Source organism: Nycticebus coucang, chromosome 1 (assembly GCF_027406575.1).
Source record: "Nycticebus coucang isolate mNycCou1 chromosome 1, mNycCou1.pri, whole genome shotgun sequence".
NCBI lineage: Eukaryota > Metazoa > Chordata > Mammalia > Primates > Lorisidae > Nycticebus > Nycticebus coucang.
This window is the reverse complement of record NC_069780.1, coordinates 187686413-187830088: the sequence shown is the minus strand read 5'-3', so window position 1 is coordinate 187830088 and position 143676 is coordinate 187686413. Positions and strand designations below refer to the sequence as shown.

Below are 143676 nucleotides of genomic sequence, written 5' to 3'. Positions count from 1 at the left end.
AGGTGAGGACGCAGAAGGAACCTGAGCTGGACTTCTCTGGATTCTGCCCATACCTGTCTTTTCCTGTGACATTTTCTCTGTATCCTTCACTGTAATAAATCTTAGCCATGAGCGTAACCCCCTTGAGTCTCGTAAGTCCTAGCAAACTGTCAACTTGTCTAGTCTGTGTTAGGCCTCCAGCACACAGAGGGAAGCAGAGAGAGACCCTGCTCCCCACCCCCTGCTCTGTGCTGCCCCGCCCTGCGAGCCAGGCCTGCCTGGGCTCTCACCCAACCTGAGCCTGGCCAGCTTTGAATAGGGGCTGAGAGAAACAGGCTCAGAATAGTTACAGGCAAACCAGGGACTCACATTTGAATATCCTTGGAGGTGGGTTCCCTCTTCGGCTCAAGGCCCTGGGGTTCATCTACCCTCAAAACATAGCGGACAGTGTGAAGCCTAGGACAGAGTGGTAGGGAGGGTGACAGTCTCTGGGGAGCAAGTTTCAGGGTTGATTGCCTTTGGAATCTCTGGGATTTGTAGACTCAGGTTAATTTATATCACTGGAGTCAAAGCCACAGTGTTTCCCTGATGTTTGTTACTTATTACTGGTTCAGCCAAGCAAGTACTTGGGGTCAAAGTGTCCTGAAGCCCTGCAAGTCCCTCCCTCCACACATGGGCATGTTTCTGCTGCACAGTCCGGAGGCCCCCCGTAAATCCAATCTCTTTCTCTTTGCACCTACCTAAGTATCTTTGATATTTTAGATGTGTTATCTGACAAACACAATATGGTCAGAAATGTCAATAAAGTGATTAGAGAGTAGGACAGCTAAACAGATACCAAGAAAGCAATTTAAAAAGTCAGCTAGCTGAACAATTGCATACATACTTGCTTTTCAGAGAAAGCCCCATCATTTATTTTGGATAGAAAATGAACGGCTTATCCAGAACAGCCAAAACAGTGTTGAGGAAGAACAACAAAGCAATAGGATTCACACCCCCGATTTCAAAACACACTACAAAGCAGTGGTGACCAAGGCAGTGTGCTGCAGGCTGGGGAGAGGCATCTATACCAAGGAGACAGATGCAGAGTCCAGAAATAAACGTCTGTGGTCAACTGAACTTCACCAAGCATGCCAACACCATTCAACGGAGAAAGGAGTTCTTTTCAACATAAGATGCTGGGACGACTGGACAGCCATCTGCAGAAGAATGAATTTTGGCCTTTACTTCACACCTAAACAAAACTTAATGTAAAATGGACCAAAATATAAGAGCTAAAACTATAAAACACTTAGAAGAAAAGCTTTGTGACATTGGCTTTGGCAATGGCTTCTTGGATACAGTACCAAAAGCACAATTAAAGACTTTTTTTCTATCGGAAGGCACCATCAAAAAAGTGAAAAGTGGCTCACAACTGTAATCCCAGCACTTTGGGAGGTCAAGCCCGGAGGATTGCCTGAGGCCAGGAATTCAAGGTCAGCTTGAGCAACAGGGAGACCCAGTCTTTACTGAAAATAGAAAAATTAGCCAGGTGTTGTGGTGGGTGCCTGTAGTCCCAGCTACTCAGGTGGCTGAGGCAGGAGGATCACTTCGAGGTTACTAGGCTGACACCATGGCACTCTAGCTGGGTAACAGAATGAGATTCTGCCTCAAACAAGACCAGAACCAAAAATGAACCAGAGAATTGTATACTTTAAGTGGGTGAAGTGCTGGGCGGCGCCTGTGGCTCAGTGAGTAGGGTGCCAGCCCCATATACCAAGGGTGGTGGGTTCAAACCCAGCCCCGGCCAAACAAACTGCAACAAAAAAATAGCCGGGCATTGTGGTGGGCACCTGTAATCCCAGCTACTTGGGAGGCTGAGGCAAGAGAATCACCTAAGCCCAGGAGTTGGAGGTTGCTGTGAGCTGTGATGCCACAGCACTCTACCGAGGGTGACAAAGTGAGACTCTGTCTCTAAAAATAAATAAATAAGTGTAGAAGATGAATTATGTCTCAAAATCTTAGTTTAAAAAAAAGTCTTATCTTCCTTTAGCCAACAGGACACATGGACATCCTGCTCTCTGTCTCCCCCTCCCCACCCTAACCCTGGTCCTCAGGGTCTGAAAGGCAGAACAACAAATGGGCTTTAGAATAAAAGAAATTCTGGTTCAGGAGAGCAAGGCTTCTTAGGTAGATTTGGATCCCACATCTCCTGTGAATTTGATAAGAGCAGTGGCTCTTTAGCTTCGTAAAACACAAGCACACCCCAAGTCTAGCGTGTAATCTCCGCAGGTCATGGGTCCCTGGCCCAGGTGCAGGCTGCAAGTCGAGATTCTTGCAGGAAGGAGCCACTCCGGCTCCTGCCTCGGGGGTCTGGACGCCATTCTCCACTAAAAGTGACTGAGGCTCCTTGGAGAAATGGCCGATTCCAGGAAGGGAAAGAACAAAATGATCCCAGAGCATCTTGTAACACCGGGAAAGAAGGAAGTGCTCAAAGGAATAAAGGAAAGGGCACAAGTGTTGGCCTGAGACAGTCCGAGAATCACGACAAATGCCAGTGGTGAAGCTCAATCCCTCCACGTAGCTTAAGAATCCCTGTGTCCACAGTGATAATGAATGAATGCGACGGAAAAGCTCCTCTCCACGGGAGAAAGCCAACTGACAAACAAGGAAGGAAGAAGAAACTTGAAAAGTCACGATTTTATAACCATAATAGTGACAGTTGAGGGCCGGTTCCTGTGGCTCGAAGAGTAGGGCACTGGCCCCATATGCTGGAGGTGGCAGGTTCAAACCTAGCCCCGGCCCAAAACTGCAACAACAACAACAAAAAATAGTAACAGTTGAGGCAGGCTATCATCCTCAATGAATGTTACAGGTATTGATTGCTGGTTTGAGGAATAGCTATTTACAAGTCTAATGTCCCCTCACACAGATTATTTCTAAATTAAATGAGGAAGAGAAGAATTGTGTAGCGAGAAGCTGACAGATACCACCTGACTCCAGGTAAGTCACTACTATCCCTAGATGGGGAGCAGCCTGACATCAGGTGCCTGGGATGGAGAATGGACACTTCAGGATCCCCCAAGCCTGCCTGTAGTGAAGAGGACGCCTCACACAGCCCACACTGGTGCATGTCACCATCTTCTATCTCCTTGGGAATGACTTATGTGGCATTTTCAAAAATATCAATGTCACGTAAGGCACCGGAAGGCTACCAAACGGCGTTAGACTGAGGGAGATGAGAGAGATAACTGGCAACTAAGTATAACGTTCTGGTTTGGATCCTGGACTAGGGAGAAAAATGCTATGAAGCCATAATTGGGGCACTTGGTAATCAGGTGACAATATTCTAGTGGTGAGAAACTTCCTAGCTTAGGTAAGTGTACTGTGGTTACCTGAGAGAATGCACTTCTTCTTGGGAGACACAGATACCTCTTTAGTGGTAAAGAGGCATATGTGTTCAATCTACTCTTAAATTAATCAGGGGAAAATATGTGTATTTATTTACTATATAGAGAAACAAGGATGATTTGGCTAAATAGGGTAAAATGTTAGCAATTGGTGTATCTGGGAGAGAGTATATGGGAATTTTTTGTAATGTTTTTTCAACTCTTCTGTGAGCTTACCATTAAAAATAAAAAGTTAAAAGCTGAGCAAGGTGGCTCATGCCTGTAATCCCAGCACTTTGGGAGGCCAAGGTGGGAGGATTGCTTGAGGCTAGGAGTTTGAGACTAGCAAGGGCAATCTAGCAAGACCCCATTTATAAAAAAATAATTAGCTAGGCATGGTAGTGGGCACCTGTAGTCTCAGCTACTTGGGAGGCTGAGACAGGAGGATCATTTGAACCCAGGAGTTCAAGGTTGCATTGAGCTATGATGTTGCCACTGCACTCCAGCTTGGTGACAGAGCCAGGCCCTATCTCTAAAAATAAAGAGATCAATAGATAAAAACAAAAGTTAAAAATAAAAATGAATTAAATTTTTTCTGATAAAAGTAAAATATTTATAATAAAAAGATAAAAATCCACGCTATAATAATTTTATTGACAAAATCAGCCCCTTTAAGGACAGCGTGACCCTCAGAAACCACCCCCTCGGCCAGGCTGTCTGTAAATGCAGCAGACCCACATGGGCACCTGCAGAGAGTCCCCGAGGCCCGGAGCCCCGCTCTGGAGAGAAGACCATAATTCCCCAGCACAAGATGAAGGCAAACCACTTCCGGAATGAAGTGAACTTCTAGAAGAATCTAAGCCTAAGCTCCACATGTAGAGACAGGGTGGAGGCCAGCTCACACGGGGTCCCCCTGCATCGATTGACCACCTCTCAAGCGTAGGAGCCTGTAGGGGTGGGGAGGGGCAGCTTGTGTGTGTTATCCTGTTTGTGTGAACTCCTCCAAGGCACCTAAGTCATGACAATGATCATGGCAGAATGCCCTTGCTAGCTACCACAGGTCAATGTCAATAGTACGACATACGCCCTTCTGCACCAGGAGCATTTACAATATTTCACTTACATGAAGCCATTTAGGTCCCCAGCAAGCCCAAGGGGTAAGTATCACTCTTGTCTCCTATTGTACCAATGAGAGGTGATGTAACTTGCCCACAGTCACCCAGCCAGGGACAGCTGCCACGAAGATCCGAGGCTCTGGTCAAAACCTATTGTGGCTCTGACATTGAGTACACACGTCATCTTTTTCATCCTGTCCTCTTGAAACATTGTAAGTTAGGTCACCTACAGGACTCAGGCTCTAAGGGAACATGCCCACAGCCACATTTGTCCACGGAAATTTCGGCCCCTCCCTACTTGGGCAGTGGCATCTCTGGCAGTGGCTTCGCTGCTCAGTTGTGAATAAATTGCTTCACCTGCATATGTGTGAGTTTCACATATTGGGAAAACGGTTTGGTTCCACCAGCCTGCATTTCAGGAGTATGTAAAATATTTAAATGTATTTAATATTTCAAGGCTCTAACTTAAGCTTTTGTAAATTCTCACAAAAAGAATTTGCTGCCAAACGTGCACATCATTTGCAAGGACAGACTGCCCTTTCCACACTCAGGAATCTCCTTCCTCTCCCTCTGGAGGGTCATTTCTGGTCAAGCAGGCCTTGGGGAATATGCTTTTGACCCCTGACCCCTTTTCTTGGTCACTGTGCACACTGACTGCCACTCAGCCAGCCTGTGTGTCAATTCTTCCCGTGCTGCCCCCCTAGAGGGATGCAGGAGCTGAGCAGATGGCACCCGCACCATTTTGTTCCTGCTTGTCCTCAGCCAATGGGCAAGTGACAGCCTTGATGCCCAGATTCCTTAAAAAGAATATGTTGTGTCTAGAGCCAGTGAGCACCACACACCAACCTGGCTTCTGAAGACGGAAGGTGATTTGTCCCCATGGTCACAGGGGCTCATCCGAGGCAGGTGTTCTCAGACTCAGGTACACAACAGCACGACCTGGGAACCTGAATTACACTCACAAGCAATTCAGCCAGACCCCGTGGGGGGGCCCGGACCTGCAGGCTCCCCCAGCACTTGAAAGCTGAGAAGAGCTTTAGGTCAGAAATGCAGCGTGGTCGTCTTCTGATCACCTGACTGTGGGGAAGACTCCACAACATGAGAACAAGGCCACTACCTGGAATACCTGCGTCTTCCCTGATCATGTCCCAACTTCACCCCCACTGTCACTGCTCATGTCACCCCTAAGCACTGGTTTTCCAGGCCCGGGGATAGTGAGACTCTTGTACTGAACAGTCAGTACCTTTAGGGCCTCCAGATGACCTAAAACTGGGACAAAGAAGTTTCTGGAAGAGGTGGCCGTGGGCCAAGCAGGTGGGTGGTGTTTTCCAAAAATGGACCTGGCACTGCATCCTGCCCTCGCACTTTTCTGCACTGTGGCCTTGTTGCTCCCTTGCCAGAAGATAAGCCTCTTTCTCCCCCTTCCCTGCAGGCTCAGCTGGCCTGTGGCTCACTTATACCTCCTCCCAGGCTGTGGCAGGAGTGATGTCGGGACTCCCCAGGCCAGGTGGGAACAGGTCTGACACTGCGGCAGCTTCCCTTGCTTGCTGCCCTGGGATGCTCAGGGCCCCTACTCAGGGCCCAGCCGCTGTGCTTTGCTGTGCTGCGAGATCAAGTCACACCAAGAAGCCACGCACAGGGTCGCTCCCTCTGGACCCGTGGGCTGACAGTGAAGAAGCTTCCAAGACATCCCAGGCACAGCTGCACACACCTCCCAGGCTTTTCCCTGTTGGGTCCTGACCCGCAGAATGCCTGAACATGATGAAATGGTTCTTGCCGTTAAATTGGAGACAGTTGTTATGTGACATAGTTACTGTGGTATAGCCAGTGTCGTGACTGTTGGGTGCTGGAGATCTCAGACCTGGGACCCTGCAGAGGCCAGGCCCCTCAGAGTCCGGGTAAGTGAGCAAGTGCTAGAGCTTCCTGTGTTCAAGCGCAATCTCTACCACATTTCCTCTGTGATGTCAGGAAACTTACCTAACCTCTCTGTGCCTTGCCAGCACAGATAACAGCAGTAGTCCACCTGGGTGGGCTGTTTGAGGGCGAGTGTGTCAGTGCACAAACAGGACCTGCTCTGGGAAGCCCAGCCAGTGTCTGCAGACTCTTGCAAAGGCACCAGCCCAGCCTCTGGTGATTTAACACCTGTCCAGAGGATGCTTAACCTTGGAAAATGGTGTTTCTTTGTCTCAGAGCCTGGTGGGAGAGAAAGACACGTCTACCTGTGCCTCATCATCTGAGATTTGGGAATGTGGCACATAAAGAAAGATGCTGTATTCAGAAGGGAAGGAGCCAGAGGGCTCCTGGAGAAAAGTGCTGGTGGGCTGAGGATGACATCAGGCTGGGAGCAGGAGAACCAAGCCTGGGAGAGCAGTTGGGGTGTCAGTGTTTTTAGGGGGGCACGTGTGTGTATGCACACGTGTATGTGTTTGTGTAGACAGAGGTGGCCCCGGGGAAAGATGAGCGATGCCTCTGGGGGACCTAGAGAATGAAGGCTCCCCTAGGTCGTGTAAGATGTGGGGTTGTACCCTGAAGTTTGTGGGTGCAGGGATTTCAAGCCAGCCTGTGGCAGGATCACGATCAAAGCCTATCTTAGACAAGGCCTCTGGCAGTGGGCAGGGAGCTGAGGACAGACTAGAGAAGAAAGTGGGGTCAGGACAACGATTCCCAGGGGTCAGTGCCTTCACTAGGAGGACTCCTGGCCTCCCTCCCGCCCACCTGCAGGGCTCAGCTGAGATTGCAGAGATGCCATCTGATTCTGTCCCTGAGTAGCTGATGTGAGACTTTGTCCTGGTTTAATGTTTCCCTCAGCCTCTCTCTCCCTGGGTGAGCGAGCTGGCTTCCGTCCTCAGTGCCACTTCTCCTGGTTACCAAATGATAACAATTCTCTCGCAGCAGTTTCCTTCCACAGCTGCTGATGTGCTGATCACAGACTGCCTTGGACACCAAGCAAGAGTTATTTGTTATTTAGATGCATGAAGTGGTCGTCCCCAGGGGGGCTGTTTAATAGTTTTAAAGACCTTGAAAATGCTCTGATGAAAATGCTCCCCATGACAAACTCCTATTGTGCTGCAAATCTGTGTGCACCATCTGCCTTTATCAGACACGATGATTTGCTGGTTTTCCCATAAAGGATCTGAGCTCCTTAACCTAATTGTTTGTACCCTCATATTAATCTGAAATTAAAAAAAAAAAAATCTGAGCTGCCACCACTCCTAGGCTTGGCCCCCAAAAGAAAGATTTATATTATCTTCACTTTTGGTTCCCAAAAAGTTAAGCACCGTTGTGCCCATGGTTGGCAGATAGTGGATACTCGATAAATGTTTGTGGGATGACAGTGAATGAATAACCAGACTGCACAGGCAGTCACAAGGAGCTAATTCAAATCTTCCTAATTCTGGTCTCCCAGCCTGAATCAGCTGCGACACCCCCAACCATCCATGCAAGGTGTGTGCCCGCCCAAACCCGGGACAGGGAGGAGCAGGGTGAGGCTTAGAGGGGTGGGCCGCCCTCAGTGATGCCACCTGACTGTCCTGGCCGCATCTGCCACCTCAGGCCCTCCTCACTGTCAATGCTCATCGGCCTCCCCACATGGCCTTTCCAGTGGACAGGACCATAGTTGATATTACTGTCACTGGCCTCATTTGCTGGTAGCTGTGGACATCACATGGGCTGTGAGGTCCGGTCCACTTGCTGGCACAGTCAAGCAGTTCCGCTCATTCTCCTTTCGTGGTGTGTTTGAGGGCTCACTCTGCCTAGGAGGCCGCTCACTTCTTGCTTTCATTGGGGGATTCTATTGAGTCTGAAGGTGCCCAGTCACTCTCCAGGTCTTCCTCCCATGGGTGTGTGGCCCTGAGTGGGACACTTTGTGCAGACAGCCAGATCCACACATTAGGCACCAGATTCTCCATGATCCTCAGATGCAAATGTCCCAGAAAGGATCACCTGGACAGTCGGAATGTAAATTTCAGTCCCTGACACTTGAACTAGTTTCCGAACTTGTGGTAAATTGTTTTGACTATATCCCCCACTGGAAAACACAAAAACAAAAATCATCATTCTCTGAAATTGATTTGAATTCTAGAAACAGGTAAGTCATTCAGAGCCTAGTCTGGGGAGCAAGGTGGATGAGCAAATTTGGCCGATGCATTTTTAGGTGAAAATGAAGAAGGATTTTAAAGCAATCAGACCAATTTTCGCATGACTCTTACCCTGAATTTTGTAAGCATCACACAGATATCTTGGGCAAAGGCAGCCATGTTGTTGAGAAATATTATTTCCCAAGATAGCCCATGACGACAATTGTTTAGATGGGGAAATCTACACACGTTTGTTTTCACAAAAGTCAGTAGTATTCATTTATTGTCACAGCACTGTTTACAAAACAAGCATGAATATGCTAGAATGATCAAGATAATGTCCCCAAACGACATCGTGCCATACTTCCATGGTGTCCTTGAAAGGAATTGATTTTTTGGTTTGTGCTGACCATTTCCCATTTCCTTTTCTTCCAGTCTTGACAGAAGTAGAGGCCCCTGACTGAGGGAGCTTTGGATGCGGCATTAGCCCTCGTTCCTGTCATCTGAAACCGGCACTGACATAGAATTTATTTACCCGCCTCTCTCCTGAATAAGTGCACGGGTCATTCTAAGCTCCTATGGCAAACCCATGAGCAGCACACCAACATCCGCTCCCCAACCTGCCTTGTCAAGAGACCCCAGCAAAACTCATCCTTGCAGCCAGAGGCTCAGGAATGTCAGCAGAAGCCAACTGGCTTCTACAAAGTCCCTGGCTTCCTGATAACAGGCACAGACATGAGCCAGATGCAGTGGCTCACACCTGTAACCCCAGTACTCTGGAAGCTGAGGCAGGTGGATTGCTTGAGCTCAGAAGTTGTAGACCAGCCTGAGCAAGAGCAAGACCCCCGTCTCTACTAAAGATAGAAAAATCAGCTACTCAGGAGGCTGAGGCAGGAGGACCACTTGAGTCTAAGGGTTTGAGGTTGCTGTGAGGTATGATCACACCAACACACTCTCCCTGCAGTGACAGAGAGAGACTCTGCATCCAAAAAAACAAAAGAAAAAAAATCAAAACAACAACAAAAAAGACACAGACCTGGTCGTGGCATGAGTGGACTTGAGTCACAGGTTTCCCATGGAAATCTATCAGTGAGGAACCCACCAGTGCCTGGTAATGTTCTATCTTCTCAGAAGCATATGTTTCCATTTTCCTTTCTTTGGCGGAGGTGGGGGTTGGGGGGTGAAGCCAAAATTTCTAACTTTAGAGGCTCCCAAATTCCTCCTTTGGTGTATTAACTTAAAGAAACTGCTATGTTGGGCGGCACCTGTGGCTCAGTGAGTAGGGCGCCGGCCCCATATGCCGAGGGTGGCGGGTTCAAACCCGGCCCCGGCCAAACTGCAACAAAAAATAGCCGGGCGTTGTGGCAGGCGCCTGTAGTCCCAGCTGCTCGGGAGGCTGAGGCAAGAGAATCACGTAAGCCCAAGAGTTAGAGGTTGCTGTGAGCCGTGTGACGCCACGGCACTCTACCGAGGGCGGTACAGTGAGACTCTGTCTCTACAAAAAAAAAAAAAAAAGAAACTGCTATGTTGCTCTCTGAACTATTTAGAGAGAATGAGAGTTAGGAACTGTTGCAAGAGACATTAAAAGATGTGAAATTTTTATCGTGATTAAACTAATGCTGTGTTAATAAGAAACAGATGAAGGGTCCATCTGTTTAATTCTCTTTTCTTTTTAAGAGGATACAGCAGAATGACACTTAAGTAACCCCGAGTCACACGATAGCCTTTCTCATGTCGAATGTGTGGAAAGATTGTTCAAGGTTGGAGTTTTTGGTATTGTTTATAAAAATCCCATGATCTGAAATCTTTTTAATTAGCTTGATTTCTACCAAAAAAAAAAAGAAAGAAAGAAAGAAAGAAAAGAAAAGGAAAAAACCCCAGAACGTTGTGCCGTAGCCAAGTGACTGAATTTGGGATGTTTGTAGGAAGAGTGGAGAACAGATTCAAGCTGAGGTGCCCAAACCTGCGTCTTCTTACGGCATCATCTCACATGGCACCCCCTGCCCAAGCAGTGGGAGAGAGAGAAGGCAGGATTGCCCCGTGTTTTGGGCTGTGTCCCCCAAAATCATTTGCTGAAGTCCTAACCCCCAGGACCTCAAAACAGGACTTTCTTTGGAAATAGGGTTGCTGCAGATGTAGTTAGTGAAGATGAAATCACACTGGGACAAGGAGGACCTCCTATCCAGTATTATTGGCGTCCTGTAAAAAAAGGGGGAATTTGGGGACAAACACACACAAGGCGGGTGCCACATGAAGATCAGGCAGAGACGGGATAACCTGCCTAGAAGCCAAGAACAGTGAACTCCGAGAAGCAAAGAGAGGGGCCTGGGCAGATTGTCCCTCCCGATCCCAGCTGTCCGCAGCTGCGACATGACACATTTCTGTAGTTCAATCTATCTGGTTTGTGGCGTTTTGATGCAGCCTTAGCAAATGGGTACACTCCCCGAGGAAACGGATCTCGAGAACTAAACAGCAGAAAAGGGTTTTCCTAGTTGGAGCTCACGTTCGCTCCTGTCCCTGAAGTTCTTCCTTCTTTTACGGACAGTTCTTGGGCCCTCGGTACCCAGGATGGCACCACCCTTGGAAAGAGTCCTCTGCAGCCTGACCAGTGGGGCCCGCTCCCAGGGCCCCAGAGCAGGGTCCTGTCAAATGGGGGTGTCTTGGGATGGATCTGCGAGACCAGCACTGAGGAAACATTCTCAGAAGAAGAAAACACTGGAAACAACACCATTGTTCCATGAGTGGAGATAATTTAATGAGTCACCGTATATCTAGGTAGTGTAGAATTATGCAGGCATTGAAAGGGAAATTTGAGGTACATTGAATGCCTGGGCACACTGCTTGTGATGGGTGGAAAACACCACCCTTCTAAACAGGGGGAACAGTGTCATTAGACCTGGGGGACATACAGACTTCCTGGACTCAGATTTGGGCTCATCATTCTCTGGGTGTGTGTCCTTGGGCATTACCTACCCTCCCTATCTGGGTTTCTTCATCTGTAAATGGGAATGACAGGAATGCTGACCCTGTGGGGACAGCAGGGTGACATAAAAGGGGCGCTCCATAAAACAAGCCCTGGTTTGTTGCATTTGCTGATTTCCATGAGGACAAATATTCCCACAATGGCTAGTATCATACCAATGGTTTAACAACGTGGGTACAACATTCCTGAAAACTTGACAGTCACCCTCACAAGCCAGTCGGGGCTGGCTCCAGCACACCATGGCCGGGCTCCCTGTGGGGATGGAATGTGTGCTTGTGCTCCCATTGAGCAATGCCCAGCACAGAAGACTAATAGGGGTGATCACTGCTGCTGCACTCAACTCGGACACACACTGCTAGATAAATAAAGGGAATAAAATGAACCATTCATGTGCAAATAATGGTATATTTTGGACCAAGGGTGCCGATTGCAATTCTGTACAGCTGAGTCCAAAGAATAATTTGAAATACGTCCATGGCTGTGAAGAAGCTCACTGAAATGGTGAGAGCTGTGGGACTACAGGCCATCTATATAAATTGGAGAATTTCCCCAAGTTTTCTACAGTAAGTGCATGTAATGATGCAATTCTTTAATTTCATGTAAAGGAGGGAGGGGGTCTGAAGGTGGGGCCCTATTTCTGGGGAGGAGGGGTGTAGGGGAAACTGAGCCTTGATCTTTAGCATAAGACTCGCTTCCTGCTTGAGAGACCTGGAGAATCATGAGAATGGCATGTGAGTTGTGTATGTCCTGGAGATCAGAGATCTGGCCTCCAAGAGAAAATGTGTATGTGAGATGTGGCAACAGTAATTATGGTAAAGATTCTCTAGATTCCAGGCTCAGCGCCCACAGCTCAGTGGTTAGGGCGCCGGCCACATATCCCGGGGCTGAGGGGTTCAAACCCGGCCTGGGCCTACTAAACAACAATGACAACTGCAACAACAACAACAACAAAATATCCAGGCATTGTGGCGGGTACCTGTAGTCCCAGCTACTTGAGAGGCTGAGGCAAGAAAATCACTTAAGCCCAAGAGTTTGAGGTTGCTGTGAGCTGTGACATCACGGCACTCTACCTAGGGCGACATAGTGAGACTCTGTCTTAAAAAAAAAAATTCTCTAGATTCCAAAGGTCTCTTGATGCTGGAGGCAGAGGCTGTGCTCAAGGTCTGTGGTTTTGCAAAAACAAAGGTGGAGACATTCCATCTGACCTTCTCCACATCCTCTCTTACCAGTGCTAATGTGGGACAAGCAGCTTTTATCTACTTCCCATTTTATAATAATAAATATGGGACTCAGGAGGACTCCTCCCAGGATTCCTCAGTCCCCCGACACAGACGCTGTGTCGAGCCTCTTCATTCCTCGTGTCAAGATCCCCCTCATCTAATGACCCCAAGCCTCTTCAGAGGGGGGCAGGGAGAGCGGAGCTCCCGGTGGTAGGGAGGGCATCCCAGGCGGCAGGTGGCCCAGCTTGCCTGACACCTTCACTGCCTCCATCCAAAGGGGAGGCGTTGTCTGGGCACCACCTATCTCCAGAACACAGGTGGACAGGGAACCAGCCAGGCTTCCCTTCTGGGCCTGTGCCTGTTCCAGCTACAGAGTGAAATGGGTTGAATTTTGTAACCCCCAAATTCATGTCTACTCATAACTGAGAAGGTGCCTTTATTTGGAAACAGGGTCTTGGCAGATGGATTTAGTTAGAGTAAGATCCTGAGCCACATGACTGGTGTCCTGGTGAGAAGCCTACCTGCAGCCACTTTGGAGGCAGGGACAGGAACAACATGCCAAGGGGTGCGAGCATCGCAACAGCCACCAGCAGTAAGGAGACGCTGAGACAAGTCATCCCAGGCCTCTGGAAGGAACCCATGTTGTAGACACCTGGATTTTGAATTTCTGGCCTTCAACACTGTGAGAAAACAAATTTCTGTTGTTTAAGCCACCTGGTTTGTGACACTTTGTTTTGGTGGCCCTGGGGACTGAATACCGTAGGCCAAGACAGGACAGCCCCCAGTGAGGTGCTGCCCACATAGCTGGGGCCTGTCCTGGCTTCATCTCAAGGGAGCAAACAGTGCCACGATGCATTCCTGCAGCCAAAGGATGGGGACAAAGCCCCAGCTTTCAGGGCACGGTTTCTGTTTCTTGGCAAACCTCCTGATGTTCTTGGAAAGTGCATTTTTTCTGACCAAGGAGGCAGGAAGCATGAACCCAGGAGTGTGGCTTGCCCAGCTGGCCACACAAGAGGAAAAGCTGGAAAGAAAGGACACCTGAGTAGGAAAAGTAATGTTAACTCAGCAGGACTTTCCCTGGGTGCAGCAGGAGCCAGGGGCTCATTATGTGCCGGGCCTTGCTGCAGCTCCATGCCCTGGGTCCTCTCTGCCCCTCCCCATTCATAGGGATGATCCTGGCTGATGCTGGGGCTCAGGGCTCACCCAGCAGCTTAGCGTGGGCCCTCAGAACTAGACCGGCGGCAGATTAAGGGCTGCTAATTTGGAATCAGGGACTGATGGTCTATAAAAAGCAGGGAGGCTTAGGGATCTGTTAGTTTTTTAAAGTAAATCATTTTAGAAACTAGTCCTACACAAACATGATGTAGACAGTGGGATTTATCTCTTTCCTCTGGAACAAGAGGGGCTGGCACCATTAAAGACTGTGTCCTGTGCTCCTAGGGGTTACCTACCAGTGGGTGACCAGCCCCAGGCCCCAGTGACTTACAATGTCCCTGCCAGGAGTGTCTTCACTTCAGAAAAGCATTGTGGAAGAACCTAGGGATGAGTGTCTTCTGCTGGAATCACCGCGCCCTGGGGGGAAACTCTGGGGTCAGGGAAGCCTCCCAGGGACCCTGGGGGAAATCACCCTGAATGCGCCCAGGGACTTCTGTGCCTTTTTGGAAGTTAGGGTTAGCTAGGCCTGGGGCACCTCACACCTTGTCCTGCTCAGAATGAAGCTGGAATCTGCAGAGCAGGCAGCTCAATGTTGGAAAAATCAGAATTTGAAGATAGCTAGGAAAAGCCCCTTTAAAAGTTTTCTCATCTTTATCCAACAGAGAGGAAGTGAGCAAGCACAGTGACTTTGGGAAGCAGCCGTGTGGACACGTGCACACACATGCACACGCAAAGGCTCGAGAGAAAGCTCCTGGCTGTCTCAGCTCCACAGTGAGTCAGTTAGAATCCTGGAGCTGTGAATGAACCCATTCCAGGACTCTCTGGTGGTAGGAAATATGTAAAATCACTTGCTTTTTTGAGATTCACCCCAAACCATTATTTCTGCCCTTCATAAACTACCTGACTCATAAGCCAAACGCTCTTCCCTGGAAAGCTTGTTCACTGTGAAGAGGCCTCTGTGTTCTCAGAAACAAATTTCAGGACATTTTATGTGGAGACATAACATCTGCTGAGTAGCTTTTGAAGGGAATGCTGAAGAGCCCAGGGCAGGAAGAAACAAGAAAGAGCCATGCAGGCCCTGAGCTTACCAGTCGCCACATCATAGGGGCTGCAGGGAAGCCCTGGGTGGGAGCACCCGGATACTCAGGAGGGGCTGCCCTGGTCCTTGCAGACAGGAGGCTGCTCCTGGTCTCTCGGTACTCAGCCTGGGAGGTTCCCCATCACAGGGTCGGGGGTCAGGGATACCCTAGCCTGGGCATGGCACAGGGAGGTATTGGGGGGCATCCCTGTCCTCTGCTGTCCCTTCTCAGGGGACAAAGGAGTATCAGGCCGTCCAGGGGCAAATCCAGTCTTAACTCAGCCCTTGTGGGTCAGGAGGGTGGGTGGTGGCAGCCAGGGCAAGACACGAGGCCCTCAGAAAAGGAGCGACTGGTGACCACCCACTCTCCTGACTTCTTTTTTTAAGTAAGTTTATTGAAGTATAATTTACATATATGCTTAATAGAATACAATTAGTACTAGTATCTAATTCTATAAATAATAGGGCATGATAATTGTATAGTATAATTTATGGAGATAACATAGTATTATATATTATATAATAGTTACATAGTGCAATTCATATAGTATAATATAATTTATAGTGTTATATCATTTATATACCATATCAGTCTATGATTTTCAACAAATACATACTATCATATAATTACTGTAATCACTGTTGTAATCAAAATATAGAACAGATCCATCACTTCCAAAAGTCCCTTCCTAACTATGCTCTTTTGGAGGGTGCCCTCCCCCTACAGAAGTCCCTTACCGAGGCAGATCTGTCCCCTGCTCCCCGGCTTAGCCTTGTGGGCTGTGTCCCTTCCCAGACACCAGGCTGTGGAGCTTGGGCCCTGTTGCTGCAGGCACTCTGTCCTTGGAGCTCAGGGGTGCAGCTCTCTCAGCAATCTTGCCCCTCCTCAGATGTTTTTCTTTAAGTTTAAAGATATTATTTGCACTCAAACCCAACCTTATTATAATTTTACTTTCCAGACTTTAATGGAAGCAAACTCAGCCAAAACATTTGAAAATATACTTTTAGCTTATCTCATCTCAACTGGGAGAATTGCCATGTTTAATGACTTTTCATAATCTACTGACAATCTTAAATAAATTTTCATTCATTTTAACTTCCTGAAATGTGTTCCACAGGACCTCCCCGGGATGGCTATTATCAAAACAAAATTCCCCAAACACCAAGGAAGTCCATTTCCAAATTTAGAGAGGATGCCAGAGTCATGGGTGTCTTTCCATCCTTGAGCTGATGCCACACAAGCTGCCCTGGCTCGAGGAGGGTCCCTTGGCCACCACGTGTGACACAGCCACCCCAAAGGCTCATACAGAGTTCACTGCTCTGCCAAACTGTAGCTGACAAGTGGCACGCCTGTCTCTGCTCTGCCTTCTTTCCTCTTCTTTTTTAAGCAAATGCTTATATAATCCTGTGTTCACTCTGTGCAGCCCTGTTCAAGCCTTTCCCACTTTAACTCCTGAATCCCCTCTGAGCCCCTGTGTACAGGGACAGCTTAGGGAATGATAGGAGGGGGGCAAACAGTCAATGGAAGAATGGAAAGACACCGGGATTTATGGTTTCCTGTCGATTAATTTTTTGAATCATGGTCTCGCTCTGTCACCCAGGCTAGAATGATGGGGTGTGATTCCAGTCCCCTGTAGCCTCCAACTCCTGGTTCAGCCCCTGAGTAGCTGGGACTACAGGTGCAGGCCACCACCCCTCTGCCCCAGCAGGGAACTGCTTTATTCAGTCTGATGGAAGCACCTCCCCAGCTCCTGTATAACGGCCCCCATCCTTGCTGCCCTCAAGGGCTTTGGAGGTGGGAGCTCATTGCAGAGGGAATCCAGGTCTGTCCCTGTAGGGAGCACCAAGCCCAGGCTGTCCCAGGAGAGGCCAGTGGGGCGGGGAGAGGGCAGGGATGGAGATGGGGGTGTGCCATGGGAGGGAGTACCAGCTCTCTAGCTCCGAGCCCCCACCCCATGGTGAGGACACCCACATCCTGGGCTCCCCTTTCCCTCTCCCTCTGCCCCCAGAATGTCTGTCCTGCTGTCATGCCTAATAAAACCCTTGCAGAGCGGAGCTCAGCCCCTTCTTGCTGTTCTGGGAAAGAGAGCTGGGCTGAGAGGACTCAGGAGGCTTGGCTGGGGCAGAGGTCGGCAGGCTGATGCCTTGAGCTGAGCTGCAGGAGTTTCAGATGGCTGAGGGGGTGCTGACCATGTCCACTCTGCCCCTGGCCCTTCCCTCTACTGTCCATTGTCTCAGCACCTACCTGTTGATTTGGGGAGATGGAGGGGTGTGGGGGAAGAGCCCAGACTCTCAAAGTCCAGGGTGGTGGCTGTGAGTATGTACCAGAAGGGGCTGGTCCAAGAGACCTGTGACCACCTGCCATTTTGCATAGGGGAGCCCTGGAGGGAGGTTCTCAGGAACCGTGTGGTGTTTTGTATGTGTGAGTGAGTGTGAGAGTATGTGAGTGCATGAGTGTAAGGGAGGAGTGTGACCCAGACTGAAGGTGTGAGAGAATGGGTGAGGATGTGAGTGTGTAAGAGGCTGAGAGTGTGTGTGTGAGGGAATGTGCGAGAGTGCACGAGTGTGAAGTGTGAGTGTGTGTGTTTAGGGTGAGAGTGCAAAAGTATATGAGAAAATGTGGGAGTGAGTGTGTGAAAGTGTGTGAGAATGTGGGAGTGAGAGAGACAGCGTGTGAGTGTGAGTGTAGGTGAATGAGTGTGCAAGCACGTAAGTGTGCGTGTGTGATCAGCATGAGTGTGAACGTGTGAGAGTGGGTGTGCATGTGTGTGATCAGTGTGTTAGTGTGTGCATGTGTGATCAGTGTGTGCATGTGAGCATGAGCATGTGAGAGTGAGTGTGTGCATGTGTGATCAGTGTGTGAGTGTGTGCATGTGTGATCAGTGAGTGTGTGCATGTGAGCATGAGCATGTAAGAGTGAGTGCGTGTGCATGTGAGAGTGAGAGTGTGTGCATGTGAGCGTGAGCGTGAGCGTGTGAGAGTGAGTTCATGTGCATGTGAGCGTGAGCGTGTGAGAGAGAGCACACGTGTTCTGGATGGACTGAGAGTATCCACCCCCCACCCGTGCTCTGGTCAGGGGTGGGAGCTCTCTGTCCCCACCTCCACCTTCCCGGAGAAACTCACTCCTCCTGGCAAGCTCCCCCGGCCTCCGCGCGGGGCTGGTGTCCTGGTGGCAGGCAGCCACCCAGGGCAAGCTGAGTCCCAGGGGCGGGCAGCGTGGGCGCCCGGATTCCAGGCCACACCTGCTGTGAGGCACCGGCTCCGAGACAAGAATAAATTCCTTGCTAGAAGAACACGCTGTGCAAGGTGGAAAAGGAACAAACAGAACCTCCCCACGCCACCCACGTGCGCAGGGCTCTGGCAGGGAGAGGGATGAGGGAGGCTGCGGCAGCAGCGCAGATGTGGGGGCGCCCGGAGCAGCTCCCCTCTGCATCTGGGTCTGAGTCTATCCGTCCCTCCTTGCTTTTGTTGTTGCGTCACTCCGGCAGTGACTGTAAACATGAGCTGTGGGATTACTTGGTGTTTCCACACCCCAACACGGAGACACACAAACATAGAAAATAATTCCTTTAAAAACAGACCTATAAAATCCATCCTGGAGTAGGACACATTGGACAGTTAGCTTAGGCTGGTTTTATGAAAGTGTCTTCTTATGAAACAGGTTGATCCATGTTTAACTTTTTCACAGGGAAAATTTAGTGGGGATGTGAACTGTTTGCAGGTGAGCCTTGGTCATCTTCCCCTGTGTTGCCTGGAGTCCACTGTCCCCTCCTCCCCAGGTGATTCTGAAATTTTCCTGCTGTTTCAGTGGCAAATTAGGCAAGCCTGTTTCCATGTCTTTGGGTTGACCCTTGGACCCTGCTGCTGGGAATGCCCACAGTCCCTCCTCAGGAAAATTACCCCACTTCCAGGCCCCTTCTCAGGCTCAGCTGAGTTGGTCGAGTGTGGTGGGCTCCCAACCTGAGAGAAACACGTGTGGTAGCTGACAGACTGACACAGGCGGCTTGGCCAACAAGGATGGGATTGGGTCCCTGGGCTTCCTGGTTATGAAAATTCCTGAGGTAGGAGTGAAAATGACAGCTGAAATATCATCAGCAGATAGAACAGGGGCCATGAGGGGCCACAGGCTCATATGATTCTGCAAGGGGGAAGGACTTGATGAATTAGAGAATTAGCATGTCAGGTAGAGGTGAGGAGGCAGCTCAGGCTGCTGTAGCAAAATATCACAGACTGGCTTCAACGACAGACATTTATTTCTCACAATTCTGGAGCTGAGGAAGACTGTGATTAAGGTTCTGGCTGAATCAGCTGTTGGTGAGGGCTCTCTTCCTGGCTTGCAGAGAGCCATCTTCCTCTCACACGGTCAAGAAAGGAAGCTCTGGTGTCTGTTCTTACAAGGGTACTAATAATGTCTGGACCTCATCTAAACCTAATTACCTCCTAAAGGTCCCACCTCCTAATACCAGCATGTGGGGGATTAGGGCTTCAACATATGGGATTCCAGCGACACAAATATCCTGTCCATGACATCAGACAAAGATGGCCGGACTATAGCAGGTGCCTCCTCTCGTCTATTTTTACAATGTTTTGGACCCATGGGACATCCAGCTGCAGAGTTGCCAAGGCCTGGCCCAACCACAGGTTAGGGTCTTGGATTCTGGGAGGTTCTGTCACCTTTATCACCCCTATGAAAACAAATTTCACTCCTGTGAACTAAAATAAAATCTTAAAGCCGTCCCCCCCACCGGCAGCTGACTGACTGGAACCTCTCTTGGTCAAGGGAATCCCCTAAAGCAGAGTGGCTAGCTGTGAGAAAGGAGATCAGACAAGCCTCATCATGTCCCCCTTCTTAGGCCTAAGGCCAAACAAGACATACCTATATGTCCTCAATACACACAACAAACCACTTGTGTCTGGGCATATATCGTGTAATTTGTCTCTGATTGACGAGCCCTTATCTTAACTTTTAACATTTTTATCTTTCCTTTTCATCAACTCAAGCTCTATTAGACAAAGCCTAATTATTTCAGCCAATTGTCAGCAAAAGAATCTTTAGACCCACCTATAACCTGTTACCCTTTACTTTGAGATGTCCCATCTTTTAAGGCCAAATCAACATATGCCTTCCATGTGTAGATGTATGACTTTACCTGTAATTCCTGTCTCCCTGAATCCAAACTGTAACCCCACATGACAATCCACTTGCTCAAGGCTTCTGGGGGTGGCTTTAGGCCATGGTCCTTAAATCTGGCTCAGAATTAACCTCTTAAATTATTTTACCCAGTATGGCTTCTTTTCCTTTCTGCTGAAGCCCTCTAACATGAGGGTCCTGGGAGAGTCTTTGACCCTGGGTGGGGGCCTGAGGGAGAAAACCCCAGCTAAAGAAATCAGCCTTTTGGGGCGGCGCCTGTGGCTCAGTCGATAAGGCGCCGGCCCCATATACTGAGGGTGGCGGGTTCAAACCCGGCCCCGGCTGAACTGCAATCAAAAAAATAGCTGGGCGTTGGGCGGCGCCTGTGGCTCAGTGAGTAGGGCGCTGGCCCCATGTACCGAGGGTGGCGGGTTCAAACCCAGCCCCGGCCAAACTGCAACCAATAAATAGCTGGGCGTTGTGGCGGGCGCCTGTAGTCCCAGCTGCTCGGGAAGCTGAGGCAAGAGAATCGCGTAAGCCCAAGACTTAGAGGTTGCTGTGAGCCGTGTGACGCCACGGCACTCTACCAAGGGCGGTACAGTGAGACTCTGTCTCTACAAAAAAAAAAAAAAATAGCTGGGCGTTGTGGCGGGCACCTGTAGTCCCAGCTACTCCGGAGGCTGAGGCAAGAGAATCGCTTAAGCCCAGGAGTTGGAGGTTGCTGTGAGCCGTGTGACGCCACGGCACTCTACCGAGGGCCATAAAGTGAGACTGTCTCTACAAAAAAAAAAAAAAAGAAATCAGCCTTTTCCCAACTAGGTTTTTGAAATACAGAATGATCAGAGCCCTGGGGCCTGGCCACTGCTCTGGTGGGCATGGTCAGACAGCAAAGCCACTCTGCCTGCAACCCTCTCCCTGACTTACCTACCAGCAACCTGTGAATGGTGCCTGCTAACTGTTAGGTGAAACCCAATTATATTCCAAGTCTTTAAAGACTTACCAAGGGCCTCCTGCCGCGTAGGGCACCATGGGGAGGGCACACAGTGATGGAGATGAGCTGCCGGGGTCCTGTCAGGGGAAGCACAGAAAGAATTCACGAAGGAGCCAGGAGGCCCCGGAGGCCCCATTAGTGATTAGGCAATTATCTTTTACATTCCTGCTATCTGTGACTCTGGAAATGGACTAGGTAATTGTCCCCACTGCACTGCACAGTGCATAGTGACTTCTTTCCAAAGAGGACAGCGTGGAAAGGGGGCAGACGTTAGAGCAGCATTGTAACAGGAAGCCCTAGACAACCGTCCGCAGTGGTAAGTCGTGTTGACAGCGGCCCTTGTGATGACGCCAGCAGGGCGGAACCCGCCTCTGTGGTCTCCCCCCACCAAACCCACAGCCCACGTCGAATCCTGAGAAATACAAGCAGATTATGATAGCGAGCCTCTGACAATATCCCTGACCAAGTCTCCTCAAAACTGTCAAGAACATCGAAAATGAGGAGTCTAAGGAGCCGTGATGAGCAGATGCACATAGGATCCTGAAACAGAAATTGGGTATTAGATAACAACTAAGGAGATATCAATCTAGTCTTCAGTTAGTAATGTATTACTATTACTGATTCATTAATCATAACAACACTGTACTGCACTAGTGTAAAATATTAATAATAAGGAAAGCAGGACAGGGCCTCCAGGAATTTGTGTACTGTCTGCTCAGTATATCTGTACATCTAAAACTCATTTTTAAATGTCTATTGAAAAACCCTCACAGCAATGAGCTTGGGAGGGCCAGCCTTGGGGGCCAGAATGTCTGTCCATCCTGGCAATTCGCTGAACTATTCACTATCTTTTTAATAAATCCCTTTTCTGCTTAAATTAACTTCAGTGGGAGTTCTGTTGTCTGCAACCGAGAACTTAGACTAATCCATGCACACGCCTATTTACATACAGTGTTTAAAAAAAGAGAGCTGCAGGGAATTTGGTGTCATTTTCCATCTTGAGCTGCAATCATTTTTAGAAGGCAGGATAATGTCTGTGAAGTACCTGGGGATAGTCAGGACTAATGAGATAATATCTGGAAAATGCTTTGAGCTCCCCAGAGCTGCTGAGAATCAAGGCACATGCATTACCATCATTAGAAAAAAAACACGCTTTGAAAATTTTGGCAGGAAGGCAGATATAAGTGGAAATCAGTTCAATTACTCATGCCTTTTAAAATAGACAAGTTCTATAAAAGTTAAAGTGATTTTTTTGGTAAATAAGATTCCTCTTTACTTCTTTTGTCAAACGTTACTGTTCCGTAATCTTTCAATTATTTTTGGTTGGGCTTCCTTTGACAAAGTATCCAAGCAGCTTTAGTTTCTCTGCTTCAGATTCTGTGGCAGAATATTCTCAAACGTCAAAATCTATTCCCATTTTGAGAAAATATACAAGCCATATGCTTTCCTTTAATGTTATTTGAAATTTCAAAACAAGTAAAACTTTGTGACCCTCAGATAAACCAACACAGTGGTAATAATAGAAGAAGATAACCTTTTTAATCTTCAAAAATACATTTTTAAGAAGTTGTCAGCTCATATAAATGTTGAGAGAGCTTGGGGCTGTTCATGTGCTCCTCCAAAGAGGGGGGAAGATGATGAACATTATGACCTTTTCACAAACAACTGGGGTGCTTTGTCTTCAAAGTCCATACGAAGGGAAAATCAAATATGTGTGAATAAAAATAAGGTAACGATAAGAATGGTTTCTTTCTTTGAGGAAAGAAATTTTACCTGCAATTCTCCAAAATGGTTGTATCAGTTAAAGCTCTTTATCATAATTTATAGCAATTAACCCAGGAATCACAAGAGCTAGCCAACACATTCCAGAATATTTCTAACCAAGTCCCCTGAAACTATCACGGAAGATAAATGGCCTATTTCCTAAGATATAATTGGACACAGTTTAATTAACCATTTATTTATTTATTTATTTGAGACACAGTCTCACTTTGTCACCCTCGGTACAGTGCTGTAGCGTCACAGCTCACAGCAACCTCAAACTCTTGGGGTTAAGCAATTCTCCTGCCTCAGCCTCTCGAGTGGCTGGGACTACCTTCCCCTGCCACAATGCTTGGCTATTTGTAGAGACTGGGTCTCAGTCTTGCTCAGGTTGGTCTCAAACTGTGAGCTCAGGCAATCCACCCATCTTGGCCTCCCAGAGTGCTAGCTTTACAGGCAGGAGCCACTGCACCTGGCCTAATTAACCATTTTTAAAGTATGTAACAAGAATTACCAGTTTCAAAACTAGGCTAGAGGTGTCCTCACTGTTAGGATTTATGATTTCCAACACCCATCTCCTGGGACCAAATGCAGATTTAACAAAGATTCTTTAAGTGGAAAATAAATAGAAACTCAACTTAAACTGGCTTAAATGACAAAATGACTCATTGGCTCCCATAATAGAAGTCCAGAGATGGGCAGATTTCCGGACATGTTAATGCAATGACTCAATTAGGTGACCTAGGAGCTCCATCTGTCTGCTATTCCTTTTGCAGAAATGGTCTTATCTTGAGCTTATTCCCTTTATGAACTTGTAATAGCACTTCGGTGCTGTGGGTAACGATGGGTAAGGATAAGAATGTGCCTATAATCCTAATATTTTGGTAGGCCAAGCCAGGAGGGTCACTTGAGGTCAGGATTTCGAGACCAGCCTGAGCAACATAGCAAGACCCATCTCTTCAAAAATTGTAAAATTAGCTGGGTGTGGTGGCATGTTGTTTGTGGTCTCAGGTACTGGGGAGACTTGAGCCCAAGTACTTAAGGTTGCTGTGAGCTATGATGATTCCACTACAGTCTAGCCCGGGTAATAAAGCTAGGCACTGTCTCAAAAAAGAAACCACAAAAACCAAAAACTAAAACAAACAAAAACCAGTCAAAGAAGCCATCTACTTCCTCCTTCACATGCCACAAGAGACAGAGAGTGGGTCTGTCTGCAAATCCTCAGTAAGAATTCTGAGGATCGCTCAGCTGGACTGTTTCCATCATGTGAGCACTCTTTGACCCGTGACATGATCAGGACTCTGTGCTATGCTGATTGGCTAGAGTCAACTGGAACCCCATCTGGGAACTGGAGGTCGAACCTCCCCCCCAAAACTAGGCTTCCTGGGGCAGAGAGAGTGTGCGCAAAAGAAAACCCAGTTACCCTTCGCATGGGGAAAGGTCAGCGGATGCTCTTAGCAGGCCGCCTACAAGGGCCTCTACAGTGATTTTCTGGATGTTATCTTTGGCAAGACTCTAAACTTCCAAATTTCTTTGTGGTGATGTTTTCAAGTACAGATGGAATATTAGGAGAAAGGGCATTTCTTGATAAACCCAAAATGGGATTTTAAAAAAATTCAGATCAAAATAGCCGGGCGTTGTGGCGGGCGCCTGTAGTCCCAGCTGCTCGGGAGGCTGAGGCAAGAGAATCGCATAAGCCCAAGAGTTAGAGGTTGCTGTGAGCTGTGTGACGCCACGGCACTCTACCCGAGGGCAGTACAGTGAGACTCTGTCTCTACAAAAATAAATAAATAAATAAATAAATGAAAAGTTCAGATCGATATAAGGGTACATGCAATTAGGTTACACTGTCTGCAACTGTTACACTTGTTGGGTAAAGTCCAGGTTGTAATTGGGCTCTTCACTAGTAGGTGCTCCACATAGCCCTACATTGTGCCTGTTAGGTGAGAGCAGACCCTCGAACAACTACAGGCCTACATGAGAGAAAAACACAATGAAATGGGATTTTTTTCAGCCATGACATCTAGAAGATTATCCTCAAATGCCACCTGTTCATGCACTAGATAAAAGTTCATTTTTTCCATGAAACTCCTTTAAGAATATTGTCTTTGAAAGTTTTCAGTTAAAAAAATAGAGAATTTGAATAATGATTTCCAATGTACCATGACTTGATCTGGATTCTAAAACTAGAAAAACTAGCTGGATGTTGTGGCCAGCACCTGTAGTCCCAACTACTCCGGAGGCTGAGGCAGGAGGATCACTTAAGCCCAGGAGTTGGAGGTTGCTGTGAGCTGTGATGATGCCATGGCACTCTACCAAGGGTGACAGAGTGAAACTCTGTCTAAAAAAAAAGACAAGATTTACTGAAAGATATCATTTTAAGGAGTTTCAAGCTGTGTAGCATTTTTGCTCCTATTCCAAAAATAGGACTTGCCTTGTCCAGCAGGTAAAAATATTACTTTTACTTTGACAATCAACGAAGCTCAGTGGAGCAGTTCTTCCTTCCCTCCCCCCCTTCCCTTCCTTTCTATTTTTTATTTCAGAATATTACAGGGTGATACATGTTTTGATTACATAATTTACTTTTGTACACTTCAGGTCAAAGTTCCAAATGTGCCCTTCACCCAGAATGTGTGCGTGTGCCCGTTATGTACGAATCAGCCCAACCCCTCCTCCCCTCAGTGCTTTCTTTTTTTTTTTTTTTTTGTAGAGACGGAGTCTCACTTTATGGCCCTCGGTAGAGTGCTGTGGCCTCACACAGCTCACAGCAACCTCCAACTCCTGGGCTCAAGCGATTCTCTTGCCTCAGCCTCCCAAGTAGCTGGGACTACAGGCGCCCACCACAACGCCCGGCTATTTTTTGGTTGTAGTTCAGCCGGGGCCGGCCCGAACCCGCCACCCTCGGTATATGGGGCCGGCGCCTTACCTACTGAGCCACAGGCGCCACCCCCCTCAGTGCTTTCTGATTGGCATTCACATCTTCATACGGAGCGAAGTGATCCATCGGGGGTGGATGCACAGCTTCTGGTAGAATTGATTACCTTAAGTTGAAGTCTTCTTATCAATCCTGGGCAGAGTTTTTTTTTTTGGTCAATATTTATTTATTATCACCTAATCTCATGTAAATACTATTACCACCTAATCTTGTGTTATCATAAATGAGATTCTGACCTTCAGCAAAGGTAATTTTCTTCTAAAAATTTGTTTACTCAAAAAGTTTTCTTAATGAGTAATACAGTCACATAATTTCCAAAACAAAAGTAAAGTATGTAGTGAAAAGTCTTCCTCTGAGCCCCCCAGTCACTTACTCTCCCTAGAGGCAACCACTTATTTATTGTGTAGTCTTTTTTTTTTTTTTTTTTTTTATTGTTGGGGATTCATTGAGGGTACAATAAGCCAGGTTACACTGATTGCAATTGTTAGGTAAAGTCCCTCTTGCAATCTCTTTTTTTTTTTTTTTTTTTCATTTTATTATTTTTTTTTTTCTGGGCAGAGTTTTGCAAAGTACTGCTGACCGTGCATGACATAGCATGGACCGAAAATGAATGTTTTCCTTTGGTTTTTCACTCTGTATCTGCAAAGCCCAGCCTGTCTGGGGCCCTACAAGGGTGAAACCCCATTAACGCCCTTTTCCCTTTTGACCAACATACTCTGAGGAATGTTCACACATCTTCAAAAATATGATCAGGTTTCATGCTGATCTCCAAGGAAGGCCTGAGAAAACCGTGATTCTTTCCCAACAGACTCTTGAGCCATTGTGCTTCTATTATGCGCAATTTCCTTTATTGGTTGGTCCACCATAAAATAAGTAGCAGAGACAGGAGGAGTGTTGTCAATTTTTAGTAAAACTTGAAGTTTCTTCTCCTAAATTAATTCAGCTAATCATTATTTGGTTGAAAAATGGGACTGGCTTAAACAGTAATCTGAGAAATTTGTTCAGATTGCTCTCCAAAGAAAACTTTGGCAGCTGGCGGAATGCAAATTGTCACATGAGTTTCTCCTCCATAAAAGGAGAGTGGGGGGTCACCAGATTGTCTGTTGTTGTTGTTGTTTTAATCTTGGTGATGGACAAAGCTGAGTCATACAAACCGACAGTACTTTGTAGACTTCTGATATTATGGTCTAGTTCTATTCAATATCACGTGTGGTAGAAAGTGCTCCTTTGCAGGATAAACAAATGTATAAACATACAAAAATTCCTCTTAAAGTATTTTGACTAAAATATTATTTAAGTCAAGAATTTTTGGCATAACTATCCAGCACTTTGGGAAATCCAACATACTGAAAATACTCCATCCTTTTGCATGAATTCATATATGACAGTAAACATCAAAAAATTTTGATGCCATTTTCAGATTTCCTTTCCCCAAAGTATGTACCAATTAAAGGTTTTGGCATAAATAATTGGTCCCATACTTGTGGGATGACGCAGGGTATGTATGGTGGCTGGTCTAAGCACCCAATCCCGTGGAAGGCTTAGGTCACTTTTGGTTTCCATGCAGTGTGCCCTTGGCTTAACCCCACAGCATTTAATGACACTATGGCAAGACTTAAGTCATTTTTTTTTCTTTGACAATTGTTGGATGTCCCTCTTACATTAAGTCAATCACCAATATTTTTTTTCTTTTCTTTTTTTTTTTTTTTTTGTAGAGACAGAGTCTCACTTTATGGCCCTCGGTAGAGTGCCGTGGCCGCACACAGCTCACAGCAACCTCCAACTCCTGGGCTTAAGCGATTCTCTTGCCTCAGCCTCCCGAGCAGCTGGGACTACAGGCGCGTGCCACAACGCCCTGCTATTTTTTGGTTGCAGTTTGGCGGGGGCTGGGTTTGAACCTGCCACCCTCGGCATATGGGGCCGGCGCCTTACCGACTGAGCCACAGGCACCGCCTTTTTTTTCTTTTTTTGAGACAGAGTCTCACTCAGTCACCCTTAGTAGAGTGCTATGGCATCTTAGCTCACAGCAACCTCAAACTCTTAGGTTCAAGTGATCATCTTGCCTTACTCTCCCAAGTAGTTGGGACTACAGGTGTCTGCCACAACGCTCAGCTATTTTTTAGAGAAGGGGGTCTTGCTCTGGCTGAGGCTTGTCTTGAACCTGTGAGCTCAGGCAGACCACCTGCCTCTGCCTCCCTCATGTGCTGGGATTATAGGTGTGAGCCACAGCGCCTAACCCTCAAAAGACTTACAATCACCAATCTTTACAGAATATTGTTTCTTTGTTTTATTTCATTTTGAGGAGAAGGAAAGAGAAATTTATTAATTTGCTGGCAAATGAGGAGGCTGGCAGACTCCTGTCTCAACATCTCAAAGAACCAGTGTCCTGCTTCTGTCAGGAGTATACAGCTTTTTTTTTTTTTTTTTTTGTGGTTTTTGGCCGGGGCTGGGTTTGAACCCGCCACCTCCGGCATATGGGACTGGCGCCCTACTCCTTGAGCCACAGGCACCGCCCAAGGAGTATACAGCTTTTAAATGGAATGGTTCTGAGTAATTTCATCTTTGCCTGGCTAAGACAATCTTATGACCCCCTCACTCTCATTGTCTATTTTTATACTTTATTGCAGAATATATACAATTTACCCAAGGGACTCTAACAAACTGGTCAACATAAAGACCTAGGCCTACTGTACTCATATGTACATTTGGTACATGTCTGGTCTATGAAAATTAGGTCAACTTAAGGAGGTGGTCAGTATAGGGAGGTGGTCAGCTACGGAGGTTCTATTATATATACATATTTATATTTAAATAAAAAGCTTATATACTGTGTGATTGGAAACAGCAGAACAAATTAGATTTTTAGAGGCCAGGTAGAAATAACACACTACATTAACACATGAATTTTTTTTTAATTTTTGAGACAGAGTCTCACTCTGTCACCCTCTGTGGAGTGCTCACAGCAATCTCAAACTCTTAGGTTCAAGCGATTCTCTTGTCTCAGCCTCCCATGTAGCCCAACACAGTGCCTGGCTATTTTTTAGAAATGAAATCTTGTTCTTGCTCAGGTTGGTTTTGAACTCCTGGGCTCAGGCAATTCACCTGCCTCTGCCTCCCAAGTGCTGGGATTATGGGCGAGAGCCACCATACCCAGCCTAACACGTGAATTTTCTCTAAGTTTTCTTGCTGTGTTTTCTACCTATTTTTTTCTGTTCAGGAGGCTTGTTAATATTTATTCTCTGTAGTTTGTATTATAAAATAAATATATTTTAAATTTTTTCCAAATGTAACATTAGATCAGAATTCTTTTTTTCTTTTTTTTGAGATAGAGCCTCAAGCTGTCACCCTGGGTAGAGTGTTGTGGCATCACACCTTACAGCAACCTCCAACTCCTGGGCTCAAGCGATTCTTCTGCGTCCGCCTCCCAAGGACAGGCGCCCACCACAATGTCTGGCTATTTTTTGGTTGCAGTTGTCATTATTGTTTGGCGGGCCCAGGCTGGATTCGAATCCGCCAGTTCAGGTGTATGTGGTTGGTGTCCAGCCTAGATCAGAATTCTTAATTAAGTTTCACCACATTTTTGATGCCTGCTACCCATATTCTTTTTTTTTTTTTTGTAGAGACAGAGTCTCATTTTACGGCCCTCGGTAGAGTGCCGTGGCCTCACACAGCTCACAGCAACCTCCAACTCCTGGGCTTAAGCGATTCTCTTGCCTCAGCCTCCCAAGTAGCTGGGACTACAGGCGCCCGCCACAACGCCCAGCTATTTTTTGGTTGCAGTTTGGCCGGGGCCGGGTTTGAACCTGTCACCCTCGGTATATGGGGCCGGCGCCTTACTGACTGAGCCACAGGCGCTGCCCCCATATTCTTTTTTTTTTTTTTCGCTACTCATATTCTAACATGTCCTCCTAAAAAAACTGCTTCCATAAGAAGGAGTGCTTAGCATGAAAATAGCCTAACAATGATTCTCTGAGAAGCAAGAGTTATTTTGGGGAAATCTCAAGGACACCCCATTTTCTCAAATGGACATAAGACTAAAATATTAAAATACTTCAGGTTATGAATGAAGATGTGTAGTAAAATGCTATTGAGCCCTCCGAATATGCTCTTTATTCAGAATGTATTAGTCACGTCTCCATTAAACAAAATTCTGTCAGTGTTGGCTTACCAACAATTATAGTGCTAAATGATTTATGGCGTATGGACTAGTGTAGAGAAAAACAGCCCACCTTCAAGTTTGGATATGAGGAAAAAGGAAACTCTGTAATATCATGTAGGAAAATCTGTGCTTTTCTACTACCTGCAGTTTCTAGGTAGGTAACCCTCCAGGTGATCTGATTTCGCTTTTTATCATCTTAGAACTATTCTATAGAACTATTCTGTAGGTTGTAACTGTGTAAGTTTCCTAGGGCTACTAAACACAGTGCCACAAACAAGGTGGCTTAGAATAATGTGAAGTGAGTGATCGACTCCTGGTTCCAGAGGGTGGAGGTGTGAAATCAGAGTGTCAGCCAATGCGTGCTTGTTGCTGAACACAGGTTGGGCTGCCCACCATCCAAGAACCAAACATGAGAGAGGGTGTTGGTAAAGGGAAGGTGTTTTATGCAAGTGCCAGCAGCTTAAGAAGATGGACACCATTGCTTACTGAGAAATAAAGGGAAGGGGTAAAAAGAATACTTAGCGAAAGCAAGCCTTGTGAAGTCATTATGACCGTTTGATGGCTACCAGTAGACAGCAAGTCTTCTGGTGGACCTGCAGTTGGCCTGTTCTAGACTCTTGACCTGTTTTTCTTCAAGGTTATTTTCTAATCTTGTACCCGTCAACTGTGAAAGCAAGCAGCAGATTAGTTTTAAACTTTTGGGAGAAAACGAGCTGAAAGCATAATGGAAGCCAAAAGGTTTCCCTTTTAGGGCGGTGCCTGTGGCTCAAAAGGTTTCCCTTTAGATAGTAGAGTGATAAGGTCTCACTGGCCCGCTGGCTCTGAAGGTTCTAGGAGAGGATCCATCCTCACCTCTTCCCAGCTTCTGGAAGTAGCTGTCAAACCTTGGTGTTCCTTGACTCACAGACGCATCATTCTAATTTCCACCCCTATCTCCACAGTGGCCTTCTCCCCTGTGTCTCTGTGTCTATGTCCAAATTTCCCTCTTCTTACAAAGATACCAGTTATGTTTAGGACCTACCCTAATCCTGTATGATGAGTTCATCTTAACTTGATTATATCCAAAAAGACCCTACTTGATTCAAATAGGATCCTATTCACAGGATTTTGGTGGACAGGAATTTTTGGTGGACGCTATTCAACCTAGTACAGTAACTGATAGCAATGCAACATAATTCTTGTTTATAGACATGCAAATTCTGTCCTGTTCAGGAGAGGTTCAACTGACTTCTTGCCGCCTTGGAAAACAAGTTTTACCTTCATTTGCATATTCATTTCAATATTCTTGATCTATAAACACATCTGCTCTTCAGATTCTCTTTAAGCTAGTTGGAACATCTGCCTGGTTCCACCATTCATTAAATGAAATCTTTAACAAGTGTTCCTTTTTATATCTGTATGCAACTCATAATTTTCCTTTTTTTCTTTTCTTTTCTTTCTTTTTTTTTTTTTTTTGTAATTATCTTTTTAACAGTGAAAAGAGAAGGGAAAAGAGAGCACAAGGGAATCCCCCTTCCCATATCAGTCCTAAGCAATTTTCTGAGTAGGTCAAGGCTGTTTTGAACCAGCTCTTCCACCGTGTATCTGCACCGACCCTCCAGCTCACCTTCTTGGGTTCTCTGTTCTGAACCTCAAGTGGTCGGAGGCCTCACCTAGAACCAGACCCCCTGAACCGGAGGCTTTTTTTTGGATGCAACCCTCCTTTCTCCATCTGAATGCCCACTGTCCCCAGTGGCTCCAGGGTATGCTGTAGTTGGGAGATAGCTGACCAGCCTTCCCACCAAACCCTTCACCGTCTCTTCCTTCCTTCCCTCCCTTCCTCCCTTCCTTCCTTCGTAGAGACAGAGTATCACTTTACCGCCCTCGGTAGAGAGCCATGATGTCACAGGACTCGCAGCAACCTCTAGCTCTTGGGCTTATGCGATTCTCTTGCCTCAGCCTCCCGAGCAGCTGGGACTACAGGCGCCCGCCACAACGCCCGGCTATTTTTTGGTTGCAGTTTGGCCGGGGCTGGGTTTGAACCCACCACCCTCGGTATATGGGGCCGGCGCCCTACTCACTGAGCCACAGAAGCCACCTTCTTTCTTTCTTTCTTTCTTTCTTTCTTTCTTTCTTTCTTTCTTTCTTTCTTTCTTTCTTTCTTTCTTTCTTTCTTTCTTTCTTTCTTTCTTTCTTTCTTTCTTTCTTTCTTTTCTTTTCTTTCTTTTGACAGAATCTCATTATGTTGCCCTCGGTAGAGTGCTGTGATGTCACAGCTCACAGCAACCTCAAACTCTTGGGCTCAAGCAATTCTCTTGCCTCAGCCTCCCAGTTAGCTGGGACTATAGGCACCTGCCACAATGCCTAACTATTTTTTTGTTGTTGTTGTCATTGTTGCTTAGCAGGCCTGGGCCAAGTTCAAGCCCTCCAGCCCCAGTGCATATGGCTGGCACCCTAACTACTGAGCTAGGAGTGCCCAGCCAATCTCCTGTCTTTCAAAAAGTCTGAGGTTGGCTTGGTGCCTGTAGCTCAACAGCTAGGGCGTCAGCCACATACGCCGGGGCTGGCGGGTTGGAACCAAGCCCAGGCCTGCTAAACAACAATCACAACTACAACAACAACAACAAAAAGTCTGAGGTAGGAGGATTGCTTGAGGCCAGGAATTCAAGACCAGCCTGGGCACCATAGTAAAACTCTATCTCTACAAAAAATTATTTACTTATTTATTTTTTGATAATGGAGTCTCACTTTGTTGCTCTCGGTAGAGTGCTGTGGCATCATAGCTCACCGCAACCTCAAAATCTTGGAGTCAAGTGTTTCTCTTTGCCTCAGACTCTGTAGTAGCTGGGACTACAGGCGCCCACCACAACACCCAGTTATTTTTAGAGATGGGGTCTCGCTCTTGCTCAGGCTGTTCTCCAACTGTGAGCTCAGGTAATCCACCTGCCTTGGCCTCCCACAGTGCTAGGATTACATGTGTGAGCCACCTCACCCAACTCTACAAAATAAATAAATAAATAAATAAAGACACTGCTGCTGACCCAATTTGACCACTATTCAGTATGATTTCTAGTAAGATAATTGGATTCTGCTTCTGCTTTTCCCAGTTTCTTCCTTTTTTGCCTCTGAACTCATCTTTTTTTTTTTTTTTTTTAACTTTCTTTGGCCAAGCAACATACAGACAGCTAGAAAGTCAGCTCTTATAAATTGGGAAAGTTTTCAGAGAAAGCATTGTATTTTTAAGTTGTTGATTTTTTGAAAATGGGCAATTTATTTGTCAAAAATATTTCTTAAGGCTGGGCATGGTGGTTCATGCCTGTAATCCTAGCACTCTGGGAGGCCCAGGTGATTGGAATGCTTGAGCTTACTAGTTTGAGACCAGCCTGAGCCAGAGTGAAACACTATTTATAAAAAATAGCCAGGCATTGTGGTAGGCAACTGTAGTCTTGGCTACTCAGGAGGCTGAAGCAAGAGGATGTCTTGAGCCTAGGAGTTTGAGGTTGCTGTGAGCTACGACACCATGGTGCTCACAGGGTGATAAAGTGAGACTGTGTGTGTCTCAAAAAAAAAAAATTGCTTAAATTGGGTGTTGTATCTATAGTCCCAGCTACTTGGGAGGCTGAGCCTAGGAGGTTGCAGTGAGCTGTGATGATGCCACTGCACTCTAGCTGGGGCAACAGAGCAAGACACTGTCTAGAAAAAAAAAAGGAACATTGGTTATGTTGGATTAAGGGCTCAGTTTACTCCAGTATGACTTCATCTTAATTAATTATAACTGCAATGTAACTTCTTCTTCTTCTTTTTTTTTTTTTAGAGATAGAGTCTCACTCTGTTGCCCTCGGTAGAGGCATCACAGCTCACAGCAACCTGCAGCTCCTGGGCCTAGGCAATTCTCTTGCCTCAGCCTCCAGAGGAGCTGGGACTACAGGCCCCCGCCACAATGCCTGGCTATTTTTTTATTGCAGTTTGGCCGGGGCTGGGTTTGAACCCGCCATCCTTGGCATATGGGGCCAGCGCCCTACTCACTGAGCCACAGGTGCTGCCCTGCAATGTAACTTCTAAATAAGGTTGCATTCTTAGGTGTGAGGATTATGACTCCCAAGTATCTTGTTGGGAGACACAATTCAGCCCCAAACAGCATGCAAAGATACCAATACCATCTTCTTAAGAGGAGAATACTGGTAAGAAGACAGACTGTGTAGTGCTATGCTATCTCTTGTCTAACTACGGGAGAAGGTCTGGTGGAATCCCACAGGTTGGCAGGGAAAGATTGCTCAACTTTTCAGGATGATCAGGCCTGAGCTGTATTCAGTAAGAAATGGCTCTGACTGAGAAGAATTCTTTGAGCCTTTTTAAGTTAGATTTTCAGTGTTTAGTGGTTGATGTCAGGTAATTGGATTTTGGATTCAAGATGGAAATGCTCTCATTTGAGACCAGAGAATATCCATGGCTGTACTTAGCGTGGTTGGTTCTTCTGTGTCAGGGTTGGGAAGTAGCTGTTCTGGCAGGAAAGTCTGGGCTTGCTACGGTCTGGCAGGGAGTGAAAGAACATTTCAGCGAGGTAGGAATTCAGTTTGTCTTTTAAGTATCCAGGAGAAAGGAGTTGTAACTCCAGATTAGGCCTGTGGTTAGAGACATCTGTAAAGGTTAGGAGAAATTTTCCATGTTTGTGCTTCTGTCCTGGACCACGAGGAAAGAAAACAGTCAGATTGGGGTTGATTCAGCTGGAAAAGTGCCTAGGTATGGGTGTACAGTGAGGCAGATGGTGCCGGGTTCCTCCCATGCCTTGCACTGGGATGCCTGGGGCATTGGGTGTGGACATGGTAATAATGATATCCCTAAGCTCTTTACCATCTTTTTCTGCTTTGATTTTTAATCTTCCAGAATTATAACCAAGTCTAATAAGTTTAGTACCCTTGTTGAGCTTCACTTTGTTCCTCCATTTTTTTCTCCTGGACTCTGGTACAATTGGAGGGTGTTTAGAACAGAGGAGGACCACAGCACAGCTCTCAGGACACTTGAGCTGGAGAAGCAGCTTGCTCTCCCCAGCACAGCAGGGAGGGCAGTCCCAACTCTTATGTAATGCTTATTACATGCCAGGTGCTGGTGCAAGCTTTTTACATAAATTGGCTCATTTAATCCTCACTAAAAAAACTATGAGGAAGAGACTGTTCTTATTTCCATCTTTGCAGACAAGAAAGCTGAAGCATAAAGAGGTTAAACAGCAGCTGAAAGACTGTTCTACCAGTCAAAAGAAGGGCATGCTGTTTCCTGAGTGTGGGGTGCTGATAATGTCCCCCGAAAGGGACATTGAAAAACAGTGTTTATGGGCGGCGCCTGTGGCTCAAGGAGTAGGGTGCAGGTCCCATATGCCGGAGGTGGCGGGTTCAAACCTAGCCCCGGCCAAAAAAAAAAAAAAAGAAAAAGAAAAACAGTGTTTATTTCCAGTGGCCTTGCTGTGGATTGGGAGGGGAGCCAATGGGCACACTCTTCATCATTAATGATTCTTTGGGTTAAAGTGTGCAATAGGTCTGCGGGACACACAGGGGGGCATTCCTCACTGGTGATCTGTCTGCGGAGAATTTGGGATAAGCATTGACATGAATAATAGCAACAAGAATGCCAAAGCCATGAGTAACCAGAAACAAACCTGCAATCTAATTGGCCTTCTGATATGCCCTCTCCAAGGGGATCCAGAAGTGGGAGGGGTCCTTCCTCTGGCCGCTGGCTGGAGGAGGCCAGCATTCCATCCTCAGTGGGAGGCTGAGGGGCTGGGCCGCAGCACTGGAGGTTCCTGGTAGTGTCTTGCAGGGGAGGGGCCTCCAGCTGTGCGGATTAAAGGAATGTCTGAGGTTGGGCGGGAGCTGGGGCCAGGAGTTTAGCTTTCCTTCCCAAACGTTTACCGTGTGCTAATTGATAGTGATAGCTCCCCCAGTGACAGGTACCTTGTTAAACCTTTTTCCTGCCTTGTTTTTCTCATCCTTCTAACAGGACCCTAAGAGGTAGGTGTTGTTATTCCTAGAAAGGAATAAATAACTGACCCAAGCTTAAAAGTACTAAGGTATTTTTAAAAATATATTTTTTATTTGTGTATTTTTTCAGAGACAGGGTCTCCTTCTATCACCCAGGCTGGAGTGCCATGGTGTGGTCATAACTCCCTCCAGCCTTGAACTCCTGGGCTCAAGTGATCCACCTGCCTCAGCTGCCCAGGTAGGTGGAACTTCAGGTGTGAGCCACCACGCCTTGCTGTTTTTAAATTTGTTAATATTTTGTCTCACTATGTTGCCCCGGCTGGTCTCCAACTCCTGGCCTCATTCAATCCTTCTGCCTCAGCAACCCAAAATGCTGGGATTATAGGTGTGGACCACTGTTCCTGGCCTTAAAAAATGTATTGAATCATTGCATACATTCAGACAAGTCATAAGTCTTTACACTGATGCATTATGTTACGATGAGCCTATCTGTGTAACTCTCTCTCAGCGTGACAGAGAGGGCCTGCCAGCGTGCCCACAACTCCCTTGTCCTCTTCCCGGACACCATCCCTTCTTTCTCCCCAAAGGGAAACACTATCATTATTTCAACACCAGAGATTAGTTTTGTCCTATTTCTAACCTTTCTATAAACGGAATCCTGTAGCACTGTGCTGTTCTGTGTTTGCTTTTGGTCACCCTCATGTTGGTGACCCCCACCCACATTGCCGCATGCAGCTCTCCATTTTCACTGGTGGCAGGTGCTCCAGTGTGATTATACAATTATGCAGAAAGTCTGTAAGTTGACCGCCCAAGAGACTGTGACAAACTGTCAACATAAAGGACTTCCACTGAGTACATGTGGTGCATGTCCAGTTTGTGAAAATCAGGTCAATTTAAGGAGACAGTATAGGGAGGTGGGCACCTGTGGAGGTTCTGTACTTATCCAATCTGCTGTTGGTGATTGTTTTTTCTCTTTTTTTTTTTTCTTGCAATGGTGAACAAATCTGTGAATATTCCAGTTGATGTCTTTTTCTCAAAATTTTGTACTGTACACATTTCTGCTGGGCATGTGCCTAGGGATGGAATTACTAAGTCATAGGATTGGAGCTAAGTGGGTTTTGAACCCAGATGAACCCACTCCAAGTTCAAGAACTGGACCACAGGGCCTGTGCGCAATGGTGTGCCAGGGTTGTGGACAGAGCTCTGTAGTAGAGACATAGGCTGTGGGCAGTGGAGGCAAGAGGGAAAGTTGAGAGCCAAGCTCTGGCTTGGGCCCCTGGGCAGATGATGTCAGGAGGATGGGAGGAGGAACCAGTTCTGGGTAGGCTGTGGGGAGGCTGAGAAGCCATGACATTCAGGGCATGGGGCAGTCAGGGATGGAGATGAGACTGCTGGGGAGGGTGGGAACAGGGAGAAGAGCTCAGTTCCAGGAGGTTGCCTACTAGACCCAGGGGGTAGGAGGAGGGAAGAGTGGTGACTGTTTACAAAGCAAGACCAGGTGCTGAGAATTGCTGAGTGCTGGAACCTGTGTGCAGATCACGCTGGCCTTTTTAGCGCTGGTCTTCTTCAGCTGTGGTACTCAGGTGGGGTGACCGGCATCACGAGGTAGGCGAGTACACAAAGTTTGACAAGGAAGGAATTTAGCTGAGACCGCTTAGAATTACCCAAGGCAGGAAAAGGAAAGAGAGCAAGAATAAGGGTGTAGTACTGGGTGATAAAAGAGGTTGAGATACTGCAGGACTTGGCAAGGTCTAGGGACAAGGTCAGATGAGGTGCAGATCAACCAGAGTCAGGACTGAGGCCCGGTGGACAGCACTGGCTCCCCGAAGCTCCTGAAATGTCTGTGGCCAGTGTTGAACAAAATCAGTCTTCTCCCAATTCACACACCCAAAAATACTGGCTGTGGAGAATTCTACCATCTCAATTTTAAGTGTCTTTTACAGTAAAGTTTTTACTTTATTTTCAACACCTATTATGTGTAGTGGCTAACACTGCTGGATGGCCATAGGGCGAGCGAGTGGCAGGTGCCATAATTATCACTGGAAGTCCTCATGGAGAGAAATCATTGCAGAGCTCGTGTGGGCACACATGCTGGGTGGGGGAGGGAGCCCCTGGCTGTGCTTTTGTATCATACAGATACATTCAGATTTTCTGCTGAAAAGTGAGAGTGATTCCATTCCTAGAGCAGGATTAAACCCATGCATGATGATAGTGGTCTACTGGGGCCCTCTGATTGTGCTGTGTTGCCTGAGAAGTCTGGAACTACGTCAGGGTGGAGTGGGCGGGGTGACAGGTTAGAGGGTTGGAAACTGCAAAAGAAGCAACAGAAAAGGAGCCGCCAAGGGCAGGACACAGCCTGAGGGTAGCAGAAAGTGGGTCCAGACAGAGCGCCCAAAGCATGAGTGCTGGCCTGGGGGTAAGAGAAAGGAATTTTGTTTTGAGATGTTACAGGGCTTAGAGGGGGAAATAGATATAGTTTAGATATCTTCAAAGTGTGGATCTGTTAAGCCTAATGGAGTGGCAAGATTTAGTTCTATTCCTCTAATAAGCTGGGGGAGGGCAGTTTGGGCCCAAGAATCTGGGAATCAAAGAGACACAGGAGATTGACAGAGCAGTGAAAAAGTGAATGCAATAGTGAGTAAGAATTGTTACATCAAGTCAAAACCGGCTGGGCTGCTCTCCTTCTACTAGGAGAGGCCGGTGGGCTGGGGGTGGGGGGCAAAGCTCACCGCCTTTGCAACAGCAACAGTGACAACCAGGGCAACCTCTCCTGCACCCCAGCACCAGCACCCTGCCCCTCACCCCTGCATCACTAGGTTCTAACTCAAGGGGAAAGTAACACAGTGCTGACTTCTGCATGTTCTTCCAGGACTATTGCTGACAAATTTAATACACCAGCACGTCACCCCATCCACCCACCGAGCCAGCCATTTGGTTCATAAAGACTCTGGTCTGGCTCGCTTTTCTCAACAGTCGTTGCTTTTTTGCTTCCTTATCTGAATTCAGCACGTTATCAACCCCTATTCTTTCAGAAACATCCCCCTTCTTCAGTAGCATCTTTCAACCTTCCAGCTCAGGTGCTGTACAGCCACAGAGTTGGTAGCTGCCATGGATACTGACTCCACAGCTCCCAAACAGGCTGCACACAGCAGCTTAGTGTGGCCGATCATGGCAAGCAGTACCATGCTGGGGCACTTTCCTGTCCCTCCCAAAGGCTGGATGGATGTCTGGAACAAATGTGGGAGTGATCAACCAATATTTAATAAATACTACTGGGGAAAACATTTGTGAGGGATAGGAGGGGAAGGGTCTGTGCCAACAAAGATGCAATCAGGAGCCAGGTCTCAAAGAGAGCTGCTCCAATGTCCTTGCAATCTGCTGAGGGAACCTGCAGCCAGCTGCTGATGCTGATGTGTGGCTGAGTCACTGGCAGAGAGGGAGGGGGCTTTTGGAGGTAACCGATGATCAAACATGCAGATTGAGAAGTTGAATGTGCCTCTGCTGCGCTCTGTAAGCCGCCTGACTGAATAACTCCAGATTAAGAGAGAGAAAGAATAGAATTTGGGGATCGTTATCATTATAAACTTGGGACATTTTTGGTCCTAAAAATAAAACACCAAAATGTTCAGGTGAATTGTTTGAGAAAGTACCCTTCCAACCATGGAACCAGAGGCAGTCAGGTCCAAAAAGAAAATATGTGCCAGTGAAAAGTAGAGCTGACTGCAGCCCGTGTCTCAGGGGTCTGATGTGGCTCTCACACCTTTGTGCCATGGTTGAGTTGGGCTTGATTGCTTCTGAGTTGGGGAAGAGGAGAAAGCACTTGGTTTAGGGTCACAGGGATCACTCAGCCATCCCTCCTTCACTTATTTCCCAGAAATCCTCCCGAACCCCTACTGTGCCAGAGCAAATCCAGACAACCTTGTCTGTGTCTCCTAGAGATAGAAGGTCACTGTTCAGGTAGAGAGCTGGGCTTGGGTTGACATCAAGTATGGCTGAGGACCAGAAACATCCAGGAATGTCACAGGAGAGACGCCCTCGTGGAACCCTTGGTGAACCGTAGGGAGGTGGGCAGGGCAAGAGTGGATGATAGTGATTCAAAGAGCAACAGGAGAAAACCAAAGAGTGCCTGGTGGTTTTTCCAAGAAGCATGGGCTACTTCAGTAGTTTTCAAATGTATATTTTTAATGAGTAAATGAAAGAGTAGAAAAAGTGTAGCTTGTGAAGGAGATCTTTTTTGCAGAAGGTTGAGCTGTGAAAAGACAGGAGGGGGCAGTGGCCGAAGATGGAGCAGAGTCTATGTTAAGGATGTAGTGGGCTAAGGATGCACCAGGCCTGTGCCACATTGGGAGGATCCTGGCTGGGGTGGCGGGTGGGGAGGAGGGCTCTGGGAGTGGCTTCACGGGAGGGCTCTCCTCTGTATTGCTGGAGACTGGAGTCACAAAGGTCAGGGATGCAGAAGGATGGTCCCCTCACCATGCATTGCACACTCAACCCAGATTCTCTTTGCCTTTAGCTTTGTCCCCATGGGCACATTTTGACCTGAAACTGACCCAAGAGAGAATAAGCTGAGTGACACGCGTAAGCCAAACTGCATGATTCACAATGGTAATTTAAACTTTCTAATTTAGTTTTAGCTTTGCAGAATTTAGTCCGGGAGCACGATCGGCTGGCAACTTGGAGGCCTTGCATTAAGAAAGGCAGGCCCAGACGGTGCCTGTGGCTCAGTGGGTAGGGTGCTGGCTCCATATACCGAGGGTGGTGGGTTTGAACCAGGCCCCAGCAAAACTGCAACAAAAAAAAGCTGGGCATTGTGGCGGGTGCCTGTAGTCCCAGCTACTCAGGAGGCTGAGGCAAGAGAATCACCTAAGCTCAGGAGTTGGAGGTCACTGTGAGCTGTGACGCCATGGTACTCTACTGAGGGTGATAAAGTGAGACTCTGTCTCTAAAAAAAAAAAAAAAAAGAAAGGCAGGCCCCAGCTCCAAGCCTGCATGATGATGGTCCCTGCCCTCCTGGTTTACAAGGCGGTGCTTCCAGGGACTCCTGAATCTGCTTTGCAGGCAGCAGTTTGAGTAGGGTGGTTACACACAAGATATTAATCTGGCGTCCTTCAGGCCTTGTGTCTACCTACCTAAAAAATTCCTGAAGATCCAAACACTTTGAAGTTTAAGTGGCCAAAGAAAGGTCATGTTTCTGGTGATCAGCTGCTCTGTGTTGGTCTTGTGTAAGGCCAGAGGCCCCCAGGTATGGCAGGGTCTGATCCGGAAGGTGTTGTCTTTTGTGTTTAACAGACATCATCAACCAAGATGGTCAGGCAGCCTCTTAGATTCTGGGCACTGAAAGGAAATAACCAAGACCTGGTCCTTGCACTTGGGGAACTCTCGGTTTACCAGGGAATGTAGTCTGTAAAAAGTGATTGTAAAATAGGGTAATAAGCATTATTGTCAGGGCAGGACTAACAAGGAGAATGGAAAAGTTTTCCCTAGGCTTGGGAGAGGGACCATTGGGTAGGTCATGGAGAAGCCTCTCATCTCACATAGGACTTTCCAAACTTGTCTTGAAAATTCAACCACCTTTATTTAGAGGAGGACCCAAGGTCTTTTGTCCTTAGAGTAAGCATGGATTTTTCTGGTTATACTAACTATTGCTAATCGCCTCTCAGGGCAGGAAAAAGGCAGCAGAATTGGCAGTTAAGTGCACACATGCATTTCCTTCTAAATAATTAACCACAAAGGCAGAAAACTTTCTTAAAAGGAAGTGCTTAAATGGTTACATGAATTCAGACCATAACAGGAGGGATCTAGTTGCTGTCAGTTGAATTAAGTGAGGCCCAAATAGCAACTAATCTCAGTTCTGTAGATTGACTTTGGGATATTCTTAGCTTACTCCCACTCACTAAGTTCATTCAACGTGAGACATTAGCAAAAACACTCAAACAAATCATTTTGGATTATTAGAACGGCTTTTAAAGAGTGAGTGACTAAGAGATGTCCCGGTAGTCAGCCCTCCTACCTCTCTCGTAGGCAGGAGGAGAGCTGGAGGAGCCTTTTGCAAACTCAGAAGGTCATGAGCACCTCCAGACGCAATCCTTTGAGAAGATGATTTCTGAGAGGAAAGGGGGATCGAGGAAACAGGCTTCATGAAGACAAGCCCTGGGGTCACTCCTCAGCGGGCATTGGCCCCAAACCCTCAGTTTATTTTTCTGCCCTCACCCCCAACTCCAAGGCCTGGCTGGCTTTCATTTTTTTAAACTATAATACAACTACCTTTCCGTCCACTGCTCCAAGAAAGTAGGGTCCATTCCTTCCTGGCCTGGTTCCCCTCAGTCACCCAAAGCAAGCGAGTGGGCCTTTTTCATTTTAATGAGCTGTATTTCCGCTCACCATAGGACATAGGTCTTAAATTAATATAATACATATGCTTAGTTTTTTCTTCTTGATTTGCAAGTAATCTGTATTTGGGCTATGAACTACCCTGTTTCCCCTGAAAATAAGACAATGTCTTATTTTAAGGTGTGCTCCCAAAGATGTGCTAGGTCTTATTTTCCGTGGACATCTTATCTTTCCTGTAAGTAGGTCTTATTTTCAGAAGATGTCTTATTTTCGGGGAAACAGGGTAGCTGCTTATAATAGCACAATGTTTTTTGCCCTACAATTAATGTTTTTTCCCTCATTTTTTCTTAATTTTCCTTTTTTTTTGTTTTTTTATAGTTTTTGGCCGGGGTCGGGTTTGAACTCGCCACCTCCGGTATATGGGGCTGGCAACCTACTCCTCTGAGCCACAGGCGCTGCCCTTAATTTGCTTTTTTTTTTTTTTATAAAAAAAATTGTATTTACTTAGAAGCATTCAGAATGTCAACAAAACAGGTGCAACTTTTTTCTGCAATTAGAGTGGTATTCAGTTAACAGAACAACAATTATTTCGTATAGGCTGCATCAGAGACAACTGAAGATGAAAAAACGACCATCCCCATATAGAACTAATTTGTGCTGTGCACCAACAAGAACCTGCTTTACATTTCCATGCCAATTTACAGCCCCCAGACTGTAGCAGGCAAGGTTAGTGGCTACTGAAAATACCACCAGGACAGGGCTATCTAAAGACACATCCAGTAGTGTGTTAACTATACAAAAAAAGACACTGTACAGTTTAAAAACAAATCTTACACAGCCTTACGTTTCAATTTTTTACTTTAAAAGGAGTCAGTTGTGTACAGGGGGGTTAAATGTTTTATAGACAAGAAAATAAAACTGCGCTAGAACCAACTTATTCATCATCATCTTCTTTATCATCTCCATCTTCCTCCTCTTCCTTCTTTTTCTTGCTTTTTTCAGCCTTGATGACTCCCTTTTCGCTGCATCAGGCTTTCCTTAACTCAGTCTGCAGCAATATCCTTTTCGTATTTTTCCTTCAGCTTTGCGGCCTTCTTTTCATCAGCTGCTTGTCCTCCGCAGCAGTGTTATTCCACATCTCCCCCAGCTTCTTTGCAACATCACCAATGGATAGGCCGGGATGTTTTCATTTGATTTTTGGGCGATACTCAGAACAGAACAAGAAAAAGGCCGAAGGAGGCCTCTTGGGTGCATTGGGATCCTTGAACTTCTCTTTGTTTCCCCTTTAGGAGGGGTGTAGGTTTTCATTTCTCTTTCATAATGGGCCTTGTCCGCCTCTGCCGTATCTTCAAATTTTCCTTTCTCTTTAGCAGACATGGTCTTCCGCCTCTCTGAGCACTTCTTAGAAAACTGAGAAGTTGACCGAAGCATCTGGGTGCTTCTTCTTGTGCTCCTCCCGACAAGTTTGCACAAAGAATGCATAGGATGACATTTTGCCTCCCGGCTTCTTAGGATCTCCTTTGCCCATGTTTAGTTATTTTTCCTCAGCGAGGCACAGAGTCGCCCAGTGCCCGTCCGGCTCTCACTTGCCCTGGCGCTGTCTCTATGGAGCTCAATGTACTGCAATGGCTGTTAATTTGCTTTTTTGTTTTTTTTTTTTTTTTTAGAGACAGAGTCCCACCTTATCGCCCTCCGTAGAGTGCCATGGCGTCACACAGCTCACAGCAACTTCCAAATCCTTGGGCTTAGGCTATTCTCTTGACTCAGCCTCCCAAGTAGCTGGGACTACAGGCGCCTGCCATAACGCCTGGCTATTTTTTTTGTTGCAGTTTGGCCGGGGCTGGGCTTGAACCCGCCACCCTCGGCATATGGGGCCGGCGCCCTACCCGCTGAGCCACAGGCGCCGCTCTGCTTTTTTGCTTTTAAGTTTCTTTTAGTTGCTAGTAATGGAAAGGGTTGTTTTTTTTTTTTTTTGAGATGGGATCTTGCTCTATCACTCATTGTACTACTCAGGCTAGAGTGCAGTGGTAAACTCATAGCCCCCCCCCATCCCATAGCCTTGAATTCTTAAGATCAAGAGATCCTCCTGCCTCAGCCTCCCAAACTCCTAGGATTACAGGCATGTGCCACCAAGTCTAGTTCTGGCAAGCTTTAATCAACCACAACAAAAATAACAGCCAAAGGAATTTATGGATATTATCTCATGAGATCTGCTTTAGTTAGTTCTGTCATGTTCCTCCCAAGAATTTCCACTGGAATTTGGTCATTTCTAGAACAGTATGAGACATGTAGGATCTTTAGAGCCAGGTTAGATCAAGGTATAGCTCTCCAAGTCTCTTTCTTTTGTGCATTTCTTAAGTTTCCTTCTTGATATTCTGGACTTTGGGTTACCATTTTGAATATAGCAATAAACTAAATATCAGAATTTAAGAAATTCAAGCCTCTTGATGTGAGATGTACTCTAAGGAAAAGCCTGGATAAGGGTACATTTGTGTACATTACAGAAAATGCTGGAAAGACCCTAAAAATCAAGAGTAAGAGATTGGTCATATAAAAACTGGTGTACCCACCAGTTCAAAATCTGGAACTATTATCCTTACAACTTAGCAGTGGTACCGCGGTAATCAGAAGCCAGTTTGTCTGATACCACAATCTGCTTGACACCCCAAGCTACATGGCCTTCCCTATGAAAAAGTAAAAAGCACTTCACATTCACTTCCTGAGGGCTGGGTCCCTTGGTGAATAAGGGCAATTTATATCAAGGCAAATGGATACTTTGATATTAATAATAATGAAAGTTAACACTACTGTATGCTAAATTCCAGACCATATGCAAAGCACTTAAAACTACTCTCTCACTCAGCCCTGGAGGTAGTTGCTGGTTATTTTATGAACCTGGGGTGGACTTGGGTTTGTGCTGCCCTTAGCTTCTCCCCTCCCCCACACTCCTTCTCACAAAGGTGGGGAGGATACTACAGGTACATCAGCTTCCTGCCTCTTTAAAAATAAAAATAGGGGGAGGTGCCTGTGGCTCAATGGAGTAGGGTCCTGGCCCCAAATGCCAGAGGTGGTGGGTTCAAACCCAGCCCCGGCCAAAAACTGCAAAAAAAAAAGAAAGAAAAAGTTGGCTCGGTACCCATAGTACAGTGGTTACAGTGCCAGACACATACACCCCGGCTGGCAGGTTCGAACCCGACCCCGGGCTAAACAACAATGACAACTGCAATGAACAGATAGCTGGGTGTTGTGGCAGGCACCTGTAGTCCCAGGTACTTGGGAGACTGAGGCAAGAGAATTGCTGGAGCCCAAGAGTTGGAGGGTGACATAGTGAGACTTTGACTCAAGCCCCTACTGAGGGTGGCATAGTGAGACTTTGTCTCAAAAATAAATAAATAAATAAATAAATAAAAGTACTATGCTGGGCGTGGTGATTCATGTCTGTCATCCTAGTACTCTGGGCGGCTGAGGCAGATGGATAGCCTGAGCTCAGGCGTTCCAACAACAGCCTGAGCAAGAGTGAGTTCCCATCTCTACTAACAATAGAAAAATTAGCCGTGTCAACCTAGGGCGACAGTGAGACTCTGTCTCAAAAAAATAAAAAAATAAATTAAATAAATGTACTGCTTGTAATTTTGAAAGGCCTTGTTGCAGAAATATACTAGTGCTGAATTTTTTTTAATGGTCCAAAGACAAATTATTCAATTAAGTGAATAAATTGTGTAATTGCTCTCTCTCTATATATATATCTTTTAAAATCATAAATTAAGTCACTGAAACTCATCAGATAAAATATCATTTCTCAAAGTGTTATTAATTTGAAAGTTATACTGAGTGAATTGGCAGTTTTGGTCAGTTATTTTCTCCTTCCTATGTGGATTTTGTAAACATAATACACCATATATAAATGGCAGCTTTACTAAAAATACCTTTGCCCTCATTTTGTGTTCTTTTAGCCTGTCTTTGAGAAATGTTGAGAATCTATTGTCTTTGTGGTAAAGGGGTGTGTTTTATTTATTTCTTATTCCTCTTAGAGGCTTTAAAAAAAACTTTTTTTTTTGCAGTTTTTGGCTGGGGCTGAGCTTGAACCCACCACCTCCAGCATATGGGGCCTGCGTCCTACTCCTTTGAGCCACAGGCGCCAGCCCCATTTTTTTTTTTTTTTGAGACAGAGTTTCACTATGTTATCCTGGGTAGAGTGCAATGGCATCACAGCTCACAGCAACCTCAAACTCTTGGGCTTAAGTGATCCTCTTGCCTCAGCCTCCCAAGTAGCTGGGACTACAGGTGCCTACCACAGCATCTGGCTATTTTCTTGTTGCAGCTGTTGTTTAGCAGGCCCCGGCTGGGCTCAAACCCACCAGCCTCAGTGCATGTGGCTGGCGCCATAACCATTGTGCTATAGGTGCTGAGCCTAGAGGTATATTTTTAAAATAGAGGGAAAAGGGGCTGGGTGCTCCGGTGGCTCACACCTGAAATTCTAGAGCTCTGGCAGGCCACCATGGGAAGGATCTCTTGAGTTTGAGACCTATATCCGGCAACATGAAAAAGACTCTATTTCTCCCTAAAAAAGGAAGAAAATGATGAGCTTACATCTGGAGTCTACACACTCACGACTGCTGCTTCTTTGGAGTAGACTCTACTTCATTCTAGTTTATCTTTAAAGGGAAAAATACTGAAGTACTATTTGGACTTAAATTTCTAAGAAAGGAAAGAAGGAAATGGTAAACTCTTGAAGATACAGCCTAAATTCCTTTGCTTAGTGACAGGGGTGGGTGATGAGTACAAACTGGCTGCAAGACACTGGAAAAGAGTCTGTGTTCTCCGCCTGCAGGAGTTCTGGTCCTGTCCACCTGGGACCTGGTCACAGGGGGCTGAAGTTCTTACTTTCTTTTTTTTTTTTTTTTGTAGAGACAGAGTTTCACTTTATCGCCCTCGCCCTCGGTAGAGTGCCGTGGCATCACACAGCTCACAGCAACCTCCAACTCCTGGGCTTAGGCGATTCTCCTGCCTCAGCCTCCGAGTAGCTGGGACTACAGGCGCCTGCCACAACGCCCGGCTATTTTTTTGCTGCAGTTTGGCCAGGGCCGGGTTTGAACCCGCCACCCTTGGTATATGGGGCCGGCGCCCTGCCCACTGAACCACAGGCGCCGCCCTCAAGTTCTTACTTTCAAATGACATGGTGCTGGCTAGCAGGACCGTGGGATTAGCAGAACTCACCAGCGCTCAGGAGGCACTAACCCTGATGTCATTAACAGATCTTTTGGAAACAAGTGTCAACTTTGAAAGGGAAAGTCCAAGCGGGAATTTATGCAACTGTGGCCAGTTAAAAAAAAAAAAAAAAAAGTAGACCTAGACTAAGACCTGGGGTATTTTTTATTTCAGAAGGAAAGACTTGAGTACAGAAGGAAGCCAGGGAGTCCTGGTTCACTGCCAGCTCAGGGCGTGCCCGGATGTGTCCCCCGTCCCTACCTGCCCCGTCCAGGCTGGGTCTGGACCAGGCATGGATGCCATCCTGGCTCTTGTTGGCGACACTGAAAGACTAGGTGACCACAACAGCAGGTCAGGCCCAGGGGAGTGTAACATCAGGGGTCCAGGGATTAAGACAACTGGAAGTTTGAAGTTCAAACCTTGTTGGAGCTCACACCACCCACAGTGGTACTTTTTGATTCAGTTTCCCACCGTGCTCCTCAGATAGTCCTTGCCCCAATGGCTGCGTCTGTCCGCTCAGTTTTGTTCATTTTGGGCCACGAGGGCCTCCCACCGGCTGGACACACTGTCAAGCTCGGTGGAAACAAGGGAGGGGAAGGAGGCTGGAGGGAAAGAGAGAGGGGTGGTCTTCGCATCCTTTGACCTAACAGCGCTTCCAGTCCGAGACGCAGCGCGGTGACAGAGGCTCGGCGCGCTCTCCACCGCGTCTCCGGCACAAATTTCCACCCGGATTTGGTTCTCGAAGCGTCTTCCTCCACAAAGTCAGAAGCTCCCGAGGCAAATTTTCACACCCTCCCCCTCGCCCCGCACTGGGAAAGACGCTGCTGTCCTTTCTTTTTTTGGCAGCCAGCCACGGGGGCAGCGCCCTGTGGTGACCTTCCCAGGTTAATCTGCCAAGACTTTGCAGATGCCAGCACGTGACACTGGCCAGAGCTGGGGGTGGGGAGCTGCTTACAGCTCCAGCTTGTCTCGTCCCTTCGCACCCAGACGACCCCCCCCCCCCACGACCCAAGTTTGCAAAAACCTCCCCACACCTGCTGGGTCCGAACAATCTGCAAACCAGAGCGGACCCGGGGTCTACGCGACCAGGGAATCTGAGGATCCCCCTTTCCCTTCGGGTTGGGACTCCCCCATGATAGTCCCCACTTCAGAGGTGCACTGCCCGCTGCGCTCCCCAGGTCCCAGGACCCCTAGGTGGACGGCTCCTTCGCGCATCCCGAGGCCTCCGCGGCCGTGCGCCCCGGGGATTCCCCGGTCTTAAACAGGCGGTGGCAGGTGGAGTCGGCCCCGCAGCCCAGGATCCCCGAGAGGTGGAAAACGCGCTCTGAGCTTCCAGAGCGGCAGGAGGGACTGCCCCCACGCGGCCCAGAGGCCTGGCGTCCTGGACCGGGGCAGGCTTCGCGGGCGTCCACGGTCCTGTAGCTGGAAGAGGCTCAGCCCGCGGCGTCCCGGGACCCCACCTCCCCCGGGGCTCGCAGAGGGAGGGGCGGGGCCGAGCTTCTCGCAGCCCTGGGACAAAGAATCCAGGTGCACTGTCCCCTCTGTCCTCGGAGCCCCCGCCTCGCTCTCAACTCCGGACAGGAACAGGCCTCCCGGCGGGGAACCCTGGAGCGGGCGGGTCCCCGTGCGCGGCGGCCCCGCCCCCCTCCCCGCGGAGCCCGGTCCCCGCCCGCTCGGCGCTCGGAAAGCCCCCACGGCTCCGCCCACCCCCCCCAGGGGCTTTGCAGCTGCCTCTAGTGACTTTCTCGCTGAGCGCAGCCGCGTGGTGCTGGTTTCCGCCGCGCTGGGACGCGCGTGCCGTTGCTATCCTGGGGACGTAGGGGGCGAGTAGCGCTGACCCTGGTGAGCGCCCCAGGTCCCCGTCTCCCGGCCAGCGCCCCGGCCCCCGGCCCGCGTCCCGGCCGCCGGCATGGTGCTGCTGGCCGGGCCCGGGCCGGAGGGCGGAGGGGCGGGCTGCTTGAGCCCGCAGCCGCCGTCCCCACCCCGGGGTGCGCAGGTCGAGGAGGAGCCCGTTGAGTACGAGGAATACGATGACTTCTCGAGTCTTCTAGACACTCGCAGCATCGCTTCGGACGACTCTTTCTATCCTTTCGGAGACGAGGAGGAGCGCTGCGCCGAGAGCTCGGAGAGCGTCCCGGAGGGCATCCCGGAGGCGGCGACCCTCCTGCGCGCCGCCTGCGCCAACGACGTGGGGCTGCTGCGGGCGCTGGTGCAGCAGGGGCCGAGCGTCAAGGAGGTGCAGGAGACCGATCGCAATGGCCGGGTAAGCAGGCGTCCCCGCAGAGTTTGGTTCCTGTCTGCACCCCTTTGCCCGCCCTCTCCCGCATACTCAGGCCACCAGTTTCCCGGCTCTGGACCGGTCTCTCCATCACTTTGCCGCCTTTCACGGCGCCTTTCCTAGCTGTTTGGGAGCTCCGTGTGGGGAGCCCTGGTTGGCCTGCCCGTCTCGGGCTGTGGGTGGGGAGGAGCGCAGTTGGCTCTGCTCAAGGTAGCAGCGCGGGCGAGAGACGCCTCCAGTCCGCGTCCCCTTCTGGTTTACCGTCCCTGAATTATTCCCGAAAGCTGGTGCTGGAACCCAGGATTGACTCTTTTGCAGGGTCTCTTCAACTTGCTCTCCCTTTGACCATTACCTTTTCCCAGGCCCTTGGCAGTTGACCACTTCGCCTCGCTTGCAGGGGACAACCTCTCCTGCCCAGCGCCCCATTTGTCCCCTCGGCCCCCTTGCGCTGCCCTTCTCCTAACATGCGTGGCTCCTCCAGGCCTGTGGTTTTAGAAGCGACTGTTCTCTTCCTCGCCGGGACTGCTTGGTCCCCATCCCCCAATTATCCTTCTGGGCCCTGCGTTGCCACCAGCCAGCAGGACCTCTCACTTGTGGGTCTGCACGGTCACTGCCCTGAGCCAGTGCCAGCCAGGGGTGAGGCGGGGCCTGGGAGGGCAGCCTGGCAGCGGCCAGCAAGCCCCGGGGTAGCGCCGGTGGGAGTGGAGGGAGGCGCTGATTGTGCATTAATGGTGTACTCAGAGAAAGCAAGAAACGTTTGGAAAAAGAAAGAAAAAGTTGTCTTTAGAAGACGGGGGAATGGTTTGTGGAACACAGTCCACTAAGCCCTTTGTGGGAAAAACTGCAGAGTGACAATGGTGGCAAAGTCCCCATTAGTCTGTGCTCAGTGTAGGAATGGCTACATTCTCAATCTGATTTTTATATTCCCCAAGGTCCCATGGTATCTGCCTCCACAGCCTAGCACAAATCAGGAACACCAGTGCTTTTTTTTTTGCTCTGGAGCCTGCAGTGGACAGAAAGTAATATGCTTTTACTTAGGGACCCTGGTGACCTGTGCCTTTGGTTTATCTTAGGCAGGGGCAAACTAGTTTGTCCCTGACTGTGCTCTGGGCTGGGCTTAGGCATATGGGCAAGCTGGCAAGTGTCACTTTCTGCTTGTACTAACTTGACACTGGATTTGAACGCAGAGGAAGGGTCTGCGCTTGAACTGTGGAGGGCAATGAGACCTAATGTGGGGTCCCTGTGGGCAGTATCAGGTGGAGTCCTGCAGTTCCTGTGGCTGCACCCAATGGCAGTGCTGGTGCCTATGTCCCCCGCTCAGGTGGCGGGTGCCCCAGCTGGCAAGAGTGGAGCTGGCAGCTTCTCTTGTGGCTGTTTGTCAACTCTTCCATTTTAACTGAGCATCACTCAGTTAAAATGAAAGAGCCCAGAGGTTTGGATCAGAAACCTCTTGTTCCTGAAGCAGTTATTGGGCCAGCTTTAAAGCTCAGAAAGGCACAGATGGGGTTGGTCCCCAGGGCCTGGGCGGCCACTGGTCTCCTGGGGGTGGAGCCGGCCCTGGCAGGTCCTGGCAGGGGCGGCTAACTGCAGCCTCCTGGCATCTCGCTGCCTCAGTTTGCTTTTCTGTGAAATAGGAGTAACGACAGCCATATCTCTTGGTGGATATGGCATTCGAACTGGCATTCGAACCACCCTTCTGCAACAATTACAATTGCACAAACAATTCCTTTGTTTTTACTGTTTTCTCAAGAGCTCTCACAGAGTGAGCATGAAGGCCGTGGCACACGCTGTTGTTAGCATCTAGTCCTGTTGCTGGCCCTCCTGCCTCCCCCTGACTTGGAAGAGAGCACCTTCCAGTTTTGTGTGTTTTCTTTCTTCTGCCAGGCAAGCTTTTCTCTCTCTTCACTTTTCTGATTACAGTAGAGGTGGAGACTTGTTTCTCTGCTTTGAGTCAAATACTGATGGAGCCGGGCACAGGCCTATGAATGGGAAGAACCCTGGGCTCTTCTATCTTCAGGTGAGAGGGAGCTGCCTGTGGTCTGTGCTTTGGGAGCCTCCATTCTTCCCATTCATTTCTCCATATTCCCAGACAGCCGAAAGAATAATGTGAGGCAAAGCCCAAATGCATTGTTCTGTGGCAAATGGAGTGTATCACCCTGTAAGTGTTTACTGCAGACCTATTGTGGTCTGGTTAGGTACTGTGGGAAACTTGAAGATGAATGTAGCAGTCTCTGTCATTGAGAGTCTTAATAGTGAAGAGAAGAACTTAGAAAAAGTAGCTGAGGGTGGCGCCTGTGGCTCAGTCGGTAAGGCACCGGCCCCATATACCAAAGGTGGCGGGTTCGCCCCGGCCGAACTGCAACAAAAAAATAGCCGGGGTTGTGGCGGGCGCCTGTAGTCCCAGCTACTCGGGAGGCTGAGGCAAGAGAATTGCTTAAGCCCAGAAGTTGGAGGTTGCTGTGAGCTGTGTGAGGCCACAGCACTCTACCGAGGGCCATAAAAAGTGAGACTCTGTCTCTACAAAAAAAAAAAAGAAAAAGTAGCTGAAATAGGAAGTTGGGGAAGAAAGTGGGATTGTGAGCATGCTAGTATCCTTTGTTGGGGTGCGGTGTGCCTCCCCCAGGGTAACATGGCTCACTCCCTCACTAGTTGCAGGTTCCTGTTTTAAAGGCACCTTCTCTAGGAGTCCTTTCTGCCTCCCCCAGTGTAAGCCAGCAGCACCTAGAACTGGGCAAGGGCAACCTTGGTGTTCAGGCATTGAGGGATGAAATCGTAAATAATAGGACAGTCATTTGAGAGAGCAGGTATAAAAAAACAAATCAACACATTGTACCCAACATATGCATAAATGTATTTATGATCTATGTGTATTTGACTTAAAAAATAAAAAATACATATGTCAACAAGTACATGTGCAAAATCACAAATAAATACAGGTACATTATAAAAAAAAAAGAATAGCAAGCACAAAGGCCCTGGGGCAGGAGCCTTTCTCTGTGGGGATTTGCAAACTTATCTTGATTAGTGACAGAGGAAAAACTTAAAGAAGGGCTAATTGCTTACTGACACAATGACAGCTCACAGGTGTCACCCATAGCTGGCTTTCTAAGAGGAAAATGTCTCTAAAGGCTTTCCATCTTTTGGGGGTATGTTTCTGGTCAGTAAAGAAGGGATCTCCTACAGAGTTGGCAGGCATTCCATTTGGTTTAGGTAACTCAGCATCAGATGTGTTTTGTTTAAGAAAATGTGTTTTTTTTCTGCCTCCTAAGAGTGAAAAAATATCGGATATGGCTCAGCACACCATTTCCTTCTCAAGTATTTATTGCTCTCAGAGAACCTTGTGATTTAATATGCAGCATGTAAATATTTGTCAAATAATTCTCCACTAACATTCAAAGTGTGCTCTTGATGTCTTTTGGATTTATGAAAGTTTTGTTCCCTCTGACTTGGGAACAGGGGAAAGCTGCCATAATTCATTATCCTAATTCTTCTTCACTATCACTTGAGGTCTACCTTTATAGCCTTGGCAGCTCTTGAGAAAGCAGTGAAAACAAAGGAAATGTTTGTGCAGTTTTAATTGTTTCAGAAGGGTGGTTCAGATGCCAGATAGCTCTTGAACAGAATTAGGCCTAAATATGCTAAATTTTAAAAATTGTGCTGCTCCATGATGGAATTCTACTCCTGCATATTTAAATTACATGGCCTCTTGTTGAAATTCTCCTAATTTCACCCATTTGTTTAGTTAGTTCAGGAAAGTCCACACCATACCCAGTGTGGGGTTTCTTCCTTTATTCTTGTGGCGCTTATATTTAAAGTTTTATAGATATATTTATAGCTGTGACTAGAACTTTATCTCGAACTAGAGAAAAAGATTTTTGTTTTTGTTTATTGTTGAGTGCTACATAAATCTTTATAAACTTCAGAATCATCTTTCCCTAAAATAAGAATCAAGTTATTAGAATTCGTACCCAGCCCTCTATCTTACTGAGGCCCAGTATTCATGGCTTGTGTGTGCCATCCAGGGAGCTGATTTGTATAGAGAGTGAATTCTCTCGTCTCCTTCCTCCCCTCCTTTCCTGAGGGCCAGCCAACACAGGGACAGATTTGCCTTGCTGATTGGGAATGTATGTTGCTGTTTTAGTTGCAGCTCTAACTTATGAACTGTGGGAAAGGAGGTGAGGAGGGTGAATTGAGCAGACTGGGACTAGGAGCCCAGGATGCTGGGATAGGAGTCAGCTGAAGTGGGCTTGGAGAAATCTTGGTTGGCGTCAGGCACGTGATAGATGTCTGTCTCTTGATCTCCTACTGACCATCGTGAGGGTGCTGGGGGCCTAGCAGCATTGGAGAGTGTATCAGTTACCTGTGGCCGCAATAATGCTGTGTGACAAGTGTGAAACCTCATAGGTGTGTACAACTGAAAACACTTTGCTAAGGGAGGCCCAGCCCAGCTGAAGGAGGCTAGATTTGCTGCTTCATCAATACTCAGCCTGAGGTCAGCTGCGAATGACTAGATCCACTTCGCGTGGTCTGCTGTCCTCAGCAGAGTGGCCTGGGCTTGTTCTCTATGGCAGGAGCAGGGTTCTAGGAGAGTAAGGTCTCTTGAGGCTTAACCTTGGCAGAGGTTCAGCGTCACTTTTGCTAAATCAAGTCACAAGGCCAAGCCCAGATTCAAGGGGTAGGGAAATAGACCCTTCACCTCAATGGGAGGAACCACAGTCACCTGACAAGAGGTGTGGCTAGAAAGAGGAAAAATTGGGGCCATCTTTGAAATCAGTCTACCAGAATAAGGATGAGACATGGCTTGCAGTGTGCTTTTAGCTGTGAGGGGGGTGTTGTTTATTGGAGCCTGATGTCTGAAGGAGTCAGGCAGGTTTGCCGGAGCCTTCAAGGCTGTCTTGTCATGCATGGTACCTTTGTTAATATTATTTTTTTGGAGATGGAGTCTCATTTTGTCACCCAGGCTAGAGGGCCTTGGCATTAGCCTAGCTCACAGCAGCCTCAAATTCCTGAGCTCAAGTGATCCTCCTGCTTTAGCCTCCTGAGTAGCTGGGACTACAGGCGCCCACCATCATGCCCAGATAGTTTTTCTATTTTTAGTAGAGACGGGTCTCACTCTTGTTCAGGCTGCTCTCCAACTCCTGAGTGCAAGTGATCCACTTGCCTTAGCCTCCCAGAGTGCTAGGATTATAGGCATGAGCCACTGTGCCTAGCCTGTGTTTAAAAATTTTAAAATATTTTTAAAGCTTTATTTAGAAAAAAATTCTTTAACCTACGTGAGAGAAGGTAATCTATAGGATACCATTTTTTTGAAATTTCTTGAGATCATTGCATAGCCTCCTGCAACGGTAATTCTAAACCATAAGCCTGGAACATTCTAAGATTTCTCCAAATTAAGTCCAGACAATCCCATGTGTAAGACAATATGTAATTCCTTTCAATTAAAAGAAATAGGAAGGGTATAGAGAAGTTGTTACACTATGTGACCCAAAAAAATTGTGCGCGCATGCGTTATGAGAGCTGTGTCAAGGACAGGTTCCTGGAAGTCACGCAGGCCTGAACGCTGTGAAGGATAGAACAGCACTTTTAACTGTGATGGAGAATGGTAGTGGCACCTATTTGTGGATCTCATGAGGTCATATTTTAAGACGCGGTAGTATAAAAAAAAAAAAAGATGTGGTAGCGTGTCAGGAATCCTTGATGTCATTAAGTGTACGTTACATTAAAGAATTTGGACACGACTATTTTTAAATGGTGTTCCTGAGGTGAAAGGACAGTTGAAGGTGGATTTTACTTATTTCTACTAAGTCAGAGATAACAGAAATTAAGGTAGCAGTGAAGTTCCATGTCACAGGTGGCTCGGTGGCAAGGTTGGATTGGAATGGGGTCGGTCTGAGAGAGCAATTTCAGAGGGACAGAAGAACAACAGGTATTTCCAAAGGTATCTTTATGTCAGGTCTGAATAAACGCAGATCAAAAGTGAGCATCTGCTGGGGTGGAGAGTCAAGCATTTCTGTCTGGCTTCTGTTTCTGGGAGGCAGCAGTGGCTCTTGAATTAGAGCCCACACCTCTGGCGAGGGACATACCTGCTGGGAGAGGCACAGACAGATGTGGAGGGGAGGCCGATGGAGTGGCCAGTCGAGAGGGTTAAATACATTTAGAGTAATACTTTCTTTGAGACAAGGAAAGGGAAATGAAGCTGTTTCAAAAATAAAGGCAGGCCAGGGAATTATGTTGAGTGAAAAAAGCCAATCTGAAAAGATCATCTGCTGTATGATTCCCTTTACTAACAGTCTTGAAATGAGGCAGTTGTAGAGATGAAGAACTGATTAGAGGCTGCTGGGGTTAGGGATGGGGTGTAGGGAGTATACTATGCGGAGTAGTGGGAGGGGTTTTTCAGAGCTGGAACAGTTCTTGTCCTTGATTGTGGTAGTTCCAGAAATCTACACGTGGGTTAAAATCACGTGGACACATGCACATGCGCACACGCATGCCCCATGCATAGCAGGTTCAGTCTGAATAGGCTCTGTGGATTGCAGCAACCCCAAGTTCATGGCATTTTTTTTTTTTTTTTTTTTGAGACACAGTCTCATTATATCACCCTTGGTAGAGTGCTGTGGTATCACAGCTCACAGCAACCTCAAACTCTTGGGCTTAAGCGATTCTCTTGCCTCAGCCTCCCAAGTAGCTGGGACTGTAGGCGCCTGCCACAATGCCCGGCTATTTCTTTTTTGTATGTAGTTGTCATTGTTGATTTTAGCTGGTTCAGGCTGGGTTTGAACCCACCAGCCTCAGTGTATATGGCCAGGGCCCTATCCACTGAGCTACGGGTGCCACCAAGTTCATGGCATTGTTATAGTACTGTGATTGTGCAAGATGCTGAATTTGGGGAGTGAAAGGTACAACTTCTGTGGGTCTGTAACTATTTCAAAATAAATAGTTTAATTGAGGCAAAGGATGGCGTGCATGACCTTTTATCTGTAGTCTTACCCCGGTGAATGGACTTAATTTGAAAATGCAAGCTGCGTCAGGCGTGGTTAATATGTGGGAAGGGGACCAGCTGGCAATACTGGGCGTCAGAACCCTTGCTACCTAAAATGTGTTTATGGACCAGCAACTCTGGGATCACCTGGGAGATTTTCCCAAATGCAGGGTCTCAGGCCCCTCCCTAGACCTATTGAATCAGAACCTGCATTTTAAGAAGGTCTTGAGAAGATTTTTAAGTATGTTTAAATTTGAGGAGCTTTAGAACTCTTCTTAGAGTAAAAATCCAGTTTGGTCAGCAAGAGTGTGGGCTTAGGTTGGTTACATGACCCCGGACAAGTTACACGATCCTTTGATCCTCAGTTTCTTTTAAATCCCTATCTAGAAAATGAAGTTAATAGCACCTCCTACAAGATCTAGATAGAATGAATTAGTAGCATATAGAAAGCACTTGCTTGCCCTGTCATAGACAGCTCTGTAAACGGGGCTGTTATTTCTAAGGGTGAGTTAATCTTGAGATAGTTTTCCAGTGACTGCCAGCTTGGTTTTAGCCAAAGGAAAAGGTGGAAACAAAGCAGACATTTAAGAAAATGGCATGTTCATGTGGCGAGGACGCTTGCAACTGTTAAAAGTGGCAGTTGGTGCTTTAGGGGAGAAGAGAAAGGTGCTGGTGCTTCCTGCGGGCACCTTTGATTATGGGAGGGTGGACTCTGGGACGCAGCCCCAGAAAACAGAACAGAAGCAGACTGGGCTTGGAGGGACTGAGTCTGCCCCTCTGGGAGTTGCACAGTAAACAGCAGCTGCGGTGGGTTCCCAGGTGGCTGCCTCTTCAGCTTCTCTTTGATGATGTCAGAGGGGGACCCACAGGCCTGACCCTCCTCACTTGTCAGTCTGTGGCAAGGCTGGTCCCTATGTTTCTTTCTAGACCTTTTGTTTTGTAAAACTCAAGGGACAGTAGTCACCTGCTAAAAATAGCAGTGACATAGCTCCTCTTGTCTGTTTTGCTGGCACTGGGAGTTAGGCTTTTTTCCTGTGGTGTGAGATAATGGGCAGTTTTCTAGGAAATGAATTCCACCTATAAGAGAGCCAGGCTAAATTGACCACACTAGAGACCTTGAACCCAGCTGGCTGCCCTGTGAGGTTCTTTTCTGACCAGAGCTGCATCTCCTTGCTGACTTTCCTGGTTTAGAGGGAGTAGGTCTTTTGGGTACCTGTTCAACGGCGGTAGGGACATAACAGGCACATTTCAGAAAGCTGGCATGGCCCGTTAAGGGTGCTGAGGAGCAGGAGAAGGAGTGACACGTCGTCACCAGTATGTCCTCTGCTTAAAGGTGGGCTGCACCAGCCTACTCTGAGGTCACCCTCCCGGCTCTGCTGGTGGGTGGGGAGGCCACTTTCAGCCACAAGTCCTGGCCCTGTAGAGGGATGAACTCACTCTGATTTGCCTGGGACTTTCCAGTTTTAGCATCAAAAGTCCCGCATCCTGGGAAACCCCTCTGTTCTCAGCAGACTGGGATGTTCAGTCATCCTGCCTATGAAAAAGGCCACTCTTGAGACGGAGCTTCATATAAAGTATTACCTAAGAGAAGCCGTAGGACCCACCAACCACAGAATTTCTGGAACCCCTTTTTGGGAGAACACTGTTGGATTGAGTTATAGTATCTGGGCCCTAGGAAAGAAGCATTATACTAAACGTAGTCCCTTAGACTGCTTCTTTTATCACAAGAGAGAGCGGTCACCCAGCTCGGGGGAAGGCCTGTAGGAGCAGGTATATCTTGGTAAAGGCCTTTGGGAGGCAGGAGAGCCCTTGATCAGGGAGGGCCCATTGTGTGGCTAGGGGACAGGGGAGGAGAGAACTGGGCATTAAACCTCCAGTGTGCTTGGAAAGCAGATTAAATATATTTCTCTAAAACATTCAGTTACTTAAAACCTACTAGGGAAGCTATGCTGAATTTCTTATTAATAGAAAAAAATTATTTTAATTTTTTTAAGTGTAAACAAATCTGAATCCATTGGGTTTATTTACAGTGAGGCATGTGTGTATTGAGTTAATTAAAAGACAAACCTATCTCATTTGTAGAGGCAGTGGCTTACAGTGATTCCACTAATAATTTTATTGGGTCTAAAAACCCTTAAAACACTCTTAATGTTTTTTTAAATTTCCTGATTTTAATTCAATGGAGGGACCTTTGAAATAAATCAGAAAGTCATATCAACCTTTTGTTTACATCTGGCAGGTGGAACTTCCAGTTTGCTAATGAATTGATTTTGGCATATGAATTTTAACATATACACGGAGGGTGTGTTTCCTATCAGTGACATGAAAAAAATCTGCTGAGTGATTGATGGCTGTTTTTGAAATGAATAGATATTCCTAAACTTTATTAAAACACTATAGCAAATACTGAAGGGCAAATATTCAAAATATATTTTGAATATCTTTCCACTTGCAGAAGAGGGATGTAGTTTTTAAAATATTTGAATAGAACTACATGGGTACGACTCTGAAGAAGTTGCTTTCACTCAACCCCACCCCTGCCCCGAGTCTGTACTCTTCCTGGAAAATTAATGGGTTCACATAAAAAAGATTTCCAGGTCTAGAAATATGCAATTCTTTATGGCTCATGCCCATAATCCTAGTGGCTTAGGAAGCTACAGGAGGAAGCTCATTTGAGACCAGCCTGGGCAACAGAGTAAGACCCTGTCTCAAAAAATTTTTTTTTCTTCTATTCTGTGATTTTAAAAGAATTTGAATGAGTAAAATTAAATGATTAAAATGAAATAGTTGGCCGGGCATGGTGGCTCATGCCTGTAATCCTAGCACTCTAGGAGGCTGAGGCGGGCAGATTGCTTGAGCTCATGGGTTCAAGACCAGCCCAAGCCAGAGCGAGACCCTGTCTCTACTAAAAATACAAAAAACTGAGGCAAGAGGATTGCTTGAGCCCAAGAGTTGGGGGTTGCTGTGAGCTATGATGTTGCCAGGGCACTCTACCCCAGGGCAACAGCTTGAGACTCTGTCTCAAAAAAATAAGAAAAAAATAGTCATGGACTGCCTAGGAACTGAAAAAAAAGTTTTTTTTTAAGGAAAGTTAATTAAAGTTCCAAGTAATGGGAAATCCCCGAAGTAAAATAAAGAGAAGTAATTTGAAATGGAAAGTGAAGAAAAAAGAATCTATTTTAAAAACAGCTGCATTGATACTGGCCACGTACCACACAGCTCGCCCATTGAATGTCTGGCAGTCAGTGGCTTTTAGTACATTCACAGTCTCAGAACAATTTTCATTGCTTCAAAAATAATGTCAGATTTTCTGCCCTTCCACCAGCACCCCTAAGCAGCCACTAGTCAACTTTCTGTAACTATTTACATTATTTATGGGAGAATTTTTTTTCATTAAGCCCCTTCCATTCTAGGATATGGGAGGAGTTTCATGAAACAAAGACTAGATTTCTCGTGTCTTGCCATTTTCCCAGAAGCGAGTGCAACATTCGGGCTGCCGCAGAAAAGACTGTAGGTTCTACTTGGAAGTATCCGCTGTACATTCCCTGTAAAATACAGTAAGAAGCTGAGCTCTAATTTTATCTCTTTCCAATCCTATGTTGGATCTCCACCTGGAGATTGCTTCAAGAAACATTGCACTCAAAAAAATTACAACAACAAAAAAACCCACAAATACTTCAGTTATTTTACATAACTAAAATAGATAATAAAATCATCACGTGAGTTCATATTATGTTCTTCTTGTTTAAATCTGTAGCATAATTGCCAGTTATCTACCAACCTCCTTCCTGTTCCAAATAAATAAGGGGTGGGAGTATGCGGGTGGCCTAAAAATTGGATTGGAGTATGCAGAGCCTTAAGCTTGACCCACGTGGAGCGAGGGGCTGAGCTCGGGCTGGCTAGTCTCTAGTTGGTTTGCTGACCTGTTGCTGAGGTCCTCAGGGCATGATCCCTGTGTAGACCTCACCCACCTGAATTCTAGACTCTGGGGCGTGTTGGCCCCCTGCAGTCCACTGATGCCCGCCTGCTTTTGAGAGCCATGGGTGGAATTGTTGAGGACATCTGCTCTGATGTTCCCTCCCCTCACCTGGGCGGGTTTTCTCTCCTCTGCCTGGGGTACTTGCTTGCTTGCTTTTTCTTAAGAGAAGATTGAGGTCTGTTTCCTTCGGTCTGCCCAGTTGGTGTTACCCTTGGTTGGCTCTCCAGGGAGAGAGATCTTGGGCAGTGGTTGGTAAACATCTGTAGAGCCACTGCTGGGCTGTCGTGCCCCTGAGTGGCTTTGGTCCTGCTCGCCCTGGACCCAGAGCTATTGATGACCTGCTCTCCCCACTGTCCTTCTCTGCCGGTTCTTTCCCCTTTTCACAAACATAATAGGATCCCTCGAATTGTTAACAAAACAAAACCAAAAACGCCAGACTCTGAAGACCAAAGGACTGGTGGGCAGCCAAGTGAGGACCTGTCCTACTTGCCCTGGCCCTGCCCTCGCTGGCTGCAGCTTCCACCCTCGCAGGTGGCTTCTCCTGGCTTGCCTTGGCTTCACTGGCAGGCGTGGTGACAGCATCCGTGCCCATGGCCCAGCCCCACCCCTTGGGTCTCTTGAGTTCTGATTTGTTCCCTAACCCACCGATGAAACTGTCCTTGGCCTTGGCAGGGCATTTGGGGCGTTATTGTCAGAATTGGAATACAACAATCCTTCTTTGGGGGGGGGGACTGTGCTAGAGGTTAGGGCTCAGGCCCCCTGCCCTTCAGCCAGCTGCCCCCAGGTGTGAGCAGCCCACGTGGGTGCCCAGTAGCCTGACCCGTGAGCTCCGGGAAATGCTCTGTGGCCAAGATGCTGTCCACCACAGCATCCTCTTCAGACCAGGGCACCTGTTTTTGCTTCCCATACACCATCTGCTTAGTGTCCACCCCTGGGCCACCTGGTTTCCCTTTGTTCTCAGAGGCTCTTTCTAGGCTGGTCTCTTTGCTCCCGTGAGCTGGCTTCCCTTGTCAGCCCAGCCAGCCTGCAGGAGTTTAGGCAAGCATTGGTCTGGGTGCATCTTGTAGACGGGTCTAACACCCGCCATTAGTTGACTTTAAAGTCAAGGAGATCACTGCATCAGGACTGTGGCCTCACCCGGTCAGTTAAAGGCTTTATAAGCAGAGCCAGAGGGGTAAGAAGGAATTCCACCCTAGCCCACAGCACTGACTCCTGCCTGAGTCCCCCAGCCTCTCAGTCTGCCTTGCAGGTCTCAACCCGTCAGCCCCACCATCCCATGAGCCAGTTCCTTGAATAAATTTCCTTACATCCATGGCTCCTGATGGCACCTCCTCTCTGGGAGCCCTGGCTGCCACCTTTCTTTTGGAGCAGTGTCTGTGGGCAGAGCCTCCTGGGCTGGCTCTTGGCCAGCTCCAGGCCCTGGACCGCCTTCCCGGAGTCACACCAACCTTGAGCAGGCCCCAGGATCCCTCCCACAGCTTCTCCCATTTATGTGCCTCTGTTGCCTCAGGGCTGGCTTCCTGGGCGTACAGCCCTTTGGCTTGTTTGAAAAGACCATATTTTCTGGAATGTTACTATTCAGAAATCCTAATGATTTAAGGGCCCTAATTTTTGTTTTACTGCAGAGCTGCAAGTACAGGCGGGTCCCACTGCCCACCCCCCATGTTTCTGGCTGCCTGTCCCTGCAGCCTGGGGTCAGCCAGCCCTCTGGTCACTTGCCAGACACAGGGAAGTGTACCACGATCGCCCTCATGTCTCACTGGGTCTCACTTAGAAATGCTGTGCCCTCCCCTAGAGCCTCATCCCTCTCCATTTGTTCTGTTACCTTCTCTGGGTTTATCTTCACGTGTCTGGCTTCTTTTCAGCCTCCTCATCTTTGGAAATCGCGATGCTGCAACAGATGCTTCCTTTGTGTAACAGGGCTGCTGACCTGCTACCCCCCAGCTATAAGCCAGGCCACCTGCTCCAGCTGTGGTAGACCCTTCTCTCCATGCCACGGTGCCCACCCCACTCTGAGAGGCCTCCCAGACCTCCCGTGGCCCTGAGCTGTGCGGCTTACCTCTGACTTTGGACTGTTATTGTAGTGTCCAACTTGTTCAGGAGACTCATTTTATGAGGATTGGTCAATGTTTTCTTTTTCTTTCCCTTTTTCCATTTATTTCTTTCTGAGACCAGAAAAAGTGCAGGTAGAGTGCAGTGGCCTCATTGTAGCTGACAGCAACCTCAAACTCCTAGCCTCCCGAGTGGTTGGGACTATAGGTGTGCCCTACTGGGCCCAGCTCATTTTTCTATTTTCGTTAGAGATGGGGTCTTGCTCTTGCATAGGTTGGTCTTGAACTACAGACCTCAAGTGGTCCTCCTGCCTCAGCCTCCCAGAGTGCTAGGATTACAAGTGTGAGCTACTAGGCCAGGCCTTCTTTTCATTTTTATAGCGACAAGGTCCTGCTCTATGGCTCAGGCTGGAGTGCAGTGGTGTGCTCTTAGCTCACTGCTGCCTTGAACTCCTGGGCTTAAGGATCTTCCTGCCTTATCCCCCTTGGTAGTGGGGACTATAGGCATGTGCTACCATGCTGGCTAGTTTTTAAGGTTTTTTTTGTAGAGACCAGGTCTCACTGTGCTGCTGAGGCTGGTCTCAGACTCCTAAGTCTCGAGTGATCCCTTGCCTTTTCCTCCCAGGTGCTGGGGTTAGGGATGTGAGCCACTGCACCCGGCCGATATTTCCTGTTGAAGCTGGGTCAGCTCCATGAGGGAGGGCCCTCAGCCCGTTTCGTTTATGCCCTCTTCAATTCAGTGGGACTTGCTGTGTCAGTGGTCTGTACTTGCTTGTCAAATAAAATTGGGGTTGCCACGTCCTTCTGCCAGTTATATATATACCCTTGATTTTGAAGATTTTTTAAATAAAGAATGACTTCTCAATCTTGGCACTGCTCACATTTTGGGTCCCCTAACTCTTTATTGTGGGAATCTGTCCTCTGCATTGTGGAATGTTTGATAGCATCCTGCCCTCTTTCTGCTACCAAACATGTCTCCAGACACTGCCAGTGTCCCCTGGAGGATATAGTCACCCACCCCTGGCTGAAAATCCCCATAGTGGATGCTGGAGGGAGCAAAACCAGGCATCTTCTTGTATGGGGAACCTCTTAGGGTCGGGAAGCTTCTGTCGGGGTTGCCAAGCTTGCTTGGTCTCATCTGCCTTGTCCTCACCAACAGTTGTCAGTATCTTTTTAAAGTTAGAGAACTTACATGCTTCTGCAGGAAAGTTGTATTTACTAGCTCCTCTCAGGCATTCTAATTCTACAGAGAAGTACCTGTCAGAGTTTCTGGGACTGTAAATGTTTCTTAGTTTCTTATTTGGAGTACTTGCTGATGTTTTGTTTTATTTATTTATTTTTTAAACAGAATCTTACATTGTCGCCCTCAGTAGAGTGCTGTGGCATCATCATAGCTCACAGCAACCTCAAACTCTTGGGCTTGGAGCAAGTGAGCTTTTAAAGATGTTATCTGAGATTAGCAGCAACAGGCAGAAACATCCACTCCAAATTTCACAATTTGCCTTTCCTGATCATCTCACCACATTTATCCAGTGCCCAGAACAAGTGGCGTTGAGGACCAGTGAAGCTATTGAGGTGCCAGTGATGACTGCCTGCTACACATTTTATCAAGAAAACTGCACATTCAGTTTTGATTTTCAAAGGGATTTGTCTTAACTAATACCCTTTATGCAAACATTTTGTGTTGCATTTCTGCCTTTAAAAACAGACACAAAACATGACTTGCATTAAACCCGTTTCTTTTTTTTTGTCTTTGAGATAGTCTCTGTTGCTCTGCCTGAGTGCTGTGACGTAGCCTGGCTCACAGCAGCCTCCAACTCCAGGGCTCAGTGATCCTCCAGCCTCAGTTTCTCGAGTAGCTGGGACTGCAGGTGCCCACCACAACGCTCGGCTAATTTTTTTCTATTTTTAGTAGATACAGGGTCTTGTTCTTGTTCAGGCTGGTCACGAGCTCTTGAGCCTTGGCTTCCCAGAATGCGAGGATTACAGGTGTGAGCCACCACACCTGTAAATATACCTCTTGATTCTTACAGGAAGTCACCTTCTTTTCAGTTTAATATATTCATTTGTTTAGCAGATGTTTGTTGAATGTTTGTACCTGTGCTACGTGTCATTCTTGGGGACGTATGTCAAATAGAAATGGAGATTGCTGCTCAAAGAGATATGTGCTCTTGGAGGAGAGAAACAATAATGACATGATTGACTAAAGCATATGGAATCTGTGGTGTGAGAGTCTGTGGCCAGTGCCCAGGAGACAAGCCAGGCCAGCAGGGAAAGGGTTTGAGTATTGGGCTGATGCTGAAATTTCCCCTCTGTGGCGAAAGGAACCTTTGAGTAAAGACCTGGAAGGAAGTGAAAGTCTTGCTGTTCAGAAGCCTAGGAAAGAGTCTTGCAGGCAGATGGAGCCAGGGGGAGAGCCTGAAATGTTCCAGAACAGCCAAGAGGCCCAGTAAGGCTAGCGCAGAACACAGCAGGGAGCAGCACAGGTGAGGTCAGAGAGGAGGGATTCACTTACAGACAGAAGGACAGACTTGGGTGAGGAGGGTTACAGGGGAAGAAAGAACACCCAGTGCCACCCATGAGAGAACACGTTGTAATGTCTCGTAGAGATGTGATGCTCTTTCAGGGGGGCTGGCTGTGGTGAGCCTGTCTCTCACACTGTGCTTAAGGTGGATGCCTTTTCCATATTCACTTAACTGAATCAACAGGTATTTCATGGGCATGTCCAGAGCTGGAATCTGAAGACCCCAGACTTTGCTCTTGATGTACCATTTGGGCTGCTGAGCTTTGAAGGTCTGCCTTCAAATATGAGTGGTCATTTCCATTTAACCCAGGAGGCTGGAGGATGTGATTGTGAGAGTCCGTGCATCTGTGCAGCGTGAGGCACTCTGGGGCAAGGAAACCCATGGAGAAACCCCTGGAACTAGAAGGCACTTTCTGGACACTTTTGGCTTCTTTTGTCAGCCTCTAAGGTACTCCCTGAAGGCCTGTGGGGCTGTGGCTGTGCTGGTGCCCCCACGGGCTTTGACCCCCATGAGCCGTGCCAGAGTCAGAGCTGGGGGTCTGGAGTCAGACAGACAGGACTCCCCATCCCGCCCTCTGCTCTATCCTCACCCGAGGCAGACTCCTTCATCCACCCTCTGCCCATCTCAGATCTTTGCTGGCGACTCCTCTATACTGGGTTCTCTGCGGGAGACTAGAGGTCAAGAGCAGAACAAAGCCATAGGGTTCTGTCCTCAAGGGCCCAACGGGTGCCTATAAAGGAAGGCCATGGTGAAGACCGTGGGTTCTGAGTTCACGTGGGCCTTGGAATTTCTCTGATGTCTCTGTTCTTTGCCAGTCACGGGGTATTTCTTTCTTCCATGCAGTCATCTTTAGGTATCTGGGAGGGGTGAGGTTGGCTCCAGCACCCTCACCTGTGCCCAAATCCATGCATGCTGAGGTGCTACGGTTAGCCCCGTGCATATGAAAAGTCAGGCCTCCATGTATATGAAAAGTCAGGCCTCCATGTATGCAAATTTCACCTACATCCTGTGATTTGGTTGAAAAAAAAATCCACATACAAGTCGACCTTTGCAGTTCAAACCAGTGTTGTCAAGGGACAATTGTAATGCTTTCCCATATGAATGAGAAAGAAAAGGGCACGTCAGTGTTACAGCAGCAGCTATTTACCTGTTGGAAATTGTTGTTTGGTTATGGTGCAGCGTGAGAAATCAACATGAGCTGGGTGCCTGTAACTCTGGGTCTAAAGTCATCTTATAAAGTGCCTGGAAAATAAGGAGATGGACGAAGTGCATTTTGACCAGCAGAGAGTTCTCGTCTTCAGTCCTTTAGTGCTGAACTAGTTTTCTGTGCCGTACCTTACCGCACGATTTAGGATATTGCTATTGGTCTCCTGTAGTCAGAGACAGAGACAACTGGTGGGACATATTTCCAGCACAAATGCAGGCCCTTTCCAATACATTTACATGTCCTAGGATATTACTCATTTGTTCCCTGGCTTTTAACTTAACAGCAGTGCAAATGTGGGCCTTTCCAATACATTTACATGTACCAGGACATTATTCATGTTTCCTGGCTTTGAACCCAACAGCACTATGTGCTTGCTAAGTAAGAAGTTGGGAGAATTTTTTTCCTTATTGAATTTCAAAAAGCAGTGAAACTTTCATCATGGGAGAATATTTCTAGTTTGGGTTTTTTTTTTTTTTTTTTTTTTGTAGAGACAGAGTCTCACTTTATGGCCCTCGGTAGAGTGCCGTGGCGTCACACAGCTCACAGCAACCTCCAAATCCTGGGCTTAAGCGATTCTCTAGCCTCAGCCTCCCGAGTAGCTGGGACTACAGGCGCCCGCCACAACGCTCGGCTATTCTTTGGTTGCAGTTTTGGCCGGGGCCGGGTTTGAACCCGCCACCCTCAGTATATGGGGCCAGCGCCTTACCGACTGAGCCACAGGCGCCACCCATGGGAGAATATTTCTAATTTTAATACCTTTAAAGATCTTTCTGACATACTTTATTTTCCTTGTGAATGACACCACCCCCCCCGTCGTGATCCTTTTTAAATCTGACAACATTAAGCAGTAATATTTATTAGACATTTTTTTTATTTTTCTTTCTTTTTTATTTTTGACTGGGGCGGGGTTTGAACCCACCACCTCTGGTATATGGAGCCGGCGCCCTACTCCTTTGAGCCACAGATGCCGCCCTTATTAAACATTTTATTCTGCTTCCAATAGAAATATTCCCTGTGGAAAACTGGGAAAGATCGGAGTGCCCCACAAACAAACGAGCAGAGTTCAAAGGTCCTCCCACTACACTCCATGGGAGAGACCCTCTAAAAACTGGACCTACCTCCCCTACTAGGGTGCCATGGTGTTCTCCTGCCAGGCATAAAACTGTATAAAACTGTATATATTTTCTACCTGCAACTCTGAGCTCCTAACACTCCCCTCCACTCTCGCTCTGAGGTCCGGAGGCCTGTCCCCCAGGAGTCCAGATTCTTGGGTGATTTCTCGAGGGGTGTGGACAGGGCCTAAACTGAAGCTGGTTAGTGCTGACTCTGTGGCACGGGAGTGAGGAGAGGATGGTCGGCTGAGAGGGAACCATGCTGGAGCAGCAGCTGTCTTTTGGCAACAAGAGGGTTCACTCCCGGATATTCCGAAGCTACACCCCCTGTCTCCCTTCTCCCTGGGCAACCAGAGGAGGCCAGGCATCTTCTCAGGTGGCAACCACCACGGAACAGATCTGGGATGGAAAAGCAGGCCCCGTGAGTAAAGGGTTTGCCTGAGGCGGTAACAGCCTGGGTGGAGTGCGGGAACTACCCTGTTTCCTCGAAAATAAGACATCCTCCAAAAATAAGACCTACTCACAGGAAAGATAAGACATCCCCTGAAAATAAGACCTAGCGCATCTTTGGGAGCACACCTTAATATAAGACACTGTCTTATTTTCGGGGAAACAGGGTAGAAACGCACGCACAGAGCCGGGAAATTCCCAGGGCGGGGCTGACCCAGAGGACCGCTTTACTGAGCCTAAAATGCACCCAGCCCTCAGGGGATCGTCAGCCTATAGACAAAGGAAGACAGGTGGCTAGAACTGACAGCTAACCGAATACAAACCTGCAGGAGCAAAGACAGGGCTTGAGGCGCAGGCTCTGGGAACTCAAAACAGATTCTCTTCTGCAGGGGAATTTAGCAGGGACAGAAACAAATTCCTGCAAAGTTGTTCTGTTCCGTCAGTAACATCAATCAGGGGCAGGGCTGGAACTGAGTGAACACACCCTAGCCTCTATCAAGCGCCCGAAGTTGTCAAGCCTCACCACCCACTGCTGGATAGAGGCAGAGAGCAGTGGCTTGGCTGAGCAGATACAGATTTCCTTGTGATTCAGGCAGGTGCAAATCCCTGGAGTATCTGCTCACGGGAGGCAACTGAGTCACAGCCCTGCGGGGCTATCAGTGACTGGGTGTGACAGAGGTGCAAGGTGGGGAAGGAGGCATCAACCTTCCCAGACTGAACTATTTGCTGGGTGGGTCCTCTTGACTCCACAGAGCACCAGAGCAAGCCATATCTGAGTAGTCACCAGACCCCTGTGATCCAGTTGCCAGAGACCTTTTAAACTCTCCCACCTGAGACAGGTGCTGACTGAGACAATGGATTTGGACTTTTTGAACTGAGCCAATCTCCCGAGGACTATTCAGGTGGTGCCCTGGGTGTGTGGTTGTAAGAAGGTTTGATTTTCCTTTTCCAATTGTTGCCTGTGGGGGACAGGGTGACTTAATTGCTGGTATTTCTCCAAAGCTGAGACTTCAACCCAGAGTAACTGTTTCACTAGGGTTGAACAGAGACCAGCTGAAAACAAGACAGAACCACTTAGCCCACCACACCAAACAGGTCCCCAGTTTCTCAGGCCATAGCACTGTACGGGTCCTTGACAAAGCTCCAGGTGAAAAATCAAACGGTGTAAAACAATCATGGGGCGGAATCAGCGGAAAAACTCTGGTAACATGAATAACCAGAATAGATCAACCCCTCCCCACCCGGGAAAGATATGGCAGATGTAACTGAAGATCCCATTCATAAACAGCTGGCTGAGATGTCAGAAATCGAATTCAGAATTTGGATTGCAAACAAGATTAATAGAATGGAGGAAAATTTGGAATTAGAAATTCGAAGAGCAATTCAAAAGTTGGAATTAGAAATTTGAGGAGAAATTCAAAAGTTGTCTCAAGAATTTAACGAATTTAAAGACAAAACCACCAAAGATTTTGACGCACTGAAGCAAGAATTTGTAGCCCTCAAAGATCTGAAAAATACAGTAGAATCCCTCAGTAACAGAGTGGAGCAAGCAGAAGAAAAGATTTCTGACATTGAAGACAAAGCCTTTGAACGCTCCCAAACTCTCAAAGAGGAAGAGAAATGGAGAGCAAAAACAGATCATTCTCTCAGAGAGCATGGGATAATTCAAAGAAAGCTAATATCCACCTCATTGGAATCCCTGAAAGTGATGAAGTGGCCTTGCAAGGCACAGAGGCCCTTCTCCATGAAATTATGAAAGAGAATTTTCCAGACATGCCAAGAGATTCTGAAATTCAGATAGCAGACAGTTTCAGAACCCCAGCATGACTCAATCAGAATAAGACATCCCCCAGGCATATCATAATTAAGTTCACTAAAGTTAACATGAAGGAGAAAATTCTGAAAGCAGCCATACGTAAGAAATCCATTACCTACAAAGGGAAGAATATTAGAATGACTGCAGATCTCTCCACCGAAACTTTTCAAGCCAGAAGAGGGTGGTCATCGACTTTTAATCTCCTAAAGCAAAACAACTTTTAACCCGGATCCTGTATCCAGCTAAACTGAGTTTCATTTATGATGGAGAAATTAAATACTTTAATGACATTCATATCTTGAAGAAATTTGCCATAACCAAACCAGCTCTCCAGGATATTCTCAGACCAATCCTCAATAATGACCAGCCCAATCTTCTACCATAAAAGTAAACTCACTGAGAAACTTTTGATCAAACTCCAACTTCCACAGTGGCGAAAGGATTAAAAATGTCCACTGGACTTTCGAAATCTCAATACCCCAAATTTTACCAGACTTATCAATATTCTCCATTAATGTGAATGGCTTAAACTGTCCTCTAAAGAGACACGTTAGCTGACTGGATACAAAAACTCAGGCCAGACATTTGCTGCATACAACAGTCACATCTTACCTTAAAAGATATAGACTCAGGGTGAAAGGATGGTCATCCATATTTCAGGCAAATGGTAATCAGAAAAAAGCAGGTGTTGCAATTCTATTTGCAGACACAATAGGCTTTAACCCAACAAAAGTAAGGAAGGATAAGAATGGTCACTTCACATTTGTTAAGGGTAATACTCAATATGATGAGATTTCAATTATTAATATCTATGCACCCAACCAGAATGCACCTCAATAAGAGAAACTCTAACAGACATGAGCAACTTGATTTCCTCTAGCTCCATAATCGTGGAGATTTCAACACTCCTTTGGCAGTGTTGGATCGATCCTCCAATAAGAAGCTGGGAGCAAAGAAATTTTAGATTTAAACCTAACCATACAACATTTGGATTTAGCAGACATCTACAGAACATTTCATCCCAACAAAACTGAATACACATACTTCTCATCAGCCTCCGGAACATACTCCAAAATTGATCACATCTTAGGTCACAAGTCTAACCTCAGTAAATTTAAAGGAATAGAAATTTTTCCTTGCATCTTCTTGGACCACCAGGGAATAAAAGTTGAGCTCAGTAGCAACAGGAATCTGCATACCCATACAAAAACATGGAAGTTAAATAACCTTATGCTGAATGATAGCTGGGTCAGAGATGAGATTAAGAAGGAAATTGCCAAATTTATGGAACAAAACGACAATGAAGATGCGAATTATCAGAACCTCTGGGATACCGCAAAGGCAGTCCTAAGAGGGAAATTTATAGCACTGCAAGCCTTCCTCAAGAGAACAGAAAGAGAGGAAGTTAACAACTTAATGGGACATCTCAAGCAACTGGAAAAGGAAGAACATTCCAACCCCAAACCCAGTAGAAGAAAAGAAATAACCAAAATCAGAGCAGAATTAAATGAAATTGAAAACAAAAGAATTATACAACAGATCAATAAATCAAAAAGTTGGTTTTTTGAAAAGTCAATAAAATAGATAAACCTTTGGCTAACCTAACCAGGAAAAAAAGAGTAAAATCTCTTATCTCATCAATCAGAAATGACAAAACTAGTCACAAAACTGGGAAAGAGAGAGAGAGAGAGAGAGAGAAATATACAAAGCCTTGCAATGTGATAGGGTTACAGGTTACCACACCCAGCCTGAGCATCTCTTTTTAGGTCAGTTACTAGAGGGTAATATTATTGGCATATTATCATTGTTCTGATTTCTTCTTCCACCAGCAGGGTATGAAATTGCTTATTTTGCTATATCCTCACTACACTGAACATTAACTTTTAAAGATACTGAATGGCTTTGTCAGTCTTTGAAACATTTAAAGTCATGTATGCTTATTGTAAAAAATTAAGACAACACAGAAAGATAAAAACACCAAATGAACAAAAAATTACTGCTAATTCATGATCCAGACATAATTACACTATTTGGGTATACCTTTAGAGCAGTGTTTTTCAACCTTTCTTATCACATGAACACTTGAGCCCATCATTAGAGTTCCGTGTCACACTTAAATTACGTTGATCAAAAAAATAAAAAAGAATATACTTACCGTGCTTTGAACATCTTTCAAAAATAATTTAATTAATGATATTTAAAAATTTTCATGGCATACCTAAGATCCTCTTATAGCAGATCACTAAATCAGTGCTTTAGAGACATTTAATATAACATGATAAATTTAACCTTCTTTTTTTCCTTAGTAACCTATTGATGGCATCTTTCTTTCTCAGCAAATACACATCGTTATTTTTTCTTTCTTTCTTTTTTTTTTTTGTAGAGACAGAGTCTCACTGTACCACCCTTGGTAGAGTGCCATGGCGTCACAGGACTCACAGCAACCTCTTAACTCTTGGGCTTACGCGATTCTCTTGCCTCAGCCTCCTGAGCAGCTGGGACTACCGGCGCCCGCCACAACACCCGGCTATTTTTTGGTTGCAGTTTGGCCGGGGCTGGGTTTGAACCCGCCACCCTCGTCATATGGGGCTGGCGCCCTACTCACTGAGCCACAGGCGCCGCCCCACATCGTTATTTTTAATGACTACAATGTATTCTATTTTCTGGATATCTTTACATATTTATCCTGTGACTTCCCGGTGGACATGAGGTTAGTAAGAGCACAGCATGTGTCTTTGTGTAGTAATCTGCTTATTTTCTTAGGAAATTGTTTGATCTTGAGTTTGGACCTGTGCAGTCGGCTTTGTTATTTTACAAGTAGTTCTGTCTTTCCCAGGAGCAGGGTTACATTTCCCTCCTTGGCCATGTCATCTGCTCTGGCCAATTCAGGGAGAAGTGGCTTAAATTAATTTTGGCCAGAAGTTTTAAAATTCAGCATGTGATTGGTTTGGCATGTCCTCTTTCAGGAGACTCACAGTTTTTAGCATGAGTCCTGGGAGGGAAAACAATGTAGAAAAGTGCTAAAAAAAGAAAAAAAAAGCTGTAGCCAACCTGGAGAACCTGTACTGGACATGTAATATGAGCAAGAAGTAGACACGTGTCAAAAGCTATCAGGACTTGGGGATTGTTCATTAGTGCTGCATAACCTAACTTATCCTGACTAGCATAATGCATATTAACAAACTGGCTTCTAGAAAAAGTGAGCTTGCTTTTGTCATAATTCTCATTCGTATTAATACTACATCAGTCTCCTTCTTGTCCTGTCCCTAGCTGGTCACATATTTTGAGGCAGTCTATAGTCAGTTTTCGTTTCCATGTTCTAGATAGATAAGGCCCCATCTCTGAGCTACTTGACCACATTACTTAGGCTCGAGCCTGATAATGGGACCCCTTAGTTCTTGTGCTTAGCCTCATGGTCCCTTCAAATTAATCCAACCCTGGCATGGGATACCCCACTGGGAAACATCTTGGAGCCCGTAAAGGCTCTAGTCCACAGGTCTCCTGTTGTCTTTTGCTCCCCACTTGCTGGTTGAGCTACATGTCCCAGATGGCTTCTCCTTTCCCTTGGTCCTATGGGTCTGTGAGTAACAAACTTAATCATTTCATCATTCTGGTCTGAGTACCCCTTACTGTGCTGCACCTGACAACACCAGGCTTAACTTGAATACCTTGTTTAACAAATCACAACACTTAACCCTCACTAGCCAGGTAAGAGAGTACATTTCCTTCCACCCTTTGGATATCAGCTGTTTTGACTCTTTAATCTTTTTGAAAAGATTAAATGATACCTCACTTTACTCTGTGCATTTTGATGACTAGTGAGTTTGTTTGATGACTAGGGCATGTTTGTTAGCCCTTAAAAATTTTTGTTTTTGTCTATTTACCTGCCCTTTCTGTTTCTCCTTTCTTTGAATTAACTTCTTTGTATCTTTTCCTAATGTTTTGATTAGTCTGTTTTCATGAGGTCTAAGGATTCTTTTTTTTTTTTTTAACATGTGCTAAAGATATTAAATTCTTTGTCTAGCATATGTGCCACATTTTTTTGAGTTCTATTTGTCATTTGTTTTTTAAATCCTGTTTGGAGTTTGTAGAATTTCTTGAATTTGTGGCTTGATATCTTTTGTCAGTTTTTGAAAATTCTGTGCTGTTATCTTGTCAAATATTGTTTTGTCCTGTTGTCTTTTTCCTTCCCTTTCTGTGACATCAAATTCACATACACTTAACCTTTTTCATCATAGTCCATGTGTATTTTATGCTTCCCCCCATCTGTCTTTTTAAATCCTTTTTATCTGTCTGGGCATGTTTGGTTAACCCATCTTTCCATTCACTAATTCTCTCTTTAGCCTGATCTGCTATTAAATTGTTTATTACATTCACAATTTTAGTTATTTTATCTCTAAAATTTTATTTGATTTTTATTAATTCGGTTCTTGATAAAATTCTCTATTTTCTTTTACATATTCAAAGACATTATTTTGAAATCTGATAATTTCAATATATGGATCTTCTGGAGATGTTTTCTATTATCTGTTTTTCGCTTGGTCCTGTCTCTATACGTCTGGTAATTTTCTTTCTTGTCTCTCAGATGGCGTATATGAAAATTAAAGTAGCTCTCTGGATGGTGTTATTTTCTCCAGAGAGCATTTAACTTGCTTCTGACAGACAGAATGGGGCAAATATTGCAGGCTAGGTTGCAGGCTTTGTACGGTCTGGTCTCTTTCTGGCCTGCTTTGCTTGAAGGGAATTGCCTTCAGTGCTTACTACAGAAATATGGCATGTCTAATAGGCCGGTCGTCCTGGGCAGGCCATGACCTCCAGTTTTTTCCTGTAGCCCTTGAGACTGTGATAGATTTTGTTTAACTCTTTGGAGGCTTTCTGCTTGGTTTCTCAGTGCCCCAGCATTATGAATCAGCAAATGCCACAAGGAAAAAGTGATGAGAATGGAAGCTCAGCTCCGTGCTTTTACCTTTTTTCTGAGACTATTAGTAAAGCCTGCCAGCACTGGTTATCTTGGAAATCTGATGCTGCCAAATGGATATTTAAAAACCACATTTTTTTCCATTTTGCTAGTTGTTGTCAGTGAAAGAATGGGTCTGGTTGAAGCTAGCTTCTCGTAGCTGAAGATGAAAGTCCTTTCAGTGACTTTGTTTACACTGTTGTTTCGCTGAGGAGGGTTAAATATTTGAATAGTCAGATTTATCTGTCTCTTTCTTTATGATTTCTGGCTTTGCTGTCATGCTTCAAAATGCCTTTCCTAAGCCAAGTTTATAGAAACAGTCATCTAAATTTTCTTTCAATGCTTTTATGGTTGTTTATTTAATGATTTCTTTTGGCACAAATTATGAGGTAAAGATCCAACCTTATTTTTCCCCATGTGACTAGGGCATTTGTCCAGCACCATTAATTGAATAATCCATCTTCTGTGAAGGTCTGGAAGTATAATCTTTATTGTTAAGTACATGGTGTCTCATTAATATTTTAATTTATATTGTTTTGCTTACTAGGGAGGCTATATATTTCACATGCGTTTATTGGCTCCTTGTTTTTTTTGTTTTTTACCCATTTGAAAAATTGTACTGTGGTTGTATTGATGCTGTTAGTTAATATAATATTTCTGTTGATATTTAAATAGTCTTGTGTATGTTATTAATTTTGATTGCTGTTTTTCCTTTTTAATTTTACTTAAGATTTTTGACATAATGGCATATTTTTATGTAGTTAAATATTTTTTATATATTTATTGCTAGTCTATTTTTTTAGGGCTTTGAAGACCTTCCTTATCTCATGACTATTAAGTATTTTAATGTTTTCATAAATTTATTTTTGACCTTTTTCCTAGTCCTTTTATATTGTATTTTGATTTATGGTGTGTGTGTGTTTCTTGCTGCTCAACAATCAACTTTTCCAACAATGTTGGTTAAATAATTTATCTACTGTCCCGATTATTTCTTTAACACATAATTACTTTTAGAGACAGAGTTTTATTGATTGTTTCCTTCCCCGGCCTGTTTATTTTTTATCTTTGTTATTTATTTATTTATTTGAGACAAAGTCTTACTCTGTTGCCTAGTCTGAGTGCCGTGGCATCAGCCTAGCTCACAGAAGCCTCCTACTCCTGGGTTCAAGCAATCCTGCCTCAGTCTCCCAAGGAGCTGGGACTGCGGGTGTCTGCCACCACACACCTGTCTAATTTTTTTATTTTTAGTAGAGACAGGGTGTGGCTCTTGCTCAAGCTGGTCTGGAACTCCTGAGCTCAAGCAATTGTCCTGCCTTGGCCTCCCTGATTGTTAGGATTACAGGTGTAGGCCATTGCCCCTGGCTGATCTTCATTAATCTGCTTTTTCTCTCCTTCGTGTTTGTTAAATTCACACATGTGATGCAAAATCCAGACCTGCAGATAGCCTTGTAGGGGACTTGGCAGCACTCCCCCTAGTTCTTGCCCACCTGGTCTGAACTCAGCCATGGTTGAGCCCTCGCTTTCAGCCATTTCAGCTTTCATTTTGTCTGGGGGCTGGCTCCCTGCTGACCGCAGCTGGCTGCTGATGGCTAGTACTTTATCTGTCTGGGACATCAGGGATGACTCTACGAAGACAGGTGGTGTTTTTGCCTACCGCCCTAATTTTTCCCTTCTCTCTGATCAGACCCACCCATCCACAATTTTTCATGTGTATTCTTATGTAATATGTTTTATTTCAACTTCAGTTTCTTTTCCATCATTCTAGTTTATATTTCTCAACTAATCTTCTGTAGGGCAAGGACATCCCTAACCTTTGTGCGTTTCCCTTCCTGCATCCAGACCTCATGTTGTTCTCATTCTGTTTTCATTGATGGAGATTAATAACATTTCCTTGTATCTGTAATTATGCTTATTATCACAACCTTATCTATAGTTTGATTCCAGAAGCTGGAAACAAGTAACATTTATATTGTTGTAACACTGTTAACAAGAATCAGTTGAAGAATCAACTGCTGTGCTAGGAGTACTTCCTTTTTTATGCAGTGACAAATTTTTAACTGTTATAGCTTATATTTTACTTTGTGTTTACCTTTTTTTTTTTTTGGTAAAGCTTTAGTTCACTATGCATTTTAAAGAAAAACCAAAATAAAACTGGTGTTAGGTTTTATAACTCCACTGTTGGAATTTGAATATAGCATAAGCCTGATTTTGCTCAGGACATCATTTCAAATGTTAAAACTGCGCATGTGGCTGTTTGGAACATTTCCTTAGCTTACATGCCTCTGACTGTACAATGACCAAGAGGCACTTGTAACTCTAATGAATAAAACTGAAGCTGGAACTTAACAGAGACAGCAATAGATTAGTGATGGCTGTCTGTCAGAGATTTACGGGCATAGGAAGCCACAGGTGCTGTGTTCTCATGAGTAAATGATTCTTGTGAATGTGGAATTCTCTTTAAGAGGGAATAGATGAACGGAACTTGTATTTCAGAGAATTATAAGCTTGAGCGATGGGTTCTTCCTGATATTGACTGACATGAGATTTCTTCCATGTTGTTAGTTGCTCCGTTTCTTTTTAAAAAAACCTTTGCATTTAGTCATTTTGAAGGAGCAACATTTATATTGCAGGGCTTTATTTGTAAAGTTTTTGTTCTATTTATTTTCCTAATCAGTCATGTTTTTCTGCTTATTAAAAGTTGAGGCTACCAGCGGCTGGAGGAATAAAAGCTAAGCAAATTACTAGGTATTTTGAGTGTCTGAGTGCATGGCACAGTAGGATCTTATTTTTGCAAATGCACAAAACAAGTACCTGCTCTCACAACAGATGCCCTTGATAAGGTGCCTGCTGAGGCCTGGGACAGAGTTGATCACAAAAGGACATTTCAGAGCACTACCTGAGGCAAACTGACAGGACCCCAGTCAAGGGGGGCCGTGATCTGTGGAGCATCGTATTTTCTGTACATGTGAATAAATAGCTGCTTCTGTTTCTCCTCTTGCTGCTTTTTGGTTTATTTTTATTTAAATAGAATTGGTGTCTTTTTGAATTTTTGAGCAGATCAATTTATGTGTCTTTGAGCTTAATATTTTTATTATCTAGCTAAAAAAATGGCTTTGAATAATAAAAAGGTAGAGTAGGTTGTTTACTAATCTTGTAGAAACCTAGTGCATAAGATCTGTTTAGGTGTAGAATATGAGTTGTTATTATGGCAAACTATTCACAGATTTTTGCATATTTAAAGAAAGAAAAAAGTGACATACTTTAAGATGGAGCCATTTTAGTGTAATAACACAAAATGAACATATCTGCTGTCTTGTACTGAGAGGGAGAAAGTCTAAATTAATTACTCCCTGACAATTTAACAATGTATAGGCAACTGGAGTTAGTGAGACAGCTAAATTACAAAAAGCATATGTGAAGTCCCAGCTACTCTGAAGGCTGAGCTGAGAGGATCGCTTAAGGCCAAGAGTTTGAGTCCAGACTGGGGACAATAGTGAAACCTTTGGCTCTCTCTTTCTTTTTTTTGTTAGAGACAGAGTCTCACTTTGGCACCCTCGGTAGAGTGCTGTGGCATCACAGCTCACGGCAACCTCCAGCTCTTGGGCTTAGGTGATTCTCTTGCCTCAGCCTCCCGAGTAGCTGGGACTACAGGTGCTCACCACAACACCTGGCAATTTTTTTGTTGCAATTTGGCTGGGGCCTGGTTTGAACCTGCCACCCTTGGTATATGGGGCTGGTGCCCTACTCACTGAGCCACAGGAGTCACCTGAAACCTTTGTCTCTTAAAAAGAAAAAAAAAATATGTATCCAGACTGTACAAAATAATTAAAATTATTGACAGAATTACGTTTGAAGATATAATTTCTATAGGCCACTTTGGGAAATATACATATATATAGGGCTATATTATCAAATATATAATACGTTTTATCAAATATGTATAAGTTTTATATACACATTTAATCTGTGCAGTAAATTTTTAATATTATATTTTGTTCATGAAATTCTCCCATCTGGATTTTTTTTTTTTTTTTTGAGACAGAGTCTAATTTTGCCACCCTTAGTAGAGTGGTATGACGTCATAGCTCACAGCAAACTTAAACTCTTGGCTCAAGCGATTCTCTTGCGTCAGCCTCCCAAGTAGCTGGGACTACAGGCGCCCACCACAATGCCCAGCTATTTTTAGAGGTGGGGTCTTGCTCTTGCTCAGGCTGATCTCAAACCTGTGGGCTCAGGCAATCCGCCCACCTCAGCCTCTCAGAGTGCTAGGATTACAGGTGTGAGCCACCACGCCTGTTCCATCTGAATTGTTAATAAAACGAAATTTCTTGTATCGTAAAAAGTACATATTCTGTATTTCATATTTCTCTCACTTATATGTTTGCATGAAATAATTTTTGCTGAAATTAAATTATCTGCATGTAAATTGAATCTACCTCACCTGCAGTGGGGGAAGACTTTCCTCCTCTTCAGACTCTGTGTATTTGAGCCCAGACATCCTCAGATGGGCTAATCAACTTATTTGTGGGACTACATTTCCTTTTGAGTTTGTTACCTTCCCTGGCACTGGGTCTTGCTCCACGCTAGCTCACTTTGGCCCAGGCTCACCCCCTGAGCCCACCCTGGCCCAGTCTCCTGTTCACCCTGACTCCAGCTCAACTCCCCAGACCCTGGCCTGCCCCCTGCCTCTTCCCTAGTCACCCCCTTACCCCATCTTACATTGGACCTTGACTCAACACCCCCACAACCTCTGCCCCGCTCCCTGCCCCTCTCAACAGCCCCCATCCACCCCCTCCTGTTTGAGAATAGCTCATCTCCTTTTCTGCTGTAAGACTGCTAGCTCACTAAGCTAGTTTTGTCAAACCAGAGGCCTGAACCACACTACATTTGCCATCGTGTGCTGTGCTGGGGTGCTGGTAACTGGGCAGGGTGGTCACAGAGGTCTCAACAATGAGCTAAGCTGGTGGGGCTCAGCAGTAGGGCAGCCCTGAGGGTGCAGGTATGGAGTTGGGAGCTGTGGGGAATTTCTCTGCCATCCAGGGATAGTAACTCCCTTCATTGCCACAGGCATATTCCTTATTGAATGACTTTTCTCATTTCTTATTTGGGGAGAGTGTTTAAAGATATGTATATATGTATGTATTTATTTATTTTTTATTAAATCATAGCTGTGTACATTAACGCAATCATGGGGCACCATACACTGGTTTCATATACCATTTGACACATTTTCATCACACTGGTTAACATAGCCTTCCTGGCATTTTCTTAGTTATTGTGTTAAGACATTTATATTCTACATTTAGTAAGTTTCTCACGTACCCTTGTAAGATGCACTGCAGGTGTAATCCCACCTATCACCCTCTCCCTGCCCTCCCCCTCCCTCCCCTCCCTCTCCCTCTTCCCCATATTCTTAGGTTATAACTGGGTTATAGCTTTCATATGAAAGCCATAAATTAGTTTCATAGTGTGGCTGAGCACACTGGATGCTTTTTCTTCCATTCTTGAGATACTTTACTAAGAAGAATATGTTTCAGCTCCATTTATGTAAACATGAAAGAGGTAAAGTCTCCATCTTTCTTTAAGGCTGCATAATATTCCATGGTGTACATATACCACAATTTATTAATCCATTTGTGGATTGATGGGCACTTGGGCTTCTTCCATGACTTAGCAATTATGAATTGGGCTGCAATAAACATTCTGGTACAAATATCTTTGTTACGATGTGATTTTTGGTCTTCTGGGTATATACCTAGTAGAGGAATTATAGGATTGAATGGCAGATCTGGTTTTAGATCTCTAAGTGTTCTCCAAACATCTTTCCAAAAGGAACATACTAGTTTGCATTCCCACCAGCAGTGTAGAAGTGTTCCCTTTTCTCCACATCCACGCCAACATCTCTGGTCTTGGGATTTTGTGATATGGGCTAACCTTACTGGAGTTAGATAATATCTGAAAGTAGTTTTGGTTTGCATTTCTCTGATGATTAAGGATGATGAACATTTTTTCATATGTCTATAGGCCGTGCACTGTCTTAGAAGAAGCTATTTAAATTGTTATGTATACACTATGAATTATATAATCATAAATAATTTTGTTTTTCACACAAACCAGATTATAGATTTTTCTTTCATGAATCAGAGGATGTTTTTATTTGTATATATTCATGGGGGTATGACTGCAGTTTTGCTACACTGATATACTGCACTGTAGTGCAGTCAAGGCCTTCAATGCATCTGTCACGGGAGAAACACACCTTCACCCAGCAAGCAACTTTCCATCATCCACTCCCTTCCCATTCCCCAAACCTCCAAGTCTCCTCTGTTCATCATTCCACATTCTGCTTCCATGTGGTAGATTACTTAGTTCCCACTTATCAGTGACAAAATGCAGTATTTGTCATTCTGTGTCTGAGTTGTTTCACATAAGATAACAGCCTCAAGTTCCATGCAGGTTGCTGCAAAAGACTTGGATTTCCTTCTTGTAATGGCTGAACAGTATTCCATGCTGTATATATATATATATATATATATATCACATTTTCTTTGTCCAATCCTCCATTGATGGATACTTAGACTGATTCCATATGTTTTCTAATATACAATGTGAATCGTGCTATGATAAACATATGAGTGCAATCATTTGATATAATGATGTCTTTTCCTTTGGATAGATACCAGTAGTGGAATTAGTGGATAGAATGATAGTTTTTTTTTTTATTATTAAGTCATAGCTGTGTACATTAATGCGATCATGGGGCACCATACACTGGTTTTATAGACTGACAAATTTTCATCACACTGGTTAACATAGCCTTCCTGGCATTTTCTTAGTTATTATGTTAAGACGTTTACATTCTGCATTTACTAAGTTTCACATATACCCTTGTAAGATGCACTGCAGGTGTAATCCCACCAATCACCCTCCCTCCATCCACCTGGGCGGTGCCTGTGGCTCAGTGGGTAAGGCGCTGGCCCCATATACCAAGGGTGGCGAGTTCGAACCCAGCCCTGACCAAACTGCAACAAAAAATAGCCGGGCGTTGTGGCGGGTGCCTGTAGTCCCAGCTACTCAGGAGGCTGAGGCAGGAGAATCACCTAAGCCCAGGAGTTGGAGGTTGCTGTGAGCCGTGGTGCCGTGGCACTCTACGGAGGGCGATAAAGTGAGACTCTGTCTCTACAAAACAAAACAAAACAAAACAAAACAAAGCACACACACTCTTCTTTATTCTTTTTGCTTGTTAATCCCATCGTACCTGAATCTGTTCCCCTGCTTGGTGGGGTTCAGGGGCTCAGAATTAAAGCCCTTGGGGGGAGGGGGTGTTTCATCAATTGGGGTAAGACTGGAAACTGAGGGTAAGGGCTCTGGCAGAAAATAAGGTAACACGGAAGGAATTCACTAATAAATACAATGCTGGGAACCTGGAACTGAGGCCTATCTACCATGGTGTGGATGGGACTAGTTATTAGGGGGCTTTGTGGGAGATTTTGGAAGTAAATGGGATTTGACTGTGGTTGGGGGGATGGGAAGGTGCCTGCTGGATACAGCTGGCAGAGTTGGTCCATGGAGGATGGGAAGAACTGCACCGGGGAGAGGGGACTTCACTCCTTGGAGACGTAGGGTAGCAGGGTACAGCGTGGAAGGTCTCCCCGGCAGGCGCACACTCTGGGACAGGTGCCTCTGTTTATGCAGACGTTGGTGACAGCCCAAATTCTGCAGAGAGGGAGGTGTTGAGCTGTGCTTGCCTCAGGAGGGGACAGTCTCCCCCACTGTCACTAAGCAGATCTGTGCCCACTGGGCACATGGAGCAGCAGCAGGGGTCCCCTGGCAGGTGCACACCCTGTGCCACATGCCTCGGGCTCTTGGGGCCTTGCGGGTGCTGAGCGTGGATTATACTCTGGACTTGAGGAGCCTGGCTGTGAGTCGGGGCTGGGTCTCTCCACTGCAGGGAGGGAAGAGGGGGCTCCCTTTAGGAGAAGACACCAGTCCAGTCTCCAGAGGTTGGTCATTGCTTGTGATGCCGCCCCCCCTGGGCTCATTGCAACACCCCACCTTGGTCTTTTCTGGGCACTGCCCTCTGGGTGATTATAACTCTGGAAATATCAGTCTATTGTTTGTTACTTGTCCCTTTCAAGAAGAAGCAGGTGTGATGGTCTGAAACCAGAGGGCAGGGGGGCGGAGTATACCGGGGTAGGAGAAGCGCTTCCCTGAATTACACACCCAGGACAAAAGTGAAACTGCCTTCACTGACTCATGGGAGAGTTTGCAAAATCATGTCTCACAAACACCTGGGGGACTTTTGTTTTTGGCGTAAGCTGGACAGACTGTTCTAGGACAGAAAAAAACAAAGCAAAGCAAAACAACAAAATGAGTTAGTCATGTACTGACACCCCTTTAAAAGAAATTACACTTTCTAGTATGAATCTCTTATTCAAATTGAGTATATCTCATATCTAAGTGTGATTTTTCTTTCAATTGGTTTTGGATTTCTGGACCTGGATATGTTTACCAGGAGTGCTGGATTTTCTTGCCGTGCCCCTTTTCTTGGCAGATGACTGACACGCCTCTCCTTTCGCCTCCGTGCCCCGCGCCCACACGTTTCTGCGCCTTCTGGCTTTGTTTCCCCTCAGCACTCGGTGGCTGTCTGAGGCGAAATCTCTACCTGGTGACTCCTATGAGGCTTTTTCAATTAGTTTCCCACTTCCAACTCCGGCCATCCCAGCATTAGCAATGTTTTGTTGCTTTTAAACCATATTTTATGTCAGTGGTACTTGGTCAAGGTATAATTTACACGCGGTAAAGTGAACAAGGATTTTTGACAAGTAAATGCACCAGTCACCCCCCACATCAAGGTACAGAGCACTTCCATCGCCACAGTGAGTCTCCTCTCACCCACTTCTGCTCAATCCCTGCCTATCAGAGGTAACCTTTTTTAATTTAATTAATTAATTTTTTTTTGCAGTTTTTGGCCGGGGCTGGATTTGAACCCGCCACCTCTGGCATATGGGGCTGACGCCCTACTCCTTTGGACCCACAGGCGCTGCCCCTTTTTTATTTTTTTGAGATGTGTTTTGCTGTGTTGCCCAAGGTCTTGGATCCTGGCCTTAAGCGCTCTGTCCAGCTCAGACACCCGAGTGGCTGCCACACCCAGCTTTGCTGCTCGGGCTTCTGTGGCTATGGGTTGGTTCAGCCGCTCTTGAGCCCCCAGTGGATTCCACGGCGTGCGCTCTGCTGCCTGGCTTCCTTCACTCACCGTGATGGTTTTGAGATTCAGCCATGTTGTATGTAGCACTAAATTGCTCCCCCACCCCCATTTTTAACACATCTATTGAAATATAGTTTGCATACCATATAGTTTAAGTATACAGTTTCATGGGTTTAGGCATATTCTATTTTTTTTTTTTTATTTGAGACAGGGTCTTGCTCTGTTTTCTAGGATAGAGTACAGCAGTATCATCCTAGTTCACTGCAGACTCACACTCCTGGGCTCAAGTCATCTTCCTGCCTTAGCCTCCCAGGTAGCTATGCCCCCACCATGCTCAGTTAAGTTTTTTCTATAAAAACTTACTTTTGCTCAGGCTGGTCCTGAACTCCTGGCCTCAAAGGATTACACGTATTAGCCACTGTGCCTGGCTTCATTATTAATTTTTTTTTTGCTATTTTTGGTCAGGGCTGGGTTTGAACCCTCCACCTCTGGCATATGAGGCTGGCGCTCTACTCCTTTGAGCCACAGGCACTGCCCCATTATTAATTAAAAAAAAATTATAGTAGAGGGTGGTGCCTGTGGCTCAGTGAGTAGGATGCTGGCCCCGTATACTGAGGGTGGTGGGTTCAAACCCGGCCCCGGCCCAACTGCAACAAAAAATAGCCAGCCATTGTGGTGGGCGCTTGTAGTCCCAGCTACTTGGGAGGCTGAGGCAAGAGAATCGCCTAACCCCAAGAGCTGGAGGTTGCTGTGAGCTGTGATGGCATGGCACACAAAGTGAGACTCTGTCTCTAAAAAAAAAAAAAAAAAAATTATAGTAAAATACATATAACATAAAATCCACCTTTTAAACCATTGTGACCAGTGCGCAATTCACTGGTGTTAATTATGTTCACAGTGTTGTTGTGCAGTTACCACCACAATCTGTTTCCAAAACGATATCACTGCAAATAGAAACCCATAACCATTAAACAAAAACTCCTCCGCCTCCCCCCCCAGTACCTGATAACCTTTTATCTACTTTCTGTCTTTCCCAATTTGCCTTTTCTAGATATTTCACACAAACAACATCATACACCATTTGTCTTTTTGTGACTGCTTATATCACTTAGCATAATGTTTTCAGGGTTTGTCTATGTTATAGCATATGTCGGAATTTCCTTCCTTTTTTTTCTCTCTTGTTTACTTTATTTTTCAAATAGACAACTAATATTTATAAATAAAAATAGATAATTTCAAAAAAAAGATCATGCCAGATCTTATAGACAATAGAAAAAGAAGAAATACTTCAAATTCATTCTACTTCATGTAGATATACCTGATATTAAAATTGGAAAAAATATATTATTATAAAGGGAAATTACAAGCCTATTTCACTTATATATGAGGATACAATATCCTAAAGAATATATTAACAAGTTGAATTAAAAATTATTGTTCAAATAATGTACTTTGGTCAAAATTAAATCCAACTTACATGAGAATTAAGGAATGGAGAAGCATGAATCCTATGTATTTAACTTTAATATGAGGACAATTAATGACAATTAATGACATGGTGGGGGGGTGGGGAAAGGGGAGAGCAGACAGAGAGAAAAGGAGGGAGAGGGTGGGGAAAAGAAAAAGAAAACAAAATAGTGATTAATCCTTCCTTTTTAAGGCTAAATGGTATTTTATTATATGTTACAGATCACATTTTGCTGGTGATGGATGCAGCGCTGCTGCGAATATGTGTGTACATATATCTGTTTGAGTTCTTGCTTTAAACACTTGTGGTTAACGTAGGAATGAAATTGCTTGCTCATCTGGCAGTTCTGTGTTTAGCATTTTGAGAAATCACCAAACTGTTTTCCACACTGGCTGCACCGTATCAGATTCTGACCAGCAGTGCACAGGGTTTCAGTTTTTCTACCAGGTGTCCTCAAACTTTTTAAACAGGGGGCCAGTTCACTGTCCCTCAGACCGTTGGAGGGCTGGACTATAGTTTAAAACAAAACTTTGGGGCGGTGCCTGTGGCTTAGTCGGTAAGGCGCCGGCCCCATATACCGAGGGTGGCGGGTTCAAACCCGGCCCTGGCTGAACTGCAACCAAAAAATAGCCGGGCGTTGTGGCGGGCGCCTGTAGTCCCAGCTACTCGGGAGGCTGAGGCAAGAGAATCGCTTCAGCCCAGGAGTTGGAGGTTGCTGTGAGCTGTGTGATGCCATGGCACTCTACTGAGGGCCATAAAGTGAGACTCTGTCTCTATAACAAAAAAAAAAAAACAAAACAAAACAACACTATGAGCAAATTCCTATGCGCACTGCACATATCTTATTTTGAAGTAAAAAAACAAAACGGGAATAAATACAATCACACCACCTCATGTGGCCAGCTGGCCGCAGTTTGAGGACCCCAGCTACACCCTAGCCAACACTTGTTAGTTTCTGAGTGTGTGTGTTTTAAATTCCAGCTGTCCTAACAGTAGGTGTGAAGTGGTATCTCATTGTGGTTTTGCATTTTCCCAGTGACTAATGATGTTGGACATCTTTTCAAATACTTCTTGGCTATAGACTAAGTTGCTTTTTATGCAATCATTAGTTCATTGAGATATCATTTACATACAGTGAAATGCATAACTCTTAAGGGTATGGCTCATGTAAATAAGGCCATAAGGGTATGGCTCATTTTCACATGTAAATGTCACCTAAACCAAGGTAAGATGATTCCATTACCCTAGAAAGTTCTCTTATGACATTTTCCAATAACCTCCTTCACTGTTTTTTATTACCATATCATCACTAATCACAAAATCAGTCTTGCTTGGGCTTAGATTTCATTAAATAGAATAAAACAGTGTGCACATCTTGGTGTCTGGACTATTTTGTTCAATGTAATGTGCTTGAGATCCTTCGATGTTTTTGCAGGCATCAAGATTTTGTTCTTCTGTTGTTGCTGAGTAGTATTCCTGAGTGCAGAAGGGTTTTCATGCATTTGCTTCTCCAGTCTTTTGGTGATGAATATTTGGATTGTTTGCAATTTTTGGCTGTTATGAATAAAGCTGCTGTAAACATTCTTCCAAGATAGACGTTTATTTCTCTTGAGAGAGTATCCGTGAATGGGAATGTTGAGTTATAAGGTAGGCATCCGTTAAACTTTAATAGAAACTGCCAGTTCTTCCATTCTCCACTCCCACCTTCTGGGAACATGAGAGTTCCACACCCTCGCCAACATTTGGTATTGTCAGTCTTTTTAATTTTAGCCGTTCTGGTGGGTGTATGGTGGCATCTCGTTGTAGGTTTAATTTGCATTTCCCTGATGACTAATGATATCGAGCCCCTTCATATTTGGAAAGGTTATACTTTAGCTTTTATACATTAAAAAAAAAAATCAAATTAGAAGTTATTCATGAACACCTGCAGAACAGACACCCCAAAGCCCAGGATGTCATGTGGAGGGCGCCTGGCCTGGTGACTGTGAGTCAGATAGACAGATGTCAGTTTCAGTTACATCTTAAATCACAAATGAGTTGCCAACTCAGTGAAAAAAAAAAGCAGGGTTGAAGGCGGACATTTATTTAAAGAATATTTTGAAAATAGAAGGAAATGGCAAGATTCTCCTCCCACCCCGCCTCCCACCCGAGAGTCAGAATTTTGGAAGGAAAATCTGATCATGAGGCATCTGGTTAGGACCCTGCCTTGGGGGCTGGCCTCAGCGGCTCACGCCTGTAATCCAAGCAGTCTGGGAGGTTGAGGTGGGTGGATTGCCTGAGTTCAGAAGTTTGAGACCAGCCTGACTCAGAGTGAGACCCCATCTCTAAAAATAGCCAAGTGTAGTGGTGGGCGCCTGTAGTACCAGCTACTTGGGAGACGGAGGCAAGAGAATCGCTTGAGCCCAGTAGTTTGTAGTTGCTGTGAGCTATGATGCCAGGGCACTCTACCCAGGGCAACAAAGTAAGATTCTGTCTCAAAGAAAAAGAAACAAATAAAAGACCCTGCCTTGGTTCTCCTCTTGTTTTGGATATAATTCAGACTCCTTAGCCCTGCAAGTAAACCTGTTCTGACCTGGAATTCCCCATCGTGGCCGGCTCTCAGCCTTTGTGCGTGCTGGTCTGCCGCTTGGAGCGTGGTCGCCATCCTCCCTGGCACTGCTGGCCTGCTGGCTTGGCTAACAGGCTCTGCCTGGGTTGATGCTGTCCCCTTGTCTCCCACCCCCAGCCTGGACCAGTTTCTAGTCATCTGTGCTCCCCTAGACCCCCGGGCTAAGCCCGATGTCATTCCCTGTTTAACTTCCCTGTCCTTCCCCAGAAAGGAAGGCCTCTTTCACCTTGGCCTTCTTTGTACTTTGTACCCAGCCAGGTACCAGCATCTGTCGGGTGATGAACAGATGCTCACAGGTTACGGAAGAGCATCCTGCTGGCAGTGTGACTCTCCTCATATGACGTGCTCTCTGTGGATTTGTTTGCTTAGTCACACACATTCTAAGTCACACCGCCGTTTGCCCCCATGGAACCAGGGTGACTCTCAGGTGGAGGTCCAAGGAGCTGGTGGCAAGACCAGTTAGGTGGCATTTGAGGGGGGTGCTGTAGGCACCTAGGCCAGGCTAAATAAGAAATTATTTGGATGCGTGTAGGACAGAGACTGGGTCTCAGAACATGGGTACACCTCCCCACTAAAAGAAAGTCCATGAAAGTAAAAATTAACAAGCGTGGTGAGTGGAGTTCTGTCTGCCATCTTGACTGAGCGAAAAGTGAATGTTCTGGATGCCCAGGTACAGAGCTGGACATCACTGCTGTCCCTGTGAGAGCTCTCCCAGCCTGGGGTCCTCACACTTTAGGTGTGACCACCTAGAGGCTTGTTCAGGTAAATGTAGGTTCAGGTTCAGGAGGGCTGGGCTGGGCCTGAGAGTCTGCACCTCTAGCTATGATTATACCATAGAAAAAAAATGTTTTGACTTTTTTGTAACTTTGAAAGAACATTTATGAAAAAAAACGAGAAAAAGAGGAACCCTCCCCTTTTTTGGTAGCTTCAAAAGGAGAACATTTTGGGGAAAAAAGAAAAAAAAAGGAATATAGTGAGTCCTGATTATATCCCAGAGGAGAAATTTCCTTAGCTGATATGTGGCATTAATTATATCTAGCTGTACCAAGCATAACATCTAGTAGATGTCAGTGTTTATTAATAAAATACTAATGAATTTTATTTAATTATGTATTTCTTATGTACACTTGTATTCAACCTTAATGCAATGATGCAGTTCTCAAGACAAACATAAAATTTTCTGTTAGTATGTGCAGGGTTTAGAAGATGGCAAATGGATCTTGTCATTAGTGTGTTATGACTTGTTGACATTTGTATTATCTAATGCTGCACAACCTCCCTCCCCAAAATAGTGGCTTAAAAGAATATTATTTTCTTGGGTGGTGCCTGTGGCTCAGTAGGGTGCCGGCCCCATATGCCGAGGGTGGCAGGTTCGAACCCAGCCCTGGCCAGCTAGAACAGCAATGACAACTGCAACAACAACAACAACAAAAAAAGCCGGGCGTTGTGGTGGGCGCCTGTAGTCCCAGCTACTCGGGAGGCTGAGGCAAGAGAATCACCTAAGCCCAGGAGCTGGAGGTTGCTGTGAGCTGTGATGCCACGGCACTCTACCGAGGGTGACAAAGTGAGACTCTGTGTCTAAAAAAAAAAAAAAAAGAATATTATTTTCTCTTCCAGTGTCTGTGGCTGAGGAATTTGGGAGCAGCTTTGCAGGGCAGTTTTTGAGGGTTTCTTGTGAGTTATAATGGGATGCTGGCTGTGGCTCTGGTTATCTGAAGCCCGGCTCCCTCCCCAGCTGGCAGGTTGGTGTTGGCAGCTGGCTGTGGACCTTGGTTTCCCTCCCAGAGGATCTTCCATATTGCTGCTTAAGGGTCCATGGGACGTGATGCCTGGCTCTCACAGGAGCCTGCAATTCAAGAAACCAGGGGAAAGCTGCAGGATCTTTTAGCTCCCTGCTTTGAAAGGCCCACACACCTGTTACTCCTGCAATATTTTGTTGGCCACAGGGGGCCAGCCCTAGTTCAGCATGGAAGGTGGTTACAGAGGGTGTGAACACCAGGAGGCCATCTTGGGGGGTGGGGGGGCTGGCCACCATGATTGTCATGGTGAATATTACAAGTATGTAGTTGAGCATAAGTAAGAAAGGTCTACTCATGTCAGACACAGAAGGTGAGAGGATGGGTCCAAACTCTTGCTGTTGTAATCCGTTGCCTGCACGGGCTCTTTCTTGTTGAGTAGGCTGGTTTCCCTTCCATCCAGATTTATGTAATTTGCTTTTCTAGCTGTTCTGTTTCCTTGAAGTTCTCTGTTGAGCTTTGTACATTCATTGTAAAAATCGCAAGTTTAATTTTAAAAAGAGTAAGCGAAAAAATGCTCAGAAGAACATGTAATTGTTGGCAGTCACTGCCTTTCAGGTCAACTGTTAGTGAACAGGTGTGGTTTTCCGTCATCACTCAATCTGTTACAACTGTATGAAAATCACCCCACTGCTGGGGAAATCTGACAAGCCTCTGAGATAGAAACTGATTTCATGTGTGTGTGTGAGTGCTTGTGTGTGTGACCAGTTTCATAAAGAGGATAGTGTGTTTGTGTGTGTGTGTGACTGGTCTCATAAAGACAATACAGTTCAACAAAGTAGTAGTATCATAAATTACTAGGAATCTAGTGAGGAACTTTTGTTCTCTCTACAAAACCGTTGTACAAACCCAAACAAGGGTTTTGTAGTGAGAACAAAATTTACATTTTATGCAAAATTTATTCTAAAGGGAAGTAGCTTGAGTTGCTGATAACCTCGAATTTATCAAATCCTAATTCCAGGGCTACCAGGTGAGTCCTCCATCAGAAAGAGCTCTCTTGATATATTTTACATATTATTTACTTTTAGCAATGTTTATCTGATTTCTTTCTTTTTTATTGTTGGGGAATCACTGAGGGTACAATGAGCCATGATTTCTTGATTTATAATAGTTTTTGTTTATTTGAAGCAGAAAAGTATGAATAAAAATATGAATATCACCTATAGGATTACTACCAGTATATCTTTATATAACTTAAATGTGTGCACCCCCGAAGGACATTGACACAGATTCAAAAGACATAATAAAATCCAAAAAGGCTGTATCTCACAGTATATGCCTTGAAGGTGCCCAGATACATTCCTTTTTCTTTTCTTTTCTTTTCTGTTTTTAGAAATAGAGCTTTATTTTGTCACCCTGGGTAGAGTGCCGTGGTATCATAGCTCACAGCAACCTCAAACTCTAGAGTGCAAACGATTTTAATGCCTCAGCCTCAGGTGAAGCTGGGACTATAGGCACCCACTTCTATGCCAGCTAGTTTTTTTCCCCTATTTTTAGTAGAGACAAGGGTCTCACTCTTGCTCAAGCTGGGCTCGAACTCTTGAGCTCAAGAATCCACCTGCCTTGGCCTCTCAGAGTGCTAGGATGACAGGCGTGAGCCACTGCACCTGGTCTCAGATAAATTTCTTATATCTTCTTTCAGAAAAGGAAAAGATCTTTTATGCACATAACCACATAAGAACCATGCAGACACTTGAAAGATTTACACAAAAATAGATCGTATCAGGTCCGCTCTTCTGACCTGTGGTTGTTACCGTTTTTTCACTGACTACATCCCAGCACGATCTCTCACATCAGCACTTGTGCTGTGGCCTCTTTCCTGTCTCAGGTGACATGGGCTCCCATGCCATATACTTACTCTGTACTTACTCTTGGTATTTGGGCTGCAGGCTTCTGCAGGTACAGATATTTACACACATCTCTTGATATACTTTCGATGTCTCTGGAGTGAATCCTCAGGGCGGAGATCTTGGGCCCACTTCCGTTTTCTTTGAGTTTGCCTGTTGCTTTCACATTTATATCATTCGTCCCCAGATCTGGGGGCACCAGCCTGGCGTGATACTTACCACACTGAAAGGTGACTGGCTTTCTTGAGGTTTCTCGGAACCTCAAGGTGTTTCCTTTTTTGATTGCGGAAGATAGATAAAACGCTCCTGTGTCAGCCCTGAGAGTAAGCTGGGTGTTGTACAAGGTAGGAGGGACTGACAGTTTCAGGGGCGTGGGCTTCCTTCAGCAAGTGCTTGTGGGGTGACTTCAGGAAACAAAGTTTAAATAATAGGATCCCCCCGCACGTGGGGCTCGCTGTCCAGTGAGGGCTGGTGTGTGCGAGGCGGCCCTTGAGAACATCAGAGAGTGGGCACAAAGGGGCCGGCTGGGACTGTGACACGCAGGAGACTAGACATGTGCAGCTTGATGAGGTGATGGGGCCGTGCGGGGAGGAAAGTCACACGGGGCGGAGGCCACTGCCTGAGCAAAGGCGTGGAGGCCTGAAAGGTGAGGTCTGGTACTGGGGAGAACCCAGACCACAGGGACCTGCTGTGGCCATGGGGAAGTTCAGAAGCTGTGGGTTCGGCGTGCTCAGGGGCTAAATGGCACAGCAGTGCATGTAGATCCCAGGCTGTTGGATTCACCGTGGAGAAAAATGTGTTTGGAATATGTGTCATGATATGGTTGCCAAATTTTCATTTTGCAAACTAAGAAAGAAATTAAAAAGTCATAAAACTCCTATTCCCATCATTTCATAATTGCAAGTACATTTTATGCCTGATCAAGTAGCAAAGATGTAATCTTACAACAACGGCCAGATCTTCCTAAGAGGGGAAAAATAATAGGCAACCACTGACACGTTTACAGACGTACCTGCTCTAATATATACATGTGCGTGTTCAGGACAGGCTATGTCTACTGTGGTAACAACCAACCCCAACTCTCAGTGACTTAAAATAATAAGGTTTGCGTCTTCTCTCTCTCTCTCTCTTTTTTCTTTTGAGACAGAGTCTCAATCTGTTGCCCAGGTAGAGTGCTGTGGAGTCATAGCTCACAGCAGCCTCCAACTCTTGGGCTCCAGCGATCCTCTTGATTCAGTTTTTCTATTTTTAGTAGAGATGGAGGTCTTACTTTTCCTCAGGCTGGTCTTGAACTCCTGAGCTCAAGCAGTCCACCTGCCTTGGCCTCCCAGAGTGTTAGGATTATAGGTATGAGCCACCACACCTAGCTAAGGTTTGCTTCTTGATAATTCATTCCTTTTTTTTTTGTTTTTGAGACAGAGTCTCACTCTTTTGCCCCACTAGAGTGCTGCTGTGGAGTCATCATAGCTCACAGCGACCCTCTTGGGCTCAAGTGATCCCAAGTGATCTCTTGGGCAAGAGCCTCAGCCTCTGGAGTAGCTGGGACTACGCAGGACACCACAATGCCTGGCTAGTTTTTCCATTTTTAATAGAGACAGGGTCACTTTTGCTCACGGTGGTCTCTTAACTCCTGAGCTTAAGCTGTCCACCCAGCTTGGCCTCCACTAGTGCTGGGATTACACCAGGCTCATTCACCCTCTTGTGCTCGGGCTGGAGGTGGGGGTGGGCTCTGCTTTCCCTGCCCCTCCCACTGAGAGCCAGTCTATCTCTGAGCTTCAGGGACCTTCAAAGCAGAGAAACAGGAATGTGGAATGGGGCACATTCTACACTGTCTCTCAAAACTCCATCTGGAAGGGGCATGTGCCATGTCATGTTTCAGTACCTAAAGCAAATCAGGTAGTCAAATCAGAATTCAAAAAGGTGGAAAAATGTAGTTTTACTAAGAGGCAAGAAGAGGTAGATAGTGGCTCAGCACTCATAGCTTAGTGAGTAGGGCGCTGGCCACATACACCGAAGGTGGTGGGTTCGAGCCTGGCCCAGGCCTGCTAAACAACGATGACAACTGCAACCAAAAAATAGCCGGGCGTTGTGGCAGGTGCCTGTAGTCCCAGCTACTCGGGGTGCTAAGGCAAGAGAGTTGCTTAAGCCCAAGAGGTAGAGGTTGCCGTGAGCTGTGATGTTACAACACTCCACCGAGGGTGACACAGTTGAGACTATGTCTCTCCCCAACCCCCCGCCCCCAAAAAAGAGGTAGATAGTGTGGGAACAGCTCCAGTGACCACTGCAACTATCTTTTTTTCCATCGTATGATTCTGTTGTCTACCTTGGTCAGCTCCTCGTGGCCACGGCCCCTCCTCGGGTGAGTGTGTATCCTGTAGGTGCTCATGTGGGAGATGAGCGAAGAGAATGCAGGTCGATGGGGACAATCTGGGGAGACCCAGGTCCACTCAGCACACGAGACGCTGATGGCGAGCTTCTGGCTGCTGGTTGTCCTGCTAGGTGCTCTGTGGGCTCATCGTACTATTTATAGCTCCACAGTACTGAGTCAGCCACTGAAGGGGGTGAGCGTGTCATCTGGAGGGTGTCCTCCTGTGAACTGTGGGCTGGTGTTTTGCCCAGTCTTCTCTTTCCACCCCTTCTAGTAGGACTGGTAACTGCATTTGATTTTTTAATGAGGTTTGATAATCAAGAATAGCCAAGGCAATTTTGGAGGGGAAGAGCAGGGAGGGTTTCTTTCCTGCAAGATCCAAGACTGCAGTATGAAGTTGGTGTTGTCCTGGGGCCAACGTGGATTGATTGCTAGACTGTGGAACCACACCCCAAAGTGCACTTGTGCCTTATGGGAAGCCAGAATAGGGCTGAGCGTGATGTTACTAATCGGTGGAAAAAGAACGAGTTTATCCTTTCGTTGTGCTAGGGAAATTGACTTGGCGTACAGGAAAAAGTAAAATTAGATTTCTATAATGTATCATCTGTGAAAATAAAGACCATGGTGGACTAAAGACCTAACTATGAAAAAATAAACCTTGAAACTTTTTGTATTAAATATAAAGGGTAATCTCCATGGGCTTCGAATAGGAAGTATTTCTTAAACAAATCACAGAAAGTGTTGCCATAGAAGAGACGATTAATAATTTGATTGCATCAACATGTAAAGTTTGGCGGTAAGTTAGAAAGCAAATGGCAGAGGCAGAGAAAGCCACTGAGACACCCTTGACAGAGCTTCTGGGTCTCTGGGCAGCATTCACAGGGGCACCAGCTCTCCGTGGGGCCTCTTTAAACTTTGTACCCCAGGTGTTTCCTTGGCCGCGTGGGCAGGTTTGGTATCTCAGGCCGAGCTGTCCAGGGCTGTAGCCACTAGCCCCAAGTGGCTGTTGTGCCATTGCCTTGGGGGTGTGCTATAAGTATAACCTGTATACTAGATCAGTCCCCCCAAATTAAACTACCTCATTAATGGTAATATTTTGGACATATTGGTTTAAATAAAACGTGTTATTAGGATGAATTTTTTTGCCTTTATTATTGTGGCCAGTAGAAAACTTAGAATTACATAATGACTATCTTTATGTTTCCAGTGGACAGTGAAGAGCTCAGACTGATCAATAAGGAAAAGACCCAGAAGCTAATAGGAAATGGGCGAAGGCTATAAATAAGTCATTCACTGAAGAGGAAATCCAGGCAGCAGGGAGACATGCCAGAGTCTGTTCAGTCTAACTGGCAAGCGGGGGAATGGGACTGAACCTTGGTTTAGCTGGCCCTAGGATCCATCCACCCACTGCCCAAACGGACAGGCACTAAGTGCACTGAAATACAAACCTTGATCCGTAGCCCTTGGCACACCCGAGCTAGAAATTACTTAGCACCCTGTACCAGACCTGAATGTGATCTTTACCTTCCAAATTTCTTATAACATATCCCAGAAAGTATTATAATGTGGCTCAAGATACTAAAAGTTACAGTAAGGAAATATATTCAAAGGAAAATATATGTCATATCGTATAAACTCCATGCAAATTGGAATTCCTGTAGAGACCCTTCAGAGAGGAAGTTTGCTATCTGAGCTTAGCAGTTGAGTTCATTTGACACTCCCAAGACTTGATTGGGAAGGGTTTGCCTTGTACACCACCCAATGCATAGCTTGGTGCAGAATTAACTTCTTCTTCTTTTTTTGGCCAGGGCCGGGCTTGACCCCACCTGGTATATGGGGCTGGCGCTTACTCCTTGAGCCACAGCGCCACCCAGCTTGGTGCAGAATTTAAGAAGGCAGTTGGTATGCGTGCTTCATCTTCTCCAGAAGCTGCACTTGTTGGAGACTCCCTGCCTTGCAGGGGGATCTCTCTCAGGCTCTCTTATTCCGTGTTGGGCCCAGGGAAAGGATTCCTGCCTGTGGAGCTGGGCTTATAGCTGCTGTTCTCAACACTTTTCTGTAATACATTTAAGTAATGAGCTTGTGTTAATGGGCTCTTAGAATTTTTAAGACATTTATAAAATATCTTTTCCTTTGGAATCTCATTTGAAAAACAGCTTAATTACATGGTGTCTTAGTCCATTCTAGCTGCCACAATACAGTAAACTCAGTGGTTTATAAATAACAGGAGTTTCACAGCCCTGGAGGCCGGGAAGTCCAGGACCTGCTTGCTGGTTTATAGATGGCTCCTCCTCACTGTGTCCTCACGTGGTGCAAGGGCCAGGGCAGCTCTCTGGGCTCCAGTATGAGGCCTTGACCCCATTCATGAGGGCTCTCCCCTCATGGCCTAATAATCCCCAAAGGCCCCACTTGCTAAAACCCTGGGGGTCTAGATTTCAGCATATGGATTTTGAGGGGACAGCCTTTAGTCCCCTGCAGATGATGAGGATGTGTCTTGGAATGGAGAATTTGTGTGAGACTCCCTACATGGTCTCTGTGTGCCTGCATCCCCCATGTGAGCTGAACTGGGAAGCCAGTCCCTCCGGGAATTCATTCCTCTTTTGCCATTGGTTTTGCTGTGATCAAATGTTATAATTTATTTTTACGGTGGATGCCCACCAGTGCAATGTTCTTTTCTTAGGACGCTAATGTTTTTTTTGGAGACAGGGTTTTGCTCCATCACTGGGCTGGAGGTGCCTTGGCATCATCACAGCTCACTGTAATGTCACACTCGTGGGCTCAAGTGATGTCTCCTGCCTCAGCTTTCTGAGTAGCTGGGACTACAGGTGCCCACCACCATGCCTGGCTGATTTTTTATTTTGGGAAAGAAGGGGTCTCATTCTCACTCAGGCTGGTCTCAAAACTCCAAGTGATCCTCCCACTTGGGCCTGCCAGTGCTAAGATTGCAGGTGTGAACCAACACACTTAGCCCCACCCCATGATTTTAACTCACATTGTCTTAAATCATCCTGAGATTTTTGAAAGTATTCCTAAAATACTTGACCCAACAAATTACACACACTCGTAGCCATAACTTACGGCTGCCTTTTAGAAAATTAGAAGAATGCCTTTTACAGCATTTCTTTAAAGGATCAGAATTTTAAATTCTTTCATAAAGCCACATAAACATTTCCCTTGACCATGTGGATGGTATTCTTATGGTGTTTGATAGAAATGGATTTTCAAGTAGCTGAAATTTACTCTCTTAGTTCTGAAGTGTAGAAAATTTTTATTATAAATAATGGACCGTGGATAATATCTTTTTTCCTCAGGACGATCAGGTTAGTGACGCTGTCTTCCCCTGGCTGTGTGCCAGGCCCCATGTGGCATCCATCCCGCCTCGTGTCTTCACAATTCTTTTTTTGAGCTGTTTATGATGGTTACTGTAAAACTGTTTCCTAATGAGAACATTATTAATGTAAACATTGTCTTTGCTTACTTTTTTTCATTGTTAATTAAAGTGATAGAAGTTCCTCAAATACAGCTCTGTTTTAAAGAATTCTAGGGTAAAAGTGAAAGTAAGCTGCGAGGTGGTAAGTAGCCCCAGGTTCTCAGGAGGCTGAGGCAGGAAGATTGCTCCAGCCCGTGAGTTCGAGGCTATACTCCAGCCTGAATGACACAGCCAGATCCTGTCTCTAAAAAAAATTTAAAGAATTTTTTTTTTTTCTGGGTAGATGCCCAATAGCGGGAATGCAGAATCAAATGGGAGATCTAATTTGAGCTCTTGGAGGATTCTCCATACTTCTTTCCAGAGAGGCTGTACTAGTTTGCCGTCCCACCAGCAGTGTAAAGTGTTCCCTTCTCTCCACATCCACGGCAGCCTCTGCAGCTTTGGGAGTTTGTGATGTGGGTTAATCTTACTGGAGTTAGGTTATATATGTCAGGGTGTTTTTTTTTTTTTTTTTTTTTTTTGTCAGGGTGGTTTTGATTTGCATTTCTTTGATGATTACAGATGATGAGTGTTTTTCCAAATGTTTGTGAGCCATTCTTCTGTCTTCCTCAGAGAAGGTTCTGTTCGTGTCTCTTGCCCACTGATGGATGGGATTGCTTGCTCTATTTTTGTTGATTAATTTGAGTTCTTTGTAGATCCAAGTCACCAAACCTTTATCAGATTTGTAATATGCAAATATCTTTTCCCATTCTGAACGTTACCTATTTGCTTTGTGCCATTAGTTCTGAAGAAACTTTTCAGTTTAATTAAGTCCCCTTTGTTAATTTTTTTTTTTTTTGAGACAGAGTCTCACTATGTCGCCCTCAGTAGAGTGCCATGGCGTCACAGCTCATAGCAACCTCAACTCCTGGGCTTAAGTGATTCTCTTGCTTCAGCCTCCCAAGTAGCTGGGACTACAGGCACTCACCACAACACCTGGCTATTTTGTTATTTTTTATTTTATCATTGCAGTTTGGCTAGGGTTGGGTTTGAACTCACCACCCTCAGTATATGGGGCCAGCACCCTACTCACTGAGCCACAGGCACTACCCACCACCTGGCTATTTTTTGTTATGGTTGTCATTGTTGTTTAGCTGGCCCAGGCTGGGTTTGAACCTGCCAGCTTCAGTGTATCCCATAACCACTGTGCTACAGGCACTGAGCCTGTTAATTTTTTTATTGGTGCAAGTGTGATGGAAGTCTTCTTGATAAAATCTTTTCCCAGGCCAATGTCTTCAAGAGTTTTCCCCACACTTTCTTCAAGGATTTGTATCGTTTCCTGACTTAGATTTAGATCTTTTATCCATCTTGAATCCGTTTTTGTAAGTGGTGAAAAGTGTGGGTTAAGTTTCAGTCTTTTACATGTGGTTATCCAGTTCCCCCAGAATCATTTATTGAATAGGGAGTCTTTTTCCCAGTGTATGCTCTCGTTTATCACAGCTCAATTTACAATCGCCAAGACGTAGAAACAACCTAAATCTCCATAAACCTAGGAAAGGATTAACAGACTGTGTTATATGAACACCATGGAATACTATTCAGCCATAAAAGGTGGTGACTTCACGTCTTTTGTATTAACCTGGATGAGGTTTCCTCTCAGGAAAGTATCACAAGAATGAAGAAGCAAGAATCCAATGTACACAATACTAATTAAGCCAGTAGATGATTTAATACATACCCACATAAGAAAAAAACTGAAATCAATTTAAGGTGAGGGGAAGAGGAGAGAGGGAGTTTGGGGTACTCCCACTGAATGCACTAGGGGTACATGGCACAACTTTTGGGTGTAGGACATAACTACAAGAGGGATTTAAATATTGTGATTTGGTTGTTTGTACCCTCACATTACACTGAAATTCAAAAAAAGGGAAAAAACCCCCAAACATACAGAAAATAAGACAGAATACTGTATTAAACACATATTTATCACTTAGGATTTAAAAAAAATAATAAAAAAGTAGAAGTAATTTTTCCAAAGTGTTTCTTCTCCACCTACCCTGTATTAATCGCGAGATCTCCAGTGTGTGTGTGTGTGTACCTATGTAGACAGAGAGATTTCCCTTAAGGAGTTAGCTCACGTGATTGTGGGGGCTGGCAAGTCCAAAATCTGGAGGCCCAGGGAGGAATTGCAGTTTGAATTTCAAGGCAGTCTTCTTTCAAGACTGGAGGGATGGGCAGCCCATTTTCTGTTTAAGATCTTCAACTGAATAGATGAGGCCCACCCTCATTGTGGAGAGTCATGTGATTTACCCAGATTCAACTGATTTAAATATCAGTCTTATCTAAGAATATACTGTCACACAAATAGCTAGAATTATGGTTGACCAAACATCTGGGTACTGTGGCCTACACAGGTGGACGCATAAGTTGATCCTCACGGCCTCTCTTCCTCTTCTGTCTTACTGTTTTGGTGGGATACTTCCAGACGTTTCCTATGCGATTTCCAGCTGCATGTGCTTTACGTCTGCATGTGTGTGGTGAGAGCTTTGATCCACTTTCAGAGGTTCTCAAACTTTTTAAACAGGGGGCCAATTCACTGTCCCTCAGACCATTGGAGGGCCAGACTATAGTTAAAAAAAAACAAAACTATGAACAAATTCCTATGCACACTGCACATATCTTATTTTGAAGTAAAAAACAAAATGGGAATAAATATAATCACACCACCTCATGTGGCCCGCTGGCCACAGTTTGAGAACCCCTGGATTTGTTTCCCCGTTTTTTAATTTGTTAACATAATAAATGGGGCCCGGTGTGGGGGCTCACACCTGTAATCCTAGCACTCTGGGGCACTGTGGCTGGTGGATTGCTTGTATGGGCTCTGTAGTCTGTTTCCTCGGCTGCTCAGGAGTTTGAGACCAGGCTGAGCAAGAGTGAGACCCCTGTCTCTACTAAAAATAGAAAAACTAGTTGGGCATTATGGCAGGTACCTGTCCTAGTGACTGGGAAAGCTGAGGCAAGAAAAGCCCAGGAGATTGAGGTTGTTGTGAACTATGATGATGCCATGGCACTCTACTCAGGGACAGAGTAAGACTCTTGTCTCAAAAAAAAAAAAAAAAAGATGTTATTAGATTCCAGAATGTTAAATCATCTTAACAGGAAGAGGGCGGCGCCTGTGGCTCAATGGGGTAGGGCACTGGCCCCATATGCCGGAGGTGGCAAGTTCAAACCCAGCCCCAGCCAAAAAAAAATCATCTTAACAGGAAGATGTTAAATCATCTTCGCCTTCCTGAATGGGCTTCTGGTTTGTTTATTTTTGCTTTTTGAAGAAGAAATCCTTAAATTTTTAAGCAGAATCATCTCAACTTATTCTTTTCATTCTTCCAACTTTTCTTTTGTTTGTAGGCTTTGAAAATTAGGATTGTGTTTTAAGGGCCTGGAATTTCTAGTTGACCCCCAAATAGGGGAATTCCACTCATAGGTAGCTTACTTTTTTCTTACTATGTTATTTTAGTCTCATGCTTTCCTTGTAATATGAAAAGTAAGTTATCAGTGGCTTTAGGGAGCCACCTGCAAGTAGCCTTCTGTCAACTGAGCATGGATAGTCTTGCCTTTTTTTTTTTTGAGACAGAGTCTCACTATGTCACCCTCGGTAGAGTGCCGTGGTGTCACAGCTCACAGCAACCTCAAACTTTTGGGCTTAAGTGATTCTCTTGCCTCAGCCTCCCTAGTAGCTGGGACTACAGGTACCTGCCACAATACCCAGCTAGTCTTTGCCTTTTTTGAACCCTAGTTACAGTCATTGTAAGAGATGGTGATCAGGTGTTACCAAACGCAGTCCCTCCTTCCCCTTCCACTTCTCCGTGGGGGCACCAAAGAGTCTTCAGCTGAAGAAGAGAATTTAAACATGGAAATGCCAGTCGTTTGGAACAGACCCCAGAAGGGAGGGGATGAAGGTGAAGATTTTTTATTTTTTTGAGACAGAGTCTCACTATGTCACCCTAGGTAGAGTGCCATGGCGTCACAGCTCACAGCAACCTCCAATTCTTGGGCTTAAGCGATTCTTTTGCCTCAGCCTCCCGAGTAGCTGGGACTACAGGTGCCCACCACAATGCCCAGATATTTTTTGGTTGCAGTTGTCATTGTTGTCTAGCTGGCCCTGGCCGGGTTTGAACCCGCCACCCTCAGTGCATGTGGCCAGCACTGTAACCACCGTGCTACAGGTGCTGAGCCCGAAGGTGAAGATTTGTAATAGTAAAGTGAGTCTGTGTGAAGATCAGAGTCACTGCTTCTGTGTCTGGTGCCATTTTAAAATCTTGAGTTTAGATGTCTATTTTTTATTTCATGATAATCATCATTGCTGACCAAAATTATGCCGCTCTCAGCAGAGGCCCGCTGTATCTTGGGAAGCCTTACCTGAGGTGGCTGGAGGAGCATGAGAGAGACTGAGAGGATTGTTGTGTTTCTAGAACAGACCCCCTCACTAGTCGGGACTACTCAGGATGCTACCCAAACTCAGAGTAAACCCCTGCATCCTGGCTGTGGCCTCCCAGCTCTCTGTGGCTTTTTGGACTTGGGGTCCTCTGCCCCTACTTACTCTGCTGCAAACCCACTGGCACCAGGCTGTTCCCTGGATGGTCCGGAACCAGTCCTGACTCGGGGGCCTTTCCTTGAGCTGTTTGCTCTGCTAGGGGCACCTCAGAGCCCCTCGCTGTCTCCTCGCCTCCTGCATATTGGGGCCCCCATCACCTCCTCAGCCAGCCCTGACCGTGCACATCCTGCGGCACTCACAGCCTCCCGGCCCCACGTGCAGTCTGACACACCCTGCTGCCTTTTAACGTGTGAGCTCCAGCCAGGCCCAGCGACCCACTGTTGTGATTCCAGAACTTTGGGGGACTGAGATGGGAGGATTGCTTTAGGCCAGGAATTTGAGACCAGCCTGAGCAATACTGTAAGACCTCATTTCTACAAAAAATAAAACAATTAGCTGTGTGTAATGGCTTGTGCCTGTGGTCCCAGATACTGGGGAGGCTGAGGCAGGAAGATGGCGTGAGCCCAGGAGCTGGAGGCTGTAGTGAGTTGTGCCTCTGGGTGACAGAGCAAGATCCCGTCTCTAAAATGGAACACCTGTGTATGGGTTCTGTGGTCCTTTTCCCCGGCTGCTCAACTGTCCACGCCTGGGGCCCTGGGCAGTGCTCAGCAGACACCTGAGAGCACACAGTGGCTTACTCCAGCCTGCTTCTGAGACCGGGTGGGGAGGGGTCAGAGCCCAGAGCATCCTGGTGGCCACCCGTCCGGCCACCTGTGAGGGCAGTGGTTGCCCCTGGGGGGCCCCTGTGCTGACAGGCGATGCCCCAGATCTGCCCTTCTAACTTCTTCCCTCCTTCCTTTCTAGACTGGCCTCATTGTTGCCTGTTACCATGGCTTTGTGGACACCGTGGTGGCCCTAGCAGAGTGTCCCCACATTGACGTCAACTGGCAGGACAGCGAGGGGAACACGGCCCTCATCACAGCCTCCCAGGCAGGTAAGAGCTGGCTTTCCCCTTCCTGCCCAGGACCCTGGCCAGAGCACTGTGGGCAGCTCTCAGCTTGATGCCCCAAGGGCGGGACTCATCCCAAACCGAGTCCTACTTCTGAGAGGCCAGGGAAGGGCTGTTCCCTGTGGGTGCGCATCCTCCTTATGCGTTCAGGACGGAGTTGGGCGACTCGTGCAGAATTCCGTGTGGGCAACCAAGCTCTGACACCGGCCAAAGGCAAAGCTGCTTCACCTGGAGCGTCACAACCCCAGCTCTCAAAGATGGGGTTGGGGTGCGGGGGCTTGATGCAGGTGGACCCACTGGTGGGACAGGCACAGTTGTGTGGCTTAGTGATAGTTGACTATGGAAGGAAACACATGTAGTAGGTGACCTTGCCTTTTGCATATAGATTTGTTTCTTTTTAATTCCGAATGTGGTCATGTATCTATAGGTTTAGAGAAATGCAGGGAGTGACTTTCTGAGTGCTGTTAGCATGTGAGTGGAATAAGGGGATGCTGAGTCAGGGAGAGCTTGCCAGCAAGTGCTGGTAAACATGTATCCAGGCACGTGGCTGTCAGCATGTCCTGGTCACCGAGAGGCCAGCACTGCTGTGAACATCACTGAGGGCATTGTGCTCCTCTTTTGTATTCACACGTTTCTGGAGACCAGTGAATGCTGGGCTTGTCTCTTCATAACCACGCTCTGCTTGTAACTGGCCTTGACCAGGTTTACAGCTGACCCCTTTCAAAATTCTTGGCCTCTAAGGATTGTGTCTATTTCATCACTCAGGTTCTCAGTTGCAAGCAAGGACACTGCCTCTTGCGGAGCCAGGAAGGATAATTTGTGAATTAAAGGAAGGTGAGGCAGCGCCAGGCTGCTGGGGGTCACTGAGGATCCCACGCAGGCCTGGGAAGGTAGGGGGTGCCCCAAACCACCCCTTTTGTTGATTCTGGTAGGGACGCGTCAGCGGCTACTATGGGGAGCAGCCTCGGTGTCCCTTCTTGCTTCCCCAGCTCCTGTGTCAAAGCCAGCCTGGGTGGATCTGACGGGGGAGGTGGAGAGGTGGAAAAGCCAGTGTCTGGTGATGTCACCCCATAGCAGGAGGTGGTCTGTGCATCCCGCTTCTTAATCACAGTGCACATGGTAGAGAGCTCCCCAAACTTAGAAAGGGCCAGGGCCTGAGCTTGTGCTCAGCAGGAGTCAGAGCAGGAACTTCGCCTTTGCAAGCCCCTGTCACACTTCCTGAGCAGCAAGAGAGTGAAGGACATTGTGAGGCACTCGGTGGGCATGGGTTGGTCATTTGTCTCTCCCTGTGGGTCAGGTGCAGGGGCAGCAGTGAAGGGCGGCTCTGTGGATCGCTGTCTGCTCGGACGGAGGGGTGTGCCCGGTGTCCTGGGACGAGAGCACTCCATCGGGATCTCAGCAGAGGGAGCTTGAGGGAAGTGCTGAAGGAGTCCAAGGCCGGCTGTTTTAGCTAGGGCATTGCAAGGCTGTGGGGCCAGGAGGGAGACGGGAGGTCTCAGGGACAGAGTGTCTGAGGGACGGCACACTCTTGGCATGGTCGTAGGATGGTGTGTTTAGGAGAAATGAGAGGAAGGCAGGGACGAGGTCACTAGAGACGTGGACACAGCTCATGGGGATGCCTTTCAGAGGCATCAAACTGCAGTGTGGTGACCGGGTGGGGAGGGGTCAGAGCTCAGAGAAGGGCGGGAAGCCGTTTGTCAGGACACGTGGGTGGTGGTGATGGGGGGAACAGGCGGGGTCTGGGGTGGCTTTCGGGCTTCGGGACGGGGATAACACCAACAGCGAAGGGCATCTAAGTAAAAGAATAGGGATTTAGAGAAATGGGGGGCTGGTTTTGGCCATCAGGACTTGGAAATGCTCTGAGAATCTGAATGAAGAGGTCTTCATGGGGAGAGAACGGAGCTCCAAAATCTGTTCAAAATGCACACGGGGGTTTATCAGGAGTTGTTGGATAGTGAGAGCCAGGGACAGGGATTAGATCATGAAAATGTACAATTAAGAGATTTATTTTCTTGGCTGGGCACGATGCCTCAAGCCTATAATCCTAGCACTCTAGGAGGCAGGGGCGGGTAGATTGCTTCAGCTCACAGGTTGGAAATCATCCTGAGCAAGACCAAGACCCTGTCTCTACTAAAAATAGAAAAACTGAGGCAAGAGGATCACTTGAGCCCAAGAGTTGGAGGTTGCTCTGAGCTATGGTGCCACGGTACTCCACCCAGGGTGACAGCTTGAGACTGTCTCAAAAAAAAAAAAAAAAAGAAAAAAAAAAGATTTATTTTCTTAGTGATTTGTGAAAGCTCTCTGAAATATCTTCAAGATATTTGTTATGGTTTAGTACCGATGATGGACTTTGTGAATTCTTGCGCATTTGGAAGAGTTTTTCTTTTGTATTCATACATGAATGATAACATCGGGCACCATATTTTGCTCTCTTCTTTCCTCCTCTTCTGTAGAATAGTCTCACCCAGCCTGCTTTTTTGCATTTTTATTGATACTTACAATTATCTCCTTCTCCTGCCCTTAACATCGGAAGAAAACAAAAAGCCCTACCATCATATATCTCAATTACTTCAAGTTTTGTGTGTTTTGACTCACAGTAGGTATATATTTTACTTTAGGAACCATTTTTCTCTTTTCTCTCTCTGAGTCCTGGGTCTGTCTTGATTGGTTCTCCCTTCCTGCTGGTATTTATTCTCACCTGTAGACGGGATCACCTTGTCCCCTCATTTTTTCTTTCCTTCATCCTTTTTATTCCAAGATGTGTGAAAACCCTCGTACTATGTATAATCTCATTAATTTGTTTGTATGCCATTGCTCACTACTTTCCTTAGAGATTCTGAGTTGGCAAGTGAATTCTCCCCTAAAAGTTTAAGAAATTCAGCAATTGAAAGAAAAGTGCCTCGTGAGGTTTAATGGTAGTTTGCAGTTCTTCCCGTTTGCTTTCTGCCTCTGGCTCTTACTTTTTCTGCTGACCACTTGAAAGTAAGTTGCAGACACTCACCCCTAAATACATCAGCATGTGTCTCCTTGAAACAAGGATGTTCTTTTATGTAACCCATTGTCACTACTGTGCCTGAGAAATTTAATGCTGATACAATAAAATTCACTCTAAAGCCTATATTCAAATTTCCCCAGTACCCCCCTCTCCCAACATTCTTTTTGTGTATGTGTGTGTGTGTGTGTATGTGTGTGTGTTTTGGCCGGGGCTGGGTTTGAACCCGCCACCTCTGGCATATGGGACGGGCGCCCTACTCCTTGAGCCACAGGCACCGCCCACTCTCCCAACATTCTTTACAGTGTTTGCTGCTGTTTAAATTGGGGATAGAGTCAAGTGACAGGTACTCCATTTCGCTGTCATGACCTTTTCGTCCTTGGTCCGGAATGGGGACCTGCCTTTTTTTGTCCACATGAACAGGGCAGGTTTCACAGGCCATGACCTGGGTGAGCATGAGGGACCCTGCCTTCACTTGGCTCCCTGTTTGCTGTGGTCTGCTGCCATCACTGTCTTGAAATCTTAATAATTTCTGGAGAAGGGGCCTGTATTTCTTGTTGCCCTGGGCCCTGTGAGTTATGAGCTGGCTTTGGCCAGGAAATTAACATTTTTGAAGAGTCAAGGCCAGTTGTTTTATAGAATGCCTCACCGTCTGGGTTTGTCTGATTGTTTCTTCAGGGCGAGACTCAGGTTTTGTACTTTGGGCAAGAATATGGCATTGGCCATGAGGTGTCAGTGTCTCCTGTGAGAAACCAGTCATTTTCTAGTTTTCATGATGCTAAATGCGATTGGTTGGTTACAGTGACATTCATCACATTCCTCCATGTTAAAGGTAGATGTTTCCGCTGTGTGATTAGCAAGTCATCTGCAGGGCGATGCTGAAGGACTGTGTTCTTTTATTTCTTCTCTGTGTGTGTTATCTGGCATTTTTCTACAAAGAAGAGCTTTTGTTTTCAGCTCTGCTCTGTTTCTGAATATCATTGAATGCTCAGTTTAAACATTTCAGAGTGTTCTACTTTAATAATTCCATTATTCTCTTCAGTGCTTGGCTTATCCCAAACCTGGCCCTTGGGAAGCCCCTAAGACGGTCCCAGTGTCCCTAGCCACTGCTCCATCAGTTAGCGAGTATGTCGCCTGTGTGTGGCACACCGAGCCTCCCAGGCTCTCCCTGGGCTTCCCCAGCACCATCTCTGTAACCTGCCATTTCTTCAAGGAGGGCTTGGGAGTGGCATTTAGGAACCAAGATCCGGGCTCTAGAGGGGCTCCTTAGTGCTAGATGTTATTGCTTCTAGGTGAAGCAGTGAGCAGAGTTTACAAAATAAGGATCCCTCCAATTCAGACTCAGCACCACGGTCTTCCTCCTCCCCCTGGTTTATCTCCATTTTTCCTCCGTGGGAACCCTAGTTCCCAGTACTCTCAACATACTCATTTTTCTCTGTCCTAAAACAAACATGCACAAAGCAGCGGTACTGAAGGATAATTTTCAAGGGCTTAAAAATGTGACTCTTAAGTGTGAAGGGAACACCCATTGATTAATGAAGGACCAGTAAGATGGTTAAGTCCAAGAAGCTTGAAGACTGGACCCTGAGAGGCAATCACAAGTGCTGGAATATGTTTGCTAGCAGGTGCGAAACCAGTGTCTTGTGAGGTAGTAAGATCCAGGGGTAGAGTCATCTCTTCTGTACTGGGATCTTGTGGCTCCCTAACCCCCATGGTGATGGCACTGGGAGGTGGGGCTTTGGGGAACTAAAGGTGTAGATGAAGTCCTCAAGGCAGGGTCTCCTTGATGGCCTTGGTGTCCTCATAAGAAGAGGAAGAGAATGGACCTCTCTCTCCCTCCACCTCATGAGAATGCAGTGAGAAGTCAGCCGTGGCAGGCCAGGAACAGGACCGTCGCTAGACACTCAGTCTGCTCCACCTTCATCTCTCACTACCCAGCCTCCAGAACTGGGAGCCATACATGTCTGTCATTTAAGCCACCCAGTCTATATTTTGCTATAGCAGCCTGAGCTACAATAGGAAATAAATTGTATCTCCACCAAATACAGTGCAGTTGCCTTGCTGTGGACAGTTTTACAACTTAACACTTTGACCAGCAATTTTATAAGGAAGTTGTCCCACATCACTGGCTACTATTTCAGTGACATACTCAAGAAAGCTTCTGCAGTATCCTACATTACCCCGGGTTTTAAAAATTGCAATAGCTGGGGCAGCACCTGTGGCTCAAAGGATTAGGGCACCAGCTCAGAGGTGGTGGGTTCAAACCTGACCCCGGCCAAAAACTGCAAAAAAAAAATGCAATAGCTAGTGCAAGTGTGAACACGAGTTAACTTGTGATCAACAACTTTTAGGCATGAAAACAGAAGTTAACTCATGATCCATCAACAACGAGTTGTGAAACAGTCTGGTCAGTAGACAAGGGGGCACAGCCCTTCAGAGCTGATGTCCTCTGGGTTCCTGGACAGCAGCCAGCACCAGCTCCACTAGGGCGAAAAGCACCAGCTCCCTATCACCGCTTTTGTCCATTTTCCAGCCTTGGACAGGTTTTCTTGACAGAGGAGTCAAAAATTACAATACCACCCCTCCTGCCAACACCAAACCTGCAAAGTAAAAGCTCAGACTTCTTCGTAGTTCTTTGTTTTCTTCAAACATCTTCTCCCATAGGTTCTTGGTCTTAGAGTACCATGTTCAAAAATTCACTTAAATTTTTAAAATCTGTATGTAGTCTCTTTGGAGACTACATCATCCCCTTGGATTCCACATCATCCCCTTCTTGCAAAGGCAGGCTTATGTTCTTTGTGATTCCGTGACCCATTGAAGTTTTCTAAGACAATGAACTATTAAAATTTGAAAATAAACTTTCTCCTGTTTCTTGCAGTACATCTATTTCAATTGACAGCATTGCCCTGATCCTGTAGCCCAGATCTCCTTCCTTTTGACCCAGGGGTTTTCTGCTTGCTCACACAGGGAACCATGCTTGTCATGCACTGGCTTAAGTCAGAGATGACGAAGGTCCTCTTGGAGATTGGAGGGGGCCTGGCAGAGGGAGGAGGGATGGCTCCTGCCCCTTCCCAGGCTCAGGGCCCAGCAGCCTGGAGCGTGGCAGGAAGGATCCAGGCCCAGCAGCTGACCCCACTCCCTGGGCTGCACAGTTTCACTTCTAAATTGCATGTGGTAGGACAGCCTGTGATCAGCAAGGTTGACCCCCTGCCCCTTTGCCTGCTGTCACCTCTGAGAGAAGTGGCATCGTGGGCTTACTGCCCTGCTTGGCCTCGGGTGCCTGGGTGTTGAAAATTGGCATCAGTGGGCCTCGTTGCATTGCTGTGGACCACTTCTCCTCAGCCTTACCCTTCCCGTGGTGGGGGGAATCGCTGGAAGTTTTCCAAAGTCCACTTAAACTGGTGTAATCCCCTCCCCTATCCCTCTGTAGTGGCCTGTGTCTGTGCTCTTAACAAACAGGAGAAATTCCTAATGTTTCTGGTAAGTTCGCTCCATGGTTTCTAGCCACACTTCTGGCTTCTACCTGTTCATTTGGTCACAAATACTGTCTCAGTTTGGTCAGCCTGCTGAAACAAAGTGCCATAAACTCGGTGGCTTATAAATAACTGACATTTATTTCTCATAATTCCGGAGGCCAGAAAGTCCAAGGGCTGGCCACCTGTAGATCCCACATCTGGCAGGGGGCTGTCGTGCATAGACAGATGGCTTCTCACTGTGACTTTGCATGGTGGCAGCACTGTGGGGCTCTCTGGGGCCTCTTTCATGAGGGCACTAATCCTCTTCATGAGGGCTCCATCCTCATGACCTAATCATCTTGCAAAGACCCCACACCCAGACCATCAACTCAAGGGACACAGACATTCAGACCCCAGCAGGTAGGAAGCTGGGACAGGAGACAAGAGCCTGTATTCTGGTCAGAAGGGAGAGCTGTCCTTCCAGAGAGCACAGGGTGGGTTGGCCAGGATGTTGTAGAAGATCTGGGCTGTCTTGGGAGAGCCATTGTGGCTGTGCATTGAGAGGCAGTTTACAGGGACGCACTGAGGCACCTGCCTGGTCAGCGGGAGGCCAGCAAGTGCCACAGCTGCTGGGCTGCTTCCTGCCTAGGGCCCTGGTGATGTTCTTGGAGGCCAATTTTAAAACATGATATACAATGTTTGGGTGACCAAATAAGTAATTAAAGTTGAGGGTAAAGATCTATTACCACCCCACGCCCAGCCCTCTCCTGTTCTGCTCTTTAGAGGTAACCACTGTTAACATTGTCATACTGAGATGGAGTTTTCTTCTTTTTAAAAGAAATCATTATTAGAATGTGTGTTCTCTTTCTGGTTTTAAGGTTTTTCATTTTCACTGGCTTCCACTCTCCTCCCCCTGTTTACTGATTTGTTGAGCCCCATGTATAGTGGTCTCTGTCGAGGCCCCCCCCAACCCCAACCTGGGATTCAAGCCCCAGACACCCACCAGGCCCTGCAGGGGGATGGGGTGGGGCTGCCTTGCTCTGTGAGGCTTTGGGGCTGAGCTGTCAAGGATGCTATAAGGATGGAGAAGGAGAGGGATTTTACATCACTTAAAAATAAAAACAAACACAGATTCAAAAGCGTTTCCTTGTTTGTCTTAATTGCCTCAGTGTAAGGAAGAGATTGTCCCCTAATTTGTTTCTGAATCTCCAAGGGCTGCCCCTTTCCCCACGGACTTGTTACCTTAGAGCAATGTTTTTCAACCTTTTTTTTTTTTTTTTAAAGCTATAGTTAAACTTCCACGGCACACTTAAGTTATGTTGATCAAAACAAATAAACAAACAAAAAACCAAAGTTAAAAAAAAGAATGTAGAGGCTAAGACAAGAGAATCACCTAAGCCTCAAGAGCTGGAGGTTGCTGTGAGCTGTGACACCACAGCACTCTACTGAGGGCAACAAAGTGAAACTCTGTCTCCAAAAAAAAAAGGAAAAAAAGAATATACTTACCGTGCTTTGAACTTCTTTTGAAAATTATGTAATTAATGATCTTTAAAATTTTTCAGGGCATACCTAAGATCCTTCATGGCACACAAGTTGAAAATCACTGCTTTGGAGCCAGGCTCTCTGCCTTGAGCCGACCAGCCTCACCTGGGCTGGGTTGATCTGAGCTTTAACACAGATTTGCTTAAAACACACACTGCCAGACCCTGTCCCTAGAGCTGTTCTTTGAATCACTCAGGAAGCTCCCAGGTGCTGCTGCTGCCGCTGGTCTAGGAAGCCCATTTTGAAGATTGAGGCCCTTGGGGTTCTCATGCCTGATGGCAGCTGGGGACCCTGCAGTGGACATTAACAGCCCGCAGAAGCACAGTCCCCAAGTGAGATGTTGTCAGAGGGACACAAGGCTGGTGGAATCAAAGTGCAAATAAAGGAAAGAAACTGAGGTTCTGTCTGTGACCTTCCTGTGCTATTTTACTAAGGGAGGCTCTTTGGGCTCAATCAGTGATGTGCCATTTTAACCCAGTTCCATGACCAGTTTTCTTTATTCGATTGATAATTTTTTTTTTTTTTTTTTTTGAGACAGTCTCACTCTGTCGCTGTGGGTAGAGCGCTGTGGCATCATCACAGCTCACAGCAACCTCAAACGTTTGGGCTCAAGTGATTCTCTTGCCTCAGCCTCCTGAGTAGCTGGGACTACAGGTGTTCACCACAAAGCTCGGTTAATGTTTCTGTTTTTTGGTAGAGATGGGGTCTCCCTCTTGCTCAAGCAATCCACCCGCCTTGGCCTCGCACAGTTCTAGGAGTACAGGCATGAGCCACCATGCCTGGCTTAGTCGATAATTTTTTTAATTTTAAGAGTTGTCCGGTAATGTGTGCTTAAGGTAAAAAAACACCACAGAAATATCAGAGAGAGACAGGTCCCTTCTCACTCTTGCAAACACTCCTAGTGGCGCCCAGCAGTAACCACAGCCCTTCCAGGCCACGCGCAGGCTTTGCAAACACATGTGTGCACATGCGCTTCTCACTTAAGTGACGAGGATAATTCAGCAGAGATTGTTTGTCATGTAACAATCGCTGGGGCTCGTTCTGTATTCCCGAGCTTCATGTGGCCCTGCCACCCTGTACATGATTGTGTGGCTCCTGTGTGTTGCCTGGACTCTGAGTGGGAGGCAGGATGGTGTGTGCTTTGCTCATTCAAGGCTGCAGTGAGCTATAATGATGCAACTGCACTCTGGCCTGTGTAATAGGGACTGAGTCTCTTAAAAAAAAAAAATCCTCTTTTCAAATAAAGATTTGATTTTGATATGATTGTGCCCCTGCAATCCAGCCTGGGCAACAGAGCAAGATTCTTTCTCTCTTAAAAAAAAATAAAAAATAAAAAGAGTTAAAGCCAGGGCTTGACCCTCAGCCAGGACCTGGAGGTAGGTAATAGGGGTGAATCCTTCCTCTCCTTCCACTCCACACCCCTGTGCAAACTGGAAACTCAGCAGGTACAGTTGACACAGCTCGGCCCCCAGGGGCCAAAACCAGAACAAAGAAGGAAGGAGAAGAAACACAGAGATAGATTTGATGAGCAGAATTGCATCGCCAAAGGGCATGCACCTTTTAAATACCTAACTGCCAAGTAGCCTTTGGAAAGAGCCGTGCCAGTTTATACTTTCCACGAGCATCCCAGAGCCACCTTGCCACCGCTGGCTGAGATCAGTCTGTTCAGGGCTTGCCAGCTCAGAATGGACGTTTCTTGTTTTCAGCTGCATTTTCTGATTCTCATTTGAGCCTAGAACCTATTACCAGGCCTTTAGCTTCCACAGTGAGGACACCGCCTTCTCTTGCAGCACTACCCGCTGCCCAGAGGTGACACTTGGAGGGTTGTTTCACCGAGGGATGTCTGGATCCAGGGCTGCTTCTCAGAATTGTCTTGCCTCCCCCTGGGTTCCAAAGTGGCCCCAGCAGCTCTAAGCAACCCAGTTTTACGACATATCACTGAAGGGCGTCAGAGAAGAGGGGTGAATTTCTGTCTGCCTCCCTTTTTAAAAGACATGAAAACATTTCCAGAAGCCTCCAGCAGAGTTTTGTGCCAAAATAATGGCTGAGATTGACTTGGTCTAGGCAACAAGCGCCCTGAGCAGCATCAGTGCTGATAAGCACAATTTTCAAGCAACCATATGTTTATATTATTTGCTATGGCAACTGGGCTGGGGGGAGAGCTGAGCGTTCTGGCAGTTTCCAGGACTCAGCTTTGTGAGTATAAATTAGGATGCAAATGCCTTGATCTGCCTTTTGGGTGTTCTCTAAAAAGTCTAATCTCCTTGGATATTTAGTGCATAATAAAAATACAACCAAAGGCCTTTACAATGGAGTGAATGTATGAAAATCAGTCTCGTGTAATCCCTAAATCTCATTTAGCCAATGATTTCAACTTCTACCACTTCTTCCCTCACAAAAGTAAAATAAGATAGCTGAAGACACGGATTAGAATTTCCATGGTGGACTTTTGGGGTTATCTTCCCTGTTTCTTTGTTCCCCTTTAACAGAATGTAATGAACATGGTGAAGTGAGAATGTGCTGGGGGTCTCTTTGCACTGGTGGTCACATTAGGGGCAGTGGGGCTTGTTTGGGGATAAGTAACCTCTGATGTGTCCTTGCAACTTGCTATGACCTGAACTTATTTTTACAATTCTGGACATGTGCTGAGAGCCAGCCCAGCAACAGAGTGGCTGCAAGACCCTGAGCGGTGGTGGCCTTGGGCTCGGGAGCTCAGTGAGAGAATTTAAGATTTGGTTGGAAGCCAGGAATAAATGCCTTTTCATTTTATTTATCTTATTATCACTGCACGTGATCACGTTCTTTTTTTTTTTTTGTAGAGACAGAGTCTCACTTTATGGCCCTTGGTAGAGTGCGGTGGCCTCACACAGCTCACAGCAACCTCCAACTCCTGGGCTTAAGCGGTTCTCTTGCCTCAGCCTCCCGAGTAGCTGGGACTACAGGCGCCCGCCACAACGCCCGGCTATTTTTTGGTTGCAGTTTGGCCAGGGCCGGGTTTGAACCTGCCACCCTCGGTATACGGGGCCGGCGCCTTACCGACTGAGCCACAGGCGCCGCCCCGTGATCACGTTCTTCATCTGGCCGCACTGTGACTCTTCTGTGCGGCTTTTTTTTTTTTTTTTTTTCGGTTTCTACCGTTTCAAGTGTTTGTAGAACTTGGTGAGTCTGGTTTCCTCCCATGGCTTTGCCTTTTCCTGTGAGTGCCGGTTTTCTGAGCTGTTCTGACTGGCCACAGCAGGCAGGAGGGAGCCCTGGGCCAGCTCAAGGTCAGGCAGGGCGAGGACCGCAAGGACTGTGGGACGTGCTGCATTTCTCTTCTTCTCCCGGAGGATTCCCCGGAGAGCGCTGCTGCCTGGCTGGTGTGACGGCGCCCTCTACTGGCCGAGCCTGGAGAAACACATCTTGAGCACCTAGGGTCAAACCCTCGGAGTTTTCAAACAACCTCTTTTCTGACATTTTTCCACCTTCAGAGCAGCTTGTGTTTTTTTGCCTGTTTTCTGCACCTGGATAAAGGCATATGCATTTCACTTGTTCCTGTGTTCTTAGTAACAGAAATATTTTCAGCCCTAACTGGCACCAAAGAAAATGTTGACTGTAAGGGGAGGGAGGGGAGTGGTGGCCTCCACTTGATGGGTACAGTGTGAGGGGGTACGGTACACCTCTTAGGCGCGGGACACAATGACAAGAGGGACTCTACCTAACAAATGAAAACACTGTGACCTAGTTGTTTGTACCCTCACATTAACTTGAAATAAAAAAAGAAAGAAAATGTTGACGGAATCAGTGAGGAATACTTGTGCTGTTCATGTAGCGGTAGATGATGTGGGTTATGGCCTGGTATCTAGAAACCTTTTAATATGCAAACTTTTCCCAGAGGAGAAGTAGGAATCTTTCAGCCTTTTCATCTAACAAACATGTACTTAATGGGCACCCTGAGGGTGCAGTGAGTTGGAAGTTTCGGGCTTGTGGGAATGTGGAGGAGGAGACACCACAGGTCAGTGGACCAGGGAAGAGGGTGCACTGAAGGGGGTGGCTCATGGGTGGCCAGGTAGGAAGGGGAGACACAGTGCCCAGAGTCACTGGGCTGGAGAGTGTGTGGCTCGCAGGTGAATAGTGTGGAGAGCATTGGTGCTGAGAGCTGGGTGTGAACAGGTTAAAGAGTCGACACTTCATCTAAAGAGCAGAAGCCATAAAGGGCCTTTAGCAGGTGGTGGTGGCAATGGCCAGAGAGTTTTTCTTACTAAAGTGAATAGTGGAGATGGAGTGAGACCAAGGAGGCCAGTGGGAGCAGAGCTATAGGCCAGTAGGATGTGGTGGCCAGATGAGGGATGGAGATATTTAAGCAAACCACCCATTACGCAGATCCATTCCACATGTTATGCCAAGTTCAGAGACATAAATTGGGAGACATTTAAGAAGTGGGTTGGCAGATTTTGGTGACCGATTGGCTGGGGGAGGGTTTGACAGCAAGGAGGGGAGGGTCGTCATGGAAGGTGGGAGACAGGAGCAGGTTTGGGGGACGGGGACGGGAAAGATGTTCAGGCTTAATGGCTTGACTTTGGTTTGTTCCTGGGATGTCCCTGGTGAAATACCCAGTAAACAAATACTTAGATACAAAATTCAAGAAAAGACACCAAATTAGAGGGCGTTGACCTGGGAGTTTAGCACTGATGACTGGCTCCAGGCGGGCAGGTGGGCTGAGGAGGGGCTCAGCAGGCCTGAGGACCAGGGCGTTGCAGGAGAAGGGGGAGGATCGGAAGGGTAGCATACTCGGAGGTGTACGACAAGGATGGAGGGGACGTGGTGAATGCTGCAGGGATGTCAGATGAGAGAGCTGGCCAACCACCTTGGATTTTGCTGTAGGGCATCCCTGGGGGCTGTTGGAAGGTGGTTTCAGTGGAATCAGAGAGTGTGGGAGTGAGAGTCAGGGTGGGCGTCTCTGGAGGGCAGACTGAGGAGGAGTCTGTGAGTGCTAATGAGTGGCTGGAACACAAAGCCAGGCCCGCAGGGATGGTTGTGGGGCTTAACACTTGCCCTGAGTGTGCCTGTCTGTGGGCCATTGCAGCATGACAAACAACCCTACACTCAGCTTTAAGATGCATCTGTGGATGGGCCAGGGGTCAGCCTGTGGGCAGCTGGGCGCCACTCCATGTGTGCCCATTCCCTCCCTGGGAGCAGTGAGCCAGCCCAGCCTGTTCTCCTGGGGGAGATGGGGGTCAGAGCAGGGGCAGAAGGCTCTAAGCGCATTTCAGGTCTGTGCTGAAACATCCCACTGTCCCGGGTTCCTCTAGACCAGGTTCTCAACCCGTGGGTCATGACCCACAGGAACCGTATTAAAGGGCCGCAGCATTAGGAAGGTTGAGAACCGCTGCTCTAGACAGAAGAACCACTCAGAAGTCACCTGGCAAAAAGCTGCAGGAAGAACTCAGGCCATTCAGCACCCTGAGGGGAGGGGTCTGCGGGGGTGGGGGGTGGGGGAGAGAAAGAGGAAGCTAACACACAGATGTTGCTCCTGGGCTCCCCCTGCCTGGTTTTCTCAGTAGGAGAGGAGGAGGGGAGGGGCTTCTAGTGTGTGGGGTGAGGGGGATGTTGAGGGGGTTCCCTTCTTGTGGTTTCTGTGAAGTAGGTGACTCATCTCTTGGGAGAGAGGTTTGCTGTGAGGTTGGTGACTTCAGAGTATGAAAAGTTAAAAATTTTCCACATGGGGCTTGGGGGAGTGGCAGTCAGGAAACACAGGGCCAGACGCACAGCTGGGCTGGGCTGGGCTGAAACTCTGGGACACCGCAGGTGTTTCTACCTGCATGTGACTTCCATGTGGCTTCTGTGCAGAGCCAGAAGCCGGATGGTACCAGCAGTCAGGGTGGGCTTCATTCTCTTTGTTACACCGAGGCCTGACCATTCCCTGCTCTAGATTCTCTGAATGAACCACCCTGCCCTCCCCCGTCAGCCCCACCATCTATCCATTGCCCATCGCCTCCTGGTGAGGTGTCTCCCCCCCTTCCCAGGCACACCTTGCAGAGGAAAGACATCATTCCAGCCTTTTTGAATAGCTCTGCGCTAGAGTCCCTCTTTTTACAAGTAACCTTTAGATTTTAGAAGAGTTCAGACTTAAAAACGGCAAAGATCATACAGAGAATTTCCATATATCTCTCACCCAGTTTCCTCTGTTGTGAAATCTTCCATTAGATTGATGCGTTTGACATGATGAATGAGCTAGTATTGACACATTATTGTTATGAACTAAAGTCCATCCTGTACTCAGATTCCTTCAGTGTTTCTCTAATGCCCCTCTTGGGTCCCAGGATCCCACACTGCATTCCGTCATGTGGCTGTTTAGTCTCCTGTTGCTGTAACAGTTTCTCGACAGTTTGGAGGAGGGCTGCTTCCCTCAGTGTGGGCACGCCTGGTGCTTTTCTCATGATGGGACTAGAGTTCTGAGTTCTCTGGAGGAGGACCTTGGAGCAAAGGGCTGTTCCCATCACATCTCCTCAAGGTCCCTGCTGCAAAGTCTGAGGGCAAAGCCAGCCACCCAAGGGAAGCCTCTCAGGTGTCATGGCTGCCTGGCTCTGGCAGGAGAATTATGGCCTCAGCATCGCTCCTGTGTCCCAAATCCCACACGGTGCCACCGTTGAAAATCTCTGTCCTGAAATCAGCCAGCTAAAGGCGTCTGTACCAACCCTGGCCAGGGTGGGGGTGGCAGCCAAGAGGAGAGGCTTGGTCAGGCACCAGGAGTGGAGATGGCTGGACAGTGAAGGGTGAAGTCTAAGCCTCCAGGACAGTGGTTTTCCACCAGGGTGATTTCTTCCCAGTGGTGAATTGGCAGTGTCTGGTCACATTTTTGGTTGTCATAACCTGGTCCGTGGGGACTAGAGATGCTGCCAACTGCCCTGTAGTGCACAGGACAGCCCCATGACACAATCATCAGGCCCAGATGCCAAGGGTGCTGGGGTTGGGACAGTTCTAGGGGCTGAAGGGAGGGCGAGGTTGGGGTGCAGTCAAACAGGACCTAAGTAAAGACCAGCTGGACCGGGGTGGCATGGACACTTGGCTCAAGAGCCACTTTCTGTGGCCAAGACAGTTTCATTTGAGGACACTCTCCCACGCTGTTTTGGTTTTCTGGGGGTGAATCCTGGAAATACTGGTTTATACAAGACATTCTCCTTATTTACCTCCGAGAGCTCCGTGGACCTTCTGGGGAATGAGCAGAGAATCAGATCCTTTCTGGAGATGCAAAGTGAGAAAAGACAGAAATTTGTGTACTCAGAGGGATATTCTTACCTGCGTAGGTTTATGGCTGAGGGTCTTGTTGCAACACTCCTTGTGGGGGGCGAGAGAGACTGATACTTCTGAGTGGTAACAGAGGGTGCAACACAGGGCGAATTGTAATGTCCTGTTGCTGTGATGACTTTTTCCTCCCTGAAGCTCCAGAGCACTTGGAAATGGTTCTGACCCTCATTTGCAGCTTCGCAGCTGTTTGCACTGGCGTCTCCTGCTGGCAGCTGCCGCTTCCTGCCTCCTGCCCAGCGTGTCCGTGTCTACGTGTCTGCCTGAGGCCCACTTCCCTCCTCACCAGTGTGAGGGGCAGCTCATCCCCCAGGGTCTGCCGACAGGGACAGGAGAGAAGCGCTGTGGCCGGGGCAGCGTCCTTCCCCTCCCTGAGTCTTCTGGGCTCCAGGAGATTCTGTCTTGGGGTGTGAGAGGGAAACACGCAGCAGCCTGGCAGGCCGGGGATGACTCGGCATTTCTCTCTCTCTCCAGCAAGGCCTGGCTGGAGCAGGCTCTGTGTGTGGAAGTACCAGCCCACCCACGTGTACAATTCTCTTCGCAGGGCACGCCACCATCACCAACTACTTGCTGAACTATTTCCCTGGTCTTGACCTTGAAAGGAGGAACGTGTTCGGGTTCACAGCTCTGATGAAAGCCGCCATGCAGGGACGGACAGATTGCATCCGAGCCCTGATGCTGGCAGGTAGGTCCCGCCTGTCCCAGGCAGCCCCTTAAAGAATAGGTTGTGAGGAGACTCACTCCTGTAGAAACAAAGCCTAGTTAGAAGTTGCAACAAAAGCATCATTTTTTTGTTGAGGTTTGTGGCTGTCATCACCTAAGTTAAAAAAAAAAAAACCCAAAGCAAGTGCCGTGGCATCTGGGAGGGAGATCACAGTCAGGACACACTTTCTAGCTCCCTGCTGAGCAGGGCAGGGGGGTGACATTTTCCTCCCCTCCTTAGGTTCCCCCTGCCCACCATAACCCCTATACATCCCTCTTCAAAAATGGGTATCTCCATCTTGGCTGTGAAAAGCAAGACTGTTGTATTGAAGGTGGTTGCTGGTGGGATGGCCCAGGCCACCCCAGCTTCCTGCTTCCTGCTGGCGACTAGGTGTGTGGCAGTTTCCTTTTCCTATGAAGTGTCGTGGACTGGAAGGTTCTTAGGCTGTATCTTTGGATCCACAGTGCAAACCCTTTTGCCTTCTGCAGCTTTTTGGGGAAAGCACTTCCTTGTCCCCATCTGTAAAATGGGAGCAATGACCTTGCTCTCTCCCACCTCCCAGAAGACAAAATATGATAATAATTTGAAAATTCTCAAGGGCTATACAAATTTAAGGAACTATCGAGTTAAATTCCACCCAACTAATCTCGCTAATCCCTTTCCTCACTCTGACGTGGAATCAGTGATCATCTTTAGCACGACCTCATGGGTTATTTTGAGAATCAGTTCAGAGATGAGTTTCAACAGAGGTGTTGGACACAGTTAGCAGATGACATCTCAGCCAGGGTTCATGGCTGCTCTCACTATTTAATTTTGTTCTTTTATTTATTTTTTTGAGACAGAGTCTCACCATGTCGCCCTTGTTAGAGTGCTGTGGTGTCACAGCTCACAGCAACCTCAAACTCTTGGGCCTAAGTAATTCACTTGCCTCAGCTTCCCAAGTAGCTGGGATTACAGGCGCCCGCCACAGTGCCCGGCTATTTTTTGTTGTAGTTGTCATTGTTGTTCAGCTGGCCCGGGCCGGGTTCAAACCCACCAGCTTATGTGTATGTGGCTGGTGCCGTAACCACTGTGCTGTGGGCACAGTTCTTTTAATTTATCTGTCTTTTTGCTCTTGGCGCCAGGTTCAGCCAATCCCGCTTGGCACTATGAGTTCCTGAAGAAGTGGCAATTCCCCTGTGTCTTTTGTTCCTGCTGCTATAACAGAATACCTAAGACTGGGAAATTTATAAACCATGGAAATTTAATGCTTACCGCTGGGGAGGCTGGGAAGTCCTAGATGGAGGTGCTGGTAGATTAGATGTTTGGAGAGGGCCCGTTCATTTTTCTGTATCCTCTCATGGCAGAAGGTGCAAGGAGGCTCCCTCAAGCCCCTTTATTTTATTTTATTTTATTTTTTTGATACAGAGCCTCAAGCTGTCGCCCTAGGTAGAGTGCTGTGGCATCACAGCTCACAGCAACCTCCAACTCCTGGGCTTGAGCGAGTCTCCTGCCTCCACCTTCCAAGTAGCTGGGACTACAGGTGCCTGCTACAATGCCCGGCTATTTTTTTGGTTGCAGCCATCATTGTTGTTTGATAGGCCCAGGCGGGCTGGATTCAAACCTTCCAGCTCAGGTGTAGGTGGCTGGCACTTTAGCCGCTTGAGCCACAGGCGCCGAGCCCCTTAAGCCCCTTTCCAGGGCACCAATCCCACTCCTGAGGACAGAGCCCTCTGCCCCAACCACCTCCTAAAGGTGGCGCCACCTCTTAACACCATCCCGGTGGGTATGACGTTCTAATGTATGAATTTTGGGGAGGGCACCAACATGCATCCTCCTGCCTTGGTTATCCTGAGGGCAGGATCAGGGATGTCTGGGTCCTCCCAGGCACCGGTTCTTCCCTTAGGGTCTCTTTTCTGTTTCAGTTCTGAAGCTAAGCTCCCGCACTTAGCTGTCACATGCCCTTAGTCCTCTCTGGTCTGAGAAGGGTCAGAGTCTTAACCTGTTGTCCCTGACTCAAAAGTCATGACACTGGCCACTGTGCAACCTGATCCTGTCTGTTGTTTTTCTTGTAATTAGTCTGGGGTTATAGGATTCACAATTGGCTTTGTATTTTTTTTCCTTACTGCTTTAACCTGCGCATCTTAGGGGATACTGTAAGAAAAATAAATTCCATGAACAAGGATAGAAGCTTCAAAGATGCAATAAAAACAAAAAGATCATAATTCAAATGAATCCATTGATTGTGCTTTTGATTTGGGGATAGTTTGATTTTTTAAAAATGGGACATGAGTTTCAACAGAGGTTAGGCCCTGCCTGTCCTGTATCAGCGAGAAATGGTTCCCGCTAATTAAATGGTAATAACATGATGCGTTGGTGGAAGCTTCATCTGATTTTACCACCACTGGATCTGGTTAGAATTGAGTGTAGATCTTTAGAAATTTACTTTTCAACTGAAAAGTTATGGTGTTAGTAACATCAGTGCATTATTCCTGGTGAAGTAATTTGAACTAATCACTCTGGAAAACGTGTAGGGCTATGTTTCACCGTCATGCTTTCTTCTCTGATTTTCTTAGAGGTTTCAGCCATTTGCTACAGCATTTACAGGATTCTAGCAATGCCTGTCACATCACGTGGGGTGGTGAGCCTGCTTGAGGGCAGTGGGTTAACAGTATCCTCCCCTACCCCTGTTAATTGGGTGCAGATTTGATGCTAGCTGTTACTAGTTTCCCTTTCCAGGTCCCCACTTCATGAGCCCCTCCCCCATAAAGTCTAGAAACATCTGCACAAATCCAGGCCCTCATCTGCCTGATCCTCTGTCAGGTCAGACAACCCAGAGGGCAGAACGGCTGGACCCTGGTTCACATCCTTCTCCCCCCCGCACCCGTCACTAACCTCTCTGGGCCTCAGTTTCCTCTTCTGCAGGCAGGTGTGACAGGGTTGAGTGGGTTCACATAAAGACAGCCCCAGACACGTGCCTGGTGTGGATGAAGACTTCACAAATATTGGTTATGATTACTATTGTTATTTTCATGATAGGTGAGTTTATGTACTCAATAGTTATTTGTTAAATGAATGAAAAAATATGGTATAGGCCAGGCATGGTGGCTCACGCCTGTAATCCTAGCACTGTGGGAGGCCAAGACAGGTGGATTGCTTGAGCTCACGAGTTCGAGACCAGCCTGAGCCAAAGTGAGACCCACCTCTACTAAAAATAGAAAAACTGAGGCCAGAGGATCACTTGAGCCCGAGTTGGAGGTTCCTGTGAGCTATGATGCCATGGCACTCTACCCAGGGTGACAGCTTGAGACTTTGCCTCCAAAAAAAAAAAAAAGGTATATTTTTCCCTTTGAAAAATATCATTGTGATGAGATACGTGAACTTATTGACTGTAATAAGCACGTAACTCAAGCACGTAACTTCTTAATCTTGGCACTATTGACGTTGGGGGCCGTCCTTCAGATTGTAGCACTTGCAGCAGCATCCGGGGCCTCAGTAGAGCTGACTATTGGGGCAGCCGGAAACGTCTCTAGACATTGCTTTCTGTGGGAAACCCCTGATGTAACTAATTTAAATGGGGAAAGACGGGCATAGGGAGAAGAGAATCACCCAGCCTTGCAAGTTTTCTTCCTGTCCAGCTTGTTCTGTATTCTTGCTTAAAATAAAAATGTGGCATCTTTTTTAGGGGGCTTTTGAGCCTCTTGGGTTTCGGTTGTAGTGTTTAACTGCCAGAACTGTTTTACTTTCTACTACTTAATATGAAGGAAACTTATGGTTCTTTTCCTTGGAAAAGTAGATTCCATTTCCCTGTAGAGGAGATGTGTGAATATGTTTTAAAAGAAGGAAAGTGTGTGAAATGGTTTCCCTGGGTTTTGTGGACAGCAGTAAGGATGCTTGTCGAAATATTTTAAAAATTTGTACAAACATGTTTGTTTTCTTATTTCCATTTAAGTATATTAATATTAAGAAAATCAAAGCATTTAAAGAAACTGAGCATTTTTTAGATCGACAACTACAGCATTTACGTGTAGCTGAGGACACATTTAAAGATACTGATAGGTCTTTGCAGAATGGTCATCCTATGATAATTCTAAAAGCCAAACACACAAGCATAGCTACCTGTTAATGGTCAAAAATGTGTATCTCATCCTAATTCTTTCAGGTGCAGTGTTTTCCTCAACCCAGGTGTTGTCTTCACCTGAGTTGCAATTTCATTCTATTCCTTAGGAACCATTTTCTTTCAGAAATGATGAATTGTTGAATTCAACTCCCCCATAAACTGTTGAGATTTTCCTGTAGCTCATCACATACAAGCACAGATCAGGTCTTAACTGCCTTGTCAGGTAGAAGAGAATAATGTTAGAATTACCGGAACCTTGGCTATTAATACAAAATATGTATAACCAGGTTCTGAAAAGCCAACTGATTGGATCTTATGCTTTTGGGTCCTAAGGAATGGTGTCAGCTCTGCTCACGAGCAGAATCTTGTTAATGCAGTGAAATATTAATGCCCCAAAGCGACAGTTCTATTTAATAACTGGCTCTGACAAGTGGGCCGAAGATGTGATTTTTCTTTTAAAGAGGATGGAACTGGTGGAGGTTGGCAGGTTCCAGTCTTGCTTAAGGGAGCTCACGCTCACACTTGAACTTGCTTAAGGGAGCTCACGCTCACACTTGAACTGCGGTGTAAGCTCCACAGCCTCTGGGAGGCAAAAACAAGCTAAACAAAAACCTTGAATATTTCTGTGATTGTAGGGGGAAAAAAACCTTGAAGCTCTGTGTGATTCTAGATGTAAAGGAAGGTGGGGGACAGGGAGCAGGGACGCTCCCATTGTCAGTGGTGTGGTCATTCTTGCCTTAGGGCAAGCCTCATGGTTCTGGAAAGTCAGGTGATTTATATCCAGACACAGGTTATTTTCCGTTGATAAGGGAAATATGAATTTTCTGTGAACTGAGAATTTGCCATGTGGAATTACTTCAAGTTATTAGCTGGAGCAAGGGCTAAAAGCCATGCATTCCATATGAGCCCCAACAGCAACCCTGGAGACAAGGACTGGGGGGAGGGTGGTTTTTCTGGAAGGTGACCCCAGGAGGCGGAGTGAGGGGGGAGGGCAGTAAAATTTAAACAGGGTGGAAAGTAAAAAATGTGCACTGGTGAGCCTGTCATTCTTGTGGGTGGCTGGGACTGAGACCTTTTGGACTCTCAACATGAGTAAAAGATTTTACTGAGATGTCCTGCCAAGGGCAGCTGGGGCTTCCACCCCTGACTCTGGTGCCTTGTTTCCACCTGCCATGCCACCGAGGTGGCCTGTTGTCACTGCTGCGCTAAAGTGTGGGCCCTTTTCTGTGACCCTGCATCCACTTTAGTCCTAAGAGTGCCCAAGGTACAGGCTGGACGTGTCCTAGGAGGAGGCTGGCAAGGGCTGGCCCACTGTGTCCCTCTGGATCAGGGAAGGCCTCTCAGCAGGAGGGAGACCTGAGCTGGGCTTTGCAGGGGGATAACACAGGCCTGGGGGCTGGCAGAGAGACAGGAGAGGAGGTGGCACATGTGGACTTCACGCTCCACCCATCTCCTGCTGGTCCTGCAGACCTGCCTGTGACTCTCAGAAAAAGTGCTCCTGAGAATGAGTGATGGAAAGTGGATTTTTTTTTCCTTTTAGCAACTGTTTGGAATGTTTTCTTCTACAAGTAACAGAAATCCTGACTAGACTGTGGCTTAAAGAAAAGTGGTGTCTGTATCTTACCCCCCTCTAGACATCTTGTGGTTGGCAGTCACCATCCAGAACTGGCCTTTGACCCCTTGAAGACCTCTCAGATCTAGCTGCTTTTCTTCTGCTGACTCGTCACCTTCTGATTTCCCAAGAGCCACCAGCCCCCCCAGGCCTTAGAGATTTGTTTCAACAGAAAGCAACAGCTACACTGCACTGTCGCGGGGCAAACTCTGTAGGGCTCAGTGACCAGCACGGGGTCACTTAGCCACTTGTAGCTGTCAGGGAGGCTGGCAAAATGGGCAGCAGGATTATAGTCATTAGGTGGATGTGATTCCTTGGGACATTGGCCTTTGTCTAGAGACATTTTCAGTTGTCACAACTGATGGAGTGCCACTGGCATCTAGATCAATGTTTTCTACCTTTTTTAAAATCTCATGGTACACTTGAACCTATAATAAAACTTCCATGGCACACTTAAATTACGTTGATCAAAAAAAAAAAAAAGAATATAGGGCAGTTAATCAAAAAAAAAAAAAAAAAAGAATATGTGGCTCAGTGAGTAGGGCGCCGGCCCCATATACCGAGGGTGGTGGGTTTGAACCCGGCCCCGGCCAAACTGCAACAAAAAATAGCCAGGTGTTGTGGCGGGCGCCTGTAGTCCCAGCTACTCGGGAGGCTGAGGCAAGAGAATCGCCTAAGCCCAAGACCTGGAGGTTGCTGTGAGCTGTGACGTCACAGCACTTTACAGAGGGTGATAAAGTGAGACTCTGTCTCTTAAAAAAAAAAAAGAATATACTTATGCTTTGAACTTCTTTAGAAAATAATTTAATTAATGATCTTTAAAAAATTTCATGGCACACGTAAGATCTTCTCCACATCAGCTGAAAATCATTGATGTAGAGAGCACTGCCAGGGATGTGGTTTAAAGTCCTACAATGCATAGAACAGCCGCCCCATGGCAAATAATTAATTACCTGGCCCAAAATGTCAGCATTGCTCCAGGTCTTGGGCTTAGGCGATTCTCTTGCCTCAGCCTCCCGAGTAGCTGAGGGTTGAGAAACCCTGGGTTCAACTGATCACAATGCATTGTCTAGAAATGAGCATGTTTCTGCCTCAACTAGACTAGAAGATTTTACGTAGGTGACTCGCAGCACTCACCAAGGCAGCAGCTGGACCACTGGCAGGAGCCCGGCTCTTGTCTGTGTCTGGAGCACTGGGTGAAACAACATAGTGGGGAGGTGAGGATGGGAGAGGTTTCCAGGGGAGAAGCTGGATACAGTAGCATTTCCAAAGTCCTGTGTATTCCCTGAAAAATGTTCATATAAAACGTTAACCGTCAGTACTTGTCTTTCATAATTTAATTACTGTGTTCAGGCCATTGTTAGTATATATTACCTTGAATAGTAGTTCCCTAAGGAAATAGACCCTTAACTTATAGCATGACTTGGATTCTAGGGCTGATTCGACCTTTGTTCCTTAGAGTGTGTGTATTTTCTGAGATCGTTTTGAAAAGGTAAGAGAACAACAGGAAGAGGAGTGGGAAGCTTTGGCCAGCTCTGCCTCCGGTTTTCCACTAGCATTTGAAAAATGTCTCTTTCAAGCAGTGTTCATTAAGATTTTAATTTTGCAGTTTGTTCCTCTCTTAAGTGACATGCAATTAATTAAGGTTTAATGTGTCATCTGTTTTCTTGCAATGACATTTTTACTGCCCCCCTTTCATTTTAGTCAGTTTATAAATTGTACTCTAGCTAACGAGTTCCACCCTGATTTCCAGTTCCAAATAATTACCACTCTTGTAATGTGGCTATTCTTTAATGTGTCACGGAATTAAGACCATTACCTGGCAAACTCAGGTGAGCTGAGTCTGCCTGGGCCATGAGGCCACTGTGGCTGGCCGGGCAGGGAAGCAGCTCGGGCCCCACCTCCCTGGATTCAGGAGTATGGTTCAGCCGCCGCATGTCAGATACCTGGATCTGTGCGGGATATAAATACAGAAGCCTCTGCCGGCTGTGTCCCCGAGGAGCTCACAGACGAGATAATTGCCCTGCTTCCCTACATTGCCTTGCTGGGAGAGTTATGACTAATGGGACTTGAAATCAGAATGATTTTTAACTGTTTGTGGGCTGAGATCAGACCAAAATTAATAGAACAGCAATTTCCAATTAATTCTGTACTACCAAGTCAAAATGTAGGCAGATTTCATCACGTTGAGCTGAAGTTTGACTTTGTGATATCTGGGGGCAGTGGGTGGTCCAGGAATATTGATTAGGAAGTGACTGGTGTAAGGGAGACTGTGGGGATCTTTCCGTCCAGGTTTTCCAGCATGCTCTCTCTCTCTCTCTCATTCTCCTGAGAAACAGAACGAATAGGGTGAGTATAGTAAGAGATTTATTTTAAGGAATTGGCTCACATGATTGTGGTAAGCCTAAGTTGCTAAGTCTAAACAAAAGCTGGCAATTTCTTTTCCAGGAAACCTCAGGCTTTGCTTAATTTAAGGCCTTTAACTGATTGGAAGAGGCCCACTCACATGATGAAGGGTAATCTCCTTGGTTCAGGCTGATTAAGGTCACAGATTAAGGCTGGGCACACCTGTAATCCTAGCACTTTGGGAGGCCAAGACGGGAAGATTACTTGAGGCAGGAGTTTGAGACTATCCTAGGCTACACAGCAAGACCCCATTTGTATAAAAAGAACAATTAGCTGGGTGTGGTGGCAGCTAGGGTAATCCTAGCTGCTTAGGGGGCTGAGCCAGGAGGATCACTTGTGCCTGGTAATTGGAAGGGCAGTGAGCTGTGACTAAGCCACTACACTGTGGGGTCTCTCTCTCTCTGTCTCTCTCTCTCTCCCTCTCTCTGTCTCTGTCTCTCTCTCCCTCTCTCTGTCTCTCTGTCTCTCTCTCTCTCTCACACACACACACACACACGTACACACCCCTATTGTAGATGTTAACCACAGCTACAAAATACCTTCAGGGCCACACCTAGATTAAAATTGGATTAAATCACTTTAATCCACTAATTGGATTAAATCACCTAGCCAAGTTGACACAGAAAACTAAAACTAACACTAACCATCACACCTGCCCTGCTGGCTGGTAGGGAGTGCATGGGGCTGAGGTCAGGAGACCCAAGTCTGAGACCTGCTCTCCGTTACCAGCTTCCTGCTTTAGGCAGGTGCCTCAGCCACTGACTGCCATTCACTGAGTGCTAAGCCTTTGTTAAATGCATGCCTCCTACCCACTGGGGCTACATGTGTTGAGGAAGCAAAAATGAAGAAGACTTGGCCTCTGTCCTGAAGAAGCCCACCATCTGGTGAAGGTGACAGGCCCATGGCTAGCTGAGCACCTGTGTGAGAAGGGAAGAACCACCCCCTTCCCACAAGGACCCACAACAGTCTCCTCAGACTGACATTAGCAGGACGTGGTGGTGTGTACCTGCAGTCACAGCTACTCGGGAGGCTGAGGCAGGAGGATGGCTTGAGCCCAGGAGTTTGAGGCTGCAGTGAGCTATGTTGATGCCACTGTAATCTAACCTGGGTGGCAGAGTGTGATCTTGCCTTAAAAAGAAAAAAAAGGTGAGATGACAAATGCAGCCGCAGGTGCTTCTCAGGTGACTGACACTGTTGGCATTTTTAGAACATTCTAACTGCATCTTTCAAGCTTTGCAGATCACCGTTGTTGTCTGGCCTTCTCTCCATTGATGGGAAGCCAGGCAGTCTTATTTCTTTAAAAAAGATTCTGTGATTTAGGTGCTGAATTCAGGCATTTTTGTTTTTCAAGGAAAGATAAACCATCACACAGAGCCCTTAAAAGGTGGGCTGTGTCATAACAGTAAACACAGCAGGTGGAGGTCGGAAGCCAGGAACCACATAGTTTAGGGTAGAGTCTGTTTATCAGGTTTTGGAAGTTGTGACTTCGCTCCATTCTCTTCCTTGGGAGGGCAAAGTTCTAATTGTGGCCACCCACTCCTGTTCGTGTTTTTTGTTTTCTAGGGGCAGATGTCCACGCGAGGGATCCCCGGCGCGGGATGTCGTCCCAGGAGTGGGCCACTTACACGGGTAGGGTGGAGGCGGTGCGTCTCATGCAGAGGCTGCTGGAGCGGCCTTGCCCGGAGCAGTTTGGGGAAAAGTACAAACCGGAGCTGCCGCTGCCCCTGGAGGCGGCTGTGAAGCCCGCAGGTTCCAAAAACTGCTTGCAGAGGCTCACGGAGTTCGTGCGCTCTGCGCTGACCTCCCGCTCCAGTCCAGGCCTAGAGGATGGCGGTGTCTTGGACCACATGGTCCGCGTGACCACAAGCATCTACAGCCCCGCCGTGGCCATCGTCTGCCAGACTGTGTGCCCCGAGAGCCCTCCATGTGTGGGGAAAAGGCGACTGGCGGTGCAGGAAATCCTGGCGGCTCGCAGGGAGCAGGACGCCCCAGCCCAGGAGAGGGACAAGGTGGAGGGGACTGCACGGGAGTTATGGACCTCGCAGAGCGCGGGGGTCACCCCGCCTCCTGTCCACCCTCCAGGGGGCCGGGGGGCCGGCTCGCGCAAGGCCAGCCTCCTGCCCCTGCAGCTGCTGAGGCGGAGCAGCGTGCGGCCGGGCGTCGTGGTCCCCCGGGTGCGCATCAGCAAGGCGCCGGCGCCCACCTTCCAGCCCGAGCGGCCGGCCCGGAAAGCCAGCACCAAGGACAGCGCCCACCTGCAGATCCCCAAGTGGCGGTACAAGGAGGCTAAGGAGGAGAAGAGGAAGGCGGAAGAGGCGGAGAAGAAGCGCCTGGCCGAGGAGCAGAAGGAAAAGAAGGAAAGGCGTGGGGTGCCCTGGAGGAAGAGGACGTGAGGGCCTGGCCTGGAGGGGCCAGAGGCTTGTGGGTGCAGAGCCTGGGGCGGCGCTGGGCTGTGAGGGCGCTACCCTCTTGGGGCTCAGTGAGGAAGGGTGGGAGCACTGCAGCGCCGCATGGGCCGTGCTGTGACACCCCCAGGACCCACCCAGGAGCGCAGATCTCCAAATTGTCTGTTCGGGCTGCTTGCATAGAGGATTGGAGATGGCACAAACCAATTTGCCTAAAATCAGTCCCCCAGCAATCAGCACACTCCATGGGCAATTTGCCTAAAAGTCTCCCTTTAAAGAACCTCAATTAAGAATATTTTTAGTCTAATTTATCAAGAGCGTTTTCTGTATAATTTTGTATTTTTAATCATTATTTATCGAATTTGCAGCACTTTATGAGTGATGAGGCTCTTTGTATTTAAGGCAGTTTTAACATATTTGTCTGAAGATGCTTTGTTTAAAATTCTGTTTCTAGCAATAAATATTTGGGATATCTGTATGATTAACACGTGTAGTGAGCTGTCCGGTTCTATCCCTGCTTGTTGGTTCCCTGTGCCCTGAATGTTCTTTCTTTTCTTTTCTTTTTTTTTGAGACAGAGCCTCAAGCTGTTGCTCTGAGTAGAGTGCTGTGGCATCACAGCTCACAGCAACCTCCATCTCCTGGGCTCAAGCGATTCTGCTGCCTCTGCCTCCCAAGTATCTGGGACTACAGGCACCTGCCACAACACTCAGCTATTTTTTGGTTGCAGCCGTCATTGTTGTTTGGCAGGCTCAGACTGGATTTGAACCCGCCAGCTCAGGTGTATGTGGCTGGCGCCTTAGCCGCTTGAGCCACGGGCGCTGAGCCGAATGTTCTTATTAATTAGGTTAAATGATGACCAGCACTTGCATTTGATGGTGGCATTGACTTGTACAGCAAAGTAGTCAAGTGAGACAGGCAGATCTGATTTCATCATCTCTTGTTTTGGAAACTCTCTTTTCCAGGCGGTCGTATAATGAAGAAAAACATAATGTCAAATTACAGAACAGTGCAAAGGGAAACATGTATTTATTGCTAGAACTGAACTCATTTAAAGCAAAGTATTTTATATAAACTGCATACAACATCTTTAACATATTAAAAAATAGATATGAGGGAAAAAACCCATCGTTTCGTGAAATGGGTGCAAATTTAATAAATAATTGCCAGAAATACAAAATTAAGTCATATGTGCTCTTAGAGAACTTGAATTCAGATATCCTTAAAATGTAAAAGAGACGCAAAAAGAGTAAAAGCTCAGATGATGCAGATGACCCAGGTGGGGCTGAGGGGGTGTATAGAAGAGCAGGTCGAGCAGTCTGGAACAGTAGGATCAGGCTGGAATAGTAGGCAAATTCGTTTCAGGCAGATTCTCGTGGAGCGGACTGGGCAGCTGCCTCCTCCAGACCTAGCTCCCAGTTCCAGAGAGTTCTTTGTGTGGATGTAACTTTTACTTTCTTGTGTGACTGACACTGATGTTTAGCTGTCTTCATGCAGACTTTATAGTGTTTCTGAGAAGTGATTTGCCCGGGGCTCCAAGCAAATCACAGGGGGTTTCTGTCCCTACTTTAATCTCCAAGGCACTGAGATGTTCTGATTCTAATGAGTGTCTGGCCTCATGGGTTGGAGAGTAGCTTTCACATGTGCACTTTAAATATTTAATTTAAGTACATGGGAGTGATAGAGTTAGAATATTATAGACCAGTCCCTCTCTCCAGATTGGGGTTACCTCTGCCACCCGCCTGTGCGCAGCCCTGCCCCTTGGTCTCGTGCAGTGGGGTCCAGGCAGCTCCTGCAGCTCTGCTTATGAGCAGCTGGCCCAGCATTTCTCATTTTTGCCACGTGGAAGCAGATTCTCTTGCAGAGGAAATTTCCAGGTCAAGGAGAGTGCTGCCAAACTCCGAAGGCTCGGGTTTCACTCTTATGTTTTCATTGTCTTTGGAGTGGGTGGGGAGTAGGCAGAAAGGGAAGTCAGGGTGCTTCTCCACTGGGCAGCGTTTGGAGTTCTTCCCTGGGGCAGGGGAGCCCTGAAGGAGCACATGGTCAGGCGGACAGTTGTCTACACAGTTGGACCCTCCAATCATGCTTGTTTGAAGTGACAGCATCCCGGGGGGGTGAGGAGAAGGGGGCACAGAGGAAATGGGTTTGTCTGGCTGCCTTCGCTGAAAGCACGTGAGCTCAGTTACCTTGGGTGGGTCTGTGGGGTCAGTGTCAGGGTGATCTGATGAGCTAGTCCGTACTGAAGAACATACACTAAGTTCCCGTCTGGGTAAGGAACTCATCAGAGATGCTGTGGTCATCTGGACCCTGAGGAAGAGAGAAACACCCCTGAGGCTTCCTGAATGATCTAGAGGCTTCAGAGTCTAGTGCCAGCTTCTCCTCATTCCTTCTCAGTGGGCACCTTCAGGCATCAAGCCGTCAGGGACTTCACACTGACCTCTGCAAAAATCTGGCATCCTTTGAGAACATTGGTCATTTTTGCCGCTTTGAACAGCTGCATTTACTCACTGAGGGGTCACCTTCCTGACCCCCATGTCATGTGGGGAGGAGGGGACCTGGTAGGCCCTGACTCTCTTTCTCCTTGCCTGTCAGGCCACTACAGCATCCCTTCTGGCTGTGTCACCATGTCACCACCTGCGTTCCCCGCCACCCCCTGCCTCCTCCCATTCTCATTTGCCTTTTCTTCCTTTCTCTTCTTCTCTCTGTTGGCTGAGTTTCTTGATCATCTGTGGCACCACCTCTTCCAAGAGCAGAACAGCAAGGGGCTCGTAGGAGGCAGCACAGTGTCCCTGCCAGGTCATCCAGAGGGGATGGATGGCAGACCTTGCTGGCTTCTGTGCTGGGGGCTTAGAATTTTGCACAGCTGTCCTCTTCCCCTTTTGCTGGGAAGGGAGACCTGGTTTTCTCCTGACATGTGACATGACAGTCCCTGCCATGCAGAGAGAGAAGGCTCCAGGTCTCTGCTCACACCCCCCCCTTATGTTTATTAACTGTAAATAGTGAAGTTCACGTTGACAGGTACCTTCTCAGGGATTTATGTATAAATATAGTTAGAGGAAAAGTTAAAGTGTGTTAATACCTTTTAGTGTTTGAGTAAGTGATGCTTAAACTTGATGGAAGTAATGTTGCTAAGACAATGTTGATATTGCTGCTGATGCGGGAGACCCCTGGCCTCCCCGTCAGTTGAGATTTCCTTGGTTATTGGAGATGAGGACTCTGGTGCTGCAGTGTCTTTGGGGTGGATGGGAGGTCACTGCAGGGCCTCTGATTTCCTCCTGTGTGTGTGACCCTGGTATTAACAACAACAAGGACATCCACCTCAGGTGAGTGGAGGTGGTTGATGGAGGACACAGATAGGCTCTTTGTCACTTGTACCTCCAGAGCTGTCCCCCCATCTGACATAGAGCACGTGGAGTAAGGAGGACAGTTTTTTCTACTTTCTTCTGTGAATAAAGTGCCCCATAGTCAGCCCTGCACTAAACTCATCAGAAAGGAAGAGGGAGCGGCTGGAACGGCTGGTCTGGAATTCCCTGGGTGTGCAAGGCCGTCCCTCTGCTGCGCTGGAGAAGTGCAGCCCTTAATGTCATGGACCTTTGATCTCTTCTCACTCCCGACAGGCTGTGGCCTCACTAGATTGCTCGGGAGTATGAAGATAAAACTGTGGCGCCTTTACCATCGCAGCCATGACCTCCTGGGCAAGAGGACAGAGGGGTTCAAGATGGGATTTGTGGACATGGGAGGGCCAAGTCAGGTGGCCTCTGCCACTTCCCTCTCCATGGTCAGGATGACTGGGTCTCTGCAGTAGAGATGAGGTTGTCAGGAAGAATCCTGGGGACCGAGTTATTACGAAGGAACAATTCCCAGAGTAAGTGAGTGAACCCAAACTAGGACCGTCCCCAGGGGCCTGCTGGCAGGAGCACTGCCCTTCCTTCGTGCACATGACCTAGAATGATGACACTGTCTGTCTGTAGTTCGCCTTGGCACCTACGTTCACTCCTGCCCCAGCTCATGCTGTCCTCTCCCCAGGCACGTATCCCAGAGCTTTGCACTTGCTCTTTTTCTGACATTCAGGCCTTTCCCAAGGTGGTCAGAGTTAACACGGGCTTGTAAGTGATAAAGTACTAGCATTTTTTTCTCTTTTACAATATTTGGGGAAATTCTAACACACTCCCCAAGCATTGGCTCAGGACCCTGGTCCTCCCATTGTGGGTAACTGTTTTTGGCATCTGTACCCGGTGTGGGTGTGCCCCCCCCCCCCAAGATCCCCCAGGGCCCTGTTCCTGCCTGTTCTTGGTTTCCACCCCAGCCAGGCAACTATCTGGAGGGTCGTGGGCTTCTGGGGAAGGATAGGCAAACCCTGATCTCAGTAGATCCTTATAAAACAGTCACATTGATGACAACCCCTGCAGCTGGTGAGATCCCACCACAGTGGGGCGCTGTTCACCACCAAGAGCTTCAGCAGGAACAGTTCCTTCCCAAATGCCGATGCTGTCTTCTCCGTTTTGCCCCTCTAGATGCCCTTGGAACTTGGTTTACGTGTCTGTATGTTAACTCTCGAGTCAGCTACTCATTTCTGTGCCCTGGAATTCACATGTTTTTTCATTAACATTTTAAATAAGTCACTAAAAAAATTCCTCTGGAGGTTGTGTTTGAAAGAAACAGAAAAAAGGAAAACACACACTGCCTGGATTGAGTTGACTAATGTTCCAGCGACCCAGCTGCATGCTGGGCTGCGGGCACACTTGCCTTCCTGACCCAGCCTGAAGTAAGACGTGACAAAAGGCCCAGCCCTGCTGTGCTCTGACTGCCCTTGGCAGTGTGTGTGTGTGGGGACAGTATGTGCTAAGGTGTGAGTGTGTGCAGGTGTGCACGTGCACATACACAGGTGAGCTGTGTGCTCACAGAGGTGATGCTGTGGCGTCTCTGTGGCCCCAGGGGATGTCTGATGTGACCTGTCTTGATGGCGTGTGTTCAGTGGGATCTTGCCCTGAGGACCCACTGGGAACCCTCTATCCGTGTGGCACGTAATATGGTTAGAGTTGTCATGACCCAGGTCTTTTCATTGGAAGGTGGTGCTGACCCAGGAGCTCTTACAGAGCCTCTCTGGGCCCAGACCCAAGAGGATTCCCTCCGTGGAGAGTCACACAGCTCGGATGCAGAGTGGGGGCTGCAGGGCAGGGGCTGAATCCCTTGAAATTTGGCACCAGTTTAACCCTGGAAGCAACTTCTTATCCTGAGGAAGCACTGGAATTTCCTCAAGTCAGCCTAAGTATTTGATACTACAATCAGTGCTAACACAACTTGGCTTTTGAGAAAAATAGTTTCATCAGAGCACTACATTCTTCTGTTTTATTATTTGTTTCTATTAAATCAAAGCTGTGTACATTAATGCAGTCTCAAGAATAGAAGAAAAAGTATCCAATGTACTCAACCCTACTATGAAACTAATTTATAGCTTTCATGTGAAAGCTATAACCCAATTATAGCACAAGAGTATGGGGAAAGGGGGGGAGAGGTGGGGAGGAGGCAGGATGGGTGGAGGGAGGGTAATTGGTGGGACCACACCTACGGTGCATCTTACAAGGGTACATGCGAATCTTTTTTTTTTTTTTTTTTTAAAGAAAATGTAGGAGGAAATTAAAAAAGGAGCCAACCATTTCAGGTAGAGCACTGTTCTGTGCTGACCTGATGCTTTATGAAGTTTTGGGACATAGTAATTGAGGCACCTTCACACCAGTTTTTGAAGCAACCCTTCTAGAAGCTGGTTTAGAGCTGGACAGCTATGTATACCCTTGGTGGAAATGGTAAAAGGCTGCTACAGACCCAGAAATGTACCCAGCAGCCCTGCGAGCCTTTGGGATGTCCTAGGCATTTTGACCATTACCCCTCCCTTCCCCCATTCAAATGAGCAGTAAACGCTAATCTCTGAGATTTCTTTCTACAAATGGTGGTTCTGCTTGGCATTTGCTGGGTGTCAAGGTCCTGTGTTTTTAATTATAGTGACTTGATGACAGTGTAAGACTTGGACAGACTTTGGCACAGGCTTCAAGTGACATCAGCTTGGTATAAGCTCTGTTTTCTGAATGTAAACTTATTTTCACTGTCATTTCTAAAAGTCCCGTAGGGGTACAGATATTGTAAAAATGTCGAATACGGATATATTAATAATTGTGTACATTTTGTAGTGTTTTATGTTAAAGTGAGAGTTTTGTTATAGTTTATAAAAGATATTTTCTTATTCAGACCTCAGGGCTATTTTGGGACCTACAAACAAATGTGACCCCCAGCAGCTTCAACTTTTGATATTCAAAAGATGAATAATCTTTAAGTTAAATAGGATGTGATATTATTCAGAGGAAAGAATGTGCTTTTTCCCTTTTAACTTTTTACAAATGCTGTGACTAATATTTAAAAATTATAAAAGTGAGTTATGGTCATGTAAAAATGTAGGACATTGTAGCTAAAGAATTAAAAATCACTTGCAAAATAAACATTCTTGTGATACAAAAGCGTGACATTTGAATAAACTTTGCGTACAAATTAGAGAATGATAACAATGAAATATATGGGTATTTTTTATGTTACTTCTTTGTTTTAATTGAAGTGGATGTGTACTTTCTTATTTCCACACACTTTGGATTTATTTTTCAAAGGTGAGATTTTTTAAATTTGTCAGTTACTCATAAATAGTTTCTGGTGTGTTAAAATGACCTTACCATCCACCTGTCCTCTCTGGTACCCGTTGGTATAGGGGGCTCCGCTCTGTACCCAGTCACCAGCAGGGGGCGACAGAGCGCTTTTCCACCTGCAGGACCACGTGCTATTTTCCAGACTTGCCTGTTTGTCTCATGGTTAGGAAATTGGACCCCATTGTTTTAATTTTCATTTTCCCAATTGTTGGTGAGAATGACCATCATTTTGTGTGTTTTCCAATCATTTTATTTTTCTGTTTTTATGATTTTTAAATTTCACTTTTGGTGTCATTTTTGCTGGTTTGTAGGAGTTTGATATGTACTGGGAATCATATTTTTTTCAGGCATACTGTGTGAATTTTCTTTTATCACTTATTTTTAAGGTATCTCCTACTAAATATTTAAATTTTTCAGACATTTTTTCCTTGTATTTGCATTTGTTGGCCTTTCCTACCGCACATGGGCAATTTTTTTCTTCTGTTTACTTCTAATGATTTATAGGTACCTTGTTTTTTCCTTTTAGCTCAAAAATATTTACACCAATACCCAATAAATTCATCATTTAGATTATTTCTTTTCTTTCTTTTTTTTTTTTTTTTTTTTGAGACAGAGCCTCAAGCTGTCACCCTTGGTAGAGTGCTGTGGCATCACAGCTCACAGCAACTTCCAGCTCCTGGGCTTAAGCGATTCTCTTGCCTCAGCCTCCCAAGTAGCTGGGACTACAGGCACCTGCCACAATCCCTGGCTATTTTTTGGTTGTAGTTGTTGTTGTTTGGCAGGCCCGGGCTGGATTAGAACCCGCCAGCTCTAGTGTATGTGGCTGGCGCTCTAGCCACTGAGCTACAGGCGCCAAGCCTAGATTATTTTTGATGGGATGAAAACAACTATCTCCCATTTGGAAGCTCTGTTTTGAACTTTAGAAATCTGAAGTCTAACTCATTAAAAATCATAGTTGTATTCGGCTTATTAAGGAAAGACCTTAATGGGGAATATAATTTGAAATAAAACTTTGCTGTGGGGCAAGATTGTTATTGGGGGTTATTTGTACTTATTTGTGAAAGAGCAAATGATGTGTTTATAAACGTTTGGGGCAGAACTATTATTAAATGTTAACATGCAAGGGGTGGTCCCTACTAAAAAGTCCAAGAACTAGAAAATGAAAAGTGAAGTTGGAAGGGTGAGGGAAAAGGTGGTCTTGTCTCCTTCACCCTCCTGCCTGGAAATACGTGGGCTGTGGTGAGCACCAAGTGGTCCCCTCGGGAGGCAGGAGCTCCAAGGGTTGGCCTGAGGCCAGTGCCTTCTGGGAAGTTGCCCAGTCCAGCAGCCTCATGAGCAGTGTCTGTCCATACTGGGCTGAAGTGGTTGAGAACATCCATCAAGGGTTTCCATGCAGCCCCTGGTGCCTCCCAGTCACCAGAGCCCTTCACGTGGTCAGTGGCTCCCAGCAGGCCACAGCTACATTTTCCTTGATGATGATCCAGCTGGTTTCCAGCCAGGGACATGAGGTGGCCTGGAAGTCTCCAGTCTGCTGACAGCTTTGAAGTGCAGCTGGCAGGCAGCAGCTCCCCTCCCCAGTCCCAAGGGGTCACTCAGGCTCGGCCAGCTCAGTCCCTGCACAGGCATAGACAAGTGGAAAGGGCGGCCACCACTGCCACCACCATGCCTCATGGCGCTTCCCACCTTTATTGCTTTTTTTTTTTTTTTTAAACCAGCAAAAACCAAGCAAAATGTTAATGCGTCCTAATGGCACACACACACACAAAATGAAAATACATAAATCCAACTCAAATCGACCTTGATATTCTGAAAGTGTTATTTAAAAATCAAAACCCAGAAATTGATCACTTGCAAGGAGTTGATGTCACCTTTTCCTTAGCTCTAATTTACAAAACCCTTCTGAGCGACCTGTTGAGAAGCTGGGCCAAGGGAGGTAGGAGGGTTCAGGGACAAGGGCTGGGTGGGGAGGAGGGTGCCAGTGAAATGTGGTCTCACTCCCTGGGCAAACGAGTGGCTTATGGAGGTCACACCACCACCCTCCAGCCTGGGCTCAGGATGGCAGGTCTATGTCCTGCAAAGGGGGCCTGCCCTGGAGGCAGCCCTGGGCACCTCCCTGCCCCTTCACCCCTGCCCAGGGCCTCAAGTTGCACACAACCCTGTGCTGACCACACAGAGGTGCAGTGGGGAAGTCGGGCCCATCAGACAGGCTTCCTGGCCCACGACTCCTTTGGACTTTACTTAAGGTGCTGAACCTGAGCCCAGGCTGTGTTTCTCTAACTCCTCACATTGACCTGGTCACAGACTCAGGCCAGGTAGCCCTGGAGATGTTTGTGGCAACCCTTCTGCTCTCCCTGTACCTGAGGTCAGAGATGGCACCTCTGGTTATACCATTCAGTTCCCTCCTGTGTTACTGAGTGTCAAGACAGCACAAATATGGAATGTGAACTTTAGGCCTTCCACCGTGTGTGTCTGCAAAGCATTCCTCAAGATCCCCTCCCTGTTCTCTGTTCCCAGCCTGGTCTGAGCTCCCGTCCCTCTGCAGCTGGCCCCACTTTCGTTCCTCTCGAGTCTGTCCTTCCCCCAGGTGCAGCAGGATCTGTTGAAACGTGATGAGATCCTGCCGTTCTCCTGCTCAGAGCCTTCCAGGAGTCTCCCATTACACCCAGGAACAAATACCCAGACCTCTTCTGTGGCCTGAGGGCCTGCAGGGTCTGGCCCCCACCTACTGTCCTTGTGTCCGTGATGTCCGTGGGTAATATGAGCTTGTTCCCACCTTGCCGTTCTCTGCCTGCGATGCTCAGACCGTCCCATCCTCCTCAGCCCTCAGCCCAGAGTCACCCCCTCAGGTTCCTGCCTGGAACCCCAGCTAAAGCTCTTCTTGGGTCTTTCTGCATCATATCCTCTCTCTTGTCTTTCTTGAGGCATTTCCCATATGGTGGGGTGCTGGGTGCCCCCCCAACCATGTGCTCTTCTTGAGCAGAGGCCGGATCTCTGTCCCTCCTGTACTTGGAACAGGGCTCGGCCAGCAGGTACAGGTCCCCAGGACCTGTGGACTTTCTGACGCAGGCCTTCCTCCCAAGAGAGGCCGAGCAGAGCCTGGCTCCCAGCCCCCAGGTGGCCACCAGACCACGGCCACAGAGTGAGGTGGGTCAGCTCTGCCTCCTTCCTGGCTATGGGGTCTGAGCAGCATATTTTATCTCCAGAGCTCACCGTCTTCAGCTTTAAAATGGGGCTGTTCCTGGTGGTAGCATTTTCGGGAAGATTTAATGGTAAGTGACATAGAAATTGTGCTAAGATCTTTGACACAGAGTTGGTGCCACTGAAAAAATTGTTCCCTACCTTCCCTGTCATGCCTCTGTATGACCCAGGGGCTGCTTTACGAGAGCCTCCTGTCCCCGCCCACGCATGCCTCCAGCAGCTGGGACAGCTCCCTGACTGTGCAGCACCCTCACACGTAGCCTCTGGCACCGTTTTGTTCCTGAGACTGACAGAGGGATGCAGCTGGTACCTGCACGAAACCCACTCAGTGTCCCTGAACAAAAGCCCCCTGATCCCCACGGAGAGGCAGGTGTGAGGACGGAGGGCCTCATGTCATTCTGTGCTCCAGGGGCCCGGGGTGTGGCTCCTATCATCCGTCTGCCCTGCCTTCTGAGCTGCCAGCTCTGTGCGTCTCTGAAGCTGCATTGTTCTTAGGGCTGGAGAGACAGCAGAGCTCAGGGCAGCTGTCAGCCTCCTGGTCTCACTGCCCAGGGGTCAGGAAACTGATCTGGTCCCAGCTGCCGCAGGCAAGGCTGGTGTGGCTGTCTTCCCAGTGCCTCTCAGGACACTGTTGATTAGCCCATGCCGAGTGGGCATTGTGTGACTCGTGGGATATTAAGTGACAACAGAAACCAGCTCTGTGAGCTCAGAAAAGACATAAGTGCGGGAAGCACCAGTTTTATTAGGCCACGTCTGCTTCTTCTCTCCAGACAAGCATCTGATGAGAAGGGGCCTGGCTCACCAAACAACAGGCACCTGTGAGGAAAGGTCTTTGGAGGCGGCCGGCAGGAGTCGTCCTGGCTGCACAGTCTGTCACCCTGGCAGCCTTTGTCTTACCCTTAGGGAAGAGCACATTCTAAATGCGTGCTGCACATGGCAGGCCAGTCCTGGTCAGCATCGCTGGGGTCCATCTAAGCACCCCACGTGCCTGTCACCATGATTGACAGCCCTCAGGAGCTCTCCAGGTGATGAGGAGAGCTCTCAAGACCCCTGCGATTCTTGGTGGGTGGTAGATCAGCATGATGCTGCCTGCCGTGAGTCCAGGGAGACAGCTCCATGAGGAGGCCCCCCCGGAGAGTCAGGCCACAGGCGTTGGGCCCCAGGCCCCATGTGAGCTGCAATTCTGGTGAGCTGCCTCTGACCGTGCACAGGGTAGCAAACAAAGACACATTCTCTGTGCAATAATCAAGGTCTACAAGGCTCTGTGATTGGCGCTTGGTCTACCTGCTGTGGTGCCTTCAGTAGTTAGCTAAGTGGCTCCTTTTGAAAGTGGCCTCTGATCTTCTGCCCTCACCGTTTCACAGAGAAACTGGTCAAAGTGGTTGGTTATCAAGGAGTCATATCTCCTCTCTTGCTTGTCCACTGAGAGCACATGTACCAGGCTAGGTTTAACTGCTTGTAACAGAAAATGTCATGATCATTGTCATCACCACCATCCTCATCATTACAGCTTACGATGTGCCAGGCACCTAGCAACACTGTAACTTGTGTTACAGATGGAAAAACTGAGACATAGACAGGCCAAATAACCTGCCCATGGTCTTAGTGCCAGTGAGGGAAGGAACTGAGATATAATTCAGGGTGTTCAGCTCCAAAATCTGTGCTCTGAACTTTTCTGTTCTGACCAAGAAAATAGTGGCTTAAATACTTAAGGAGTTGTGTCTCTCTTAGCAAAGTCCAGAGAGGCAGACTGGGGTTACCATGGAGGTAAGTGACACTGCATCAGGGACCCAGGCTCCTGTCCTTCTGCTCTGTTAGCCTTGGAAGGGGCTGCCATTCCCTCAGCTGCCTCATGATTCAAGCTGTCTGCAGAGGACGAGCCATCACACCTATTTTGCAGGCAGGAAGAAGGAGTGAGGGGAAGAAGCAGGCAGGCGTCTGGGTGGGTCAGCTCCTTCGGAGATACCATCCATGAGTATAGCCCATTCACCAGAACTCAGCCACACAGAACCCTGGCTGCCAGGTTGGACAACAACGCTGCAGACCCAGGCCAGTTGCCTGCATGTGTGACGGAGTGCCATTCCAAAGAAGGGGAGGATGGATGCTGGGAGGCACTAGCACCTCTGCAGCAAAGTGAAGAAAGCCAATGCAGAAGTTTGACAACTGGAGGACCTAGCTGTTCTTCTAGCTCTTGGAGTCCTATTTTTGCCTGGAATAACTTCTACAGACTGATGTGAGCCCTGGGAGCCTGGGGGCAGGGCTCCTCTGTGGAGTAAGAGAAGACACCAGAGATTGTCTGGGTGACCAGAGGCTGAGGACAGAAGTTAGACTTGTGGGGTATCATGTGTGAGGATGACTGTGGAATGTCCTGTTCTTTAAAGATTGGCATGGAAAGCAAAGAACTTGGGTCACATCAATTTTGGCCTTGCCACCTACTGGGTATGTATTATTTTACCACTGTAAGCATCAGATTCCTCATCTATAAAATATCAATAATGACAACATCTACCAGGTAAGATTATTGTGAATGTCTGGCACACAGTAAGTGCTCAGTAAATGCAGGTAGAATGATGATAATGATGATGATGGTGTTGGTGGCAGTCAGGACAGTGATGGTGGTGATGATGGTGATGATGATATGGTGATGATGGTGGTGATGATGATATGGTGGTGATGGTGGTGATGATGATATGGTGGTTATGATGGTGATGATGGTGATGATGATGGTGATGATGATGATATGGTGATGGTGGTGATGATGGTGATGATGATGATATGGTGGTGAGATGGTGATGATGATGATATGGTGATGGTGGTGATGATGGTGGTGATATTGATATGGTGGTGAGATGGTGGTGATGATGGTGATGATGATATGGTGGTTATGATGGTGATGATGGTGATATGATGGAGATGATGGTGATATGATGATGATATGGTGATGATGATGATATGGTGATGGTGGTGGTGATGATGATGATATGGTGGTGAGATGGTGATGATGATGATGATATGGTGATGATGGTGGTGATGATATGGTGATGGTGGTGGTGATGATAGTGATGATGATGATATGGTGGTGATGATGGCGATGATGATATGGTGATGATGGTGATGATGATGATATGGTGATGGTGGTGGTGATGATGGTGATGATGATGATATGGTGATGATGGTGGTGATGTTATGGTGATGGTGGTGGTGATGATGGTGATGATGGTGACCTAGTACCAGACCCTCCCCCAGTGGGAAATCTGTTTACTTCCAATACCTTTGTGATTAGTGAAAGATAGTGTAACTCTGAATAACTTTATATGGTTTAAATAAAGTTTTAATTAATGAATGCCTATTTATTGTCTTATTATGTTTAGGTTATCTAATTGTCCTTGAAGGAAATACCTGTTAAGTGAACTAAAGCCAGTTCTCTTTCTTAGACATTGCAATAGTTTTGTGCCTGCAAAGTAGTAATCATCTGGGTTTTGTTGTTGTTTCCTAGGATAACATTTTTGGGGATCCTTTTAATATGCTGAGAGCGTATACTAGGTTAATTAACCTAGTAAATTGAAAAAAATTAGTATTAAGGCAGGAAAAATATTTTAGTTGTGAAATCAAACAATAAATATATAAGGGACTTTATCAGCTGTTTTAACTGGCTGGATTGGCCTAGCACCACTGCAGGGTTCTTGGGCACATACGATGTGACATCACAAAGTCATTTGACGTGATTTCCTTAGTATGCATTATGGCAATGTGATTTTTGGTTACCCCAAACACTGTTTTTGAGGTTCTGTGTTTTTTACTAGTCACAGCTATGACTGTTTTTGTCTGGAGATCTTCTCTGCTCCTCCAGGCTGTCTTCTTCGGCATGGTTTCCACTCATCTGTCCTCGCAGGCACCTCTCTAGCATTGGCTACTGGTCAATGCTGAGGATAGGGGCTGGTACAGAAGGTAGGGAATTTTGTGATAAAGCAGATGACTTTTGCAATGCTTTGTTTTGTCTAGTGCTCTAAATTTGTCTCTTATGTACTGTGTGAAGTAATCTAGTCGCATATGTTGTAGCTAAAAGCAGAGCCAACTAATTGAGCATCCTCAGGGTCTGAGGGACACGTCAGATGGAGCTGGTGTTCCGAGTCTTCTTCCCCGTGGATTTGGAAGTGTGGGGAAGTGCCCGGAGTCAGAAGCGACCACTTTCCCCAAGTTCACGTCCAGTCTTCATGACCCTGATGGAAGGATTTCTTTCTGAGGCGGCTGAGAA

At 46.7% G+C, this 143676-nt stretch overlaps 1 protein-coding gene across 1 annotated transcript; it reads left to right on the top strand.

Annotated features, from left to right (window-relative positions):
- Window positions 1–47598: 47598 nt before the first annotated feature.
- ANKRD33B (ankyrin repeat domain 33B) lies at window positions 47599–136072 on the top strand. Its single transcript, XM_053592984.1, has 4 exons — window positions 47599–49703; window positions 102894–103023; window positions 118856–118996; window positions 128695–136072. Exons 1-4 carry the CDS (start codon window positions 49350–49352, stop codon window positions 129522–129524), a joined length of 1455 nt encoding a protein of 484 aa, XP_053448959.1. The 5' UTR covers window positions 47599–49349; the 3' UTR covers window positions 129525–136072.
- The last annotated feature ends 7604 nt before the right edge of the window (window positions 136073–143676 follow it).

Bases quoted from the DNA above. Each gene is read 5' to 3' on its own strand.
- ANKRD33B (XM_053592984.1), top strand. From the start codon at position 49,350: ATGGTGCTGCTGGCCGGGCCCGGGCCGGAGGGCGGAGGGGCGGGCTGC. The intron at 49,704-102,893 runs GTAAGCAGGCGT...CTTCCTTTCTAG, and splicing joins AGACCGATCGCAATGGCCGG to ACTGGCCTCATTGTTGCCTG. The intron at 118,997-128,694 runs GTAGGTCCCGCC...TTTGTTTTCTAG, and splicing joins CCGAGCCCTGATGCTGGCAG to GGGCAGATGTCCACGCGAGG.